Source organism: Ursus americanus, chromosome 20 (assembly GCF_024610735.1).
Source record: "Ursus americanus isolate L20-20 chromosome 20, mUrsAme1.1.p, whole genome shotgun sequence".
NCBI classification, from domain to species: Eukaryota; Metazoa; Chordata; class Mammalia; order Carnivora; family Ursidae; genus Ursus; species Ursus americanus.
The window spans coordinates 8605313-8727208 of record NC_142146.1 but is presented as its reverse complement, the minus strand read 5'-3'; the positions used below and the strand labels follow the sequence as shown (position 1 = coordinate 8727208).

The window sequence follows — 121896 nt, the reverse complement described above, 5'->3', positions numbered from 1 at the left end:
CCATAACAAGAAAAATGGACGAGATATAGGAGGCAACTATTTTTGGACATTACACAAGCTGTAATCCCTGAGAGAAGAGAAAAAAATGAAGGGAGCCTTATGATTGCCCCTGATTTCTGCCTGGAGACAAATTCCAATCCACAATGCAGGAAGCATATCCCAAGCAGACCCTGGCAACCTTGCAGAGTTGAGAACAGAGTGAGACTGAAGATGGAGAAGGCTACAGAAAATTTAAGAGCAAATTTTACTCCGGCAGAGTACCAGAAAGGAGGGAATTAATTATATAAAGAAAGCTGGATATCTGCTGAGGAGTCTCCTTGGGTCTTTTCCTGAATTCTGAGTTGTACATACATACAACAAAACACCATGGGGTGAGAGAAAGAAAGACAGAAGAGCTATAAGCTGAATAGCTCCCAGAACTCACACAGGAAAGGGAAGTTTTTATAGTTCTAACCATCCAGAGTGGAAAGTCCTCATTAAACACCCAGGACACTCAGAGTGAAAACACAAAGGGTCACTCCATAGTAGTGGAGGTAAACTACCCAAGAACAAAGGCTCCCCCTGTAAGCCCACAAGCCTTGAACTGATCCAGCTGACACATAAGTAACCTAAGTATTTCACAGACAAAAGTTTAACACTTTTAAAAGGAATTCAACAGGGGCGCCTGGGTGGCTCAAATAAATAAATAAAATCTTTTAAAAAAATTAAAAAAATAAAATAAAAGGAATTCAACAATTCTGACATTCTGTGATAAAACATTAACAATGCCCAACATCTAATAAAAATTTACTAGACATGAGAAAAAAACAGGAAAATGTGACCCATTAGCAGGAGAAAAATCAGTCAATAGAAAAAGACAGAAAAGACAGAGATGTTGGAATTATCAGTCAAGGATTTTTTTAAGCTATTATAAATATACTGAAAGATTAAAGGGAAATGTGAATATAACGAAGAGAGAATGAAAATATTTCAAAAATGGACTTCTTGAAATAAAAGAAATGTAATATATTTTTTAAAAAAGATTAACTGGATGAAATTGACAGCAGATTAGACATTACAGAAAAATAAGATCTATGAATTTGAAGACATAGCAATAACAATTAGCCAAATTAAGTAGGGGGAGAAAAAAATTAACAGAAACTCTATGCCCTGTGGAACAATATCAAATTGTCTAACATGTCTAACTGAAATCCCAGAGAATACAACAAAAATATTTGAAGAAATAATGGCTGAACTTTTTTCCAATTTCATGAACACTAGAATCCCACAGATCCAAAAAGCTTAACAAACCCCAAGGAGGATAAACACACATACACACCCACCACACCCTACAGCTAACATGCAGTTTATCATAAAAAAAAAAAGAAAATCATCTAAGATCAGGAATAAAGCAAGGATAATTGCTCTATTCAACATTATCCTGGATGTTCTAGCCATTGCAACAAGGCAAGAAAAAGAAGTAATTTTGGGAAGGAAGAAGTAAGACAGTCTTTTTTTCACAAGTGACATGACATATGTAGAAAATCCTACCTATTCTACTAGTGCAAAATACTATCAGAACTAATGAGTGAATTTAGTAAGGTACAAGATCAAACAAAAATCCATTTCTATATGCTAGCAATGATACCACAAAGCATTTCTATAAGCTAGCAATAAACAATTGGAAAATGAAAAATCCTTACATCAGAATCAGAAAACATTAAGTATATATGAATGGCCAATAAGCGCATAAAGGTGCTTGATATCACTAGTCATTGGGGAAACCCAAATCAAAACAATGAGATACCGCTTCACACCCGTTAAGATGGCTATTATCAAAAACAAAACACCAAAACAAAACAAAAACAGAAATAACAAGTGCTGACAAGGAAAAAATTGGAATCCTTGTGCACTGTTGATGTGAATGTAAAATAGTGTGGCAGTTCCTCAAAAATTAAACACGTGGGGTGCCTGGGTGGCTCAGTCAGTTAAGCCTCTGCCTTCAGCACAGGTCATGATTCCAGGGTCCTGGGATCGAATTCCGCATCAGGCTGCTTGCTCAGCGGGGAGCCTGCTTCTCCCTCTCCCACTCCCCCTCCTTGTGCGTGCTCTCAATCTCAAATAAATAAATAAAATCTTAAAAAATTAAACACAAAATTACCATATAATCCAACAATTCCACTTGCAAGTACATGCCCACAAGAATTGAAAGCAGGGACTTAAACAGAAATTTGTACATCAATATTCACAGCAGCATTATTTACAATATCCAAAAGACAGAAATAACTCAAACATAGAGCAACGAATAAATAGAGAAATGAAATGTGGAGTACACATAAAATTATTCAGCCTTGCTACATGGATGAACCTTGAAAAGACTTTGCTAAGTGAAACACACAAAACACAAACGGACACATGTTGTATGATTCCACTTATATGAGGTACCTAAAATAGGTAAATTCATAGAAGTGGAAAGTAGAATGGTGGCTATCAGGAGCTGGGGGAGGGGAATGGGAGTTGTAGCTTAATGCTAAAGAGTTTCAGTTTGGGACGATAAAAAATTTCTGGAGATGGACAGCGGTGATGGTGTCACAACACTGTGAACGAATGTATTTAATGGCCTTCAATTATATACATAAAAATAGTAAGTTTTATGTATATTTTTAGCACAATTTGAAAAGCACTTAAATAACGATGAATTTAACAAAATACATGTAAGACACGTACACTAAAAATTAGAAAACTTAGGGATGCCTGGGTGGCTTAGTCAGTTAAGCATCTGACACTTGATTTCAGCTCAGGTCATGATCTCAGGGTGGTGAGACTAAGCCCTGTGTTGAGCTCTGCATGGGCGTGGATCCTGCTTAAGATTCTCTCTCTCTCCCTGTCCCTCTGCCACCACCCATTCTTTCCCTCTCTCTCAAAAACAAACAAACAAACAAAAAAAAAACCTAGAAAACTTAGCTAAGGGGAATTAAAGAAGTAAATAGAAGGAAAGAAGTAAATAAAAATGCCCCACGTTTGTGGAATCAGTACATACAGATCTTCCTTATTCTTTTTTCTTGTGTACCATAATCCATTCAACTGGTCCTATGTTAATCAATATTTGGTTTTTTCCAAATATTTTGCCTTATTAATACTTTCACAATAAAAACCCTGTATAGATGTTTTGTATGTTGGAGTTCTGTCTGTACACAGATTCCTAGTGGAACTGTTAGAGCACAGTCATATTTAGTTTTGTTAGTTGCACTCATACTAGCTTCACAGCCTTGGTGACAGAGCATTTTATCAAACTTTTAGAAGTTGGTCAATTTTATAGATGAGAAATGATATTATGGAGGAGGTTGAACATTTTTTAAAATGCTTAAAGAGTATTTGTATTTTTTTAAAGATTTTATTTATTTGACAGAGAGAGGGAGAGCACAAGCAGGGGAAGCTGCAGGCGGAGGGAGAAGCAGGCCCCCTGCTCAGCAGAGAGTCTGATGCAGAACTCGATCCCAGGACCCTGGGGTCATGACCTGAGCCGAAGGCAGATGCTTAACCGACAGACAGGGGGCCCCTGTATTTTTTCTGTCCACATTTTGTTGTTGTTTGTTGCTGACCATTTTCTTTTTTTTTAAGATTTTATTTACTTAATTGTCAGAGAGAGAAACAGAGCACAAGCAGGGGAGTGGCAGGCAGAGGGAGAAGCAGGCTCCGCAATGAGCAGGGAGCCTGATGTGGGACTCGATCCCAGGACCCCAGGATCATGACCTGAGCCAAAGGCAGACGCTTAACTAACTGAGCCACCCGGGCACCCCAAGTTGCTGATCATTTTCTTTTGGGCTCCTAGCTTTTTCCTTTTCAATTTCTAAGAGCTTTTATATATTAGGAGGACTTGCCCTTTGTCTTTGATGTAAATTGCAAAATTTTTCTCTTAATTTTCTATTTGTCCTGTGATTTCTTTTTATTTTTTGCCATGAGAGAGAGAAAGAGGTTTGGGGAGGAGGAGGGAAGGGCAGAGGGAGAGGGACAGAGAGGGCCTTAAGCAGAATCCATGCCCAGTGCGGTGACCAACTGGGGCTCCACCTCACAACCCTGAGATCATGACCTGAACTGAAATCAAGAGTTGGACGCTTAACCAACTAAGCCACCCAGGGCCCCCCAAATTTTTAATTTTTATGTAGTCAAATATATGAATCTTTACATTTTTGGATTCTGGATTTTAAGATATAAGAGACTTTCCTCAGCCCACATTATAAATGAATTCATCCCTGTTTTCTTCTAGGACTTCTGTAGTTTTAGTTTTTTTATATTTAGATTTCTAATCTAAATTTCTGGCGTATGTATGGTATGAGGCATGATTCTTATTCTATATTTTTCTATATGGCTATCCAGTTTTCTTAACATTATTTATTAAGTCCCTATGTTTTGAACTGGCATTTTTCTCACATGCTACATGTCCTTATGTAATTATGTTTATTTTTGTTTTTACTATTCCGTTCTGTTGATCTGTCTATTCCTGAAATAATAGCACATTTTAAAAATAGAAGCTCTATAATGTTTCATTATCTAGGGCTAGTGTGCCTTCATTGAAATTCCTTTTCAGAGTTTTCGTACATATTTCTGATTGTGTGTTTTTCCCCAAATGCTTTAGAATCATCTACTCCCAAGAAGTTCCAAAAAGAGGTTACAAAAAGGAAGCTCTCCCCCAAGTTGCTTTTATTTGGATCACATTAAATCTTTGTGGTTCTAAGTAATGCTTTTGCTCACCTATTTATTTTTAAAGATTTTATTTATTTATATACCAGAGAGAGAGAGAGCACACAAGGACAGGGAGTGACAGGAAGAGGGAGAGGTGGGCTACCCACTGAGCAAGGAGCCCAATGCAGGACTCGATCCCAGGACCCTGGGATCATGACCTGTGTTGAAGACGATGCTTAACAGACTGAGCCACCCAGGTGTCCCTTGCTTATCTATTTTTATGCCCATTTTATACCATCTATTTTTATACCTCTATTTTAAGTATTTTAACTTTTTTTCTGCTATTATATTTGGGCTCTTGTCCTTCACGACATATAATTTTTATTGATTATGTATGTAAACACTGCTTTTTTATATTAAAACTTTGTTTTAATATACTTTACTGAATTTTCTTATTTGCATTATTTTTAGCATTGATTCTCTAAAGTTTTATCTCTTCCTTTCCTATTCTATGCCTTGGTTTTCTCTGGTCTAATTGCACTGGCTGCTACCTTCAATACACTATTAATTGTAGTGATGGTGGTGATTTCCTTGACTTATTCCTGATTCTAGCAGGAATGACTCTAGTTTCCTCATTAAGTGGACGCTGGCTTTTACCAAGGTTTTTGTTTTTTTTCTAATCAGAAATGAGTATTAAATTTTGTCAAAAGACTTTTCAACAGCCATAATCAAGTTGCTCGTCTTCTTTGATCTATTAACATGGAGAAGTGTGTTCATTGATTTCCTAATACTGGACCCTCAGGAATAAGCTGCACTTGATCATGACAGATCATCTAAAACACCCTGTTGGTTTCTGTTTACTGATCTTTTCATTTGGGATTTTCTAATTGATATTAATCCAATAACATTTGATTAATTTATCCTTTATAAATATGATTTATACTAAATCATAGACAACTTGACAAAATTGGTAATAATTTCATTGATATTTTTAAGAGATTGATATGTAGTTCCTTATTTTGCATAATCTTTATGAGGTTAGGTATTGCAGCAGTTCTCTATTGTTAAAATAAGGCTGTCTAACAAGCAACCAGAAAGCCTGAGGCTTACAGCAATAAAAGGTTTACTGCTCATGTGACTGAGGTATTCTGATACGGGCTGGGCTAGCTTACACATCTGCAGTTCAACCACTTGTTGGCTGGAACACCAGGAACAACCAGGCTCTTTCCATGTGTCTGTCATCTTTTCATGTTATCATAGTAATGCTGTTCTTGTGAGAAAGAGAAAACTCACGCATGCAAGTTGTTTCAAGCCTCAACTTGCATCTCATTTACTGAAAAGGCCAAAGCAAGTCACACAACCAATCCTGAGTCAGAATGGCAGGTGTGGCAAAGTTGTGCAACAAAGCATATGGATACAATGAGGAATGTGGAGCCATTTCTGCAACTATCTTAGTTTTCCCTCATGGCCATGGTTATACACACCATTTCCAAATGTAAAATATACACATTCCCATCCCAAAGCCCTGCAAAATCCCAATCAGGTTTAGGATTTCACGATCTAAGTAAAGTCTGGTTGTGCCTACTCTTTTTTTTTTTTTAAGAGGGGAAGAGAGAGCATGGGCATGTGCACAGTGGGGGCTGGTGGGAGAAGTAGAGGGAGAGAGAGAATCCTAAGCAGGCTTCACACCCAGTGCAGAGACAGATGCAGGGCTTGAACTCATGAGCCTGAGATCAAGACTTGAGCTGAGATCAAGAGTCGGACATTCACCTACTAAGCCACCCAGGGGCCCCTGGTTATGCCTACCCTTGATCCAAAGACATGAAACAAGAAAGTCAAATTATTTGCTTCTCAAATAGCCAACATAAGTGGGTGAAAACAAGGGTGAAATCATCGCAAAAGCACCATCATTTGGAAAGTGTAAGAATGAAAGCGTATATAGTCACTTGCCCATACCAATTCTAAAATCCCACTGGGAATGTATGAGCAGGTCCCCCTGCTCTAGAGATGGGGAATGGTTTGTGATTAAGGCCTAGTTGGGTCTATGAATTATCTATTGCTGCATAACACTAAGTAACTACTGTTATAACCACAAACTTAGTGGGTTAGAACAACACCCATGTATTATCTGAGTTTCTGTAGGTCAAGAATCTGGATATGGTTTACCTGGGTCCTCTAGTCCTCTGCTTCAGAACTTCTCACAAGGCTGTAATCAAGATGTTGGTCAGAGCTGGGTCTCATCTGAGGTTTGACTGGGGAAGGATTCACTTCGGGATCCTGTGGATCCAGCTCCTTGTGAATTGCTGGACTGAGGGCCTCAATTATTTGATGGCCATTAGACAGAGGCTGGTCACGTCCCTGCCATGTGGGTCTCAACACAGGGCAGCTTACTTCATCGAAGGCAGCAAGGAAGAGTCATTAGAGTCTGCCAGGAAGATAGCAGTTATAATCATATGTAACATACTTATAGAAGTGGCATACCATTACCTGGGCCATTTTTTATTAGAAGGGAGTTACAGGTCCTGCTCACATTCAGGAGGCAGGAGTTACACAAGGGTGTGAATACCAGGAGGCAGGGATCATTGCAGGCCATTTTAGAGTTTATCTGCCACACTGAAAGTGGCTTCCCAGTCCATTGTTCTCCATGGCTCTTGGCTTCACCCTCTACAGCTTCCACGTTGCATTGCCCTCCTTGAACACTTCTGAAGAGGGCATTGGAAAATATGCCTTCTGAACAACTCCCACAGTCTGCTTCCTGTCCACAGAAAGTTGGGGGCCCAGAGTCTTTTTACATTTAGCCCCTTTTAATCTAGGTTGGTGTCACTTTTATTAGCATAGCTCCCTAAAAAGTTCTGCGGATCTTCTGTGTCTGATTTGAATCCATTCTCTACACCAAAAGCTGTAGCCAATCATTTTGAATATAACTTGCTCTCTCGGCTTAATCACTGATACTTTGGGTATCAAGCTGCTGGGGGACAAGAATCTTATATTTCCTGGAAGTCATTTTAATCCACTGGAAAAGGCTATTAGACAATGCATTGATTCTTTCAGAGGTCTTACCAAAGTGTCTTTCAGCCCTTGATTTTGTTTTTACCTAAAGCTGTATCCGAAGTCTGAGATCATTATTGGCTTAAAAGGATGGAGATGAGAAAGTTGTTATTCTAGCTTTCCATTTCATCTGTATTCTCTTCAAATCTGGCTAGTTCTTTTCTGAGTAATAGTCAGCTGACATTTTCAACATTCTGCCTAGAAATGTCTTCTCTCAAGCCCAAATGTTCAGGAGGTATATTTTCTGTCTTCCAAGTTACCACAGGTACTCAGTTTCTTTGCATTTTTCAGCCTCCTAAAATAATGTTCTCAGCATTTTTCCAAGCCCCACCTACAGCCCAGCTCCAATGTCACATATATTAGTTTTTTGATTTGGCACTAATTTCTGTATCAGTTATCTATTACTGTAAATATCACTTTAAATCTCAACATCTTAAAATAATAAACGTGTATTTAGCTCATGAATCTGTAAGCTGGTGATTTAGGTTGGACTTGGCTGGGCAGTGCTTCTTGTCTCACTTGGACCGACTCATATGTCTGGGACAGTCAGTTACCTTGACTGACCCAGGATGGCTTTGGTCAGGCAGGTTAGACACAAAAATTTCATAATAGAGGCAGAGAGCAAAATGAGAGAAAGCTCAATTGCTTAAGGACTTTCCAAGCAAATGCTTGAATCTTGTTTGTGAAAATACCGTTGACCAAACTTGTATGGCTGAGTCCAGAGTCAGAGAGGGAGGCCACAATAAAACTTCCTGGCCAAGTACGTGGATATAGGGATAAGTGAAGAATTGGGGCTATTTTTGCAACCTAGTATTAGGGATCAATGTTATTTATATTTGCTTCATAAAAATCTGGAAATGTTTCTTCTTTTCCAACGTTCTGGAATACATTATGTAGCAAAGGTATTAACTGAACAGGGAAGGTTTGGTAGAATCCTCCTGTGAAACCATCTGACCTAGAGCCTTTTTCCTATTATAGCTCTTTGATAATCTTTTCTATTTCCTTTATGAAAATTAGTGCACTCAAACTTTCTCTACTGGAGTTATTTTAGTACATTAGGTCATTACCATTTCATCTGGGTTTCCAAATTATTTGCAGAGTTGTACAAAATAGTCCTTAAAATTAAAAATTATTTTGTTTTCATGTTAATTTTTCACTATTATTTTTATTTTTAATATTTCTACTTCCTCCCCCTTTTACTTAAGTTAGCTAGTGACTTATCTATTTTGTTTTTCTTTTTTCTTTTTTTAAGATTTTTTAAAAATTTATTTGAGAGAGAGTGCGACCAGGGGGAAGGGCATAGGAAGAGGGATAAGCAGACTCTGCGGTGAGCACAGAGCCTGATGTGGGGCTCTATCTCACAACCTGAGATCATGAGCTGAGCCAAAATCAAGAGTGGGACGCTTAACCGACTGGCCACCCAGGTGCCCCAATTGTTTTTCAAATAATCAAAATGTTCTTCATTAATTTTATTTTTCCTGTTTTCCTAATGTGTGATTTAATCATTTCTTCTTACAACCCCTTTCTTTTGTTTGTTTTGTCCTTCTTTTTTTGCTTTTGAGTTGTATTTTTAAGTTTTATTCTTTCATCAATGTTACAGTATTTTTAATTTTTTGAGTATAGTTGACAAGTGTTAATGCATTTTAAAGTTATATTTCACCTATCAATGCTTTAATTATTTCTCACAGATTTAATTATCAATCTTTTTTTAAAAGCTCTGAAATTTTGGTTTGTATTTCCCCTTTGCCCCAAGAGTAATTCATAGAAAGTCTTTCTCCAGGTGCAACTTAAAAATATATATTTTACTAATTTCTCATTTTATTGCATTCTGATTAAAGAAGATTGTATTATCTCTATTTTGTGGAAATTATAGATGTTTTCTTTATGATATAATAAATGGCCAATTTCTGTGAGTGAGAATAATAGGTATATCCTCTATTATGTATTATTATTCTTTATTATAAGATGGAAAGTTCCATATATATTCAGAATATATATAGATTCTGTTGGAATCTAAAGGCGAAATCAAAGAAAATCATTTATGTTGAGAAATGAAATAATTGAGGCTGTAACATTTGTAACTAATATACCTTCATTGTGAATTGTGGCTTTTAGCATTATAGTGTCTTTCTTTGATTTGTCTAATTTTCTCCTGAATTCTACCTTTGTCATATATCAGTATTGTAATCTTGTTTTTTATGATTTGTATTTGTCTGGTATATTTTTGCCCATCTAATTTTTAGCCTTTAAGGATCAATTGATGTGTCTCTTGTAAATAACAGATAATAAGATGCTGGTTTGTGAGCCAATCTGAACTTTTTAACATTTTTATTTAAATTCCAGTTAGTTAACATACATATATGTATGTTAACTTATACATAACCTAATATTAGTTTCAGGTATACAATATAGTGATTCAACACTTCTATACAATCACCCTGTGCTCATCACAAGTGTACTCCTTAATCCTCATCACCTTTTTTCACCCATCCTCCTACTCACCTCCCCTCTGGTTTTTTCTCTATAGTTAAAGAGTCTGTTTCTTGAGGCATCCGGGTGGCTCAGTCAGTTAAGCATTCGACATTTGATCTCAGCTCAGGTCTTGATCTCAGGGTCATGAATTCAAGCCCTGCATTGGACTCCATGCTGGGTGTGGAGCCCACTTAAAAAAAAAAAGAGAGAGAGAGAGAGAGTCTGTTTCTTTGTTTGCCTTTTTGCCCCTTTGCTCATTTTTGAACTTTCTTTTTTAATACATGAGTTGAGCCTTTTAGTTAATTTGACTCTATGCTTGTTTTTATTATATATTTATTGTATTTTTTATTATATATTTATTATATTGTATTGTATTTATTGTATTATGTATTTATTGTATTGTAAGATGCTACATTCACTGCATGTTTTCCACTATGTGATTTATTGGCTTTACTATTGTTTCTTTGAGCATTGAAGGAGATTTCTATCTTTATTCTAGTGATTATCTTTGTACCTTTATATAATTCTTTGTCTCTTTTTTCCTTACTTAAGCCCCAACTATTTAGTTTGTCAACTTTAAATGATACTCTTTGCCTCATACATACGGCCTTTGCAACAAAGACCTCTTTGTACTGTCCTCCTCCTCTCTCCCTTCTTTTTCATTGTTACTTCTACCTTCTCAAAGAGTATCATTTGATACTATTCTTCCACACCTATCTCCTCTTTCATTCTGGCTTTAGATCTGAAACTGAAGATACTCAATGTTCACCACCAGTCCTTTTGCTGAAGTTCCCCAATCATCTCCTAGTTGGTTGAAGCTTGTCTTTTAGTAAGATCCTAAGGTGTTATGAGAACAATATTTCCTGAGCTCTCATACGATTAAAACTTATATATATCCTTGATACTTAAAGGACAGCTTAGCTGATACAAAACACTTATTCTTAGTTCCTTTTTTTTCCTTTATACTTCTTGAAAATATTGCTGCACTGCCACTTGCTTTTTGAGAAGTCTGATGCCAACCTGACCTTTCCTTTGTAAGAGACTAGTTCTTTTGTCCTAGAGGACTTTTTCCCTCACCTTCAAATTTTAATAGTTTGCTAGGATATATCTCAGTTGATCATTTTGAGTCAATTTTTCTATGTAACAAAGGGGCCCTTTCAAGACAAAGATTTAGGTCTTCTTTTTGCTTTTTCAGAAATTTCTCCTGGGACAATTAAAAAAAAGATTTTATTTATTTATTTGTCAGAGAGAGAGAGAGCACAAGCAGGGGGGAGTGGCAGGCAGAGGGCAAAGCAGGCTCTCCGCTGAGCAGAGAGCCTGATGCAGGACTTGATCCCGGGACCTGAGCCAAAGGCAGACACTTAACCAGCTGAGCCACCCAGGTGTCCCTCTCCTGGGGCAGTTTTAAGTATTAAGCAATTCCACTGTCTTCTTTTTTGGTGGCTTCTGCCTGCCTTTTTTGGTGGCTTTTGCCTGTGTTACTTCTTCTTTACCTATTATTTTCGTTGTGGACCTTTTCAGCTCTTCCTCTGTATTTTTTGCTGTCTTAGCTTTTGTCATTCCCAAGTTCTATATGCTTTACTGTACTTGTAGTCATCTTTATTTTTATTTGAATATGTTGTAATTTTGTCTTCATATCTATGATGATTTTAATTTTTTGTTCAAATCGTTTCCCAAGCTTGGTCATTTCTCTCTTCACATATCCCTGTTGCTTTTTCATTTTTATTCTGAGTTTTAATTCTGAACTGTGGTATCTTTCATATCCACAACTGTTTCAAAATTTATTTAAGAATTCATGTTGGAGAGTTGTTACAGTTTACTCTCTTTTGTTCTCTTTATTTTGCAGTATTTGATCAGCTTGAAAAGTTATGATTCTCACTTTATTTTCTTCCTTTATTTGTATACACAGTGAATAATTCCTTGTGCTATTTATGTTGACATGCTTGCAATAACAGGCAACTTTATGGGGGCAGAAGTAAAATGGGAAATGGATTGATTGAATGGCTTTCTCCATTTCCTGGTCCAAGAGAATCTTCTTCTGTTGATCAATGTTGTAAAATTTCTTTAATAAGTAATGTCTAGGTAGTAGGGGTGGGGAAGTTGTCCATTTTCTTCTGAATCTTTGACTTGCTATTGATAGGTTGTTATCTTCAGCTTTCTGCTTTCTTTTCCCCTTTCATCCACCAAGCCTGCTAGGGACACCACTTCCTTTCAAGATGACTTCATCTCTCTCAGAAGTGATGCGCTGGTCCCACTCATTTTCTAAACCTCTTCCTTTGACATTTCCCTATCCACTGGCCTGATCGACCAGGTCTCAAACCTGGTTTGCAGCATTTTTCTATTCTGGGTGGAAACTACAAGTAATCTGTTTTGACTGAAGTTCCAATTTAGGCAAGGGCCTGCAGCAGAGGTAAAATTTGGGGGATTCTGCAGGAAGCAGATCTGGACTTTATCTCTAGGCTTTGTGATAATTTGAGCAAGGAATAAAGGGGTCCAAAGTAAAACAGGAGGGAAGGAGAGAAAGGAACTGCTTTAGGAGTTAACAAAGGAATAACCAAACTCACTTGGTGACTGATCTGACATGGGAAAGGGGGAGGACATCTGTATTTGGGGTTTGGGTTCTTCAGTGAAGGATGGATGAAGGGTAGTGCCAGTTCACTGAAACAGGAACATGAGAGGAGGAGGTTTGGGGAAAGGCAAGGGAAGAGAAGTGGAGTCTGAAGTACCCTTCTGAGAATTCTGATAGATCCAAGGAGAGTTCTGGATAGAAACATAGATCTGGGTGTTCCTGGCATATAAATAGTGGTTGAAACCCACGAAGAGACAAAATCAACCAACAAGAGAGGACAGAATGGGAGAGAAAGAGGGATGAGAATAAAAATTTGGGGCCCAGCAATAATTAAGGACTACACAGCACATTACTACCAGTAAAGAAGAAGGAATGAAAGATCAGGAAAGCAGGAGAAACGCTGGAGAGAATGACTATCAAAAAAGGCAAGGATTGAAATAATTACTGTAATGGATTAAAATACATAAAATATATTAAATGTATCACATTGACACTAAAAATAAAAACCTACCTGCTGTTAGAGGATGCTTGGGAATCAACCCATTATTTTGAAAACTGGTAAACAGAGGAAAGAATCTATTTATCTAGCCTCTCCCAGCTCTTTTGGGTAATTGGATAGGGAATGTCTCTCACATAGAAGAATCCTGGGTAATAAATGAAGAGGAATAACAAAATTGTATCCGTAGTGAACTAATGGCACTAGGCGTGAACATCCCCTAAATGAGAGAAAACCAGACATATGTGCCTCCATAAAAAGGGAAATAATTACATGTGCATCAGAACAAGCCTCTAAGTCAGTGGTTATGAACCAGGGGCAATTTTGCCTTCTCATCCCCACCAGGAGATAATGTGGCAATGCCTGGAGACATTTTGGATTGTCTTGACTTGGGGAGGGCGAGCTAATGGCATCTGGTGGGTTGAGGCCAGTGACCCTGCTGCCTCCCACAACCAAAACTTATCCAGCCCCAAATGTCAATAGTACTGAGGTTAAGAAGCTCTGTATTAGATCAAATCACCAATTTATAGGAAATACAGATAAGATAGAGGATATGTTAAATGACACTCCGGAAATAGAATCAACAAAATCCAGATTAGAGAAATTCTCCCTGAAGGAAGGGATGGAAGGAGGGAGGTGCTACCTTGTACTATCTGGGAGAAGGCCTCTGCAAGTGGTCTGGTGTGCCAGGAAGTCAGGCAGCCTGTGGGCAGAGCCGATGGGAGGGGACAGGAAGCTTGGTCATGAAGCCTGTCAAGCTTTTTGGGTGGGAGGTATGAGTTACAAAAGGTGGGCATGAGGTGGGAGGAGAGATCACGGAGGACAAGGGGGCAGATGCTGGAAGGTGAGAAGGGCAAAAACTTGAAGGAGGGGTGAGCAAGGGGAAGGCAAGAAAGGAAGATACTAGGAAGCCCTTCAAACACTGAAATGAGGAGGGAAAAAGCAGCTGAGGGAGTCAGGGTTAGGTGGGGGAGGATGGACTGCAGGCCCACAGTACGGGGGGGGGGGGCAGGTGGCTATGGGTTACAGTTTAAGGAGTAGTCAAAGAAGAGTTGGGGAAGAGATTGCTGGGGTGGGGGTCTGGGGGACAGCTTTGTCTCCCCTGTTCTGCTGATTTAGGTCCCTGTATTGGCTTTACTTCTGCATTTGAAAGGGGGAAAGTCACAGTTTTTACTGGACATATCCAAGGCTGACTGTTTTATCTTGCCTCCTGAGATAAAGGACAGGAAAAGACGGATGCTTTCCTGCCCCAGGCACAAGGACACGGAATCAGAAGCAGCACATTTATGTTGAGGAAGATGTGCTAAGGTGGGTTTCAGGTGGTCCCGGGCAGGGCTGGAGCACCACAAGGAGTCAGGTGGGCAGGCAGAGTCACTTAGGACAGGGAAGAGGATCCCTGCTATCCAGAAGCACGTCTCGAAGTGGGATCAGTGAGCCTGGGCAGGAAGGGTTAACAGGGGTGCCTGGGCCTGAGGCATTCACTCCGGAGGCCCCGGATCTGGGACAGGATTCTCTGCTCAAGCTTGGCATATTGAGGGAGAAGGGCCTCGTAGACCTGGAGGGGCAGAAAGAGCAGTTTAGAATGGGGAGGGAGGGGTGCTTCTCATCTCTTTGCAACTTGGAATTTTAAAATTTAGCATCCCATTTACTTGCAATGTAAGTGTTTGTGCTGGGCAAAAGAAAGGGAGCATCAATTCACAAAAGAGGAAAAGCTAGCAGTTCTCAAACCTACGGTTTAAGATTTTTTTAAAAATGCAAATTAGGGCCAAAAAATTCGTTAACAAATCTACAACATTTTAAAAAATTCTCTTGAAGGTACCTGGAAATGCCGTCTTGTCGCACAGCTGGTGAAGTTGGTGGTGCAACCCTTCTGGAAATCAACTTGACTGTATGTTGGTATTAAAGGGCTTGAAAATGCCCATAGCCCTTGACCCAGTTATTCTACTTCTGCAAAGCTCTCCTATGGAAACTGTCCTAAATGTAGGGTGCCAGGCCTACTAAGGGTCTTCTTAGACACCACTAACCATCCAGTCTCCTAAGACTACCATGGGCCACACCCTGGCCTTCAACAGGATACACTGGAGAAACATACCTGTTGGTACAGTGGCGGCAGGTGCTTCTCTTCAATGAAAGACCTCATAGCGGTCCTTATAGCAGTTTGCACAAGTGTCCAGGAAAGGGTCTCCCTGCCCCCCCCATGTTACAGCTCAGATGCAAGGAGATGAAATCCATGTCATACAGGTGCAAGAACCACCCTGGCTTTGAAACCTCATGCCCCACAGGAGTATCTCTTATGACAACTCCATAGGCAAGACACACGCCCATGAGACGTCACTGGACTCAGGGAAGCCCTAAATATGACTTCCCATCAGGCCTATATGGTTTTCCCACTCCAGATGCAGTGCCCTAATTAAAGGCCATTTTTACACAAGCAATGTTGCAGAGTAATACTGTTGACATTCCAAAGGAAGCAGAGCTAGAAATTTAACTAATGTTCAAATTCTCATGCAGAATAGGAAACGGTTTTGTTAACCTTTTACCCACATAATTTCAATTATAGTAATTAAAAAACTAGAAGCAACTGCTCTAAGACATATAAAATGCACAAAGAAATTATGGCTCATTAGCCAGACAGAATATTATGCAGTCATTAAAAATAATGCATATGCTCATTTTTAAGAACATAAATACCCATGTTGTACTGTAGTGTTTTTTAAAAAAGCGGACTACAAAATTATATGTATAGTGTGCTGGGTGATCAACCAAAAGCAAAAACCAATAAGGGAAAAGGTTTTTTTAAAGATTTTATTTTTGACTAATCTCTATACCCAATGTGGGGCTCAAACTCAGAACCCCGAGATCAAGAGCCCCATTCTCCATGGACTGATCCAGCCAGGGGCCCCTCGCAACCTCACATTCTTAACCTTCCTTCCTCCCTTTTTTTGTTTTAAAGCTGTTTTCACCTGTGACTCTGTATGTCTTGCCCAAGAAATGTGGGCACTTCAGGTAAGTACATGGTGTCTTATAGACAAGCAGCCCTTAAGACCAAGGGACTGAGATTTCCTCACGACTCACAAATGTCACTACTGGCTCATGCCAATCCCACGCCTTCATTTGGCTTAATTAGCTCCAAAGTCAAGTACTCTAGTAACTGATGATGCACCCAGGGCCCACTCTTGGTGCATCTGGGGCAGCTCCATGAAGGTGACAGAGAACTGAGAACTCACGGGGAGCTTGGGTCCTCTGTCAGGAGGAAACGGCAATATTCAGCTGAGCCGAGAGAAAACACTGGTCCAGTTTTGAGTTTCCACTTGAGTACAACCACTGTTATACATGCCATAGAGAGAACACAGAGGATGCTCCCCTGATCCTGAGGAGTTTACAAACCAGTCCTCCAATAGGTTATTACACCAACAGTCAAAGACGGACTGTTGCTGCTTGCAACCTGGTGGTATGAAGGATTCTGAGGTTACGCTTGGGTTGAAGGGTACAGAGTTCCAGGAGCCTTTAGTGACTTTGGTCATGGGCGAGCCAGGGAAGGTGGTGGTACACACACAGAGTGTTTGCTACCGATAAGGAGACAGGTGCAACTGTCTGCTGCCCTAAAGCTTTCCCCAACTACCTTCTCCCTTGTGGGTCTCCTTCTAGAGGACAAAAGAGCCAGAACCTACCCCAGACTTTCTTACAACCAAGGATGACCATATGACCAAGTGGCAGTCTGGTCGGAGAGTTGAGAGGAATAAGCCAAGATTCTCTCCCTGAGGAGCAAGAAGTGTATGAGGAGGGGCTGCCCAACGCCATGCTCTCCCTCCCGGCAGGATACAGGGGTGGGGGAGCGGGATGTTTGGAGCAGCTGCAAACATCCTGTGATCGCCGGGAGCACAGCTACAGCTATGCTACCCAACACAGTAGCCGTGAGTCGTACATGCCTGGGAGCACTTGAAATGGGACTGGTGCTACAAGTCTAAAATGCACATCGGATTTCAAAAGCTTCATACAAAAAAAGAGGAATGTAAAATAGCACATTAGCAATTTTTCTGATTGATTATCTGTTGAAATGGCAGTACTTCAGACATACTGGATTAGATAAAAAATATCTTTAAAGTGAGTCATTTATTTTTTTTACTTTTTATTATTTTTTTTGAATGAGACTACTAGAAAACTGTAAATGACATAGGTGGTTCTCATGTTCCCATTGTCCGCTGCTGATCTGCAGAACTGCAGGAACTATGACCCAGAGCCCTGACACTGTGGAACCACTGACCCGTCCCACAACTACCTTCAGACTTCTTGTTACATAATAAAAAGTCAAGGAGTCTTTTTAAGCCTCACAGTTAGTGGGTTAAAAGTAGGCAGGACCAGATGTTATCCCCACCTCAAAGATGAAGAAACAGGCTCAGAGATGAGAAATGCTGCTCAAGGTCACGTGAAGGTCACATGGTGAAGGAAAGGCAGGATAAGAATGAAAACCCCAAGGCCCTTTATAGCAGTTTGCGATCTTCCTCCTGCATTGAGCTCTTAAAGGCAAGGACACACAACATAAGGACAAAGTAACAGAAGCTTGGTGACACCTACGTGTGCGGGTTTTGTGGTCACCTGGAAACTGGGAGCTTCTGCTCCCAGATATGCTGGGAGACAATTCTCCATGCTGTTTATACATGCCTGGTGACAGCTTTTGTTGCAGACTATCTTTTCAATGTTTATACAGCAAACAGCATTGGAAGATAGAAATAGAGTTGCCCTCTGGAGCAGAGGGAAATTTATTTGCTGACCAGGCTAGTATAGATAATGTCTCCCTCGAGGGCAAAGGTTGGGCAGATCTGCCTGCAGCTCCTTTATAACTCGGGAGTTTCCTAAGCTTGGGGTCACTCAGCTGTGACGCACAGTGTGTGCACAGTATCCCCATGGGCCCACTCCGCATCGTCCCATGGCACTTCAGGGCCAAGGAAGTCTGATGCAAGCACGAAGCTCGTGCGGCCTGCTACATCGGTAATAATGCCCCCTGTCTGCGCAGCCCTGCTGCTGGGCTGCAAACAGGAACGCAGGTGTGGTGTATGCTGTGGCATACCACCCAGATTGCCTTTCAAGAATGAAGACCTTATTCTCCCAGCCCTCAGCTGACGGCCCCCTTTGGGGATTGCCTTGGCTGGAGAGCGCCGCCTCACCCCATTGCGGGGTGGCCTGCATACAGACACTGGCTGACATGAGGTATCGTGGCTTGGCCCCCTACCCCAGCTAGGTTAAAGTTCAGAGTCAGCCCAGCTTCAGAACTGCCTCTAGGACTGGCTGAGGGCTCCACAGAGATGGCCCTGTGGCTCACCTCTTTCCTCAGCCCCGTCCTGCCTCCTCGTTTCCCCCTCCACAGTTGCAGATCCCAAGAGCACCCCAATAAATCTCCTGCACCCTAATCAGCATTTCAGGGTCTGCTTTCCAGAGAACCCACGCTGTAACAAGCGGGGTCTGCCTTCAGACCCTGGAGGGATTTCCTGGCCTGGAGATTTCCTGGCCTGGAGAACTGTACACCTGTCTTGGATCCAGACTTTAGATCTGACGGCTGGAAACGCAGCACGTCTTACGCTTCAGTGACAGAGTCTTTCTGTGCCTTCTGTAACCTGTGAAATGTAAGGCCCGTCCTGAGGCATATGGAACACTGGAGATATACCCAGCAATCTAGCTGACGCCTGGGGCTATAAAATCAGCCATATCTGTGAACTTCAGTTGACAACCTGGCTCCTTTTGCTGTTTCCTTGACAATTAAAAACAAAAAAGTAGGATTTCCCCATTAGTCGAACACATCAACTTTAACATTAAGTGACAGAGCAAAACTTACCTTTTGGAAAAAGGAACCTACAGTTGACCTTGGACATCACGGGTTTGAACTGTGCAGGTCCACTTACAGGTGGATTTTTTTTGATAGAGTAGATGGTAAATGTATTTTGCTTATTATTTTCTTGACAGCTTCTTTTCTCTAGTTTATTTGATTATAATAATACAGTATATAATGCATACAATATATATAATATGTGTTAATTGACTATGTTATCAGTAAGGCTTCTGGTCAACAGTAGGAGTCAAAGTTATATGTACATTTTCGTGTCTGCAAGGGGATCGGCACCTGTCACCCCTGTGTTGTTCAAGAGTTAACTATAGCTGGTTTTCACAATGCAAAGGCTATGACCAAATCCTGATGGTCTCTCACCTGAGAAGCTCCTGCGGTTGGGGTAGCAGCTAATCTTGGATTTGGGGCTAACTTCACAAGCTCTGAAAAGGGCACGTCTGTTCCAGCTGCAAGGCCTAGAAGGGAAAGCTCATTTCACATCAGTGCATGTTGCAAATGAAGACATTAACTGAAAATAGCATCTTATCTCTGGGGTGATAAAATATTCTAAAATGGGATTATGGTGATGGTTGCACAGCTCAGTAAATTTACTAAAAAATCACTGAGTTGTACACTTAAAATTGGGTGACTTTGATGTCATATAAATTGTGCCTCGGTAAAACTGATAAAGAAAAAGAGAGAGAGAGAAGAGAGAAATTTGATGTGCAGACCCCGCCCCAGCAGGCCCTAGTTTGTCTTGCTCATTGAGACAGCACCTGTCTTAGCAGGGCGGCTAACCCGCGCCCCACCCCGCCCCCGCCGGCGCCTGACAGGAGGACTTGCCTGCCTCTCCTCCCTCACCTGGCTCCACTCCCCATGGCTCACTGCACTGAAGCCACCCCAGGCTGCTTATGATTCCTTCTACCTCAGAGCCTTTTCACTGTGTCGAGTGTCCCGGCCTCCTCTCTTCACGGACCTGCGCTCTTCTCAGAGAAGCTGCAGCTCACAGTGTCACTTGTTTGGAGGCTCCCTAACCCTCCATCCCTAAGTACCATCTGCTGTCCTCACAGACTTCATGCAATTTCTGGCCACAGATTGAAGGTCCCTCCCTTGCTGAGCCAGAAGCTCTGTGAAGCCAGGGACTGGGTCTCCAGAAGAGCCCTGGAGCCTCGCACACCTCCTGCATGCCCGAGGCACTCAATAAATACTCCCCAAGCAAATGAGCGCAGGGCTGGAAAGGAGGGAAGGCTGCCATCGGTGGGCAGGAAAAGCGAGGAATTTCTAGGCAGTTGGAGTAGTATCAGAGAGGCAGGGAAACACAGGACCACTGCAAGTGAGGCATGGCCCAGGGAAGACACGAGGCCCAGCTTCCAAGTAGATGCTGGGATATCTCACGTCAGAGCTGCATGGGAATGGGGTGGGCAGCAGAGAGACCAATCAAAAGACACTGGTCCCTTGTCCACTCATTCAGAGACCGCCTATGTGTGAGGTTCAGCCCGGACACAGCTGGGAAGAACAGATGTGAAGTGGCTAAGACACCTTGGGGTGAGGACCAGTGTGCTTGGACTTAGCTTGGGCTTTGGTTTTGGAGGGCAGAGTGGGGCAGTGCCCCAGGTAACCTCTGGCAACACAATAGGCACAGAAAAGGAAAAATAAAAAAGAAACGCAATGCCACATAGCAGTGGAGTCCCTAAAGGGCAGCGCCTTTCCAGCTTTAGCAGAAGGAGGAGTGAGAAGTGGGCCCTGGGCTTCTCGTGGGCAGCACTAAGGGCCAGACGATTATGGAACCGTATTTTCAAGGTGGCTGAGGGAAAGTATTTTGAAGTTAGAGTCCTTTGCCCAAACAAGGTAGCATTCTTTTTTTTTAAAAAAGATTATTTATTTATTTGAGAGAGAGAGAGGGAGGGAGGGAGAGCACAAGTGTGGGGAGGAGCAGGGGGAGAGGGAGAAGCAGGCTCCCCACTGAGCAGGAAGCCCAATGCGGGGCTTGGTCCCAGGACCCAAGCCAAAGTCAGATGCTTAAGTGACTGAGCCACCCAGGCACCCCACAAGGTAGCATTCATTTGGAGGGTGAAACAAAGCCCATGCTGGACATGTAAGGCCTCCAAATTATCACCTACTGAATTCCCTCTTAAACTTATCTAGGTTGTAGAGTCCAACAAAACTATCATGGGAAAGAAAAAGGAGAAAGAAACTATAGGGAATTAGAGAGAAATTCATAGGAAAGTGCAAATAAAAGCCAAGATGATGTAAAGTTTAATTAAAAACACAATCTGGAAATAAATTACCCAGTGATCTTGACACAGGAGGTGGCCTGAGGTGGGGTAAGGTAGACAAGATAGAGAGGGAGGGGAATAAAAGAGTAAGAGGTTAATTATTAAGAGAAGGATCTGGTCCCCAATTAATTCTCAATGTTGATAGAAACATGTAAGTTTAAATAGGTGTGTTAAAAAGTGAAGAGTAAATGCATGAATAGAACTGCCAAAGGGAAGAGAGCCCTTGAGATAAATGAGCAGCTGGAGAAGCAGTCTGAGCAGGCAGAGGACAGGGCAAATTGACTAAATGGGCCCCTTGTGGGCATGGGCAGCACTCACTGAGAACCTGCCTAAACGGGGGAGATCCGAGTTTCAGCGAGGCCTCCATCAGAGCGAAGGGCCCCCATGGAGCTGTCCAGGGTACTGGACTGTTTGGCTCTGAAGCCTTCAGCTTTGTCTCCACTTCCTGCATTTCCTGAAAAGATAGCCCTGGACTTCATCCACCTCTCCTGCCCACCAGCTGTCCAGACCCACACCCATGTGCCCTCAAGAATGTCCTGCGACCTTTCCCAATATCCTTGTGCTAAGCCTGACCGTGACCAAGCCTCATTCAGTTAGGAACCTACTTTTCTTTCCCCAACTTTAAGTACAGAATAAAAGAACAGAAGGTTTGGGGTTAGGAGAGAGAAAAATGAAACTAAACCCAAGACTCCAACATCCCTAAAGACTGGGAACATCCCAACCTCCCCCCTTCTGTCCTCCTCAGCCCAGCCAGTGCCCCAACTCTTCCAGAAGCCTCTGTTCCCCATCCCTCGACCTACCATGGAAAGCTCGGTATGCAGAGCCCACACAGGCCGAGTTGGCAGTGTCTGTGACATACACTGGGGCGCCAAACACATCTGCAAGCACCTGGAAAGGAGGGAAGTTCTTACTGTGGTAAGCTGTTCCTTGGAGGGAACACAGATATTTGGCACACGTTTTCTATGCTTTTTTTCCTCATGTGTCTTCTGATGCCTTCCATTCCATCTCTACTGCCTTCAAGTAAGTATACTCAGCCATGCCATCCTGATACTAATAGAGTCAGGATGACCTGGGGGAAGTTTCTAGTGGAGGGCCACAGCTCTCCAGGTTGTCCCTGCACTATTTAACCATTTTATCAAAGACAAGGAGGAAGATTAAGAAAGTATACTTAGCAAATGATTAAGGTGGAGATCGCTGGAGGTAGAGACTAATGTCAACAAATTCAAACAAATCCAAACTAAGAGGGCATGTCTTACAGGGATAAGGATAAATTTTTCCATTTAGCTCCCCAAAATAAATTGCATAATTTTAAAATGGAGGACCTCTACTGAGTGGAGCTCACATGGAAAAGACTTGGGAGTCTTAGTTGACTGGAAATATTACAGTGGATGCCACTGATGGCCCATTTGGATTCCAATACTGGACTGGTGTGCATCTCTCCCCCAGATGCTGTGAGTATTGGCTGCTAATGGCTCACAGCTGCCCCTCATCAAAGGAATTGCTCTTGGCTGAACAGAGGATGCCTCTCACAGGAAGTTATTCTCACCTCTCTCCAGGTTAGCCACTTGGCCCCCTTACCCAAGGTGGAACCAAGTCTGTGGTACAGTTCATGTTTCAGATCTTCCCTATGGGATGGAACTGAAGCTGAAACCACATTCTTGCTTATCATTTCTCCTGGCCCTACCTGCAACCCTCACTCTCTCCTGGGAGCACCGTCTCGACAACCCACTTACAGAAGAATTCTCATCTCAGGCTCTTCTTTTAGAGAATCTTACCTAAGACAGGTATATTATAAGTCAATAGTTGATACAGCCTCAGGCTACATCCTCAGGCTACATCCAAAAATGCTCAGTGTCCCAGTAAGACACTGAGAGCCCCATGATGTGATAGTCTGACTGTCAGACATCTGCAGGAGGGGGAACAGAGGCAGTCCTTATTGGACAGTGTCTGGCTTTTAGAAGTAACAGACATGGAAGAGGCCCTACTACTTGGCCTACTACCAACACATACCTGTAAGATATCTCTGTTGTGAGATGCCCCTCCAGTGGCCAAAATCTTTGTCTTGGGCACTGCAAGGAAGAAGAAAACACTGATGGCTGTAACAATCTCCCCAAGACAAAAAAGGCTTTTCCAGAGTTCTTCAGCCACAAAGGGCTTGTACTGGGCCAATGCCTCTTGCTTATCACACAGACTCAAGAGAGATCCAAAGCTGGTTCTGTCCATGCAGGCTTGTCACAAGTAATTTGCTTGTGAGGCTGCTGCCCCATCAACCTCTTACTGTCTTCACTTTTTTTTTTTTTAAATCATTAAAAAAAAAAATCTGTCAACAAACCAGGAATAGAAGGGAACTTAATTTAAATTAAAGGCCATCTATCCAAAATTCATAACAAATGTCATTCTTAACAGAAACACTTAGAAGTATTTTCTGGAAGACTGGTATGCCTCCCAGACCCCAAAAAATGGCCTCCAAATGACCCCCTGCCTCCCGATAGGTTTACGTTCACGTCGTTTCCTCTCACAGTCAATAAGACTGACTCCTGACCTGTGGGATATTGTGTAAATGGTGGAGTGTGAGTTCCAAGAGTAGCTCATAAAGGACATTGAGGCTTCTATCCTGTTCTGTTGTAGATCACTCTCTTGGATCCCTCACTTTGGGGACTCCTGCCAACAGCCCTGTGAGGTGGCCACCTGGGAAGCAGATCCTGCAGCCTGAGTCAAGCCTTCAGATGACTGCAGCCCCAGATGACATACTGACCTCAACCTTAGAAGAGATCTCAGCCAGAACTACTGAGTTATGCTAATCCCAAATTCTTGACACACAGAAAAGATGTAAGATAATAAATGTTCATTGTTGTTTTAAGCTGCTAAGTCTTGAAATAATTTGTTACACAGCAATAGATTATTAATAGTAGGAACAAAACAAAGACTCGTACTATTCAATACACTGTCACATAGTACTAGTTATACTAGCCACGCCTATAAGGCAAGAAAAATAAATAAAAGTATAAGGATTGACAGAAAATAAATAAAACTACCATTATTATTTACAGACAATAAATTATCTACTTAGAAAAATTAAAAATAGGGGCGCCTGGGTGGCACAGCGGTTAAGCGTCTGCCTCCAGCTCAGGGCGTGATCCCGGCATTCTGCTCCTCTGCTGGGAGCCTGCTTCTTCCTCTCCCACTCCCCCTGCTTGTGTTCCCTCTCTCGCTGGCTGTGGCTGTCTCTGTCTCTGTCGAATGAATAAATAAAATCTTAAAAAAAAAAAAGAAAAATTAAAAATAGGCAAACTAATTAAATTTTAAAAAGTTTCCAGACACAAAAATCAACTTAAAATGATCAATGGCATTTCTAGCAATAATCAATTACCAAATGTGATAGAAAATAAATTACCATTCACAATGGCAACCAGAAATATAATGTAGCTAGGAAATACCTTAGCAAAGAACTCAGAAGTCTCTATGAGGAAAAAAATGGAAACTGTTATTAAAGCACAAAAAGGAGTATCTAAGTAAATTAAAAGATATTCCACGGTCTTGGGGTGGATTTGAACTAACATTATAAAAGTGTCAATTTTTTCAAATTAATTTATAAATTCAATGCAACCTAATTAAATTCCAACTGGATTTTTTTTTAAAGAACCGAATCAATTTAGTATAAAATATTTATGGAAAAATAAAGACCCATAAATGGCTAAGACAACACTGAGAAAAAGAAAAGTGAGGGGGTGAATTGCTATATTAGATATTAAGACATGTTTTGGGCTGGACTGTGTCCCCTCAAAATTTGTATGTTGAAGTTCTAACTCCTAGTACCTCAGAATATGACTGTATTTGGAGATAAAGACAGATACATGTTTAAAAAGGTAGGTAATTGAAATGAGGCCATTAGGTGGGCTCTAATACTATATGGCTGCTGTCCTTATAAGAAGAGTCTATTAGGACACACAGCGGCAAATCCATGTGAAGACACAGGCATCTACAAGTCAAGGAGAGAGACCTCGGGAATAACGAACCCTGCTGACACCTTGATCCCAGACTTTTAGCCTCCAGGATTGTGAGAAAATAAATATCTGTTGTTTGATTTATCCAGTCTGTGGTACTTCGTTATGCAGACCTGGCCAACTAATGCAAACTACAAAGCCATAATAATAGTTTGTCCCAAGAGCAGACCAATTGGCCAATGGAGTGGAAAAGGGGAAGCAGAGAGAAACCCACGTATATAAAAAAAACTTGATAAATGATAAAGAGGGCACTACAAGTAATGGAGGAAAAGAGAACTGGGTCATCATGTGGGAAAAAATTGAACCGGATCCCGATTTACACCATTCACAAAGGTGAACTCCAGAAGGATCAGAGTCCTAAATGTGGAAGTTCCACGAACAGTACAAAATGTAAAAAAAAAAAAAAACATTTCTGTGGCACTGGAAGAGGGGAAAACCTCTTCAACAGTATCTCAAAAGCAAAAAATTTAAAACGAAATATTGGCAGGTTTAATTCAGTCAAAATTCTGTTCAGTTGCCAACACTATAAATAAGGTTAACAGACAAATGACAGAAGATGCTTGCGACACAGAAAGCTGACAAGTAACATTCAAAGTACATGATAAACTCCTGCAAATCGTTAAGAAAAAGATGGGAAATCCAATACGGGGAAATGGTAAAAGATACAAACAGCCAATTCACGGAGGAAAAAAACCAAAGTTACAAAGAGCTGTTCCAAATCATTATTAGTGAAAAAAAAAAACAAAAAACGCAAATGAAAGTAACACTGAGATAGTAGTTTATATCCCTCAGATTAGCAAAGGATTCAAAGGTGCTTAATGCTAAGCGTTGGTGGGGATGTGGGAACCCTCATGCACTGTCAGTTAGACCAATGATTTCAGAAACCTCTCTATCTCTCTGCCTCTCTGCCTCTCCCCATTTCCAGCAGCAGCAGCAGCATCTGACCTCACGCTAAAGAACTGCCCTCCAGCCAAAGTGAGTAGCGACCTGGGGAGGGTGCCTGGAGGGCTTGAGGAGAATCAGAACTTGAAGTAACACTGAGCTGCCTGGCAGACGGGGATAGGGACAGACATGCACCCAAGAGAAATAAGCTACATTCATCTTCCAACCAAAATAAAATCCTGCCGATTGTGGCATGAGGAGAGCCTCTGTCAGCTTTAAAGCTTATACAATGCTTGCAAGTTTCAACTTAAATCTGCCTGTTGTCACCCCATCTACTTCTCTAGCCTGGAGAGCGCAGGTGGGGCAGGGAGGTGGCACTGGGGTGGGGGGCACGGGGAGGAGGGACCTTGCACCTGAACAGCAACCTAGGCTTGCTGTCTACACTGAGAACCAGTTACTCATCTAGTACTACGAACCCACAGCCAAGACAGTTGAGAAAAAACAATGGCATAAAAGAGAAAGATCAATGTGAACAGACTACCTTAGAAGGAAAAGAACCCAGGCAACAAAAGGGCAAATTTGAAAAAATTCCAATATTTATCTTCTGGTGTATTCGAACGGGTACAGAATCCATAAAAAAGAATAAGCCATTATGAAGAAGAACTGGGACACAAGAAAGAGTTGAAAAAAATTAAAAAGTGATATATGATTATAAACACATTTAGGTGGAAAAACTAATTAGAATAAACACAGCCATATCTAATATAATAACCTGACAGATACAATCCAGGAAATTTCCTATGATTTAAAGTGATAAGGAAAGAGACAGAATAAAGTTAGAAGACACAGAATTCATTTATCCTTTTAGAGTTATTCAGTCTACAAATATTAAGGGAGAGCCCAGTTACCACCTGGTAGTAGTTTGAGAAGTAGGAATAGATGGTTTAACAAGACAGATGAGAGCCTTCCTCTCAAAGAGCTCATATTCTGGTGGAGGAAGGACAGACCGTAAACAGAGGCATTTAAAAATAGAGCATGATAGTGACAAGCTCATTTTTTAAAAATTTTATTTATTTATTTATGTCATCTCTACACCCAACATGGGGCTCGAACTCACAACCTCAAGATGAAGAGTCACATGCTCTTCCGAATGAGCCAGCCACGGCCCCCTGATAATGACAAGTTCTATGACGAAATAAAGCAAAACACAATTAGGGCCAGACAACCAACATCCGGTCTGTATAATACAGGGTTTCTCAAGCTTGGTACAGTTGACATGTGGGCTGGGTAATCACTGGCTGTGGGGGGCTGTTGCACACACCACAGAATGGGCAACAGCGTCCCTGGCCTCTGCCGGTGAGAGGCCAGGAGCACTCCCCATTTGTGACACCAAAAATGTCTCCAGATATCGTCAAATATCCTTTAGGGGGCAAAATCACATCTGTTGGAAACCACCAGTCTACTAAGGATTCTAGTAAAAAGAACAGAGAAAATGAAGGGAAAGAAGTCATTGGAGAAATGATGTGATAAGTTTTCCCAAGCTAGAAAAAGTTAGATATATTCAGGCAAAAGGGGCCAGCGGGTGCTTGGCACAATGAACGCATAAGGCCGATACCTAGACTTTAGTTGAGAAATTTCGAAATCCTAAGAAAGAAAAGATTCTAGAAGATTCTGCAGAGGAAAAAAATACCATTCAGATGAGCTTCTCTTGGTGACGCTAAAAGTCAGAAGACAACAGAATGTTATTTTCAAAGTTCTAAAATAATATGATCTTTGAGTTCAGACTTCACGTATTATAAAAGGAGTACTTAAGTGTGAAGGCAAAATTAAACTGTTTTCATTCAGTCAGAGACCATCCCCAGACTCCCACCTCTACATGGAAGAATTAGTCAAGGATGTCCTGAAGCAAAGATGAAAGCCAGATACAAAGCCACTTAGATGTGCGATATAATAAATAGTGGTAATCAAGGAAAGCTACCAAGTGTATAATTTAAATAATTATTGATGCGTAATGCACACCAAACAGTAACATTCTGGAACTGGGAAATGGGAGGTAAAGAAAAGAGAGAAGAGGGGGTGTCTGGGTGGCTCTGTCGGTTAAGCGTCTGCCTTTGGCTCAGGTCATGATCTTAGGGTCCTAGGATCGAGCCCCACATTGGGCTCCCTGCTCAGTGGGGAGTCTGCTTCTTCCTCTCCCCCTCCCCCTCTCCTTGTTCATGCTCTCCCCCCGCCCTCTGTCTCTCTCAAATAAATAAATAAAATCTTAAAGAAGCAGCAGCAGCAGCAGCAGCAGCAGCAGCAGCAGCAGGGCCATTAGGCTCGGATGCCAACAGTGGAAACGTCTGCGGGGCCAGGAGAAGGGAGTAACTGAGCGGACCGGGCTAGTGTATGGCAGCACTGTCCCGACGTGGCACCTGAGTGAGCAGGCCCAGCCTAAAGGTATTCGATTAACAAAGTAAACGTTGTGCTAGCCAAACACGACAAGTTCTAGAAACAAAATCCATACACTCAGGTTGTCAGTTTACTACCGATACCTGTTACACAGAAGAGAAGAAAAGAAAAATCAGCCAAGGGCAGGCACAAGATTGTTCATGGCGGCACGGTTCATAACACTGAGCTGGAAAGAGCAAACGTGCATCACAGAACAATGGATAAATCGATCATGGTAAATCACGTGATGGAATACCACACTGCTGTGAGAACTGACAACAGAAGCTACGCTAATTCACACGGATGAATTCATGAACATAACGTCGAGTTATGGAAGCAAGTCACCTAAGAACATGGGTCAGTCCACACAGCAGCCAGAATGATGCCTCACATTGGTGCAGCCCTTCTTGGGGTTGCAAGCACGCTCATTTATGTAATCTTATTTGAGAGGAACCCAGCAGAGCTGGCAAGACAGGTTTGACGCTGCCTTTAAGCTTGCTAAGAGGATAAGTAACTTTATGCGGGTTTGCACAAAAATGCTTTAAAGGCTGGGAATCATGGCACAATCCCATCACCCCTCCAGTGCCCAGGAGGACCTCTCTGCTCTCACTGCCTCTTCCTGCACACTGTTGGGGCCAGCACCCCATAAAGTGCCACCTTCTGCTGGCCGGAGAGCCCTTCATGCCAGGCACTGGGCGCCGACCTCAGCACCATCCCTGCCCTGCTCACTGATCTCTTTTCAGGGGATTCTGGAATCTTTGGAGACCTCTGGGGAATGTCTTTCTTTTCTTTTCTTTTCTTTTCTTTTCTTTTCTTTTCTTTTCTTTTCTTTTCTCTTTTCTTTTCTTTTCAATTTTATTTATTTATTTCAGAGAGAGAGAGAGAGCATGCACAGGGGGAGGGGTAGAGGGAGAGGGAGAAGCAGGCTCCCCACTGAGCAGAGAGCCCGATGCGGGACTCAATCCCAGGACCCTGGGATCATGACCTGAACCAAAGGCAGATGCTTAACCAACTGAGCCACCCACGTGCCCCTGGGGAATTTCTTTTTACACTTTGAGTGATGGAATGGAGCGTAATGGAAATATTCATCATGGTCATTTTATTTATTTTAAACTTTCTGTTGAACACACACACACACCCTGAAAAACGTACGTAACACCTCACAAGCTGACAGCTTGACAAATTTTCACAAACTCAAGACACCCATGTAACTCAGGGAAGAGAACACCACCAACACCCCAGAGGTCCTCTACCTCTGACAGGTAGCTGCTCGCTGCCCTGGCTTCCAGAGACAGTCTGGTTTTGAACTTGACGTACATGGAACCCTGCCACACGTACTTTTGTGTCTGATACTTTTGCTCCGAGCGACATCTGTGAGATTCACCCATTTCCTTGCCCGTGGTGGAGGCTGGTTTATTTTCATTTCTGTGTAGCCTCACCCTGCACGAATACTCCACAATGCGCTTATCCTACTACCCAAGTTGGGTTCCAGCACGGGGCTAGTAAGCACAGCGCCGTGATGAATGCTCTCCTGTACATCCTTAGAGACCATGTGTACACATTTCCGTTATGCATCCACAGACAGGCAAGGCTGCTGGGGAGGTGCGTGTGTGTGCAGCTTCTCGAAAAGGCTCACCTGATGCTGATTTCTAGAGTATGCTTGCACTTGGTTGGTTCGAAGTCAGAAAACATACTACACAGAGCTCAGATTGTCCATGAAAGTATCATGAGGAGCCGCTCAAGCAAAGAGACTTCTGGGGTTTTCTACCTTCTCTAGTGACAACAGCTGCTGCCCAGGGGGACAAATACATCTTAGACACCCGGACTCCACCCTCCCGGCAGAAGCCTCTGCCCCAGACCATTCCAGGGCCGGCAGTAAGGGGAATTCGCTGCCCTCCTAAAGCTGCCCATTCCATAGCTCAAGTTCTTAGAAATCCCCAACCCACCCTGCCCTGCCTTTCCATTCCTGGACCTCTCAGCTGGGACAGTGGTTCTGCATTCCCCATTCTTCCCCGTCCAAGCCGAAGCACTCAGACTGTGCCCACAGGCAGATGGCCCTGGCCTAGACCTCTCCCACCTGCGCTGCCCATGTCCTCAGGTCCAGAACTTGGGACACTGTGTCTGCATGTTGAAGGTCCGGATTACAGAAAGGTCTCTAAGTGCTACAGCTACTCGCCGAGGTCAGGCTACTGGGGACAGAGCAGAGAAGCAGGAACAAGCTGCCTCCTCGTCCCTGCCTGACCGCATGGGCCCACTGACTCACCTTCTCCCCAGCCACCAGGGGCCGGGCTCGTCTCCCTCCTGTCCCTGGAATGAAGCCTCAACAGAGAGTGCTGTGCGAGGCCTGGCCCGAAGGCAGGGAATGGTCTCAAGCACCTCAGGCTGTGAGGGTCCCACCCCAGAACACAGCCACCGCAGCTCACTTACTGACTCGGTAGCCCAAGGCCTCGGCATGGATCCTCTTGGCCATGAACTGCCCTTCAATCAGTGCCCGGATCTCCACAGCCCGAGGAAATGCTGAGACCTGTCCCCAGGAGAAAGCAGGCACAGTGAAGACCCCTTGTTGTCCCTGTATTGTGTGTGTGCGTGTGTGTGGGTGCGTGTGCATGTGTGTGCGTGTGTGTGCGCACGCATTGTGTGTGGGTGCATGTGCATGTGTGTGCGTGTGGGTGGGTGAGTGTGCATGTGTGTGCGTGTGTGTGCACGCATTGTGTGTGGGTGCGTGTGCATGTGTGTGCGTGTGGGTGGGTGAGTGTGCATGTGTGTGCATGCGTGTGCATGTGTGTGTGCGCGCGTGTATGTTGTCTTTTTAAATGACAGCCCGGTTCGGGAACTCATACTCAGGCCTCCAGGGCGGCTCACAGGCAGCTGGGCTCTTGACCCACTAAGCACCCGCCGCACATGCTCACACACACATCACTCGCACATACATGCCCCCAGCCTCAGGCGTGTTCACTTTGGGGACACAGAACATCAGAGCGCTCGGTCTCAGGCCACCAAGGGTTCAACTCTGATAAGTTAATGTAAATCTTGCTGGGATTTTCATTTTCTTTCTTAACAAAACCGAGGTCACAGTGGCACCTGTGTTTCAGGGTGGGCATAACGATCAAATGGGACAAGAGAGCCTGGTCTAGGTGTTTGACACTAAGTGAGAATCCGGAGCTAACGCTGAGAACCCACAGATGTGGCGTGTCCCTCAGGCTAATGCTGACAGGTGTCAACCCCAGCTTCGCCCATGCCTTAGCCCCTGACACCAGTTACGGACCCTACCTTCTCCCTGATAGACCTCGACAGGTGCATGCAAAAGGGAACAGGCCTATCTTCTCTGTATGAACAACAGAAGCTGAACAGACCCTTCATCAGAAGACCGAGATGAGCCCTTCCCCCTACAGTTTATATAAAGCTCTCCACTTACAACCCAATATATGATGGGCCACAAACCGGATGCCAACTCTAACTGTAACAGTCACTAGACAGAGCAACTTACTCAAACCCATGTAGGAAAGGCCTCATGGTGGAGCGGAAAGGAAACTGCTTCAGAGCGAGGGAGGACTGGGTCCGGAGGCCCCCTCCGTTCCACCCCCCGGCCCTGCTGACTTGGGCACATGATTTGACATCGCTGGACCTCAAGATGCCCTGAGCAGTCAACGAGGGTTGCAGGAGACCGCCAGTACGGTGCTTGGAGCGAAACGGCACTCGATAAATGTTAGTGCCTCCCGTCCCCGAAGCTTTCAATCACGAAGAAATTCCTGAGCTGGAGACAATGTGAGACCTTGAAGGTGCAGGACTAAGCTTGCCAAGGGAACAGGCTCTATGGCTCTCAGTGGCAGTCAGTGTGGACACGAGTTAGCTTCGGAGAAAGCCCGTAGGTGTGAGAGAGAATGGCGTCTGTCTTAGATCCTGCGGACTCCCCAGCACTACAATGCACTCTGGCTCATCAAAATGTTTGCTCCAGCAACAGCAGAGTGAATGAACGAAGTCCCTCAAGTCGCAGAATTGGGAGGCTACTGTTAAACTGAATACTCTCTCCAATACCAATGCCACACGTACCTGATGGTTTTCTGCGCTAAACCGATGGCGCCCGATAATTTCAGGGGTGATCTCCATTACATCAAAATAAAAACCTGAAACAAGACCAGGAAGAGATTCACTGTCGGTAATCAAAAACAAAAGATAAGCTTCTCAAAGACTTAGGACAGAACAGGGTGAAATGACCCCATATCTCTGTCCCTCACATGAGACGGGAATGCTCCCCGTTGCTGCTCTCCAGCAGGAAGGAGAGGAACTGGAAGGGCCCGGGCTAGATCCTCTTAGAGACAGTTCTGCCCACTCTTACCCGACAGCCCAGACCAGAGGCAGCTTCCCCACCAGCCCTGAAATACCAAAGCAGGTTTGATGGAGGGCGGCATGTCCCCTCCCTGCTCAAAAGGCCTGGCCCAATGCTGGACCCTCTCCCTAACACAACCCCGCATGTGGGGCAGAAAGTGACATGTGGGTACACACCAGGGTAGAGCAGGAGCTGTGGCTGCCATCCCTGATGCTGTCACCAGGGGCTCTGAGTGGGACAGAGACACGGCTATGGTCTATACGGAGAACAGCCCTACCTCACTCAGATCATAGGGTCTCACGCTAGTTCAGAAGGCCCACGGAGCAGAGGGACAGACAGCTAGGGCTCCCCTTGGCTTGCTCCATGGCCCTCCTCTCCCCCGTCCCCTGGGGCCCTCCTGCCGGCAGCTGCCACCCTTCCCAGGTCTGGGTGTCACCGAACAGCCTACCCAGATTCCCGCCGTTGCCCATCTCCGTGGACTGCAGCGCCTCAGAGAAATCACTCCAGGAACAGCACGCAGACTCATCACGGATCTTCTCTCTCATGAGCGAGCCGTTTTTAAAGCTGCAGAAGTGCACACAAGGGAGGGAGGGACCTGAGGGAGGGACCCAGTGCTTGCTGGCTGGACCCATGTGTTTTGGTGAGGAGTTCCAGGTCGAAGGGCTGCAGGTCAGGCTGGACCACAACCCCCAGGCAGTGAATGGCAGAGATCTGAGGTTCTCCCTCAGGCTTCAGGCCCAGCAAAGGTCCCTGGGAATCACTGGGAGAGACACTTGTCTTGGGCTCTGGTTACAGAGGTTGCCACAAAGTCACCCCAGGGAGAGACGGGAAGCTGTGGCTTCTACACGTTATACCACCTGGACGATGGAACAGAGCTGGCTAAACTATCTAGACCTACATATCCTCCAGTGGTTCCTGGGGCTTGGAGGCTCAGAAACTTCCCTGAGTAGCTTCCGGCATGTTTCAAAGGCTTGTGATCAGGGCGCAGAGCGCACCTCTTCCATGACAACTGTCGGGGGCAGGATGTCCTTCCTACTATTTCTTGAAGGTCTACCATGTGCTAGGCATGTCCTAACAACACTATGAAGTAAACCTTTTATTTTTCGCCTTTTAGGAGCAAAGTGTGGCTCAGATGTGCTATGGGGTCTGCCCCAGGCCACACAGGATATGGGTGTTGAGGATGGGACTGGAATCTGGATTTGGGGAGGACTCCAGGTCCGGGGTTCCTCCCCACCCAGCTCTGCTGTCAGAAAAACCCAATGAGTCCTGGGGTCTCATTTCACAAGAGCCTGCTGAGCAGACTAGCTCGAGGGCTCCAGACGGTGCCGGACCTGCCCACTGCCCACCAAGCCTACCACAGGAGCGCCATGTAGTGCCGGGCATCAACCGGGTTGCAGAAGATGTGCCCTTCCAGGGCGGGCATGGGCTCCCGGAGCCAGAGAAAGAGGGTGTCGCTGGTGCCCAGGCTGACCTGGGAAGAAATGGGCAGAGATGAGGCACCTCTTTGCCCAGCTCTGCCGGCCCTGACCCCCATCATTTCACTCCTCATGCTTCAGACCTCAGATTAAATGCCACTTCCTCAGAGAAACCTCTTCTGACCCTCCCACACCAGATTTAGGCTCTCATGGAAACTGTGGGCCGATTTTCTAGAACTTACTACCACTGCATCTAACTAATGGTTTGGGCGACACATGGTTCCCAAATGAGTTTCCCACAAGACCCAGAAGGGTACAGGTTATGTTTTCTTTATTCATCCGGGGAGCTCACAGTCTTCCAGCCCAGTGTGTGACCCTTCTGCCACTGTACCTACTAGTACTGGCCGTTGTCAAGGGGACCTGCCTACCCAGCAAAGGCCATGACCTTCTAGGAGAGGCGATATGAATAGGTCCTGGGGCCTGGGTCTTCTTATCCCTCCCTCAGCTGCCTTTTGGGACCGGCAAACCCTCTAACAGGCAGCGAAGATGCTGCTGGGGCCCTCGTCCCCCAGGGCAGAAAGAGCTGGCTTTGCCTGTGGGTGTGAGAAGTCACCTTACCGCAATGTCACCTTCCTCCAGCCTCATGCCTGCCAGTGACGCTGAGAATGGGAGGGGAGCCTCTGGTTAGCTGAAGGTCACACAGAACCACAAAGCAAACCACAGTCACCCCCAGGTGGGACCCAGCCCCAAACCTCCCGCCCCAAGCTACATGCTAGGGTAGAGGCAGGAACAGGGTGAGCTGAGGGCTCAGAGTGGCCCAAGGGAAGGTCCCAGGGGTCAAAGGGTAGAGCCCCTGTGGTCAGGGCCTCTGATGTGAGTGGGGAAGCCTCTTCTAAAAGGGTCCAAACTCCCCACCATCAGGTGCTCCCCAGAGTGCAGAGAACCAAGGAGGCCAAGTCAAGACACCAGAATACACATGGCAGAGAAAGACAAAGGTGAGGCAGGAGTGTAAAGGGGGCAGAATGTAAAGGGCAGGGTCCATCCCCCTGAGACACGAGGCCCAGAACAGCAACCTGCATCTGCCTGGCTCACGATATGCTCTGGAACTGACAGAAGGTCTGGCATGGACCGGGGGCTCACTAAATGTTGGGTGACGGACTGAACAAGTGAAAGGAAAAGGAGAAACGTAGGAGGGACAGGTGTCCTCCATCACTGCTGCCATGTGTGTCAGAGCCTTGGACCAAGGAACCCTACCTCGGAGAACTTAGCCTGTAGGGACTAGGGACAGGACGGGGTGTGCGCGTCAACACGGCCTGCATTGCCCAAGCACTGAAAGCCCCGCCACCTCCACCGTAAGGGACTAGGGAATAAATGGGGGACAACTGGGCCCGGGGCAACTGTTAAAATGATGCTGCACAAAAACATTGCCGGGTTAGTTAAAACAAAATACGTTTACTCGTGGGCACAGAAAGAAAAGTGGAAGGACAGCCATCAAAATTTTAACTGCGGGTATCTCTGGGTTAAGAGGTTATGGGTGATTTTTACATCCTTCTTTGGTTTGTCAGTATTTAACAATTTTTTTTCCTGCAGTGAAGAGGTATCCCTTGTGAGTAAGAAAAAGAGCGTAAGCCTTGGTTAGTCTGCTTGCTTGTTATTGCTGTTGTTTTAGGGAACGAGCAACTAATGCATTATTTAAAACAGCAACACACTCAAGGTCAGACTTCGGGAGGGACCGACTGAGAGCTACCTGCCTGGTATCTCCAACATTCAGCCTGAAACGGAGGTCCAAGAGGAAGGATTGGAAAACTGCTTCTTTGTCATTCCTGCTCATACATGCCCAGAAGCTCACTTCAGTGGTTAAAAAGGCCCATTCTTCCCCCTGACATTCTTCTAGCTGACAGAGGAGGTACAAGGATATACATTGGCTAATGAGACTCGATGAAGTTATTTCATTCCGAAAGGAAATAGACATGGCCTGCAAAAGTGTAGAACTTTCCTAAGTTGGTGCTCCTACACCAACCGTTCTTCTTTGAGGGAGGCTGGACCTCCCAGCTTTGAGGGCGGATGGGAACTGGGGCCTGAGAGTCCCCTGGGAGCCTAGGGCACCAGAATCCACACACTGCAGGCTGCAGCTGCCTCTCAACCCAGGGGACAGAGCATGGGACTCCATGCCTTGCCACTGTGGAAATCCGGACACTGTCCACTGGCCTCCACCTCCCCTCCACCTTCGGACCAGGAGCACTGGGATCCCTTCTCCAAAACCTGCTCTGATTGGTTCTGTGCTTTGCCAACAGGGAAATCGCTCAGGGATAGGAAAGGCCCTTGTCTGGCTCCTGGGGTTCCCTCCAGATGCCAGAGCCAAGGCTGTCCCAGGAGGGAGGGGTCACAGCCAGGACACTGATGCGGCCACAAGTGTGGCGGGGACATGCTTGCTGTGCCCTTGGCCCCAGAGCAGACAGGCGGAAGCAGACCGAGGAACTCCATGGGTGTTATTCTTAGTGATGGCTGTAATAATAGTAGCGACTTCAGGGCTTTTTCCTGATCACAAAAATATATAGAGACACTGCAGAAAATACGAAATCTAATAATAATACTAATAATGTAACTATCGCTATTAAGAATGAATTTCAACAAGGACCATCCGCTCTATTCTAAGGCATACAACTCTGCCCCTAGACATGTGTGTCTCTCTCTATTTACTTATTTTGGATGCCCATGTCCTGTCGTCTGCACAGCCAACAGGAGGAAAGTACATGGAGGCTGGTGGGTATTGAAACAGGGAGGAGGGCTGAAGGCAGAAAACAACTGAAAAGAAATATATTTAAAAGGAGAGCAAAACAGAAGAAATAGAGAGTCATGTTCCCTGACCATGGAGAGAAACAGGAGAGGCTCGAAGCAAGTCAGCCTCCTTAGGACAGCAGACCCCCGCCCCACCCGTGCAGCAGCCGGGTCTTCTGCCACGGACTTGACACTCACCTCCTTAGAGCAGGAGCTGAGAATGCTGATTTGGGGTAGAGGTGCCAGAAAAAACAGAGGACACTCCGTTAAATTTGAATTTCAGAGAGACATACTTTGGGCCATACTTACACTAAAAAATCATTATGTGAAATTCAAATATTGCGTGGGATATAATTATCATACTAATTATTCATCGTTCCTCTGAAATTCAAGGCACACTGGGTGTCCTGTACCTGTGTGTGCATTTGCCTGGCACCCTAGTTTGGTGGCTCCTTACTTAGGAAAAGGGCTGCAGAGTGGGGCTGAGGGGGCTGCAGTCTGGTGGCACAGTGTGGCCACCAGGCCTTTCTTCGGAGACCGGATGACCCCTCCGGGAGTGGCTGGGGAAGGGACAAGGTGTTTGGATGAGGAATAATTCATACCCACAGATCAAATGACAGGAAGGAGACCCAAAACCATGTTCTAGAGGAAGCGCTGGAGGAACTGAGCTGTTTAGCTTGGAACAGAACAGGCAGTTAGGGAGGGGTGGGCATGACCGCCTTCCTTAACCGCTGATCATTCTCACCTGCAGGGGCAGCCCTCAGCTGCTCCAGAGGGCAGAGTCAGAGCCAAGGTGGGGCAGGTACAAGGAGTCAGATTTCAGGCCAGCAGTGTGGCCGGTGGCCAGGGAGGAAGGGGCCTGCCACAGAAGGGTTTCCAGAGGCCGGACTGGCATTCTCAAATGTCCAGCATGGACCAAGTCAGACTACTTGGAGAGTGAAATCCTCCAAGGTACTCACCAGGGTTGTCCCCAGTGAAGGCCACCACTTTGCATCCTGGAGAAAATCCATAACGCTGGACGTAGTAGGAAGAAATGGCTCCCTGAAGAGGAAAAGCAAGCACACCCTACTGAGGCAAATCTGACCTACTCCTCATAGCCCTCCGAGCCTCAGGTCACAAGAACACTACAAGCTCCAGGTCACTGGGCCTGCACTCCCATCAGTCCCTGTCATAAAGCAGGGATTTCCCTCCCGTTCACAAAAAGCTGGAGGAGCCCAGCACAGGCTTGCAACCACAAATATTAGGGCATCCCACTGCCTTGACCACCACTGGATTTTGAGAGGCAGCTGGAACAAACCAATCCCCAACTTGTACTTGTTTTGCAAGCTCCAAAGTCTGAGACAGCATTAGTGGGAAATAAATAACAAGGCGCCTGGGTGGCTCAGTTGGTTAATCGTGTGCTTTTGGCTCAGGTCATGACGTCAGGGTCCTGGGATCGAGCCCGATGTCGGGCTCCCTGCTCAGCAGGGAGTCTGCTTCTCCCTCTCCCTCTGCTCTTCCCTGCCGTTCATGCTCTCTCTCTCTCATGCTCTCTCTAATACATAAATAAAATTAATTAAAAATAAATAACAAGAGGACACACAGTAAGCAAATTCCTGGAAGAACATAATGCCTCACACCCTTGCTCTATCAGCCCAGCGATCCGATTAAGAAAAACCAAACATGCAAGTGCACAGGTCAACTTTCTAAAGAAAATAAACCAAAAATGGCGGGAGGGGGGGACAGGGAACACCCTTGGGAAGCATGGCCCCCAGGGCTCCTCCCAGGGCATCTGTGGGACCAGACAGCAGGGACACCTCTGGACAGACCCATAGTCTTTAGAGAGCATAGCTGTAAAAGAAAAACACTTTTTCCCCCCTTCCCCTGACTTTATCTCAGTTCCAAATGTTTAAAAAATGATGGGCTATCCTGGTATATGGAAAGAAAATTTTGCTCCTTCCAGGAAAATTTCAGATCTACATCAGAATAAGCCATCTCCTGGGAGAGAAGTGTCTTGGCCCGGTTTGCCTCAGGAAACAGAGCCTGAGTCAGGGTTCGTATGCAGGTGGCTTATTTGGTGAAGCAATCCCAGGAAACGAGAGGAGAACTGGGGAGGAGGGAGAGCCCACCCAAAGGTACACTGTCAAGCTGGTACTCGCTGTGGGCAATGTCTGAGGAGCTGTGTGTGAAGGATCTGGGGGCTGTCCACCTGGGGATGGGACGGGGAGCAGCTCTCCACAGGCCCCTACTGGTGAAGGGTGTCCTGTGGGGTATGAACTCCCCGGACCTCCAGGTCTGCAGAGCACAAACATGGAGTCACATAAGCCCCGGGCAGAAAGTGAGAGAAATGAGATACAGCGGGGCAGGGTGCGGCCAGGTAACACCCGCGTGAAGCCACAGCTGCTGGCAAAATAGATGGGTTAGGAGGCTGCGAGCCAGGGCTGGAGAAGCGTCCAATACCCTATATCCCAAATACCTTCCTGCGGAAAATGAGAAAGCTATCTGGGCACTACCTGCGGAAGAAGGGATCATGGGAAACATGGATCTGGCTTGTTTTCCCCCATCTCATGGGCACATAGGTTACAAATGAAAATACACTTTTCAGAATCGGTTCTTTTCCATTCCTCGAGCTGCTAGTCTGTGCATGGGCTCCCTCTTGGAGGCATGTGTTCCTGGCCTAAGGCAAACAAAGCCAGTTGCCGTGGACCCTACACTGCTCTCCATCTCACACAAACCCAGAAGCTGTGCATGGAATACCGATCCCAGAGGCTTGGCCGTTTCCTGTTTGCCCTTCCTTATTCTTTCCGCCGGGCTTCAGCGGGCCTGGGTCCTGAACTGTCCCCTTCCAAGGCAGGGGACACCCCTCCCTAAGCTCTGTGCATCGGAGTCCATCTCAGAAAAGTGGCTGGGACTCGGAACAGGCAACACGAGTGGGCCTCAGGGACCTTCTCCTTCCTTCCCACCAACACGCAGAACCACCTAGAATTCTCGCTCTACTGAGTGTGTGGCAAGTGCTCCCACCAAAGGGCCCCTGAGGGCAAGGCCCCAGTCTCCCTCTACTCCATTCTCCCCACAGAACAGCAAAGAACGCAGTTAACTGGGGGACACCCGTGTCTATTCTGAATGGGGGTGCCGCGCTAACGGGTAAATGTTCTTCACCGCAGTATTTTGCCTTTATGCTATGGAGTTGAGTTCTTTATATATTTTGGATACTAATTCCTCGTCACGTATATGATTTTTAAATATTTTCTCCCATTCCATGGGTTGCCTTTTTGTTTTATTGATGGTTTTCCTTGCTGTGCAGAAGCTTTTAAGCTTGATGAGGTTCAGCTTGTTGATTTCTGCTTTTCTTGCCTTTGCTTTTGGTGTCAAATCCAAAATATCATCACCAGCCCCTGTTTTCTTCTAGGCATTTTATGGTTTCAGGTCTTACATTCGAGGCTTTAAATCATTTTCGGTTAATTTTTGTGCATTGTGCAAGATAGGGGTCCAATTTCATTCTTTTTCATGTGGCTACCCTAAATGTTTTTAATATTACCCTTGGGACCAGGCACTATCTTAAATACTTTATTTTATTGTTTTTAAAAAAAGTTTTTTAAGATTTTATTTTTAAGTAATCTCTACACCCAGTGTGGGGCTCAAACTCACAACCCCGAGATCAAGAGAGGCATGCTCTAACTGAGCTAGGCCAGGTGCCCCTATCTTAAGCACTTTAAATGCATCAACTCATTTATTCTGCACAACGGCCTGAAGACTGAGAAAGTACCGTTGTTCCCACTGTTTCAGGAATGACGGAAATGATGGGGAAACCGAGGCACAGATTAAAGTCACAGAGCCAGTGAGTGGCCAACGCAGAGTTCCAGCCCAGGAAACCTGGGGCCAGAGCCTGCGTTCTCCCCAGCCCGTTCATATTTCTTTCTGTTTTCTCCAGATTGCCTGTTTCAAGCTTCAGAGGTGGTTCCTAGCCCTAGAAGGTCAACATTCTGTGTCTTTTTTCCTAACGTGTGCAATCACCCACCACTTATGCCTTCCACTTTTCTTCCTGTTCTAATAAATTTCTACTGGAATTTTCCAAAGTCCCCCTACCCCACACCTCACCGCCACGAGGCAATCATTTGTACGTGCATCTGAGTACCCACTAAATGCAAGGCACCGATCCAGATGTTTCTGGCTTTGATTTACGTCAAACACTTCTCTTATGCCAGCCTGAAAATCCTGTGTGTGTAAATAAATGAACGAGGGTGACTCTGTGTGTGTGTGTGTGTGTGTGTGTTCTGCACTGCTGCCCCAGTAGCTGCCAGCTCTGAAACGAGCCACGTCACCCGCCAGGGGACCTACCACCACGGAGCACGACGGTACGGGTGAGCCCAGCTTCTCCTCTAAATGAGGTGCACAGGCGCCAAGGCAAACCTGCGACCAGACTTTGTCCTGGATCTGCAACAAATTCATTCCAGAACCTAAGAAATGAAGGAAACAAGAAATAAACATCTTTGAAAAGGAGCTGTTCTGGACAGGCACCAATCTGGAGGAAAGCCGATCGATCTCTTGCAGCAAACTCGTACCTGGAGCTCTTTCCCAACGGAATGAATACAGTGTGCCTGGGTCATTATGCAACTAGAGAGGCCGGGAGCCAGAGGTCAGTGGGACCCTTGGAAACACATGGCCCCACCCCCCCTCCAAATATTCCTCACGTTAGCCTGGGAATCCGCCGTCCTAAGACCCGACACTACACCGATGAGGAACTGTTCTTCGTGCCCCCCGGGTTCCAGGTGTCTGCTCAGAAGCAGCCCCGTGCTGATGTGGGTCGGCCCTCAGGCTTCCCCAAGCACATGAACGGTTCAAGGAAATCACTGAGATCAGCTCACAAAGCCGGCCTGTAAACATTCTACGTCGCCCAAGGCTTTCCTGAGGACGGCAAAGGGGAGAGAAGCCAGAGCATAGGAGGAGGGCTCTGCTCTTCCTCCTCCACTGGGCCCAAGTGGAGGTGGACAGCCGTGGGCTAGGACGCTGATGGCGTCATGCACCCAAGTGAGGAGGTGAGATCACTGGTAAACCAGGGCGTGACTTCTCAGGTGAGTGAGGAGAGCGGAGCGGAGGGCCTGGCCCAGGCTGTAGAACCCAAACTTCGGAACGCCTATGGGAGCAGGGCTGCAGCGTTCCCCAGCCGCACTGAACACCCCTGGCGTGGGTGTGGCGAATGCGGGTGGCCGCCGGCTACTCCAGGTTTAGGGTTCTGCAGGCCTGACTGGGGCAGCGCTACCTGTGGGAATCCTTTCTTCTCCAGATTGTAAGTGAAGCTTGGGGACCACCGCTTAGTCGCCTTACTTTCTCTCCCTAAACGCTAGAACGATATGTGGCCTACGACAGCCCTCGGACAACTCCAGACGGATTCCCTGGAGGCTCTGAGCATTCCGAGACTCTCCAGAAGCCACGCACATAGGTCTGAGCTCTCGCTCTGCACTCTGCTCCCTCTGCTGTTCGCAGACCGTGTAGCCTGGCCTCATGCAAAGTGTCTTCGGCAACCTCTCCCCAACTCTCCTTCCTCACCGGCATCACCTGCATTAATTTTTGGCAAGGCGTTGACTCCAGAAACTCACCGCTCCTTTGAGTTCCCCCAATGTGAACAAAACTTCAAGAAACAACTCCTTGTGGCAGCCAGGCTCCAAGATGGCACATGCTCATCCCTGAGCCCTGGTGTTCACACCTAGTGAGCTCCCTGCCTTCCTGTACCTGGGTAGGTCTGTGCAATGAGTAGGGTGGGCCAGAGGGATAGCATGTCACTTCCAAGGTTAAGGTGTAAAAGATTCTGCGGCTTCTGCTTGGCCGCCCTCTCCTCTCATCCCTCATTCAGGGACTCCAGTGTCATTGGTGTCCTATGGGAGGCCCACATGGTGAGGAAGCGAGGCCTCTGGCTAACAGGTCTGGGGCCCTGGAAGTGGATCCTCCAGCCCCAGTCAAGCCTTTCAATGGCTGGTCCTGGTTGCCAGCTTGAATGCCACCTCCTGAGAGCTCCTGAGCCAGCACCACCCAGCTCAGCTGCTCCCAGATTACACCTGCAGAAATTCGGTGAGATAATAAACACTTGTGGTCGGGGTGCCTGGATGGCTCAGTCAGTTAAGCATCTGCCTACAGCTCAGGTCATGATCTCAGGGTCCTGGGATCGAGCCCCACATCAGGCTACCTGCTCAGTGGGGAGTCTGCTTCTCCCTCTGCCCTTCCCCCTACTCGTGCTTGCTCTCTCTCAAGTAAATAAATAAAATATTTTTAAAAAAAGTTCCTAATCTGCTAAGCAGTGCATTAGACTTAAAAAAACAAACAAAAACACTTGTGGTCTTCAGCTGCTAAGCACTGGGGTCATTCATCACACAGCGAAAGATAACTAATGCACTCCCTTCATAGCAAAAGACAATAGGGCTAAAAGTCTAGCACCCACCCCGGTGGATGGGGCCCACACCGCCCGCAGGAGCACATGTCCACATGCCCACCGAATAGGCACACCCTCGGGGGACTCTGAAGGCTTACCATCACTGTAGTCGATAGGGGAGTAAGACCCAAGGAATAGGGAAGCAGCAAAACTACTGACCAAAGAAATTCTCTGTGAAAGAAAGAAACGCAGTGAGATAGGTTTCATTTCCAGAACCGACTGAATGCTCTTGAGTTTTAAACTGGGGAGGGAAGCAGGAACATTGAGCAAGATGCCCCAGGAATGGCGGGGACTGAGTATCGGACACTAGAGCGTTTGAGTATCTGGAATACCAAGAACTGAGGCTCCGAGAGAGCCCCTCACTCTGCAGTTTCTGATGGGCCAGAAAACTATCAAGTCCAGCAAAGAGAAAGAGCAACCAGGCCCACGAAAAAGCCGTGCTTAGGGAAGTGGCTTTTCCGCCCGGCATCCAGGGAGTGTGGTGCCTGATTTCCTTCCTTCGTTTCTGCGGTCTTTATATCTAGTCACGAGGGAAGTGGGATGTGTGGCCACAGGATTCAGAACCAACAAAGACACTCTCGGGGGTTCAGAATAGGTGTGAGTGAAAGTTGGCCCCTCAGAAGCCACAGACCCCAGGCATGAGCTGGAGGAATTGATAATGGATTTCAAATGTCCCCTGAGCATCCGTGCTTCCACACGGGCAACATGGGCCCTTGGACCACTGCAGAGAATGCCAACACTTCTTGTCCCCCTTCAGGCCGCCTTTGTTCCACACACAGAATGTGGAGAGGATTTTTCATCGCTGCCCTGCCCCCCCCCCCCAATCTACACGGCTAATGCTGCAGAATAATCTGGCACCTTGAGTTGTCACATAATAAATGGGATGTTGTTAACTCCCAAGATAAAAAAGGCACTTTGGTTTAACGTGCGTTGATCATTTGCTAATTATCCAGAGATGAAGATCAGCAGCCAAGGTGTGGAGCTGCTTCCCAGGTGGCATTAAGTGCTGGCTTGCAGCAGCTGTGGATCGAGGAATGAATCTGAGCTCCTGGGACACAGGCTCTGGTTGGAAGGGCCACAGATGGGGACACATGTGTCCAGCTTTCCCCATTTCCAAAGAAAACATGGAGCCCACACCAATCAAGCCCCTGGTAGCCATCCTGCACTAACCATGCAGGAAACTGAGGGGACAGACACTAAAGGGCACCCAGATCTCCTACTCAGGTGGCCCCAGGAAGACACCAGTCCCCATGGCACCCACCCTGCCCTTGACCTCTGCCTCTGACCTCCGCCCAGCCTGGTCAGGAGAGGCCCTGACTTCTCTTTCCCATGATTCCATTCTCTCCCTCCTCTCTGGAAATGGCCTGACAGTGAGAAATAAGCAAACTGAATATGTACCATTTCTAATGTCTGCTAATCAGTGTTTTTGGCCAATGCATACGGGATGTATTTATGCTTAAGCTAAGTATTATAAAAGACATTCAACTGTGACTTAAATAAAATAGGAGCATTTAACCAACCTCTGTGTGTGAGTAGGCCTCAGGATTCTGCTGGTAGATCTTTGCAATTTGGTTTCCTGTAAAACGCTGGAGAAAGAGTGCAAATTCTTAAAAACCCAAATCCTATGTGCAATGATCACCTCCAGAAAGTGAGGTCACCATAGCATGCTCTGGATATGAGTTAGTGTCATGAAAGCTTTACAAAGGCCTCAAATTTAGAAATGTTTGCTGAACACCCTTTGCGACTAAGCCTTTCTCCTCACCCCACACAGTGACTGTGCCAACCAAGGGCACCTGCGCAGGAGACACAGGCATGTTCCCCACCCCTCCCCATTCTTTTTATGTCAGGTAGCCCAAGTAGGGTCACATGACCCAAGCCGGGCCAATCACAGCCAGTCCTGGAACAGTGGCTGAAGCCTGCAGGAAAGACGCATTTTTTTTTTTTTAAACTTTTCCAGGAGCTGCTCCAAGTACATCGACTCTCTTCAGCTTCAAGACTGCTGGAAGCGTAAGTGCTATTTTTATCCCCAGGTTAGATGCTGAAGTGGAGGTGCCATCATCACCCCGCACAGCCGTGTTCACACCGTGGCTCCCTGCTGGGCAACAGGAGGCCTGCCCTTGCTTGTGGGCAGCAGAGGGAGGAAGGACAGCCTTGAGCAGAACCAGGGGCCATAGGGCCCAATCCTGGCTCTGCGGGGGCGACACCCACAGCGCCTCATGTGATCCCCACTGGGGCAGCTCACCTGCTGCATCCTCCCAGACACCCAGAGACAAGGGACCAGAGCCAGCAACAGGACCTTCCTCCCGGGGCCAACCCTAGCCCCCAACCCCTGGCGGGTGCTGCACACCTCATAAGCACGGGAGCCGGTGAGGCCGCTGAGAGCCTGCGCCCCGCCCACAGCGGCCTCCAGCTGGCGGCACTGGGCTGTGGTGCTGGAGTCCATCCACACGGGGCTGTCCCTGATGGAGAAACAGGCCTGAAAAGGAGGAACAAAGGCACAGGCTTGAACTCTGCCTGCTGACTCTGGGAGGTACCCTGGCACAGGCGGTTCCATGGCCAGTCACAGCAGGGGTGGGTACCTCCTTCCTGGATGTGACCTTGGAAGACCCGCGGGCAAGCCCTTCCCGCCCAAACCTCAGCCTGGCTCAGCAGTGTCTCTCCCCAGAAAGCCCAGGGTAGAAGGTTCTGGACACCTGAGCACCACAGGCAACACTAGAGATGAGCAGGGGAGGGCTAGAGCTGCAGCAAAGTGCAGTTTCCCAGGGGCATTTGGAGCGGGGAAACATGGAGAAGACAGGGCCTGCTTCCCAGCACCACCAGGAGGTATCGTGGCCCAAAGGGAGATCTCTGAGGGGGAAACTAGCCAGAGCCATGCCTGGCAGGAAGGGACCCGTGACGAGGGCTGTTAGCACCCGACCCTCTGTCCAGACACAGCTATGTCCAGCGGGAAGCAGGGTAGACCATGGTCACTACACTACTGCCTGAGCCAAGTTCCTATACCCTTGACAAATGCACAAAAGCCCCAGACTTCAGGGCCTGCAGGGGCTTGGTCCCTTCTCCACACGGTTACCTGCAGCTGCTTATGCAACAGGAGGTCTGGTGACAGGCTTGTCAGCACCCCGCTGGCCCCAGTCTTCCAGTATACACTTCCATGTTGCTGTCAAGGGAAAACCCAAGCACATGTTCACATGGCCACACACTGGGCTCACCTCCCGGAGACACAGGAAGACTCCAGACCACACCCCAAAGAACTGGCTCCAGGCCTGCCCCTGCCACTTCTTACTCACGGAACTCATTCCCTTTCTGAGACTTGGTTTTCATCTCTAGAAAATGAGAACTCTGTCCTGTCTACCTCAAAACTTTAGGAAGGGTCCGAGAAAGAATTAGTGGTTTGGACTTTGGTATCCTTGTAAAACTGTACTTAAATATATTGCTCATAATATTACCTGAAATTCATTCCTGTATTCAGTTAGCCGTTCATTCATTCGACAACCATTTATTGAGCACCTAGACCACGGCGGGCAATGGAACAGATGAATAGAATAGTACTGTCCCTATTCTCTACAATACTGTAGTTGAGTCAGGGAGAAGACACAAACACAGAATTACAAAACCCTATGCATGTGCAGTGGCAGGGGAGTGGGGACACAGCGGAGGGGCACTGAACGAGCTGGTAGAAGGGGACATGATTAGCAGGAAAGGAGCCAGAGCTGAGTGCGTGGGTGCTCCACAAGGAGAGCAAGCACAGCTGAGAGAGGCTGGCAGGTGCGGGGAGCGGTGGCATTCTACAGAGTGGGCTGAGTCTCGGGCAGGACGGAGGTGGTGGGGCCTAGAGGGGGAGGTGGCAGCCTGGACACCAGGAGCTGGACATCCATGCTCAGGACGTGGGGGGCTTATCTTGGAGGTATGGGAACTCTGGATTAGCGGGGGAGTAACATGGCTAGGGCTGAATGTATGAAAGCGTTTGGGGGAGTCATGGAGAAGGTATATGGGAGGCAGGGAGGCCCAAGTAGAGGCCCAGAGAAAAATCACAGATATTCAGGCTGGGGCAAAAGAGGCAGGATTGGAGAAGAGGCAGTAGATTCAAGAGTCATGTAACAAATCAACAGGAGACGGGGACCCCTTGGACGTGGGGTCAAGACGAGTTGTAAGAGACAGCACTCAGTCTAGCACATGGTAAGTTGGAGGTGTTCTCGGGACACCTAGCATGGGATCAGGGGATGCCCAGGAGGGAGAGAGTATCCCAGCCTGGGGCTCAGATGAGCGAGGTGGAAGAGATCCCCCAGGGAATCTGTTTAACAAGGACAGGAGCATTAAATTCCTGTTAGGTTGGGGGGTTGGGGAGAAGAGGTGGCTTCAGAAAAATTAGTAAGTGTTGTGTAAGGAGGATGTGAAAGCAGGCTAATCCACCATGGAGCAAAGTGATTCGGAGGATAAGACTCAGCTTGGGTCCTGACTCCTCCTCCAGGCAGCTGTGTGACCTTGGGTAAGTGACATCAGTGCCTCAGTGTCCCCATGTAAATGGCAATGGTACTAAAGGCAGTAGCTAAAACTTAAACGAAGTGGTTATGCACTGTGTATTTACATGGCAGGCCAGGGCACAGAGCCAGGCAGCAGACACAGAATTCCCGTACTAAACGCGCCCTGACATAATATATAAAATCATCATAACGATTAGGTCAAACAGTATACATAAGGGGCGCCTAGGTGGCTCAGTGGGTTAAGCAGCAGACTCTTGGTTTCAGCTCAGGTCATGATCTCAGGGTTGTGAGCCCCACGTCAGGCTCTGCACAGGGCGCGCAGTCTGCCTGAGATTCTCTCTCTCTCTGCCCCTCCCCCTGTTCGTGCGTGCTCTCTCTCTCTCTCTCTCTTTCTAAAAAGAAAAAAAAACAGTATAGGTGAAACGCCTGGCACTGCACCTGGCCTGCCCCAAGTGCTCAGTCAGTGTGTTTTGTTATTATTTTTACTAATATTGCTACTACTAAACTGCTATCATTAGGAGTATAATTTCTGACTGCTTCTACTTCCAGGAAACAGAAAAGCAATGTTAGTGCTCCCAGGCCGCATCATAAGTGCACGTCAAATGCTTCCTCCACCCCGTTAGAGGACCTCTCTCTGGTTCCTCCTTACCCAGTGCTCTGTATAATGCTTCACGCTACCAGCCGCCTCAGATCCTTCAGCAAGGAGGCAAGCTCTACGTTCTCCAAGGCAGAAGAGCGGCAGGGGTCCTTACCAACCGCGGAATGTGTGCGGCGGCTCTCAGAAAGCAGCATTCCCTCCAGGGGACCCCCGCACCCCTGCCCGACGGCCGCCCCACACACCACAGGGAGGCTGCCGCAGACCAACCTGGCCCGCCCCAGATAGGGCGAGAACTTGAGAGAAGTCGAAGCCCGAAGCCTTCATCCTCTCCAAGATGATATCCAGAGCCTGAGAAGACAAAGAGCCCACCATGATGGTCCCGAACCACTAAGTCATGCAAACCCATGGGCCTCAGCACTGAAATGCTTACCATGACCCCGGAGATGTGAAAGAGCCGATGGCTTGGGATATATAAGCACTGGAATAATTCATTAAAGTAGGCACCAATCACAGAAAAAGATGAACCATGGTAAAAAACATTTAAATAAATGGAATCAGAAACCACTCGTCCCTCAAATTCTGCTTCTCCAATTTGGGACTTCCAAGCACTCAGGAAGAGCAAAAACAAGGAGGATCAAATCGTGGTTTCTTTCATTTGCACTTTCTACCCACTGGACTGCTGGTGTGACTCCACTGCAGCAGAGAAGTGAAGAGCACAGGAGACGGCCCCCCTCGGAGAGGGGACCAGGCCTAGACTCCGTGTGTCCAGGAGCACCAGGCTGAAGGAGTAGGTGGAGATGGTGGCCATCTGTCCCCATCCCCATTCCACCCTCCACCATCTGGGTGCAATTTTCTTTCTTGGAAGACCCCAAGTGTGGGATAGACGGAGCAGCCCAGCAGAGCCTGACGCCCTCCTAAGATTTCAGGGCAGGAATTAGAGATTCACGCCAGGCTGCGTTTCCCTTGAGGGCAGAGCAGCCACTGGAGCTCTGACCTGACTCCACCTTCCCCGCTCTGTGCTGGGAGGGCTCCTCTCGCAGCCCTGGCTGTGGCTGCCGGCTCAGCCCTCCGCGCCAAACCTCGAGCAGGGAGTGGGGCACAGCTGGAAGGGGGACTGGCAAAGCTAGAACAGGTCCAATCCTGGGGGACTGCTCACGATTAGAAATCATGTGACTCCACTCCCACGCATGGCTCTCTATGCACTGCTCATCACCCCAAGGCTCCAACCTATCCGAAGCCCCTGACATTATCGCTGGGACCTCTAGATACCGACTCTTGCCTGTCACCCCCACTGTCCCTTGGTCTGCCTCAGCCCTAGGAAGTACATTCCAGTTGGCCTGTCTGGTGGAAAGCTGTCCTTTACCTCAGTCCTCCAGTATGAGTCAGGGTCAAGTTGATTTAAAAAAAAATTTTTTTTTTTAATTACACTTGTTATCTTTACAGAAAGAATTTAGGAGAGGGAATTGCTTAACCAGGTATTGGAGGACTGACCCGCTTTGGCAGACACACTAAGCACTGCCTTTGGCTGGCTTCCAGTTTCAGGGTCTCCGGACCCCCGAGGCCGACACAGCCCTGTCCTGCTGGTCTGTAGTGGTCATACCCCTGGTCCCGTGGCTCCATGGGTCACTCATATTTGGCAACAGGCATCTTCCTTTCTTGTCGGTCCTAAGCAGGCAGGCCTGGCTTGGGGTCCATCTGAGCCTGAACACTGAGAAGCCAGTGCTGTGTCTGGGTCTCAGGGTACAAGGGTGGCCACGAAGCCTCCGCAGACTGTTTGGCAAAGGTTTGGGAAAGGCGGTATTCTCAAGACAGTTACAGGGCCTACAAGTGCTCTGGCACCAGACCTGCGAGCCCTTTCCACGTCCTCTCTGCTTGGCTGAGGCTGCATCTAGCTCGAGGAGCCAGGCCGACCTCCATTTCCCAATGAGGACCTGGTCTCAACAGAGTGTCAGGGATCCTTGTGCTTACCTGGACCCACATCAGGACAGGAGAGGTCACTGTCAGCCCGTCCTCGTGAACGTGAACTCCACCCTGAGTCCTACAAGGAGAACAAGACAGAGTGCTGGACAGGGCCTTGGGCGGGGGCCTGGTGGGGAAAGACCCCGGATCCCTCCAGTGGAAGGAGAAATGCCCCTTCCCCAACCTCGGTGGGAACTCTAAATTGAACAAGACTGAACAGTGCTGGCAAGAATGGAAAGAAAAGTCCTGGAAATTGCTCAGGGGTGACAACTCTCAGAAAACACCAGCAAAAACAAGCCTTCTAAATATGAGGGGCTCACCCTGGAAGGCAGGCATGGTGTCACTTGGTGCTGTGGCCGTGAGGGAACTAGGGGGTGCAGGGTTGGATTAAAACCTTCCCAAGCCCACTGGGTGTGGAGAGGTAGAAGGAATGTGCTGCACAGAGGTTCTGTGTCTGCAGGAAAAGTTCTTCGCTATCAGACCAGGCAGTCCTCGGACTGAAAGCCTGGAAAGTTGCCTGGACCCTCTCCCTACCCTCGCCCCCCTATACGGCCCTTGTGCAAATAACTGATTTGACAAAACCCAACCCTTTCAATGATAAGTTTATCTTTATTTTTAAAGATTTTATTTATTTACTTGAGAGAGAAAAAGAGCACAGAGGGAGAGGGAGAAGCTGAGCAGGGAGCCCGACACAGGGCCTGACCCGAGGACCCTGAGATCATGACCTGAGCTGAAGGCAGTCGCTGAACTGCCTGAGCCTCCCAGGAGCTCCTCAATGACGAGTTTAAACAACAACAACAGGGCGCCTGGGTGGCTCAGTCGGTTAAGCACCTGCCTTCGGCTCAGGTCATGATCCCAGGGTCCTGGGATGGAGCCCGGGGAGTCCCTGCTCTTCTCCCTTTGCCTCTCCCCCCACTCATTCTCTCAATCTCTCTCTCAAATAAATAAATAAATAAAATCTTTAAAAAACAAACAAACAAACAACCAGGCTCAGAATCCATAGCAAGATACTGTGAGATAATCATGTGCTCCAGACATTCTATTCCTAATTATCCAGCCAAGGGAAATGAAAGTTTAAGTTCATAGACAGGTTTGTACACGAGTTTCCACAGCAGCCTTCTTTGTAACAATAGAAAATGGGAGTCAACTCAGGTGTCCCTAAGCCAGTGAATGGATAAATTGTGGGGTGTGTGTGTGTGTGTGTGTGTGTGTGTGTGGTGGAGTACTACACAACAACAACAACAATAATAATAAAGTGAACTGTAGATACAACCACCAACAGAGATGAATCTCCAATAATCATGCTGAGTGAAGGAAGCCAGGCAGAAAAGAGTCCGTAGGACATGATGCTGTGTATATAACGGGCTAGAAAGCGCAAATCCACCTGTTGTGAAAAAGCAGGTCAGTGGTTTCCTAAGTCCAGCGGGGAATGCAAAGGGACACAAAGAGTCTTCTGGGAGCCACGTAGACAGTCTGAATCTCAATTTTGGTGGTACTTTCCCGGCTATAGGTCTGCCTCTATCAAAATGCACTGAATTGTACATTTTAATGGATGTCCTTTTTATTTTTTTTTAAAGATTTTATTTATTTATTTGACAGATAGAGACAGCCAGCGAGAGAGGGAACTCAAGCAGGGGGAGTGGGAGAGGAAGAAGCAGGCTCCTAGCGGAGGAGCCTGATGTGGGGCTCGATCCCACAACGCCGGGATCACGCCCTGAGCCGAAGGCAGACGCCTAACCACTGTGCCACCCAGGTGCCCCTGGATGTCCTTTTTAAAAACACAAATTATAACAAATAACAGTGACATTTTAAAAAAGATACTATTAAGAAAAAAAGTGAAAAAGAGCAACAAACTTTCCTATAGACCATAAAAACCACCGGAAAAAAATGTTGCCTTTACAAAACACATGATAATGGCAACCAAACAGTCTACCTGTATTTAACTACTTAAAATTGGCAATTTCTGCTAGGAGGCGAGACTGGAGCTCCCCACACCTGCCAAAGCCCCAGGCCCAAATGGTTTCACAGAAAAATGCTCCCAAACCTTTAAAAAAAAAACAAGTATTTCTAATATTATTTAAATTGTCCAGGGTACCTTGGAATTTTCCAATTCTTTTTATGAAATAAATATAAAATCAATACCAAAACCTAACACATACTGTACCAAAGTACAGGCAACAAAAGAAAAAAATAGATTAAATAGACGATCAAAATTTAAAACTTTCGTTTCAAAGGACCATCAAGAAACTGAAAAGATAACCCACAGAAATGGGAAAAAAGTTTTGAAATCGTAGGTCTGATAAGAGGCTTGTATCCAGACTATCTAAAGAAACTTTTACAACTCAGTAATAAAACGACAAATAACGCAGTTGGGAAAAACGGGCCAAGGACCCAAGTGGACATTTCTCCAAAGAAGATACACAAGTGGCCAAACATCCTCAACATCACTGGTCGTTAGAAGGAGGCAAATCGAAACCACAACGATTCCACGCCCATTAACACGGCTCTAACCTATAATCAGAAGAACAGCAAGAAACAAATGTTGGCAACATGGAGAAACTGGAGAAACTGCAACCCTCCTACACCACCCGTGGGAACATAAAATGGTACCGTTGCTTTGGAAAAGCCTGTCAGTTCCTCCAAATGTTGAACATAGAGTTACCATAGGACCCATTCATTCCACTCCTAGGTATATACCCAGTGGAAGCAAAAACACTTGTCCACACAAACACTTGCACACTAGATTGGTCAGCTCGGGCTGCCGTAACGAATACCACAGACGGAGTTTAAACAACGGGCATCATGTCGTCACAGTTCTGGAGGCTAGAAGCCCATGATCAAGGTGCTGGCAAATTTGGTTTCTGGTGAAAGCATTCTTCCTATGTGCAGATGGCCACCTTCTCGCCATGTCCTCCCATGGCCTTTCCTCTGTGCATACTCAGGGAGAGAGAGAAAGAGAGAGACAGAGAGAGAGAGGTATCTTCCTCTTATAAGGACACCAGTCCTATTAGATTAGAGCCCCACCCTTATGACCTCATTTCCCTTAATTACTTCCCTAAAGGTCCTATGTCCAAATACAGCGCCATTGGAGGCTAGGGATTCAACATGGTTTTTCAGGGGCCGGGAGGGGGACACGATTTAGTCTATAACATCCATGAATGTTCATAGCAGGATTATTCATGATAGCCGAAGACTGGGCTATCTGCCAACTGACATAGGGGTAAACAAAATGTGCTACCACCCATACAATGGACATTACTGAGTATGCACAGAAAGGAACGAAGTACTGATCTCATACAACATAAACTTTGGAAACATTATGCTAAGTGAAAGAAACTTCTGAAAATTACCACATATTGCATAAATCCATTGATAAGAAATGTTCAGAATAGGCGAATCCACAGAGACTGTGGTTGCCATGGCTGGAGGAGGGGGCATAGGGAGGGGCTGCTAGTGGATATGGGGTTTCTTTTTGAGGAGATAAAAATGTTCTAAAATTGAATAGTGGAGATTGTGACACAGCTCGATGAGTATATTAAAAACCACTGAACTGTACATTTTAAAAGAGCGAATTTTTTGGTATATGAATTCTATCTCGATAGAGCTTTTTTTTAAAAAAAGAAAAAAAAGAAGATATGATGGGGGGGATGACCCTGTATTAGTTAATTTCCACGGCTTGACACAGTGGCAGGTTAGCTCTCACGTAAAGCATCATCAGTGGTGTGCTGGGGACCAGGAATGCGGAGTACGGGGGGGCTCTGTTCCCCACAGTGATTCAGGGACCCAGGAGGACAGGGGCTCTTCTCAGCTTCCAAGTGGTTTCCGAGGCTGCCCTGGACACTCGCATCCAGCCACAGGACCCCGGAAGGCACAGGGCAGAGGATCACAGTGGGGGTCGTATGATCTCATAGAGAGGCCTGTTCAGTTTCTCCCATGTTCTGCTGGTTAGGACTCAAGTCACACGGCAAAAAAAATTGCAAGGAAGGCAGGAGGAGAAGGAAAGAAGTCTGGTAGATCGTTGGTCAATCACTACAAAAGTCCCCATTTACATTAGTAAAAAGGACAGTCAGAAAGAAGTTTAAAATGAATTATAGGTACCAGGTGGTTTTGCCTTGTTACAAACCACTTCACAGCTAAGTGACTTACTACTAAGCTCATTTAGCTCTCAGTTCTGGGGCACTGGGCTGGGCTCAGCTGGGCTCTCTCTGTGTGTCGGCTAACGGTAGCTAGAGGGCTAGAGGGCTCTGCTTCTGGGGGCCAGCTGCTGCTTCTCTTAGCTGGGAATACAGGGGTAACGGCCACTCATTCTCCAGCAGGCTGTCCTGAGCACATGTGGTGGCTGGGCAGGGTTCCAAGAATGAGGGCAGACGTCAGCAAGGCCTTCTTGAGCTTAGGTCTAGAAGTGGCACAATGTTACTTCCCTCATGTTCTACTGGTTAAAATCCACAGGTCAGGAAATGACGCCCATCTCTTGACTGAAGGAGTTACAAAGTCACATTGCAAAGGGCCTGGGTGTAGGGAGGGGTGGGGAAGAATGGTCCTTTCTGCAACATATCCCAATGTGCACAATCCATACGTCAACCATATCAAAACCCATGTGAAGTATTCAAAAGAAGCCTGGAACGAATGGAACAGACAAAACATGTGCTTTGATGCTTTGATAGGAAAACTCAATCTCATAAAGTTGCCCATTCTCTGCAACTATTAATTTATAAATGTAATATGATATCAATAAAAATATTAACAATTTTGCTTTCTGGGACTTTAAAAGCTGATTCTAAAGTATATATCGAAAAAGAACAATAGGGGCGCCTGGGTGGCTCAGTCAGTTAAATGTCTGCCTTTGGCTCAGATCATGATCCCAGGGTCCTGGTATCAAGCCCCACATCAGTCTCCTTGCTCAGTGGGGAGCCTGCTTCTCCCCCTGCCTGCCGCTCCCTGCTTGTGCTCTCTCTCTCTCACAAATAAATAAAATCTTAAAAAAAACAAAAACAAGAATGTCCATGGACACCGTAGAGCAGTCAGAGGGGACCAACAATTCTAGATATTAAATCATATTATAAAGCTGGAATCACTAAAACAACACATTGCTGGCTCATGAACAGACCCCCAACCAATGGAACAAAAGAAAATGCCCAGACATCGACCTAACTGTACACAGAAATTAGCATAGAAAGCTGACATCTCAAATCAGCGAGGTAAAGACGGGCTTCTAAAAATATGGTATTAAGACAACTGGAGAGTCATCGGGAAAAAACTGGAGCTGGATATAAACGTCATGCCATACACCTAGATAAACTCCAAATATTTGTATAGAAGAAAACTGAAACCCTTCAAGAACTAGAAGAAAACGTAGGTGAATTCCCTCACAATCTCAGAATGAGGAAGGCCTTTCCAACTGTGACTCGAAATCTGGAAGCAACAGGAAAAGACTGAGAATTGCAGTAGCACAGGAAACAAAACCCCGTGTTGTGTGCCACCGCCCACACGCAAGTCAAAAACAAACAAAAATCTGAGAAACATATTTGCAATTCATTTAACAACAAAGAGCTCATTCTTCTAATATATGAAGAGCACCTAGAAATAATCGATCCAACAGAAAAATGGGCAAAGGTCATGAAAAATCACTTCACAGAAAAAAAAAGTTCAAGTAGCCCTTCGACCTTTGAAAAGATGCTCACCTTCATTCATAATAAGAGAAATGCAAGGCAGATCCCCATAGAGACACCATTTTCACCTCTCTGGCTGGCAAAGAGCAAGACTCTTTCACAGCCACACTGCCTGGCAGTGCTGCGGGAAACAGACACTCACAGGCGTTGCTGGTGGGGCGTAAATCAACACAATTCCTATGGGAGGCAGTCTAGCCATATCTTCCCAAATTACAAATCTATCTGCTCTTCGATCCAGCAATCCGATTTCCAAACTTTTTAAAAAAAGATTTGTTCATTGGGACACCCGGGTTGCTCGGTCGGTTAAGCGTCTGCCTTCGGCTCAAGTCATGACCCCAGGGTCCTGGGATCCAGTCTCCCATCCAGATCCTTGCTCAGCGGGGAGCCTGCTTCGCCCTCTGCCTGCCATTCCCCCTGCTTGTGCTCTCTCTCTCTGCCTGACAAATAAATAAATAAAACCTTAACAAATTTTTTAAAAAGTAATACAAGATTTATTTATTTACCTGAGAGAGAGCGTGCATGCGTGTGCGAGTCAGGGGAGAGGCAGAGGGAGAGAATCTTCAAGCAGACTCCCTGCTGAGTGCAGAGCCTGTCCTGGGGCTCAACCCTGTGACCCATGAGATCACAACCTGAGCCAAGCCAAGAGTTAGATGCCAACCAACTGAACCACCAGGCACCTCCTATTTCCAAACTTCTATTTTACAGATAAACCGGCACATGTCTGTAATGCCATATGTAAGGTAACTCACATCATTTTTCACCGCAAACAACCCAGAGCCCTTCAATTTCATGTACACATCTTATAAAAAAACGCAGAGGGGTGCCTGGGTGGTTCAGTCAGTTAAGCAACCAACTCTCGGTTTCAGCTCCGGTCATGATCTCAGGGTCGTGAGATCCAGCCCTGGTCAGGCTCTATGCTCAGTGGAAACCTGCTTAAGATTCTCTCTCTCTCTTCCTGGCCCTCTGCTCCTCCCCCCACTCAAGATCACAACCTCTCTCTCTCTGAAAAAAAAGAAAACACAGAAGCTCTATGTACTGATGTGGAAATACAGCCTAATTATTGTGAAATGAGTAAAGCAAAGTACACAATGGTGTGTACAGTAAACTTTCTGATGTGTGAGTCGGGGAGAAAATAAAAATATTCACGTCTGCTTATATTTTGATAAAAAACACTGGAAGGACACACAAAAAACTAATGAAAGTTTTCTGTTGGGGGGGAAGAAATGAGATTATGGAGAGATTAAGACTTTTCACTGCATGCCTTTTGTTTCTCTCAAATTATGTACCAAGTATATGGGATGCCTATTAACAAAATACCTGTATTAAAACAACCACTTTGGAAAATAATATGAGAGTTTTTAAAAAAATCTACCATACAACTTAACCATTCCTGAGTCGTTCATTTCCAAGACAAATGAAAGCTTACGTTGACACTAAGACATCTAGTTTCATAGCCTCTTTATTTATAATAATAAAAAACTGGAAACAATCCAAATAGCCCTCATCAGATGAATGGATGAAACAATTGTGGTCCATTCATCCAATGGAATCCTACTGAGAAATGAGAAGAACAAATTATTGACACACGTAACGACACAGACGAATCTCAAAATGATTATACTGAGTTTAAAAGTCAGATTAAAAAGAATATATAATTATGATTCCCTTTATATAGAATTCTAGAAAGTGCAAACTAATCCATAGTAATAGAAAACGGACCTCGGGGTATGGAAGAGGAATAAACTCAAAGGGGCACAAGAAAACTTCTGGGGGATGAGAATGTTCATTATCGTGATTCTGGTGATAGTCTCAAGGAGGAACATCAATGTCAAAACTTACAAAGTTGGGGCGCCTGGGTGGCTCAGTCGGTTAAGTGTTTGCTTTCGGCTCAGGTCATGATCCCAGGGTCCTGGAGTAGAGCTCCTCATGGGGCTCCCTGCTCAGTGGGGAGACTGCTTCGCCCTCTCCCTCTGCCCCTTCCCCAGCTCACGCTCTCTCTCAGGTACCCTCTCTCTCTCAAAAAATAAATAAATAAAATCTTAAAAAAAAAAAAACTTACAAAGCTGTACATATTTTATATGTTCAGTTTACTGTACATCAATTATATCTCAACAAAATTGTAAAAAAAACACAGTGGGGGAGGAATGAACTGCATCTGTACATATTTGGTTTGAAAGATCTTAAAAACGTAACTGGGTAAAAAAGCAATACTAAGCAATTCTGTATTTTGGGTATGGGTATCTTTTTTTTTCCTAATGGAGAGGACTGATAGACTCATTGAGTCGAAAGAGAGAGTGAGGTAGACTTTAAAAATTTAAAAGAACAGAAATCATATGAAGTGTGTTTTCATACTATAATTAGAGATTAAAGTACAAATCCAGAACAGAAAGATCACTTTAAGATCTGGAGATTAAGCTATATCCTTCTCAACAACACGAGTCAAAGACATCTCAAGAGAAACTAAAAAAATACTTTGAACCAAATAAAAATGAAAATATAACATCAAAGTCTGTGGGATACAGCAAAAGCAGTGCTTAGAGGGAAACCTATAGGATTAAAATGCATATATTAGAAAAGAAGAGTTAAAATAAAAAATCTAAGCTCCCACTCCAGGAAAGGAAAGAGGAGCGATGCAATCTTAAAGCAAGCAGAAGAAAAGAAACACTGAAAATGAGAACACAGATCAATGGGAAATGAAAAGAGGAAAACAGAGAAAATCAACAAAACCAAAAGCTGACTTTTCAAAAAGATCATTAAATGGGTAAACCTCTGGCCTGGCTAACCAAGACAATAAGAGAGAAGACACCAATGATCAATATCAGAAATGATAGAAGTGTCATCACTACTGACCCCACAGACACCAAAGGAAAATAAAGGAATATTATGAACAACTCCACAGCCATAAATGTAATAGCTTAGATAAAATGGGACAATTCCTTGAAAGATACAAACTACCAAAACTCAAACACACATGGCCTGCAGTATATCAACTACAAATGCAAGATGGCTTCCCGCCTCAGCTCAGAGGAGGCACACAGCGTCATCAGCAGTGGGCGGTGCACAAAGAGCCAGCAGGGAAGTGATATCTTTTTTTTTTTTAAGATTTTATTTTTAAGTAATCTCTACACCCAACAAGGGGCTCGAACTCACAACACTGAGATCAAGAGTTGCACACTCTACTGACTGAGCCAGCCAAGTGCCCCAGAAGTGATGTCTAAAACAGTTGTGGAGGGACACTTCCGCCAGGGCCTCTCAGAGCCACCTCAGAATCAACAAGCCCACAGCTGCATGGACTGAATTATATTTTCCCAAATTCATATATTGACGTCCTAATCCCTAGTACCTCAGAATGTGACTGTATTTGGAAAAAGAGCCTTGAAAAGGGGGCAATTACCTTATAAGGAAGTCATTAGGGTGGACCCTAATCCTGTATGACTGGTATCCTTATAAAAGTAGATTGGGACACAAATAACACAGTGGAGGCACCAGGGATGTAGGGGCAGAGGATGACCATGTGACAGGCAGCAAGAAGGAAGCCATCTGCAAACCAAGGAGAGAGGCCTCACAGGAAACTGACCCAGCCAGCACCTTGATCAAGGACTTCCAGGCTCCGGAACTATAGGAAAATTAATTTCTATTGTTTAAAACACCCAGTCTGTGGTATTTTTTTCTGACAGCCCTCCCAAACTAATTCAACAGCTAAACTCATGATCTTTCTCCCCAAAACCAACTCTCTTCCACTGTCTACCATCCATCCAAAAAGCCAGCCAGAAACCTCACCTTCACATCTCACATTCAATTCTACCCCAGGCCCTGTCAATTTTACCACCCAGCTCTCTCCTCCAAGACTCTATAATTTCCCATCCAGAAGATCTAGAAAAACCTCCATAGTCTCCCAACACTCATTCTGACCAATCCCCAACTGGTCTCCCACTGCACCCAGAGAGATCTTTTCAAAACACAAATAAAACCGTGTCACACCTTACCCCCATCCCTATGGTCCTTTAGTGGCTGTTCATAGGTATTGGGATATAGACAAACTGTGTACCAAGGCCTATGTAACCAAGCCCAGCCTCCACCTCTCTACTCCCCAGCCACACTGGCTTTCTTCAATTCTCTGAATAAGCAGTGCTCTTTCTTGCCACAGGGCCTTTGCACACACAGCTCCTTCTTCCTGGGATGCTCTCTCCCTTCCATCACCTGGCAAACCCCAATCACTCAGACCTTGGCTAAAGCACTACTTCCTTAGGGACCCTTCCTGACTGCCCCCCAAGTCTGGGTCACATTCCTTTATAATAAACATTTGGAGAAGTGAGTTCCTTTCCTATAATGGCCTTCTCTGAGTCTATAATCAAATATTCTTTTGTGAGATTCCTTGATTGATATCAGTCTCCCCTACTCAACAGAAAGCTCTGGGAGAGTAAGGACCACATCTCTGGTTCACCATCAAATCCCAGTACCCAGCGTGGTGCATGACACAAAGCAAGTCTCAACAGATACCTATTGCATGTATGGATGAATGAGTGTGTGGAATTGGGAAGGAATGGAGAACACATTCAGGGCACAGGACAAAGGGCTGCCGAGAGGTCTACCAAGACCACCACGCCTGCGGTTTGATGAAGCCACATCTACAGATATGAGCTCTTAGGTTATTGGATGCAATTCCAATGTGGTGGGGGGCGGGAGAAGGGAAGGTGGTTCCCTACACACAACACCAAGCAATTCTCAGACACCAGCAGAGGGTCTGACATTATCTACCGGAGACAACATCAAATTCCACAGGTTAAGAGGTCGGTCCTACAAGACTGCCCTCCCCACCCACTTCAGATGCCTGGCGCAAGCCCTAGGCTGTTGCCTGTGCTTCTGACCAATCAGCCGCAAACTGTTGGTTCCAGTGGCCTTAGGTTCTTTTAATTTGCTTGAGCAGCTCACAGAACTCAAGGATACTTGCACTTAGGTTTACCAATTTATTAAAGGACATGATAAAGGACAGGAATCCACAGCCAGACAAAGAGATACACAGGGCGAGGTATGGGGAAAGAGCACGGAGCTTCCATATCCTTTCTAGGCAAGCCACTCTGCCCAATCTCCACACGTTCACCAACCCAGAAGCTCTCTGAACCCAGTTCTTTTGAGTCCTTATGAAGGCTTCATTACATAGTCAGGATTGACTAAGTCATTGGCCATTGGCCTTTCAAACTCCAGCTGAAAATTCCAACCCTCTAATCACATGGTTGGTCTTCTTGGCAACCAGCCCCTGCACCTGGGTGGGGTCCAAAAGTCATCTCCATTAACATAAAAAAAGACACCTTTATGACTGTCAACACTGGGACCTTCCAAGGGTTTTGGGAGCCGTGAGCCAGGAACTGTGGATAAAGACCAAATGCATGTGAGAAATATATTCTGGCCATCTGAATGACCAAATATGTATTTCTCACAAATCACAATGTAACACCAGAGTGGTGTAGTTTATGAATGTAAAAGGTTGAGGGAGGACCCCAAAACCACCCCCCCACACACACACACATACACATACACGTATAGGTACATACCCATATTCTAGAAGGTCTCTGTCAAAATTCACACTGTCCTCATAGAACACATTCAGCTCTGCATCAACAGCAACAACTTTCACCTGGAAGGCATTTTTTAAAGTGGTGTATAGAAGTTTCCTCAGCTTCTACACTGGTCCAGGGGTAGGAATGTCACCAGGTGAAGCCCAGCACCCTAGTGAGTGGCTCAGCCTGGAGACCTTCCAGAAGGCTGGGGTGCATCGCTGTAACCATGGCAACAGAGGCCTCCTCTGGGAACATACCCAAAGAGCAGGCAAAATGAAGAGGCTGAGGCAAAGTAGAAATACCCATACAGCTCAAGGAATCTCTGCCCCCTAAACGACCAAATCCAAGACCTCTAGAACCAAATGTTCATAGATGAGCTGATTTCCGAACTTGGCAAGGAGGTCTCAGTAAGCCCTCCAGGGGAAGGAATGAGAGGCAGCATTTGGAGATGCCCTGGGGACCCTGTCTGCAGGGACCTGAGAGACTAGACAAGGTCCCTGGGCTGTTCCCATAGGCCATGATCATGGTCTGGGGCTGCACGGGTCTGGATGGAGCAGACCTTCAAACTCTGGGGCACAGCTCCTCTCTCGGACAGATGGGCACTGAGACCCAGCAAGGCAACCTGACTGCAGAGTCCCACAGGACTTTCTGGTCAGGGATTGGTCTAAGCCTGCCTAGCTGACCCATGGTGGAGACCTTGGGGTTTGACTGCACCTGTGCTGATTTCTTCCCAAGTTAAGGAAAAGGAGCCCCTTGGCACCCCACACCCAGTGTGAAGGCATTCTGACTCTGCCCTCCTGTCTGCAGAGCCCTGGGAGCAGTACAGCCCCTCCTGGGGCCAGCAGTGCCGGGTACGTTGACCTGGGCATGCTGGTGCCAACGCAGGGTGGAACAAAGTTCATGCGTATATCGTGCCCATTCTAACTAAAAAAGTTTCAAGCAGTGATCTGGTTCCAGGTCACTGGTTATGTCTTTGTGCACGGCTACCCGTCTGTTTGTTCCGGAGTCTTACACGGCCGAGTTCCTTCGGGTCCCTGTCACTCAGCGCTCACGACGTGCGAGCGCTTCGGGGACCCCGGCAGCTCCGGGCACTTCCCGCTACGTGCCCGAGGGATTCGCCGGGGCTGGGGGAGGGGGCGCCCACCCTTTCCGGGAGGGCCCTAGTCCAGGCCCGGTCGCGGCCGCATCTGGCGGGCGGGCGGCACGGGCAAGACAGGACGGGGCAGGGGACCCCGGCGCCCCCCAGTAAGCCCGGGAGGGAGGCGCGCCGCCGCTCGGCCCAGGGTTCCCCGCGCCCGGGTCCAGCCAGCCCGCCCGGCTTCGCGGAGGAGACGGCCTGCCCCGCCCGTACCCGGGGCCCGCGACGGTACCTGCTGCGTGCTGAAGTCCCAGCCCAGGCAGCAGGGACGAGCGGGGTGCTCTGCCATGGCCGCGGAGGGTCCGGGGGCGCGTCCGTCCGTCCTTCCCACGGCGGCAGTGTCGCCGCGCTCCAGCGCCCAGAGACGCCGGGCCCGCCCCTCGCCCCGCCCGGCTGGACTCCCGGACCCGTGTCACCCGCGGGCTTGCGCTCTGGCGCCGCCTGCCGGGAGACGGGGCGGGAACGAGCGTCCGGCCGGGCCTTTGCCCTCCCTACCTGTGCAACAAGACAAGGACTCCCCTACACAGCTCTCTGTCCCCACCCCTCTCCTGCCCAACTACCCAGCCACATGTGCTCTCTGCACAGGTCTTGCCCTAACGCGGCCTGGCTTCCCGCGGAGGACGTCTGGGCCAGAGATTGCACCTTTAACCTGGCTTAGCCCTACCTGTCTCTCTGGTGGCCCTGAGCTTGGAGACTTCATGGTTGCCTCTTGGGTACCAAGGCACTCATGCTGGTGACACGGAGGTCACAGACAAATGTACCCTGGGGCTGCAGAAACGGCTCCAACGGTCCCTGTCATGTCCCAGCAAATCTGAATGATTACTCAGCTCTGACATGTGCCACATCCCACCTCTGTATTCAAAATCAGAGCTCCCCATGTTCTGGACAGAGAGCTCATTCATTCCTGGGGTCAGCTGGTATTGGTAGTCTGATGTGTGCCAGACACGGCGAAGGGGACATGAGAAACAAAATCAGACCCACTCCCTTTCCCCCCTGGAACCCAGGACACCTTCTCCTCCCCACATTCCACCTGGATCTGTCCTTCTTGTCCCTAGGACTGACTTCTTCCCAGAAGCTCTTCCAGGTGAGAGGCTCCTCCCAGGGCCTTCCCAGCCTATCAGAGCTCAGAGCCCCCCTCATACTTTTGCAAAGGTCTGGTCACCTGGCTGTCTCTCTCGCTGAACTTGAGCTGCCTGGAGCCCAGATGCTCCTCTTAGCCCGAGGTCCGGAGATCAGTGGCAGAGCTGGGCCCAAACACCAGCAAGTTTGACTCCAGAATCTGCATGTTGAAGCACTAAAATAGACAATTTTCTGAGCAGTCTTGTGAGAAGGCCCGTGGCAAAATACAAATGTCTCTGAAGGCCAAGGCCGCTGGCTCTTTCTCAAGTTGTCTCCCAGGGAGGCCTTGTCTTGTTCAGGGGGTCCTTTCTCTGTGGGTTGTGGCACCTACCCCATTCTGGTGACTCATCCTTTCTTTTGATGTAACAGCCCTTTCACTGTGGCAGGAGAAGGCTGGAGGTCTGAGAGCCCCTTCGCCTACAAACGGAAGCTGCCCACCCACGACTTAACCCATTAGCAAGGACTGAAGATAAAGTGTAATTCCAAGTTGTCTATGTCTCTCAGGTTGTTGTCTTTGTTGATGCCCTGAAAAAGCACACCCCCAAGTAGAGGTGCTTACGGGGGACCCTGAGGAAGTGCTGCCAAGGCCTGAGTGAGGCTAGACTTTTGCTTATTTTGCTCCAAGTTTGAACCTGGCTCCCTGCACGCTACCAATTAGAAAGCCCCCGCACCGACTTGGGAACAAAGCAGAAACTGCCCCGGAGATGTCTCTTCGCAGGAACCAGGATACCCACAGTCCCCAGCAAAGCTCCTTCTCTCATCGGGGCCCTAACTGATACCCTAGCCTGAGGGCAAAGCCACCCCCCGGAAAGTCACGTGATCAGATTTGCATAATAGGAAGATGCTCTGTGGAGAATAGGGGCAAAAGGCAGGAAGGGAAAATGGAGCAAAATGGGGTTGCAGGTGGCCCGAGGTAAGGCAGAGGTGCCGAGGATGGAGACAGTAAGTGGAGTGGCAAGATATTCAGGAAGATCTGGGAACCACATGGACTGGGAGGGGGAGGAGTCAAAGGCAATGTCCGGTTTCTAGTTTAGGCCACCTGGTTGGTTAACTGTTGATGCATAACAAAGCACCCTGAAACTTGGTGCCTTAGAACAATAATCTCGTAGTGTCCCTCACTTGTCAGCAGGTCAACAGGAGGCCGAGGGGGCTGTCCGCTGATCTACACTAGGCTCAGGTGGAGTGACTCTGCTTCACATGTCTCTCATCCTTCTCTTCCTGGGACCAGCAGAGTACCCCAGGCACGCTCTTCTCATGGAAGCAGGGGAGCAGAAGAGGGCAAGGGCAAACATGTGAGGCCTCCGAAGGCCTAGGTTTGGAGCTGGCATGCTACATGTCCTCCTCTGTGCCACCAGCCAAAGTCTCATGGACAGCCAAAGCCAAGTGGTGGGGATGCAGGGAAGGTGCAGAACTGGGGCCACTGATGCAATCTGCCACAGGCCACCACTGGACAGAGAGTGGTTCCATTCTCTGAGTTAGGAAACATGGGAGAAGAAGCAGCTGGGGGAGTGCGGAAGATGGGGGTATTAGCCAGGACGCTGTAGGTCTTAGGTGCCTGGGGGATGTCTGGGTGGAGACACTGAACAGGCAGTTGGATATGTGGCCCGCAGCTCAGGAAAGAGCTCTGGGCCAAAGGCAATGAGTTGTGAGGTATGAGGTATGAGGTCCCAATAGGAGTGGGCTAGCTTGTGCAGAAAGGGCTCAGAGTGGGACAGATGGAGACCACCAAAGGGAACTGCAAAGGGCGAGTCAAAGATAAGGAAGAGATCATGAGAGAGGGCTGTGGTGGAAGCCAATGGAAGAACATTTCTGGAAGGGGTGGGGCTCCACAGGGCTAAATGCTGCATGGGAACCTGTCCCCTGGTTTAGCAGTAAGGCCATTGAAACCTCAGCAAGAACAGACTCAGTGGAGCCCCTTAGGCCTTGGTTTTCTGGCACTTTTTAAAATTTGGCACTGTTTTGATGGTTTCTTCATATTGTTCTAGGTATACCTAATTCCGTGGTTCCCGAACGGTGCCACGTGAACTGCTAATCTGAGGCAGTCTGCAGCTCCAACACTAGATTGTGCTACATTGCTTTCTATGGTATCACGTCCTGTATCTTTGCAGAGCTATGTCTTCAGCACTTGTGGTGAGAAGCAAGTGCTGCAGGGAAATCAGGGTGAAACAGAAAATAAGGACAGCAAATATAATAAAAAATCATTAAAAAAAAAAAGAAAGAAAATAAGGACAGCAGGGTCCAATCCGAGGCCAACGTTTGAGAAGTTGGGCAGTGCCCAACAGGCACACACATCCTCTTAGTAAGTTACTCCGGTTATTTAAGAATGAAATGAAATATTATCTTCTCCTCCAATTTATGTGCATTGTTTTCTTCAGATACTACTAGGTTGTTAGAACATCAGTATATATTCAGCTATTTGGATCTAACTACTTAATACACAGAATTCTTAGCCATTGCTTTTGGCCTAGGAGTTCCATGAAAAAATTGATGAGATTCTAAGAGTGCTGTGAAGTGAGAACATTTGGGGACCCTTGATCTAGTTGTTTGCTTCTAACTGCTTCATCATACTCAAGACTCTGCCAGCCCCACATTTGACTATGCAGGCTTGCCATGAGTGACACCTGGGTGGACCGCAGCTCCCCATTAATGCAAACAACACAGAACGTCCTCATCCATGGCCCTATGGACCCACGTGAGAATTTTTCAGGGTTATATATCCAAGAGTAGGATTTACACTATGTGTGCAAACTAGTTTGATCGGAACGCTGATTGGAACATTACTCCTAATGTTGGCTATGCCAGTTTACACTCCCAGCTGCAATGCACAAAGGTATCTCCACTCCCACAGCTTATATAAAGTCCTTGGCATTTCCACTGTGAAAATTGGTAAAAAGAAGCTTCATTTCGAATAAAGAGCAGAGGCCAGCAGGGGGAGCTCTCACACCCTACCACTTGTCAATTGCAGACTCCATAGGAAGACAAGGACCTTACCCTTGGCTACTACTTTAGCTGCTACTTTACAATCCCAGCAGGAGGAACGCAGGCCTCTTCATCCCCGCCCCCCATCAAGAGCCCAGCCAATGAGGGACAGTCACAATTCAGCCAATCAAAAGCCACCATACTTCAAACTCTGTTTCCTCCAATGGGCTTTTTGTTTTTAACCTCGGCCCCAACTCCCCCATTTCCTCTGTAGTAAAGAGTGGTCCTCTCCTGTGTCTTGCAAACTTGCCTACAGTTATGTGGTAGTGTGGTCTTATCCGATTACAGTTTTCTGCTATTCCCAAATAAACCCATTTTTGCTGATGAAATAATTGGAACTGTTATTTTTTTAAGGTTAATACCATCCTTCTAATATTTACCAGTCTAAGAAGTGAGGAGTGAATTCTCATTATTGTTTTACTTTGCATTTCCCTCATTACTGGTGAAGTTGAGCATCTCTTCATATATATCTCTTCATTAGACATTTGGGATTTCCCATGCAGTGACTTCGTGCTTAATGTCCTCTGCCCATTTTTCCTTTGGGCAAAGGACATAGAGGCATTTTTGTCTTGTGGATTTGCAGGAGTGTCTGACATTTCAAGTTATAAATCCCCTGTCTGTTTCAGATGTTGCAAATCTTTTCTCCCAATATGTCGTTTATCTTCTGACTTTGTCCGTCTTGCCCTTTGTTGACTGGAAATCTTTAACTTAAATACAATAAAATCCATCAATTTTTCTCCTTAGTGTCAGAGCTCTTTGATCTTGTTTAAGCAGTATTACTCTCCGACTACAGAGCTTATCAGACATTTTCTACAAAGATATCGGCCTATGTTTTCTTCTATTAGGAAGGCCTTTGATTTTTGAATCATTGAGTTTTCTTTGAATCTAGGTGTGTGTCAGCTGAATAAATTACATCATAATATAGAAATCAGTGAAAACTAATCAGCCTGAGGTAAACGCTAGATACAAGTGTTTCAGAGAAAGAAAAATGTTTTCATTTAGTACATATAATAGTGAAATTCATTGTAACATAGGAAAATGGAGACAAGCCTAAATTCAAATCTGGTCTCCAGTGAAACACCACCAGAATATCTGTTCATTCTTTGAAGTTGGCAGCCACGACATGGATTTTTCTCAAAGTCAACATGGACTTTTCTCAAAATAAGCATTTTTTCTTTGCAAGAGTCCTGAAGAAAATATGCTTTCTTTCTAAAGATTCAGTGTGTATAAATTCCAATACGTTTTATTATGCTCATGTAAAAATAGCAAACTAGTTGTTTTTTATCCCACCCAGCCTAAATCTGTGTTCACTAGCACTGAACTATTGAAATCATCCAGGCTTATATATTTTTTTCTAAATAAGTGGTTTTAAGAGTGGAAAGTTAGAATTGGTAGCTTTAATTCTTATCCCTTTCACTTCTAAGACAAAGATAAAAATCACCAAATCAAAAATAATCAGGGGGCGCCTGGGTGGCTCTGTCGGTTAAGCATCTGCCTTTGGCTTAGGTCATGATCCCAGAGTCCTGGGGTTGAGCCTGTGTCCTGGGATCCAGCCCAGCCCTGTTTTGGGCTCCCTGCTCAGTGGGGAGTCTGCTTCTCCCTCTCTCTTTGCCCCTGCTTGTGCACCCCCCCATCAAGAAATAAATAAAATCTTTAAAAATTAATCAGAAATCAAGGAATGAGTGGCGCCTGGGTGGCTCAGTCGTTAAGCGTCTGCCTTTGGCTCAGGGCGTGATCCCAGGGTGCTGGGATCGAGCCCCGCATCAGGCTCCCTGCTCCACTGGGAGCCTGCTTCTTCCTCTCCCACTCCCCCTGCTTGTGTTCCCTCTCTCGCTGGCTCGCTCTCTCTCAATCTGTCAAATAAATAAATAAATAACATCTTTTAAAAAAAGAAATTAAGGAATGAAATAGACAATCAATTATAATTTAGGTTCACTAATTTACTGTATCTGTCTGAGATTTTATAGATTTCATCTCGTGATATGTTACAAATTAAATAATTCTTCTGTCTATTCTATAACAAAGGTAGTACAAATTCCTTGTAAGATGAGTGGGAGGTTGTTATGAGGGAAAAGAATGCTTTGAACTATAGCCCCTAACAAGGCAGATGTCACGGAGGTTTGTTTGTCTAAGTTTGAGAGTAAGGAGTGGTCCTTCCTCCAGTTAAATAAGTAACTGATTTAGCTGAGGTTAAGATTTTTTAAAGCTGATTTTTGTGTTTATATCTGGAGAAAAGTTTGATGGACTTTGATGTTTAAGCAAACAGATTCTCAAGAGCCCTGAGGAGAAAAGTGCTTATTTTCACCAGAGTGTGGATACACCTGCTGTTTATGTGTTTTCACCTCAGAAGCAAATTTGATTTAGGAAAATCAAATGTTGGTGTGGATATCTTCCATTTTTGTGGTTTTATTGCATTTGTGCCTTGGTATTTGCCCTTCCTCCCTCCCTGAGCATTTGGGGCAGATAATTAAACATGTATACAGGAAAGACCCGGAAAGATTAACTCCAAATAATTAACAATTATCTGTGTGAATGAGATTTAGAAACTGGTGGTTGGCGGATGATGTTTGCATTTTAATTAACTCAGTATTGTTGGGTTTGGGGTTTTTTTGGTTGATAAATTATTGAACTTTCAAGTTTCGGACTAAAAGAATTTTTTTAAAGGTTTTATTTATTTATTTGACAGAGAAAGAAAGCATGAGCAGCGGGGAGGAGCAAGGGGAGAAGGAGAAGCAGACTCTCCGCTGAGCAGGGAGCCCAATGTGGGGCTCAATCCCAGGGCCCCAGGATCATGACCTGGGCCAAAGGCAGACGCTTAACTGACTGAACCACCCAGGCTCCCTAAAAGAATTTTTTAAAAAAGAAAACAAGCTAACGAGACAGCAATAATGGGATATCTCAAAGTGCGTAGGACTTTTAACTCATTCTCTTAAATAATTATGGGTCGAAGAAGAAATCAAAATCTAGCACACTCTCTAGGAAGAAAGAAAACAGAAGCGTCTTTAGCAGAATCTTTGGGATTGACTCACAGGTGAGCTATATTCTTAAATGCACATTCTTTAGTGTTTTCATGAAAGAGTGAAAAGAAATTAACTCTATGCAGTAAGTATGATTGTGTGCCCCTCCAAATACAGGTGAAGTTATAACTCATGGTGCCTGCAGGTGTGACTTTATTTGGAAATAAGGTCTTTGCAGCGGTAATCTAGTTAAGATGATGTCGTACTGGATTAGGGTGGGTCCGAATCTAATGACTGGTGTTTCCATAAGAGGAGGGCAATTTAGACATGGATATACTCAGGGGAGGAGGCCATGTGAAGACGGGTAGAGATTGGAGCGAGGCATCTGCAAGTCGGGAGGCTCCCAAAGATTGCCAGCACGCAGAAGCTAGAAGGAAAGATTGCTCCCTAGACCCTCTGGAAGGAGCGTGGCCCTGCCAAAATTTCAATTTCGGATTTCTAGCTTACAAACTGTGGAAGATAGTTTCCGTTTCAGCCACCTAGTTTACGGTATTTTCTTTTTTTAGCAGCCTTAGGAAACTATTATACCCCATAATTCAGGAGGTTAGGGGAAAAAGAAAAGAGAAAGAAAAGAAAAGAAAAGAAAAAAGAAAAGAAAAGAAAAGAAAAGAAAAGAAAAGAAAAGAAAAAAGAAAAGAAGATGTTCCTGCAGGAAAATAGAAAAAAGGCAAACAAGGCAAAAACAATAAGAAAATAGTACAAACACACACACACACACACACACACAAAATAATCCAAGAGCTAGTCTTTGACTCCAGAGAAAAAGACCAACCTCTTGAAAAAAAAACAAAATCAGAAATGTGGAAAAAAAACCCAAAACCTTCATAAAGAACTAAAAACCACAATGTCGAGCCAGGCCCTGCTGTCACAGCACTCAGGCCTGGTCACCAGCTCAGCCTTCAGAGGGAACAGGAAAGCTGTTGGCCTCTAGCCTAAAATAAGCCTGACCTCAGGCATCCAGGACCCAGCTCTCCCGGCCCTGACAAAGCTCGGGGCAGGGTCGCTCCCTGAGAATGCTCCCCACTGGACCTGGGTCCAATGCCCTGTGAGGATTTGTGCTCCCTCTCTTTATCCAAACGGATGAGGGAGGTGAACGGTGGAGCCGGCGGCCCTTCCTCAGTGGCAAGTCAGTGGCTGAGGACAAGAAGCCCCTGGAAGACAGGAGCAGGGGAATGACGTGGTCAGGGTATGCTTTTTAAACTGGGGGCTTGTTTTGAAAAATAAAATTGCAATTGTGAAAATATATTAACTTTATGACATTGACAATATAGAATCATTTGTATGTGTGAACCAAGTGTCAATTTGTGAGCATAACCTTTTCACAAACTGTAGACTAGAAAGCACTTTACATTGTAAGTATTTGCACACACTTCAAAAGAGGGTTTGGCAGGGTGCCTGGGTGGCTCAGTCAGTTAGGCAGCTGCCTTTGGCTCCAGTCATGATCCTGGGGTCCTGGGATCGAGCCCCATGTAGGGCTCCCTGCTCAGCAAGGAGTCTGCTTCTCCCTCTCCCTCTGCCTGCTGCTCCCCTTGCTTGTGCTCTCTCTCTCTCTGTCACATAAATAAATAAAATCTTTAAAAAATATATTCATGTTTTCCCAAGGAATGCTTAATCTTATTCAAACCAATTTCTCTTTTTTATGTCATTAAAATTTTAAAGGCTTTTTAATGGAGACCTTTGAAAATCCATGAAAGTAGATAGAATGGTATAATGAACTCCTCTGGACCCATCACACAGCCCCCAAATCATCCACCCTTGGCCCATCCTGCCCACCGACCCTGGCCCAGCCATACTCCCCCACCCATCATTTCCCCTACTTTATTATTATTTTGAAGTAATCCCAGATGCTATATCATTTCATCAGTAGGTATTTTTTTAAAACAACCTTTTTATTTTTTTAAAGATTTTTATTTATTTACTTATTTCGAAAGAGACAGAGAGACAGTGTGGAGGGAGGGGCAGAGGGAGAGGAACGAGCAGACTCCCCACTGAGCATGAAGCCCCACATGGGGCTTGATCCCACAACCCTGAGATCATGACCTGAGCCAAAACCAAGAGCTGGACACTCAACCAACTCAGCCACCCAGGCGCCTCCAAAAACCAACCTTTTTAAAAAACAGCCACGATTCCATTATAAAACCTGAAGGAAAATTTTAAAAGATTTCTTAGTATTGCCAATATTCTAATTTCTAATTGTCTCCTGAATGCCATAAATATTTGTTTGAATCTGGACCCCAAAATGCCCACACATTGTGATCGGCTGATTCACCTTTTAAGTTTCCCTCCATCTGCAGGTTCTCCTTCCATCTTTTTTTTTTTTTTCTTGCAGATGACTCATTGCAGAAGATGGGTTGTTTTTTCCATAGGGTTTCTTATGATGTGGATTTTGCTGAAGGCACTCTGGGGTGTCATTTACAATGTTCCCCTGCTCACTGTTTTCCTGTAAGTTGATAATTTTATTCTCAGAGGCTTGACCGCACAGAGGTGACAACAAGAATGGAAGAACGGGTCAGAACCCAGTGGTGTTTTGGGGGGATGAGTCCATTTGTCTTGGAGACCGAAGTGGAAACATGAGGACAAGGAAGATGCAAAAGTGAGCTTCACTCACCGCCCCCCCCCCCCCCCACTTAGTGTCAGGGGTAAGGCTGTCCTGTGGTTTGGAGATACTCCATCAAAGATCTTTCCTGTCTTTTCGAAAACTTCGTGTAATGTTGAGCTTTTAACACCTCTTAATGAAGTTCTGTAACCCTTCCTAAGGTCACTGTGTTGGTGAAATTTGAAGATTGAAGTCCTCTTCTCATACTCCATGATCTTCCAGAAGTTCCCTAATAAGGACACTCTGTGGTGCTGTCCTCTGGTAACCCGCCAGCTCCTCTGTCTGGGCACCCCGCTGGGCCTGGACTCAGAAAGGAGGCTTGTTCCTTGACTAACATGCTCCCAAGAACATCCCAGGTGGTGTGTGGATTTGGACTGCCTGAAGACCAGCTAGCTGTATCTTTCATTTCATTTATTCATAGAGTTTTATTTTGTTTTTATTATTTTTTAAAGATTTTATTTATTGGTCAGAGAGAGAGAGTGAGAGCATGTGCATAGCAGGGGAGCGGTAGGCAGAGGGAGAGGGAGAAGCAGGCTCCCCGCTGAGCAGGGAGCCCGATGCGGGTCTCCACCCCAGAACTCCGGGATCATGACCTGAGCTAAAGGCAGACGCTTAACTGACTGAGCCACCCAGGCACCCCTCATTTATTCACAGAGTTTTAAACTTTTCCAGCCGGGACCCTCATATCATCTGCAACTGTATGATGACATTTTAAGATGCGTGTCCCGTTACTTGTCTCGCCTCGCTGGGCTCGGACGTCGAGTAGCTGCAGAATAGAAGTAGTGGGAGCACAGTTGTCCCTGTACCTGACCTCAAAGAAAACACTTTCGACATTTTACCGCCAAGTACGATCTCTGCTGCACAATTTATATAGACACTGTGTCGTTCAGGGCTCTCCAGAGACACAGAACCAATAGGATGCAGAGAGAGCTGGACAAGAGATTTATTCTAGGACTCAGCTGCTATGGCTATGGAGGCCAGGAAGCCCCACCATCAGCCACCTGCAAGCCGCAGAACCAGGGAAGCTGGCGGTGTGACCCAGTCAAGTCTGAAGGCTGGAAGGTTGAGGAGCTGTAATGTAAATCCCTGTGCAGGTCTGAAGGCCAGAGAACCCAGAATGCCCAAGTCATAGGGCTCATTGGATTGGAGGGTGCCCGCCCACAGTGGGGAGGGCCCTCTGCTTTACCAGTTCACATGCTAATCTCATCTGGAAACACCTTCCCAGACGCACCCAGATGTAATGTTTTCAGCAGCTCTCTGGCCACCCCTTAGCGCAGTTGACACAGAACATTATCACAGATGCCCTTTATGAGGTTAAAGAAATTCTCCCACATTCTTGAGTTTATGCTAAGAGTTTTTTTTTTAATTAACGTATGTTAGATTTGTAAATGATAGTTTTTAATTCTATTAATGTGGTCAAATATATTAATCTATTTTTAAAAAATATTTATTTATATGAGAGAGAGAGCAGGGGGAGGGGCAGAGGGAGAGGGAGAAGCAGACTCCTTGTTGAGTGCGGAGTCCGATGTGGGGCTCAATGCCAGGACCCTGGGATCATGACCTGAGCCGAAATCGAGTCAGCCACTTACCCAACTGAACCACCCAGGCACCCCAAATGTATTAACCTTTTTTATAAGGTTAAGCCAATCTTGAATTTCAGGAATAAATTCAACCTGGTCAAAATGGATTTTTATTTTTTTGTATTTTGCTGGATTTGGTTTATAATCTATTGCTTAAAATTTTTACGTCTGTGTTCATGAATGAGATTGAGATGCGCTTTTCCTTTTCTAAATAGTCCTAAGCTGTGCCTGTGTTATTATTAAGACTTCTCAGGCATCATAAATTAGTTCACAACTATTTTCTCTTTCAATGTCTTCTGAAAAAATCTGTGTAAGGTTGGACTATACATTTTTTGATGAGTGGAACTTACCTTTTTGTCCTCTTTCCTTTAAAAAAAATTTTAAAAATGTTTCTCCTCCTTGGGAATAGCTTTAATGTCTTATAAGCATCATGCACATATATATTTTTAAAGTTTCCAATATGACAGGGGCACCTGGGTGGCTCAGTTGGTTAAGCATCTACTTTCAGCTCAGATCATGATCCCAGGGTCCTGGGATCGAGTCCCACATCGGGCTCCCTGCTCAGTGGGGAGTCTACTTCCCATCTCCCTCTGCCCCTCCCACCTGCTTGTTCTCTCTCTCTTTCAAATAAAATCTTTAAAAATTTTTCTAACATTACAGAAAGATACAAATTAAAAAATTTTTCAAATATTTCCTTAAAATCTTCTATCCAGTGGAAATCACTCAACATTTTGATGAACATTCCTCTATGTATAAACACATGTCTGAATTCTATATAATTGGATTATTACATGTGGTTCTGTAAACTGCTACTTCCCACAACATTATGCCTCTGACACCATTCATGTCAGGAAATATAGAGTTTTATCATAAATTGTATTGATTACTTAGTCTGAATTGTAATGTCTCCTAGTGATGACTTAAAGGTTGTGTTTAAAAAGGGTGTTTTTAACATAACAAAGCTGCAATGAACATCCTTGTGTCCACAAACGTTCGTATTGGGGTAATGATCTCCTTGGAGTAAATCCTAGAAGGGGGATTACAAGTCCAAGGGTATACGCATTTTAAATGTTTGCAAGTGTTGCCAAATTGCCCTCCAGAAATGTTGCACAATTTGCTCTCCTGCCCAGGAGAGCACCTTGCTCTCTGCTTCTTCACCACTCTGCCTTCTGCTAATCTTTTTAAAAAACTAACCTCCTTCTTTATATGTAAGTTATATACCACCCAATTAATCTATTTAGAGTATGCAGTTCCACGGTTTTCAGTGTCTTCACGGAGTTGTGCGTTTAGTTTAGTTTTTATTTAAATTCCAGTTACGTAACCTACAGCATAATAGTAGTTTCAGGTGTAGAATTTAGTGGTTCAACACTTCTATACAACACCCGGTGCTCATCACGCGCCCTCCTTCATCCCCATCGCCCCAGCCAATTTACAACATATTCATCACCTGCCAAAAGAAATCCCATTCTCCACCCTTACCCATTTCTGCCAGCCGCTACCCAAGGCGACCACTAATCTACTTTCCGTCTCTGAGGATTTGCCTCTTCTGGCCAAGTAAAATACATGGAATCATACAACATGTGGCCGTTTATGAATGATTTATTTCACTTAGCATACTGTTTTCAAAACACATCCATGTTGTAGCAGGGTGAGTCCTCCCTTTTTGTTTTTTTAGCCAAAAAATATTTTATCACATGTATATACCACGTTTTATTTATCCAATTAATGGACATTTGGGTTTTTTCCACTTTTAGGCTTTTATTCAAAATGCTGCCGTGGGGGCACCTGGGTGGTTCAGTCGGTGAAGCGGCTGCCTTTTGCCCAGGTCATGATCCCAGGGGTCCGAGATGGAACCTCGAGACCTTTCAGCTCCCTGCTCAGCAGGGAGCCTGCTTCTCCCTCTCCTGCTCCCCCTGCTTGTGTGCTCTCTCTCTCTCTCTCGGTCAAATAAATAAATAAAATCTTAAAAAACCAAAATCCAAAATGCCGCCATAGACACTGCCACACAGGTTTCTGTGTGGGTGGATACTTCATTGCTCCTGGGTATACACCCAGCTGTGGGATTGCTGGGCCACAGAGTATATTCAAACATTGGTCCGAGTCTGACCTTTGAGGAGCTTCTTTCCCTTTTAATTTTTTAAAAAAGATTTTATTTGAGACAGAGAGAGAGTGACCATGAGCAGAGGGGAGGGGCAGAGGGTGAGGGAGAAGCAGATTCCCCACTGAGCAGGGAGCCCCATGCGGGACTGGGTCCCAGGAACCCAAGAACATGACCTGAGCTGAAGGCAGATGCTTAACTAACTGAGCCACCCAGGTGCCCTTTCTTTCCCTTTTAATTCGTACTATTGTTTATTTGTCCCTTCTCTCTCTCTCTCTTTTTTTTCTCTTTTTAAAGAATTATTATTGGCAGAGGTTTTTCCATTTGCCTCCGGAATTAATCTTCTCAAATAACAAACTTTCAGCCTTCTTTGCTTTTATATTTCATTAATCTCTGCTCTTTATCATTTCATTCTTTATATATTTGATGGGCATGTTTATCCTATTTCCAACTTCGTACACTGAAATACCTAACTCGTTAATTCTCAGCCTTTCCTGTGTCTTGAAAAGCATTAAGACTCTAGCCACATCTGGCTAGTGGCTGCTGTACTGAACAGCACACATATAGAACATTGCCCAGAAGTTTCTACTAAACTGGTCTGTTTGAAAGGGTCTAGGAGGCACAGCCTTAAATCTTCCAAAGTCTTAATAAAGGGTCTTACAGTTGGTTGCATTTTTGACTTGCTCTTGACCTTGTGGCTCAGGAATCTGTATTTTAACAGGTGTATTAGGTACATTTTTTGAGCTAGGTCCACTGGCCTGTGTGGAAGCCGCACATCCAAGCCCCACCCTGTTGGATTAATTTACACCTCAACCCCCTAACTCTTGTGTCCCCTTGCCCACCTCCCCAGAGCAGCCAGAGTGACCTCCGAGGAAGGCAAAGCTGATTTGGACATGCCCCTGCTTACAAGCCATCAGAGGGTCTCGTCACTGTCCTCAGGATAAAGACACAGGCAGTACCTGGCCAATAGCCCTGACAGCAGCCCTGGTCATGCTAAGGGGTAAAGGGCGGTTTGCTTGTACTCTCCCCTCGAGGTTCTCAGCTCCAGAGGGCAGGCGGGTGCCGTGTCTGTGGACTGAATGCACCAGACAGGGCGCTGGGTGGAGGCAGGCGCGCTGTTGGGCGGCTCACCGGGCAGGGCTGGCTCAGTCTGGGCTGGCCCTGCAGGCTGGCTGTGGGCAGGGGCCAAGCTGGGGCCTTGCCGGGCAGTGGGGGCCGTGGAGGGAAGGAGGACGGAACTCCAGGTGGGGAAGCTGCAGCCTGCCTTCCGCAGCCTAAGGGGACAGCTTCGTTCACGTCTGCTCAGGTGAACATGTCCTTCTCGCTGTCCCTGGAGCTGCTCTCCTATCAGAAGCTCCCGGCTGACCAGATGCTGCCTGGAGTGGACATTCAGCAGCGCGCCAGTGGGGAGAAAGAGATGGTGTTTACTCAGAACCTGATCCTGGAGTTCCCCAACCAGACCACTCAGGTGAGTCCCAGGCCTGCCCCATGTCAGAGAGGGCGGAAACGGGCCAGGCTCTGTTCTCGTGGGTCAGAGGACAGACCCCGACACGGTCTTCAGAAATAAGAGGAGGAGCCCCAGCCCTCGCCCTGAGGGCCTGGTCTGCCCTGCAAGAGGCCTTTCCCTGAGGACACATGTGGAGAGATGAGGGTCATCCTTCCTTACCTGTCTCAGCTCAGGGTGCCGAGGTAAGGTGGAAATAGGGAAGGCTTCCTGGAGGAGGTATGTGGCATGTGAAGCCTCCCAGCTGGAAGGTACAGGTGAGGAACAGAAAGGAATAGCCTAAGGGGTGGCTTCTAGGGAGGCCAGAAGGAAGAATCCGTTTGTGACCGGGCAGGCCCTCCAGCTTGGTTGTTGGGTGGCTGTTGGGGGCCAGGGGTGGAGAAGGCTGAGGTGATGAGGGGTGTACGGCAGTGCCTGAGGGTGATGGGGGGGACCTCCAGGAGCCAGGGCAGGTCAACGCACAGGTGGGGCCTGAGGCCAAGGGAAGAGGTGAGATGGCCCAGAGCCCAGGAGGGGCAGAGGGCTGGGCCTTGGGCCCCCATCGGATGGAGGATGGGCCAGCGGGGGAGGGCGGCCTGACCAGGGAGAAGAAACCACAGAGCTTGATCAGGGCAGGGGGAGTGGGGGTGGACGGAGAGCAGATGGTGTCTTTGGGACCCTTTACTGGTGCAGACCCCCACCAGCCTTGGTTTTAGCTGCTGGCACCAGCCCCCTTCCACTCGCTGTGGTGCTGCCTGTGTGCTCCTCAGAAGCTTCAGAACCAGGGGTCAGCAGGGCCCCGTGTCCCTGAGACCCTGGCCCGGAGCCCAGCAGGAGGGGACGAGGACCCCACATTCCAGGCTCTGGCCCCCTAGGTGGTGCCCCTGAGGGCCACGGTGGCCGTTCCCGAACTGCAGCTCTCCACCAGCTGGGTAGACTTCGGGACCTGCTTTGTGGATGAGGAGCGGGTCCGGGAGGTCAACCTCATGAACCTGAGCGGCTGTCGGAGCTACTGGGCTGTGCTGATGGGTAGGTTGTACCTGCCCACCGCTTCCCCCACCGCGGGCGGGCACCACCTGGGCTTCCTGCATAGATGGCTGGTCCCCAAATCCCAAGTGATCCCGGGGTTGCCATGCCCCGTGGCACTGAGCGGGACCAGAGGCGCACACCTGAGCTGCGGGGGGCTCTCTGGGCGGCGCCTGGAGCTGCCCATGCTTTGTGTGCTCCCTTCCCTCGGTGCAGGCCATCAGGAGCCAGATAAGGACCTTATGGCCTTTGAAGTGTCCCCAAGTAGTGGACTGCTGGAGGTGGGACCTGTCAATGTGCCCCCAAATACCATCACCCCCTGGGCCCAGGCCCTCTTCCTAACCTCAGCCTCTCCACAGGAGCAGTGAGCTGTGGGAGTCCAGGCTAGTGATGGAAGGTATGCTTGGCGAGAAGGCCTATACCCTGCAGCTCTGGGGCCAGAGCTCCACCAGCTCCGAGGCTCTGCCCATACCCCAGTCCTCATCTCCCAGAGGTAGGTAGGTCTGCTGGGCAGGTGGCTGGACCAGCCCACAACCTGGGGAATGGATGAGACCCTCTCAGACCTCCACCTACTCTGAATAGCTCCGGGGATGGAGCGGTTCCAAAAGGGCAATATTTGATAAAATTTAAGATCCAGAGGGGGGAAAAACTCCAACTCCTAGAAAAAGAAAAAGAGTAAGGCACTTCCTTAATCCGATTAAGGCTATCTACAATAAATTGACAACAAACATCATACTTAATGTTAAAATGTTTTTTGAATGTCTTCTCTGAAATCAGGAGTAAGACAAGGATACCTGTTCAAACCACTTCTGTTCCATTTTATATTGGAGGAAACAGCTAGAGGCTAGTAAGGCAAGAAAAAGATATATAAAACATATAAAACATAAACGTTGGAAAAGATAATTTATTTAACAAGACTGTGGATATAAACTAACATACAAAAGTCAATGGCATTTCCATCTACCAGCAACTAATGGAAAACGAAATTTAAAAAAACCCAAATGTAGTATTTTCAATAGCTTAAAAAGATCAAGCGCCCAGGAAAAAATAAAAAGCATACAGGGCCCAATAAAGAAACAGGTGTTTTTCATTTTTGTTATGCAACTTAATGAGCAGACCCTAGGATCTATATAGAAGTGCAGAGGGCAGAGAAAAGCCTAGACCCTCTTAACGAAAAACAGCATGGGATGTCCTGAATATCGAGACTTTAATACACCACAGCACCCAAGAGAAGATGGTATTGACACAAGAATGACAAACAGGCCAAAGAAATAGAGAACCCAGACTCAAATTCACACATATGGTCACTTGATTTATGATGGCACTGAGGACAGTGGGGGGAATCTTTTTTCAACAAGAGATCCTGGACAAATTAGGCACCCTTATTTTTAAGAAAGGAACTGTCAAAATTTTTTGAGTGAAATGTCAAACCAAAGTGGGAGAAGATATTTGCAACACACATAACTGACAACAGACTCATCAAGAACAAGCAAAGTCCTCCTGCAGATCTATACAAAGAACAGACAGCCTAATACAAAGATGGGCAAAGACTTGACCAGGTGTTTCACAGAACAGGGAATCCAAGTGGCCAATAAATTTATCAAGAGCCACTCAACCTCCTTAGGAATGAGAGAAATGTACATTTAAATCAAGTAGATATCATTACACGGCCACAAGATTGGGTAAAATTTCAAGTCTGAAAATGTCAAGTATTATCAAAGAGGTGACACAGAGGATGTCTCTACCTTGCTTTTAAAAAGTGTAAACTGTGGCAACTACTTTGGATGATAAATGTCTTGACAAGTCACAGTTGAAGTGATGTATGTCCTACGACCCAGCAATCTCGCTCCCAGGTAGAGCCTAGAGAAATGTGTTTCTGTGCTCCAGGACACAGTTACAAGAAGGGTCATAGAAGCTGTCTTAGTCTGTTTGGACCACTATAACATGCCATAGACCAGGTGGCTTATGAAAAACAGAAATTTCTTTCTCACAGTTGCAGGGGCTGGGATGTCTGAGATCGCGGTACCAGCCGATTCGGTATCTGGGGAGGGGCCCCCTCCAAGTTTCAGAGGGCTGTCTTCTCACTGTGCCCCCACGTGATGGGCGGGACAAGCTAGCCCTCAGGGACCTCTTTTAGAAGGGCATGAATCTCCTTCATTTGTGCTCCACTCTCATGACCCAATCACTTCCCAAAGGCCCTACCTCCTAATACCATCACTTGGGCATTGGGTTTTCAACATATTATTCTGGGGGAACACAAACATTCAGACCATAGCAGAAGCATTATTCATCGCAGCACATTTCTACCTTTTGGAAACAACCAAAATGTTTGTCATGACTAGAGTGGATGAACACATTGTGGTCAATTTGTAATACTGGAATTCCCTACAGCGTAAAAACGAAGTTCTTACACTGCAGGAGATGAATCTCAGACACTTTGAACTGCAGCTCCTCCTACCGTTCAACACCCTGCAGAAGGAACCTGCGCTGTCGGAGGCGAGTAGTTTCCTTGGGCAAAGGGAAGGTGGTGAATGGGGGAGTCAGGAAGGAACCTTGAGGTGCTGTTAATCTTCTCCACGTGGGTGATGGATACCAGGCGCCTTGTGATAGGTCATAAAATGGAACATTAACAGATTTATGCACTTCTCTGCATGTTATTCAATGACGCTTTTAAGATTAGAGTAAACTTAATTTCAGGCAAATTAGAATTGATGGCGAAAAGTATCAGTAGAGATGAGGGATGCCGTTTAATGAGAAGGGAAACAACCCACGAAGAATATTCAACGATTCACTCTTTCTTCAGTTGTATCTATTCTAATTTCACTTCTCTATTGTGTTTTTCAACTTCAATTGCTACACTGTACATTTCAAGGGTTTATGGTGTCATTTTCCAAGTGAGTGTCTTAGGAGTCAGGTGGCTTCTTCTCTTTGAACAATTTAAACAAATGTCAAGCCTTCCCAGAGTGCCTTACCACTGCTGGATGGCAGAGCGACAGTAAACCCTCTGGTTTATTGCTTCTATCGCACGCCAGCTTGTTTCCTCCTGTGCTCAGTACTTTTTACTCACAAATTTATCTGGGGTGAGATACATCTTCCCTAGAAAGCTCTACGAATCTGGGCTGTTGTGGCAACACCTCTATGAACTGTTTTAGTGTCTGCTTCTTCCAGACCTCATAAGGTCCACATCTTCTCATGGTCATTTCTGGGCTTGGGGCTGGTATCCACGGGGCCAGGTCTCCCCTGAGGCCAGCACCTGAGCGCCCTTCTGAACTGCTTCAACCCTGCTGTTGGCTTGCAGGCACTCTGTACATTGCCAGCAGCACTCCGTGGGGTTCGGGTTAGCGACTGACAGCGTAAGAGGCCGGGTGCCACGTGCAGGTCGCTGCCTGGGCAGTGAGAGAAATGGCCGAGCGCCTGAGAGATGCAGGTGACAGAGTCCCACATAAGCCAGTGGTCATGACCCGGGCACCGAGGGCCCCAGGAGTCACAGGCAGCACAAGTTTGCGGGTCACACAAGGAGACCCTGGCGGATGCATTTGCTCCATATCGATGGTGTCATAAAGACACCAGATTCATAGGCTCATGCAACATGCAGCTACATGCAATTTTGGCATTTAATTTTCCATATTTCGTTAAGAAACCCATGTGACAAGAGTGATGTGGGAGGCCAGTCAAAAGAAGGTTCTAGTTTAGTGCTGACAGAAATATAAGATGGAGCCGCAAATGCAAGTCATGTGTAGTTTTACATTTTTTGCCTTTAAAAAGGTTTTTTTAAAAAGGCGCAATTAGTTTTAATATTTTATCCACTCCCTATAGCCAAAATCTTATCATTTTTATACACAAACTATACAAAAATACCGATGAGATATTCTATGTTTCATTTTGTACTAAATTTTCAAAATTGGTGGGTTTTTTACACTCACAGCATTATCTTAATTGTGACTATCCACATTTCACGCCCTCGACAGCCATATCTGGCTAGTGGCTATGCGTGGACACAGCGTGGGTCTCATCAGTTAAAATACATAATGCCAAACTCTGAGTCACATTAGCCCTTGATTAGATAAATAAACTAGATAGGTTTATCTGGAACTGACCGGCAAATCCTGGCCACCACGGGAGATCAAAGTCACTTAGGAGTGAGCTAGGTCTTGTCGACAGCCACACCTGAGGCCACCAGCCCCATCACACCAGCACTGCTGTCTGCTTTCTGTCCCCACCCAGCTCCTCCTCCTGTTTCTGAAGCACTGGCTGAATCCTTCCAGCAAAGTCATTTCTGCATCTCTCAGCTGCTTGGCCATTTCTCCCACTGCCCAGGCAGCGACCTGCACATGGGACCCAGCCTCTTATGCAGGGTTGAAGCAGCTCAGAAGGGCGCTCGGGGGCTGGCCTCAAGGGGAGACCTGGCCCCATGGATACCAGCCCCAAGTCTCAAATGCCCATCCCCCAGAAAGAGCAGGGGAGCCCTTTAAAACATCCTGTCATCCTGTAAGCGGATAACTTTTGAGACCTCTCTTTCTGGGAACTTCAAACCCCACTTGGGAGGCAATCCTGGGAAATTCAGTAAGAAAACAAGAGACCACAAAATGATAGGGGCAGGAGAAGGCGTGGGCACCAGCTTCTTGCTGTGCCAAAGCTTGGGAGCCCTCCCCCGGAGCAGTGGGCTCAGACCAGGTGCTAGGAGCCATCACTGGGCACTGCCCTCCAACTCTGCCCATGAGAGCTGCCCTCGCTGCCCTTGCTCCATGAGGATGGGCACTCCTTTCTGTCCTTCTCTCCAAAGCTCCAGGGAGTTAGCTCCTCCCTGCAAGCTGATGATCTTCTAAGAAACTGAGCAGAGAAAGAGGAGAAGGTCCAGAATCTGCCCTCAGGGCCCTGCACTCCCAGGGAGAGAGGATGTGGGGCCCAAGGCCTGACCCAGGATTTCTGGGTCTGGCTAATGGTTGAGGAGCCCTGGACCCTGTTTGCGGAAGCTCCCACCCGGGCTGGGAAGAGCACACTCACCGTCAGGGTTAGTGGGGACTGTGAGCTGGATGTGGGAACTTATCGTCAGGGTGGTAGAGGTCAGAGGTCAGCCAGGCTAGAGCCATCAGGGAAGGAACCCCAAGGATAAGGCTGAGATGGGTAACCCCCAAGGCCATGCTTATTTGTGAGTGTCAAAGGGAAAACTGATTGAGAAACTCTGTGCAATGGTACAAACGGGAAAATCATCATTACTCCTTTACCTTCCACCCTTGACAGGTACATATGGTGGGGCTGAAGTCTCTCAACTGGCACAAGAGCTGGAAGCCCACCCACACTACCAGATGCCTGGGCTAGAGGACATGGGTGGTGTGGGCACAGTCCTGCCCTTGCTCACTCCCAGCCCTCACAGACACAGCCATCCCCCTACCCCCATCCAGAGAGCCCCTTGCTGTCTAACCGCAAGGTTAGCTAAGGACAGGAAGGACTCTAGGGAGCCTGTATGACCCATCCTCCTCTGGGCCTGGGTCTCTGGACTCTCCACACGTAGCCAATTTTGACTGAGCCGTCTCAAGTCCAACATGGCACCTTTATTGGAATGAATCACACCCTAGCTCACCCAGAGTGGCCATTTTTGGATCTCGAGGGCTGGCCTTGGAGCAGGACTGACCTCCCGCCAAGCTGGATTGGGCCTGGAATTTGTGGCCTAGAGTCCACAGCCCCACACCCAGCCAAGCAGCTCCAACCGAGATCATCCGGGGGCCTGGCCCTCAGTCATTCTGTGGGTCTGTGTCCTTTCCTCCGCCCTGCAAAGATGTGTCCTGACAAGACGCGTTGGAGGGAATGTCCGAGTCCACTTTCAGTATCGTGGAATTGCAAATGGTGCTGTTCCTCACTTCCACAGTCCCATCCACGAGTACTGCGTCCTCGGCGAGCAGGTCCTCAGCTATGTTCCTGAGGAAGCCATTGGAGAACAAGTCATGAGCTGCCATCTTTAGGAGCTAAGAAAAGCAGTACCTTTGAGGCAGCTGCAGCCACACGTGGCTCTGCCTTCCTGAGAGGTGGGGCCTTCCCACGCCTGAGTGTCCCCAGCCAAGCTCTGTCACACACCCGTGAGGGACCCTCACTTCCACACACCTGGTGTGTGCCATCTCCCAACCTAGACCCTTCACGCTCCTGCATCTTTGGGGGTTCATCTCTTTCCTGAGTGCTTGCCACAGGCCAGACTCTGCGCCAAGCGCTTCATGTGGCCTTAATCCTGCCCAAAGCCCCAGGACAGAGAAAAGCTAGGCTACGTGTCTTTTTTTCTCTATGCCTTAGTTTCTTCATCTGTAAATGGGGTGGTCGTGGCGGGACCTATCTTGCATGTGGTTGTTGTTAGGACAACATATGAAAAGGCATGGACGTATGGAGCAGGACTTGACACGTGGTAAATGTTCAGTAAATGTTAGCTATTTTTATTACTTTGTTATCATTCCATTTTGCAAATGAAGCAACTCAGTGTCTGAGGCGTTAGGTAACTCCCCTGGGCACATGCTAGGAAGTGGCGGCGGAGACAGAAATGCAGACCCCCCCGGCTCCAGAGTCTGTGTTCTTAGTGATTCTGCTGCATTGCATGCCCCCCTCTATGATGGGGCAAATGCCTCTTCATCCTTTCAAGCCCTCCTCAAATGTCACTTCCTCTGTGAAGCCTGCCCCAACTCCCCAGATGAAAGTTCCTCCCTCTTGGGCCTCCTAGAGGTCCCGTGCATCCCTCCCTCAGAGCCCATTAAGGGAAGACTGTTGGCATGTCTTTCTCCCCATAAACGATCACTTAAGGCTGGAGACCTCTTACTTCTGCGTCCAGCCCTGGTACAATGCTTAGCACAGATGGTGTCAACAGAGTTTGAGGAGGGGGGGGGAAGAGGAGAAGGATGGTGGGGAGGAGGGCAGAGGATGGCCAGAGGCAGCCACCCTGTGGTATGAGCACAGGACACTGGAGGACATTAGGAAGCTCCTGCCCCTCACTGGTGCTCGGGTCCCCTCAGGTCCAGGGAGAGAGTGACACCATGTTGGCCTAAATCCCGGAAGGCATGGTTCTGCCAATCATGAGACCAGAGGAGCCCAGAGGCCAGAAGTGCCTGTATAGCGGTCAGGGCGGAGCCCAGTTCCCAAAAGGGGCTTTGGGCTGCTGGAGCCTTGAGGTCAGAGTCATGAATCAAGACTGGGTCCTCTTTGAGAAGCTGAGAGTTCAGATAGGAAAGGAGAGGTACTCAGAGAGCTGGTCCCAGCCAGGCCCTGTGCCCTGGGAGGGAGAGAGCCCAGGCTATCTCCAGGGGCAGCACCCAGTCCAGAAACGCAGCCAGAGGGGGAGGAAAGGAGAAGGCCGGGGTCCAGGCTGGTCAGGAGAGCCAAGAGGACGGAAGGTGGCAGAGGCCTGGCTGCATGGAGGAGGGAGGTGGTGACATCCAGGAGAGCTGGGGAGACTGCTGTAGACAGAGTGGCCTTGTGTCACAGGCCCCTCTGGCAAACAGGCAGGGGTGGACGGTGCCTGACATACTCTCAGTGGCAAGGGCCAGGGGCCTCACACACCTACCTTGTCTGTAGGAAGCAGTGCTCCAGGTTATCAGGGAGAGCCTGACCTTGCGTTTCTGGCAGCAGGGTGCAGAAGAACAAGGCCAGGGTGGCTGAGACCCAGCAGAGAAAGATGGGTAGGAGGGTGAGTTTCTGGTGGCTGATCACCAGGGATGAGATGGCTCCACTTGCCCAGGCCAGAGACACCAGCCCTAGACCTGTCGCCCTGGAAAGGGAGGTGAGAGCTCATCTAGGAGGCCTCCTGGGCCCAGAGGCTGGGTGGAGGTGGGGTGGAAGCAGCAGCTCCCCAAACCTCACATGCTCCAGTCTCCAGCCTGTCCCAGGTCACCAAGCACCCGCCAGCATCTGGCTCTTCCCTGGTTCAGGGCAGGCCATTATTTCTATGGGGCCTGCTTCCTGGCTCAAGAGCAGGGGAAGCGAGAGCCAGGGCATGGGTGGGTGTGCGGGACAAGGCAGGGCAGCGGAGCTGGGTGGCAAGGGGCAGCCGCCACCCTGACCAGGGGCACCCCACCCCAAACCCGGAGCTACAGCCGGAGGCTCAGAGCAGCACAGACACATTCAGACCCGCGGGGCAAGACCCAGACCGTGGTCAGACTGCCAGGTTCTGCCGTTTGTGGTCTGGCCTCCACCTGACTCTGTTGTCTGTTGTCTGAGATAGGGTTAACAATGAAGTGGGGGGGGGGGTTTGTGAAGGGGTAATGGGGTGATCCAGGGAAACCACTCAGCACGTGCCTGTCACTCTCACTGCGGCAAGCATCTGGGTTCCCCGCCCTCGCCACGCCCCCACAGCCCTGCCCGTCAGGCCGCCTACCTGAGGACAGTGGGCAGGAGCTCAGCGGTGTAGATGAAGAACACGGAGACCGAGGCCGCCAGGCTGAACTCTCCAAGCACAACCATCAAGACTATCATGGATTTCAGCTCTGTGGCCAGACAACGTGGCCACCTGAGTCTGGGGTGGGGGATGGGGGCCACCCATCTGCTCTTCTTCCATCCCTGCCAGAAGGCATCTGAGCAGTTCAACCTCCCCTGCCACCCCCCACCACCCCCGACCTGGCCAGCTGGTCAGCAGACTCAGGCCCAGCCAGGCCGGAAGTTAGTACCCCTGCAGTGGGAGAGCTGCTCCCCTCCATGGCCTCTCAGCCCTGACACCTCTGCCTCCACGCTCATTCTTATCTTCCACACCTTCACCTGAGGCAGCTTCCCCTACCCCTGGCCTGCTCCGGACCCTCCCACCATCCCTGTCATGCTATGCAAGGTGGACGAAGCAGGGAAGTGTGCACGGTGCCCCGAACTCTTCGGTCCCTAGAGCCAGGGTTCCCAACGCTGGGCCGCCAGACCCGCGCATTGAGGGAGAAGAGGAGGAAGACAAGATCCGGGAAAGCCCATTCCTCAGACTCGGAAAAGCCCGGAGCAGGAGCCCCTGCCCACTGACTGGGAGCTGGCGGCTCTTCCTCTGTGAGCCTCTGCCACCCCGCCCCTGCCCCACTCCCCAGGCTGGCCCCAGCTTTTCTTGGCTCTGGCTTGAAACTGGAGATCTGGTTTTATCTATTGGGGATTTTACTCCTAGCTTCTCTCACACATTTGAGAGTTTTAAACATTTCTGTTTGACTCAGTATAGGCCCACCTTTTACAAAAACTACCAAGCAACAGCAGTTTAAGAATGCATTTATGGCCCCATTTTCTTTTAGCCGGTCAACGCTGCCAGCATCTGGGAGAGGAAGGGTCCCCGGCAAGACACACATACTTCTAATGCCAGCCCGCAGAGAACAGGAGGGCTTCCTTGGCGGCAGACCCTGGCCCCAGCAGCCGTGGGGGCTCTCTGGTTAGCAGTTCTGAGTGAGCACTGACATCTTAATGTCTGTATCATCCTCAGCCTGCCACTCTCTAGCCCTGTGACCTGGGGCATATTCATTGTCCCAAGGCTCTTTGTGAAATTTTGAAAATATGGCTGCGCCTTCACCCTGCCAGACCCCCACCCCCAGTTTCCTTCTCTAGTTCTGAGCTGAAGAGCACTGTGCCCTCCTGGGAAGGAGAGGCCTCCCTGTAAGAATGTTCCTGAGAGCTTAGCCCCCTGTTACACTCAATTTTCCGTGGGCAGGTTATTTTTTCCTGGTGAAGGTCCAGATAACAAGCATTTCCCAATCAGAGACTAGAGACAAGAGGCAGGGCCGGGGTACCCGTTGAAGGACTCTCTGTGGGCCTGTGTTCACATTCAACCACGCAATCCGACGCAGGCTGGAAGAAGGCCGCCCACTCTCCCACACAAGGATGATTCCTTGGGACAGTACGCCCTCCCCTTCCAGGTTTCTGAGAGCTTCCGGAGCCCAGTCTTGGGACTCTGGCCTGAGGAGGGCAGTGTTCCCGTGAGCTGCAGCTCAGGAGGGCTGTGGGGGCAGCCGCTGACTCCCAGGGTGTCTTTTTGGCCAAACAGGGCAGGAGAAAGGGATCTAAGGAAGCAGGAAGGCTGGGGGGTGGGGTGGGCAAGGGCGCTGAGGGGAGGCGGAGCTATACCTGAGGGGAGGATAAGGACAAGAAAGCACATCAGGCAGCCATGGCAGAGAGTCGCAAACAGGCTCCACTTCCTCCCAATCTGCTCAAGGAGAAAGATGCAGCACAGCCGGGCCGGCACCTCCATGATGCCCGGAACCACTTGTGTGAAGTGGATGTTCACGCCCAAATCCTTCAGCTTGAGGCTCAGCGTGAAATAGCTGTAACCCACAGTAAACCTGAAACGAAGCCAGAAGGAGAGAGGGGTGGGGGGGAGGGAGGGAGGGAGGGAGGGAGGGAGGGATATAACAGCAGACAGGGCAGGAATAAAGGCAGAGGCAGAGACAAGCGGAGCGGTGTGGGAATGGGGGACAGAAACGAGCACGGAGCTCTGGATCTGTAGCGAAGCCAGTGTCCTCGGGCCTTGCCCCCCTGCAGCCCACCCACGCCCTCACCAGAGCTTCTGGTAGGTTCTGCTCGTGGTCCCTGCCCGCCAATCCCGGGTACTCACCACACACAACCCATCGCCAAGGTCACCTTGCGCAGGTGCTGATTGTTGTAGAAGTCCAGGACAGAGGCCTTGGTCACCTTCTTCCCGGGCAGCTGCAGCTACAGGACAAGCAGGACCAGCCGGCGGCCAGACCGAGACCCCAGCTTGCTCCCCACCCCACAGGACTTCAAGGTCCCCCCACCCCCCAGTGCCAGCTTTGACTTTGGCCTTCCACTGGCAGGGTCACCATTCTCCTCAAGCGGTGGACTGTCCCCAGCAGAGGTCCCAGGAGGAAGGAAGAGACTCCTTCACAGCCCCCATCTGGCCCCCACTCCAGGCCCGAGGCCTCTTACCTTATCCAGCAGACTTAAGGGAATGACCTTCCTGTTCATACTGGCCGCATAGCACAGCACCTGCTTGGCCTTCTCCAGCTTCCCTTTCATCAGCAGCCATCGCGGGGACTCCGGCACAATCCTGCACGGCCCACCTGCTCTTAGCCATCCTTCTAAGATGCCCCAGAGACCTCCAACGTGAGGTGACATGGATGTTGGAGGCCTTGAACGTGACCCTCCGCCTCAAAGTGTCTCCGCCCCTTGCTGGCAATCAGCCCTTCCCCGGGCCACACACAGCCCCCACTGCCGCTCAGGGTCACCCCAGACCCTGGCTGCCTCTGGCCTAAAGCTTCTTCCCCCTCTGCTACCTCCACAAGCTCTCTACCTGTCTGTCTCAGTGCTCGGCCCCACCTGCCCAGGCACCCTGAGGGCACGCATGCCCACACCCTCTGTTAGGTCCCCATTCTCATGGTTGGCATTTCTCCTGTTCCCTCTCTGTCTCCTAACAGCCTGGAGGATATGGGGAACCCAGGACCCAGCTCCTGCCTGGGTGAATAGAGGTCCCCTCTGTCCCACTTCGTCCCCTGCCACAATACCCACTGCCTTTGACCTTGGAATAACTCTGGTCCCTCGGTTCTTCCGATCCTCCCAGGCTGTCAGAATTCACACAGGTGAACATTCAAAGCCCTTATGATGTGCCCGGGCAATGTGCTTGGTGACCTTACATATAAATCATCCGGTTTAATCCCTGCCCAACACTGGACCTAGTATGATTATCCCCATTTTATTCCCAGCCTCATGGGCTAAGGGCTTGCCCAAGGTCGTAGAAGCAGAGCTGGTATGGACCTCAGTGCCCTGATTAGACACTCTTTACTAAACTATGCCATCAGCTGACTTCTTGCACGTGCGCACACACACACACACACACACACACACACAAACACACCACCCCATCTAGGCCCTGGCCTGAACTCCATGGCCAGCCCTGTAAACACATGCCCTTGACACTAGTGGCCACTTCATTCTCTCGGCCTGCCTCTGCTCCTGCCCTCCGCTAGAGGCCAGCAGACACGGAAAGGCTGGGGAACTCTCCTAAAGAAAGTCACCCAACTGGGACTTCTTCAAAAAGATGAGAGATTGAGCACATGCCACTCTAAACTAGTGGAAAGAAGGTGGATATCAACAAAGAGAGTGGAAGAGAGGAAGGGTGGAAGAAAGATTTAGCAACATAACACACAGCCCAGAAGTGGATGGAGGCAGGCTGGTGGCCACGTGGCAAGTCATGGCATGTAGCGAGGGGACCTTGAACACCCCAGTCCTCAGATACGGGCCTCCGGTTCCCTCTGTCATTTTCACCCAGAGCCTAGGGGCTGCTGAGGACAAACACAGGGGAACAGAGTGGAAGTCCCCATGATGATGACAAGAGTCCCTGCTCCTAGCCCCACTGGGAAACAAAACAACCTAAGCCAGGCAAGACTCTGACTTTGGGATCCCTCAAAGAAAAGGCACCTGCTATTTGGTCACCCAATGGTAATGGTTCTCAAAGTGTGGTCAGCGGACCAGCAGCACCAGCATCACCTGGGAACTTGTTAGAAATGCAGATTCTCAGGCCCAACCCCAGTCCTGTTGATTAAGAACCTCTGGGGACAGGGCCCAGTCATTGATGTTTTAACCATTCCCCCATGTGATTGATTCTGCTGCTCACAGAACTTTGAGATGCATTGCCCTACAGAATTACCAGGCAATCAGCTTCTGTTCACAGTTTCCCATTATCATCTTAGTAACTTGCTCTTAAAGATGAAGGGATGACCAAAAATCACCAAATGTTAAAAAAACAAAACCAACCTCTCTATGAAAAGGGGGCCAAAATAATCAAGCAGGAAAAAAAATTACCCCAGAGGACACGAATAATGTAGGAAGCAGGAGGGAAAAAAGAAAATTCTAACTTATGACCCCCCAAATATTTCAGAATTGTTTTGCAATTTTATTTTCATAATGCAAGTTTCAAATGTTATTGAGAAAATAATAAAATCAGAGAATGAGGAAGAGCAGTATAACCAAACATGACATGGAAACTTTTGCCTTGGAATTTCAGTTGATGTTCCAAGGTTATTAACAATGACTGACAACCTCACATTCTAAAAAGAGGTGTTACCACATTCAGGACAAGATGCAGTAAAAAAAAGTAATAATAAGGGGTGCCTGGGTGGCTCAGTAGGTTAAGCATCTGCCTTTGGCTCAGGTCATCATCCCAGGGTCCTGGGATCAAGCCCCATGTCAGGCTCCCTGCTCAGCAGGGAGTCTGCTTCTCCTTCTCCCTCTGCCTGCCACTCCCCCTGCTTGTGCTCTGTCTCTCTCTCTCTCTCTCAAATAAATAAATACATAAATAAATCTTTAAAATAATAATAATAAGAATACAAAACAGCCAACAGCCACCTCCCCCAGCGACGGAGAGAGGCTGGAAATTTCCAGTTCAAGGTAGTGAGACTCTCTTCCTCTCCCCAGGTTACTTTCATCTATTCAAACCTGGTGAAAGGGCCACCTTCAAGAAAGGGAGTCTGCCCTCCCACTCTTTGCCTGGAACTTACTGATGGCCTATGCAAACCCAGAGATGGGGGACACTCCCCTCCTCCGTCACCCAAATATGATGAGGTAGGAAGTTGGTGGGAGCCATCCACAATGGCAGGCTAGAGGCTGGGGATGGTGAGAGTCTTTTTGGCTAAGTAGACCCTGCTATCCTTTTTTTTTTTTTTTAAGATTTTATTTATTTATTTGACAGAGATAGAGACAGCCAGTGAGAGAGGGAACACAAGCAGGGGGAGTGGGAGAGGAAGAAGCAGGCTCATAGCAGAGGAGCCTGATGTGGGGCTCGATCACATAACGCCGGGATCACACCCTGAGCCGAAGGCAGATGCTTAACTGCTGTGCCACCCAGGTGCCCCTAGACCCTGCTATCTTGAAGCCACTCCACATGCTAGGGCGAGGAGACCTCTGCAGAGGGAGGCTATGGGTGAACTGCCAGAGACAGGGTGCAGAGAGGTCATAAAGACAGTGCCTGGAGCATTAGGAAACACCAAGTGGACCCCTGAAGACCCACACATGGGCCCCAAAGGCACCTGCCTCTGAACATCTGCCCTACAGAGGACACTGACCACTGATAACAGTCCCTGTTGCACACTTGTCTCTTTTCTCTGATGCCCTATCTCCTGCCTAGGACCTGGAAGATCAGAGCAGGTAGGCAAAGGTCAGAACACTAGCCTGAGCTAGTTAGCCACCAGGGAGAAGCTGTGAACTAGACGTAAGATCAAGTTTTAAATTGGACTAGACTGGATTTTTTAATGCCTCAAAGTGAGTCTGAATGACCAAAATGAGACTTCTTCTTACAATTAAGAATGACTGTAAAGAGGGGGCGCCTGAGTGGCTCAGTCAGTTAAGCGTCTGACTCTTGATTTCAGCTCAGGTCATGATCTTGGGATCCTGGGATCAAACCATATGCGTTGGGCTCAGCATGGACTCTGCTTCAGATTCTCTCTCTCCTTCTCCCTCTGCCCCTCCCCCCACTCGCTTGCTCTCTCTAAAATAAATAGAGCCCCATGTGGGACTTGATCATCCCAGGACGCTGGGATCATGACCTGAGCTGAAAGCAGGTGATTAACTGTCTGAGCCACCCAGGTGTCCCGATAAATAAAATCTTTGGAGGAAAACAAAGAAAAGAATTGACTGTAAAGAGATAGAAATTGCCCAAGATATTGTGTCAGGGAAGAAACAGCTGACAAGACATGTCTGAAAAAAAATGTGCCCCATTCAATGAGCCGTCTAGTCACAGAATGTAGAACTATGTAGGCATCTACCAGAAGAGAGAGCTAAGGTCCACAGTATGACGGCTTCTGGGGAAGGAACTGGGGGAGTGGAGGGGAGCTGAAATGGTTGGCTTATTTTTCACCACAAACCTTTTGGTATTACTTAGTCTTTAGCCACATGCGTCTATTGCTTTTTAAAAATGTTTTAAGGTCAAACCATGAAACACTATTTCCTAGCTCCCATGACAGATCAGCGGGGCCCCGGTACCCACTTGGGAATGCCAGTCACTGCCAAATATGGTCTCCAGCTTTGGCATTTGGAAGGTCTCCAAGCCACCTACATGCCCTCACTCTCAACAGGTAACTAACTCTACCTCTTACAATCCATGTTGTGTGTGGTTCTGTGGCTAAAATTCAGAGCCACGCAGGCTGAGTCAAATCCTGGGTCTGCCACTTTGTAGCTGCGTGGCCTTGGGCAAGTTACTTTGATCCTCTGAAGCATCAGTTCTCCTCTCACCCCCCATCCCCCTCATCCCCCAGGACAGGAGACTCACATCCTTCTCTCAGGGTTGTAAAGATTAAACATGATGATGTCAAGGTGAAACCCGATCCTTCCTCCACACAGAACTGCCTGACCTTCACCAGGTGATTTCTGTCTCTTCCTCTCACTCTCTATCTGCCTTCTCTTCCCTCCCTCTCTCATCATGTGCCCCTTCCTAGCTTGGGGGTCTCAGGTTCCTGTCTATGACTCCCCACAATTCAGAACACCACATACCCTTCCCTGACTGTGTTTGCTGCCCAACCACTCATCACTTTCCCCCTGCCCACCTCAGCCTAGCACTGTGAAAGAGTCGTCTCCTGGAAGGCTCCATTTTTCAGCCTCTCCTCTTTCCTCAACCCCCTGCCACCACTGAAGCCACTTCCAGGTCACCAAGGCCAGTAGACTCTTCCCCAGCATCACCTTTCTTGCCTTCAACCCTGCCTTTCAACACTTTGCCTTCTGATTTTTCTGACTACTTCTCTGACATCTCTTTGAGTGTCTCCTCTGATGGGGATTAATGTTAGGGTTCCAGAGGCTCTGCCCTGGGCTCTTTCTCATTTCTTCCAAATGCAATTTTTCCAGGGGAAAAATTCCACCCACTCCACCCCTTCAAGGACCCTCCAGACCCCTCAGCTTACAGCCCATCAGACCCATCACTGCGCACACCCTATTTGCTCACCAGATATAGGAGATGAGGGGGAACACAGGTGCCCCACCCACCAGAAACAGCAACCGCCAGTGGGGAAGGCTGTAGGCAAGCCCGGTCAGGTACATGACTCCCACAGAGAAAAAACAGTGTTCCAGGATGATGGCGTGAGCCCGGTGCTGGCCAATTAGCCACTCAGTGGCTGTGTGGAGGCCAAGAGGACAAAATTATGGTCAGCTCGGGATCCCTGGGGCTACCCCAGCACCCAGCCTTCTGAGATGCCCCAGCCCTGCTAGGGACAGTTCAACAGTTCAGTGAAGTTTCTTCTGCTCAAGGTCAATAGTACTTCAAAGCCAAGCAGAGTGCCTCTGTGCCCCCAGGACTTGCTCTAGGCCCCTTGCCTGACCTCCTAATCGCATATATAGCTCCCAGTCCCTTCTTGCCCTGACTGCTCCTTCTCAACACCTCCTGCCTGACCCTGTCTCTCTCTCACAGAGATGGCCCGTTTCTGCACATAACTCCTCACACGTGGCCCGACACGTGGTGAGGCAGGAGTCTGTGTCCTTATCTTTGTTCTTAGGGCCTCAGGCCTTTGGCCACCTAGGCCTAGGGCTCTGTGAACAAGCCAGTGACCTCGGACAAGCTCCAAGGAGAAGAGGTCTCCTGCCAGGGAACCCTGAGCTCACCAGGCCACAGCAGCTGTAAGCTGAATGAGTGAGTGTATGGGCACTTGGCGCTTTCACAGCCCACAGGCCTGGGATGAAATCCCAACTCCTCCGTGTAACTGTTGTGTGGCCCTGAGCAAGTTGGCTAAATTCCTGAGGCTCAAGGATCCTTCTGCTAAAGGGGTAATAGAAGAGTACCTCCTGAAGAGAGTGCTGTCATGATGAAATGAGACAGTACATATAAAGGGTTTAGCAGCTGGCCCGGGCCTTCTGCAGGGCTCAATAAATATAAGTCATGTCGGCGGGCGGGGGACGCAAGAGGTATGACCAGGGAATGTGCGGGCTACGAGGGGGCTAGGATGGAGGGTGAGGGTGGAAGGGCAGTCTGAGCACAGATTCTCCAGCATCTCCGGGACATTGGGAGTGGAAGCCCCTCCCTCCACTGCCAGCCTCTATTGGGCCGCAACTCTATTAATCCAGCGGGCTCCCGGTAGGTACGCGCCAGCCCCGCCCCCTCGCTCGCCCCGCCCCCCCCCCCCGTGCACCCGAGGCCCCGCCCCCGCCACCCGCGCTGGGCTGCGGGACCTCACCTAAACATACGCTGCTGATGGCGTAGCACATCAAGGCCTGGGACACGCCGAAGCGGAAGAACAGGTACTGGTGAAAGGTGTTGACGAAGGCTGCCCCAAAACCGAAGATGGTCAGCCCCAGCAGCGACATCAGGATGGTGGGGTAGCGGCCCAGCCTGCGAGCGTTCAAGGGAGGCTGCGCCAAGCGCGCGGACCTCCAAGACTGGCCCAGTCCGACATCCGGGACCAGTCCCGAGCCATCCATAGGCCTCCAAAGTGCCCCTACCCTCGCCTCCCCGCTTTGACACTCTTTTAGCTCTGAATGCCCACGAGGAGGAGGCAGGAGCTTCCAGGGACCAGAGGGAACTCCGGGACACTCACTTGTCACTTACGAACCCAAAGATGAGGGAACCTATTAGGAGGCCAGCCGTGAACATGGTCTGCACGCCTTCCGTGTCCCGGTCCTTGCCACACACCAAGTCAAACTAGGGGTTTGACGCAGGATTGGCTACGAGCCTCCACCCAGGGTCAGCCTTCTGGGTCCAGGGACTGAGCGTACACCCCTCCACCCCCTCCCCCACCCGGGGTGGGCCTTTAGGCAGAAGGGGCATGGGACAGGCTCGGACAGCTGTGCATGTGCCCATCCTGCATCTGGCAGACCCTGGGAGAGAGGCCTGGAGAATGGGGACCAGAGGCCTAGGCCAAAACGGGGAATAGGTGGAAATGTAACTGAGCAAAAGCTGCAATCACTGAAGACCCTTTCCCAAATACAGATGTCACGCCCCAGCCTAGAGATTCAAATTGGTCAGTTCTGTGCTGTGAAGGGCCCGGGTTGCAGCTCTGGCTGAGAAACCCTGTAAGAGGTACCTGATCAAAGCTGCTTCTTTCCCCAGTTCTCTATCTTGTGTGAGTTCAGAGGGCAGAGCCACAACCACGGAGCAATTCTCCAGACGGATGGCAAAGCCTGCCAACTGACATTTGCCTCGACACCCACGTCAGCTCTAGCTTCCTGGCTAAAACAGGTGAGGCCAGGCCTAGACAACTGGGATCCTATGTTTCTGCCCTGGCTCTGCCTCTGGAAGGTCACCTTGGACCAGTTGCTTCCCCTCCCTGAGCCTCAGTTTCCCCACCTGTTCAGTAAGGGTGAGGGCACATTTCTGGGCCTGTGGGGTAGCTATAGACACCTCGGGAGAAGGCACACCTCATTGACCAGCGATCTCTTCTTGGTCTCAGGATAGATCCACCCATCTTGGCATGACTCTGTGTGGTTGAGGCCAAACTGGATAATAGATTCCAGATCCCAGGCCACAGGCAAGTACATGAGGCATGTCTGGAAACTGCCATTGGGTTCTCGGGGCAGGGTCAAATTCAACTGCTGAGCCTCTGACAAGTTGGGGTCCACTGCCAGTATCCAGCTGGTGTTGCAGTAAGGCTTCTGGGCTGTGAACATGAAGATGTCAGCAAACATGAAGAAGGCCAACAGGATGTTGGGTATGAAGGTGAGGCCCACCAGCTTGCGCTGGAATGTGCCAAACTCCCCCACCACATCCAGGATGTTGGCAAACTTGTCATCCTGCTGGGCTTCTGTGGCCCTTGATCTGCGTAACAGCATCTCCTGAGATGGGGGATGGCTGTGTTCTGGTGCTTCAAGCTGGTTCGAATTCGTGGGAGGATGGAGGGATCTCTTCTTTACCTTGCAGTTGTTTTCTGTTACCATCTGTTCAAAGAAGGAATGCAGCTCAGTCTCTGCTGACACCACTTCCCAAACATCAGAGGCTGGCATGGGAGCCACTAACTGGAAGTTTGGATTCCAGCCTTTATGTTCTCTGTAGTTCCCTCCTGCACTTATGAAGTTTCTTAGTTAACGTAATTTGTTCCCCATGGGCCCCACCCATCCTTGATTTTCAGTGCACTTAGGATTTTGTAAATGTTGTAGAAAATGCTATGCTTTCATTGTCATGAATAAGTCCTGAGGAGCTTTCTCTCCCACAGCTTCCCCACAACTGATACTTTGGTTACAGAGACAGGCAGACACTGCCAGTCTTGCAAAAGGTAGGAGAGATCTCCAGGGAAAATTCTTCCAAAAAACAAATAACTCCCCCCTGCCCCGAAAATATCTGGATCAGGAGTAGCCAGGTAACCACAGATGTTGGGAGCCAGGCCTGGGGCATCAAAATGGTAGAGTGGTGTAGAGCAGCATAGAGCCTAACTGGAAAGGCAGGAAAGGGGGAGGCGGGAAGGGAGATAGCAATACTGACTGTAAGGATATTAAGCAGATCAAGCAAAGAGTTCAAAACGAAAGGTTCTGAAAGTCGTGAGAAGGTGATCCATTCTGAGTCAACAGAAACAGGAACCAACAGCTCCTGACTGCAGGTGTTGGAACGGTCAGAAGCAGAGTTCATAGAACCACTATCCTACAAACTTTCAAAGACACAAAAGTCATAATTACAAGATGAACTCACAACAAGAACTGGCAAAAGGACATTTTTGGAGGGAAGACACTGAACTTTTAAAAGAAATGGAAACACTAAAAGGGAAAAAGCCGAGTCAGATTTGACACGGAGAATTACACTGGAACTCACAGCCGAAATGTGAAAGAGAGGCAGAGAGACTCAGGAGATACAAGGTTTACCATGCATCCAGTTGGAGGCCCAGTAGGAGAAATGGAGAAGCAAGATTTAAAGAAATAAAAGCAATGCATTTTCTAAAAACTTGGGAAACATGAATCCATAGACCCAGGAAGCAGCATATCTCAAGCAGAATCCATAAAGAAGAAACCCGTGGCTACGCACATTGTAAAAAAGCTGCAGAACATCAATGACGAAGGTCTTCAAAAACATCTAGAGAGAAGACAGATCACTGACACATGAGCAGGGTTCACAGTCTTTGGTAAAGAAACAAGAGTTGATAAGCAACAAGGAAACCAGAAGAGAGTGAAAGTCTGTAGAAAAAAAGAAAATAATAGCCAATCTAGAATTGTTGACTCAGCAAAATTATCTGTCAAGAGCTAGGGTAAAATAAAGACAGTTACAGCTAGTCAGAAATTGAGGAAGCATTCATGTACGAGACCTGATTTAATGGAGTTTCTAAAGAATAAGAAAGAGGGAAACTATCTCAGAAGGACAGTCTCAGATGCCAATAATGAACGATCAGATGTGGCAAACATGTAAGCAAATCCAACTGTTGACTGTATTCAATAATAAAAATCCTGTCCTTTTGTGGGGGAAAAAGGTCGAATGGTGGGCAACAATAATATATGTCAGGAGGGAGACAATCTGAGCTAAAGTATCCTACAGCCTTTCTATTATTTGGGGTGTAGAACAGAGAAATCAAGAGTTCAGAGGTACATTTGCATGATAAAATTTCAAGGACAACCATTCCAGTAATATACCTAGAAAACAGTAGTGGGGAAAGGTAGACTGAAGGGGAAAACAAATACGAACCCTCAATCCAGAAGTAGTCAAGGGAAGAGAAAATGAAAGAAACGGGAAAAGTGGATGACAATGATTGCGATTGGAGAAATGAGACACGGTACATTGATTATCACTAGTTAAAAGAGATGGTTGCATTGAGCCTTTTAAATGAGTGATTGATTTATAGAGCAGGGGGAGGGGCAGAGTCAAGCAGACTCCCTGCTGAGTGTGGAGCCATGACCCTGAGATCATGACCTGAGCCAAAATCATGAGTTGGACACCTAACCAACTGAGCCACCCAGATGCCCCATGCATTAGGCCTTTTAAAAGTTGAATTCGTATGCTGTTTTTACAGAGGATGGCCAGTATTTTCCAGTTCTCCCAGAACACACCCAGTTTACATCCCCTGTGCTAGTGTAATGACTCATAGTGTCCCCTTACTCTCTCATAAGAGTTTTGATTTGTGTGACAATTTGGTCACCCTGTAAGAAGGCACATTTAAAGCAGAAACATGAAAGGCTGATGGTAGGAGCATGGAAAAAGTTCCATTAGGCAGGGTGCTTGGGTGGTTTAGTTGGTTAAGCCTCTCCCGTCGGCTCAGGTCATGATCTCAGGGTCCTGGGATCGAGCCCTGCATTGGGCTCCCCACTCAGCAGGAAGTCTGCTTGTCCCTCTCCCTCTGTTCCTCCCCGTGCTTGTGTTCTCTCTGTCTCTCTCTCAAAAAATATATAAAATCTTTTTAAAATAAGTTCTATTAGGCAAACAGTCATCAAAAGAAAGCTGATTTAGCTATATTACTAGCAGAAAAAATAAAAAAGATAAAGTATCATTTGGAATAGAGAGATTAATTATCTAAAGATAAAAGTTCACTACACCACAAATGTTAATTTTAAATATATATGAACCTAACAAAGATCTTCAAATATATACAACAATAATGGGTATAACTAACAGGAGAAAGTGACAGCTCCAATATCATAATGAGAAATTTCAGTGCATCTTTTCCAAGGGGTCAAATATACAGAAACTTAGCAAAGATAAAGATTATTTGAATAACACAATTAACAAGCTTTTTCTAACGGCCATTTGTAAAATTCTGCATCTAACCACTAGAGATTACACACTTTTCTCATGCCTACTTAGAGCATTCGTAGAACTTGATCATGTACCAGCCAAGAAAGCAAACCTCAACAAATTTGAGAGAATGGTCAGAAATGGTCTTTTGGGGGCACCTGGGTGGCATAGCGGTTAAGCGTCTGCCTTCGGCTCAGGGCGTGATCCCGGTGTTATGGGATCGAGCCCCACATCAGGCTCCTCCACTATGAGCCTGCTTCTTCCTCTCCCACTCCCCCTGCTTGTGTTCCCTCTCTCGCTGGCTGTCTCTATCTCTGTCAAATAAAATCTTAAAAAAAAAAAAAAAGAAATTGTCTTTTGACTCCCATGCCACTAAATTAGAAGTCACTAACAAACAGCTTAATAGCTTAATTTAGAATTCTTGTGTATGTCACATACATTTGTAATACAGTTGTGGTTAGTATGCCTTCCATCCTGGGATCCCTTGGTTTCCTAAATGATTTTTTAAAAATTTGTATATGTTAAGGTTCACTCTTTGCTCTCTAAAGTCCTATGGGTTTAGACAAATGCATAGGGTCATGTATCCACTAGGACACCATAGAGTGTCATACAAGAATTTCACTTCCCTAAAAAAATTTTCTGTGTTCCACCTATTAAACCTTTCTCCCTCCTCTCCCACCCCTGGTAACCACTGGCCTTTTTACTATATATCTTACCTTTTCCGGAATGTTGCATAGTTGGAATCATACAGTATATAGCTTTTCCGACTGGCTCCTTTCACTTAGCAATATGCACTTTAAGGGTCTTCCATAATTTTTCACGGCTTGATAGCTCTTTTTTAAATCACTGAATAATATTCTACTATATTCACTTAAACACAGTTTATCCATTCACCTATTGAAGACCATCTTGGTCATTTCCAGTGTTTGGCAATTGTGAATAAAGCTGCTAAACATTTGCATGCAGGTTTTGTGTGAGTGTAATTTTCAAATCAGTTGGGTAAATACCTAGGAACACAGGTGCTGGAGCACATGGTGAAACTATGTTTAGCTTTGTAAGAATTGCCAAACGATCTTCCAAAGTGGCTGTACCATTTTCCACTCCCACCAGCAATGAGTGAAAATGCTTGTTTGTCTACATCTTTATCAGCAATTGGTGGTGTCAGTTTATTGGGTTTTAGTTATTTTATTTTATTTTTTTTATTTTTAAAGATTTTATTTATTTATTTGACAGAGAGACAGAGTACAAGTAGACAGAGGGGGAGGGAGAAGCAGGCTCCCCGCTGAGCAGAGAGCCCGATGCAGGACTCAGTCCCAGGATCGTGGAATCATGACCTGAGCCAAAGGCAGATGCTTAACCCACTGAGCCACCCAGGCACCCCAGATTTTAATCATTTTAATAGATATGTAGTGTTATCTCATTTTTTCATTCTTTTAAACTGTGATTCCCTAATGACAAATAATGTTGAGCATCTTCTCATATGTTTATTTATCTTTGGTGAATTATCTCTTTGGATCTTTTGCTCATTTTTAATTTGGGATGTTTGTTTTCTTGTTGTCGAGTTTTAAGTTCTTTGTATATTTTAGATACAAGTCTTTTTATTAGATACATGTTTTGCAAATATTTTCTTCAGCCTGTGGTCTGCCTTTTTATTCTCTTAACAACATCTTTTGCAGAGCAGAAGTTTTTAATGTTAATAAAGTCTAACTTAACAATTTTTTTTCTTTCATATATTCTGTTTTCAGTTTTGTATCTAAAAATTCATTGACAAACCCAAGATCACCTAGATTTTTCTCCTGTGTTTTCTTCTAGAAGATGTGTAGTTTTGTGTTTTACATTTTGGCCTATGATCTACTTTGAATTCATTTTTGTAAAGGGTGTAAAATCTATGTTTAGATTAACTTTTTTGCCTATGGACATTCAATGGTTACAGTCCATTCAATCATTACAGAAGACTGTCCTTTCTCCATTGACTTGCCTTTGCATCTTTGATCAGTTGACTGTATGTAGGTCTACCTCTGGGCTCTCCTCTGCTCCATGGCTTTATGTGTTTATTCTATTGCCAATACCATGCCATTTTGATTATGGTAGCTTTATATAGTAAGTCTCTATATCAGGAATTGTGAGTCCTCCAACTTTGTTTTTCTTCACTACTGTGGTGATTCTCCTAGGTCTTTTGCCTTTCTATATGAACTTTAGAATCAGCTTGTTGATATCTGCAAAATAGCTGTCTGTATTTTTTTTAAGATTTTATTTTTAGTTATCTCTATACCCAACAACATGGGGCTGGAACATACAACCCCAAGATCAAGAGTCACGTGCTCCACTGACAGAGCCAGCCAGGTGCCCCTAGCTTGCTGGATTTTTTGTTTGTTTGTTTGTTTTTAATATTTATTTATTTATTTTAGAGGGGAGGGGGAGTGCAAGCAGGGGGAGGAGCAGAGGGAGAGGAAGAGAATCTCAAGCAGATTCCCCGCTGAGCACAGAGCCAGACACGGAGCTTGATCTCATGACCCTGAGATCATGACCTGAGCCCAAATCAAGAGTTGGACACTTAATTGAGCCACCAAGGCACCCTTCTAGCTTGCTGTATTTTTTGTTGAGATTTGTATTGAACCTATAAGTCAGGTTAGGAAGAATTGACATTTTAATAAAATATTGGGTCTTCTGACCCATGAACATGGAATATATCTATAACTATATTTATATTTTAAGTCTTATAAATATATACATATAAGATTTTTAAAATTTGTAAATAGCCCAGAAGTCAAAAAAAGATCATAATGGAAATTTTAATATATTTATAAATGAGTCATAATGAGTGATAACATATTAAAACTTGTGGGTGGTATAAAAGGTGGTACTCTGTGGGAAATTTATAACTTTAACTACTTTATAATAGAAAATCAGAAAATCTGAAAATAAATAAGATTCCCATGATAAAAAGTGGGGAAAAAAACAGTAGAATAAACCCAAATAAGTAAAGGAAGGTGATAATAAAGTTAAAACAGAAATAAATAGAAATCAAAAATATAGTAAGAGAATCAACAAAGTCCAAAATTGGTTCTTTAAGTAGATGAGTAATTGAGACACACCCCTGGTGAAATTAAATACAAAATTTTAAAAACAGAAAGTACAATTAATCTTTTATATATGCAAAAAGGAATATAAAGACACAGGAAGATTAAAAATATTAACTAAATGCTAACATTAACTTTATGCCAATGAATTTGAAACTTAGATGAATTAAATTCTGAAAACAAAATGAATCTAATGGACTCCAGAATAAATAGAAAGCCTTACAAGTTCTACAATGATGAAGGAAATGAAAGCAGGGGTGCCTGGGGGGCTCAGTCAGTTAAGTGTCTGACTCTTGATTTCGGTTCAGGTCATGATCTCAGGGTCTTGGGATGGAGCCCCACATCAGGCTCTGTGCTCAATGGGGAGTCTGCTTGAGATTCTCTCTCTCCTTCTCCCTCTGTGCAGCACACACCATCTCACTCTTTCTCTCTTTCTAAAAAAAAAAATAATAAAAATGAAATAAAAAATAAATTTAAAAAAATAAAGAAATGAAAGCAGAAATTCACAAAGAAAACACCAGACCCAAAATGTTCTACGGGAGGTCTACCAAACTTGTATGTAACAGATTATTCCAGTGTATACAATCGTTTTTCAGGGAATAAGAAGAGAGAGAAACTTTCCAATCATTCTAACTTCAGTAACAAAACTTCAGTTCTATAGTACAACAATGGAAATTATAGATCCATTTCATTCGTAAAAATAGATGTAAAAGCTCTAAGTACAATGTTAGTAAATCAAATTTGATAGTGTATAAAGAGGGAAAATATACCACAGTCAAGTCAGTTTTAAACTAGGAAAGCAAAGATGGTTTTACTATTAGAAAATACATAAATACTTATCTAGTAGATTAAAGGAGAAAAGCCATATGATCATGTTTAGAGATGCAGAAAATGCATTTGATAAATTCAACACTGATTCATGATTTTTTGTAAATCCTAGAAAAATTAGAATTTCTTTGATCTAATAAAGAGAATCTACCCCTCCAGATATCCTAAAATGGGGAAATATTAGAATTATTCCCTTAAAAATGAGAGAGAAGACAAAAGTGTCCACAATCCCCTGTTCAGCATCATACTGATAGCCCTAGCAAGTGCAATGAGATAAAGAGAAGTTAAAAGCATAAAGAATGGAAAGAAGAAAATAAAGCCCCAAAGAATCTACAAATAATTAGAAACAAAAGGAGAAATTAGCAAACTAGCTGAGTATAATGTGAATATATAAGTCAATTACATGTCTGTATACCTAAAGCCATTCAATTTATAAAATAAACCATTTTAATGGGAAAATGTTCAAGTTCACTTGAAATTAGAGAAATGCAACTTACAGCAATACAACAAAGAACATTTTTTACCTATCAGATTGGCAAAAATTAAAAACCATGACAACACATTTTGTTGGTGAGACTGTGAAGAGACAAATTCCCACTGTTAATGGGAATGCAAACTGGTGCAAACCTTCTGAAGGACAATTTGGCAATACCTAATATGCAGGAGAGTTAACCCAGCTGAGTTGCTTCAGTCTTGCCTGTTCTCCTAGGACCTGAATGTGTGACTGGTCCTCAACTGGCCTCTGGGAATTGAGCTCTGTGCTACAAACTGATAAGACTATTTTGCATGCTTGGAACTTTGAACCATGTTGTACCAGCCTGTCTATGTGGTTTGTGCCTTATGGGGAACATCTCCTTCCTTCCTAAGGTCTGAAATTGAGTCATGAAGTTTCAGTAACTGCAGTTAATCATGAAGGTACTTTGTGCCTGTGTGACCAACACCTCCCTGCCCCCCCAACCCCCATCCCAGCAGTAAAAACCCTCAACTCAGGCTCAAGGAAGGTTCTCTGGCAGAAAAGACTTGACCTATCTTGCTACTGTTCATTGCTGCGGGGGGTAAGGGTGTGCTGTGTAATTCTGCTGGAAGAGTACTGTTGGAAGTTGGTGCCTGTTTCCCCTAGACTCCACCCTATGCATCTTTCCCCTTTATTGACCTTGCTTTGTATCCTTCTGCTGTAATAAATTTTAGCTGTGAGTATAACAGTTTCTGAGGCCTGTGAGTGCATCTAGTGAATCCAGAACTGGGGGTGGTCTTGGAGACCTCTGACACACTTGACAGAATTATATATGCACTAGCTTTTTGACTCAGCAATCCTGCTTCTAGGAATTTACCCTGAAGGTACACTTTCATCAATAAGAAAATACATAGGCACAAGATTATTCCCTGCAGCATTGACGGTATTGCAAAATATAAGGAACAACCTTAATGTTCATACTTAGGAGAGTGGTTGAATAAAAGATGGTACATCTGCCGATGGGATATTATGCAGCTGCAAAAAAAAAAAAAAAAAAGAAAGAAAAAGAGGAGGAAAATTTCTATGAATTGATACGGAGTGATTTCCAAGCCACATGGTTAGTGAGAAAAGCACTATGCTCAAGGATATGTATAGTATGCTACCTTGCATATAATAAAGGGAGCTATAAGGTATATGCTCATTTGTGGGAAAAAAATACAGGACACGTAAGTCACAGGTTAATGAGATTGGTTATGTATGAGACGGAGCACGTGCAAACAGGTGATGGAGGTAAAGGGATGAAGGGAAGTGATGCTTCTCTAAAGATAGTTTTTGTATTCTGACCCTTAGAACCATAGCGTGTCTCACATACGACCCCCTCCTCAAATAAATTATTAAAATTAATCAGGACAAGGCAAACATCCAAATGGCAAACCTAAGTGTATTATAACTAAACATCATAACCCCATTGACGGGGACAGAGAAGAAAAGAACTAGCTTAAGTAACTTTGGAAAATAGTTTATCAATGATACAAAGCTGAAGATAAGAATTGTACCAAAATGTATTCTAGTTAGTGCTTCTGTTTATCACGGGGATATGAATTCACACTTCTGAAGCTGCTTTATGTACATGGAGTACATAATAACTATAGTTTAGTAAAGCAAATAACTATATGGTAGATAATAAGAGCTAGATTTCTGCTAGAGAAAAGAGTTACAACCAAGGACAGGGGAAGACTAGAAGGAAGACCATGGCCTTAGACTGGAATCACGGGTACCAGTAAGAACTCACAACTTCAGACACATATGGAGAGATAGAGAGAAGCTGGGTATATATTTTCTAGCCCTGCACACTGAGATGGCCCACAAGCAGTGACACCTCATAGCAATGATCATACCTAGTACTCAGATCTTGGTTTCTAAGTAAAAGAATGAGGGTTCTTTGGAGAAATTGTTGGTCCCAGGGCTGAAGCAGGAAAAGTGCAAAATGCAGGGCAGTGGGGGGGGGTGTTTGTGTTGCCAGAAGGTAAGGAATGGCCCCCAAAATGACAGGGGCATGTCAGAAGGACACAGAAGCCAACCAGAAGAAGTCCTCAATAACCAAACCTGGGACAATTTTAGCAACAAAATAAATAGTGATAGTAATAGATTATAACCCATAGACTAAATATACCTGAGTCCGTGCTTATATAATATTTGAATTAACAGGAGAAAAGGAAAGCTCTTCCTTACTGTAGAATTCTACATTAATAATATAGAAGGAATGATGGAAATAGAAAATCACCATTTGGCAAGCACCAGAGTTATAATCATCGCCTGCAAGAATCATTGATGGATATATAAAACCGGAGGATGAACATATGAGAAACAGATATTTGCAGTGTCAAAGTATCTCCCCACATGATACGATCAATTACAAAGGGGAAAACAATAACTTTATAATGAAGAAAGTTGTCAGACAGCACTTCAAACAAGTGATCAAAATTAAAATCACCACTAATGGGACATCAGGTACCCCTTGATATCATGCACTAAAAAGAGTATATCGGAGCACCTGGGTGGCTCAGTTGGTTAAGCATCTGCCTTCGGCTCAGGTCATGATCCCAGGGTCCTGGGATCAAGCCCCACATCAGGCTTTTTGGTCAGCACAGAACCTGCCTCTCCCTCTGCCTCCTGCTCTGCCTATGTGTGCTCCCGTCTCTCTGTCAAATAAATAAATAAATAGACTTTAAAAAAAAAAAAAAGAGTCTTGAGTTAAAAAAAAAAAAAGAAGGTTATATAATCACTTCTTGCCAAAAATGCATGATGTTGATATAATCATGAGAAAATACCAAACAAATTTAGGAACATTCTACAAAATAACTCGTTAGTACTTTCCAAAAGTGTCAAAGCATGAAAGATGAAGCCTGAATTTTTCCAGGTTGGAGGAGACTAGGAAGACAGCTGAACCCAGTCTGGGACCAGCCCTGACTCCAGGGAAGGAGCCAGGAGCAGCCCACTTGCTTGCTGCCTCCCAGTGAGTAGCTCCCCTGCCTGGAGTTTAGGGGGTGATGGGTGCCAATGGCTCTATTGATTATGGCCTTAAAAAGGCTTAGAATGAAGCCACCAACTTTTGCTGGGTTGGGATCCTTTTTTTTTTTAAGATTTTATTTATTTATTCGACAGAGATAGAGAAAGCCAGCGAGAGAGGGAACACAAGCAGGGGGAGTGGGAGAGGAAGAAGCAGGCTCATAGCAGAGGAGCCTGATGTGGGGCTCGATCCCATAACACCGGGATCACGCCCTGAGCCGAAGGCAGACGCTTAACCGCTGTGCCACCCAGGCGCGCCTGGGTTGGGATCCTTGACAGCTTTGGGCTCCTCGTGTGTATCAAAAGGAATAAAAAGAAAATTATGAGGGTATTCAGTGTGCCACCTACAGCAGAAACTTCATCAGAGCCCAACTTTCATGACACAATGAGCAAAATTCATTTAAGATAGCAACTGGAAATGATTTCCATTTCCAGGAAGTCTGACTACCAGCAGCCATAAAACCAAGCTAATGATATGCAGCTCTTATTGGAATGAAATCTCAGAAAATGAGCAATATAAGCAATTGTTGTTAAACAACATGGTAGCAAACTCCTAATTCTACTAAATCATGAATAGCACTTTTGAAAAACTCTGTCTTCTTGTTGGAGAGGATGTGGAGAAAGGGGATCCCTCCTACATTGTTGGTGGGAATGCAAGTTGGTACAGCCACTCTGGAAAACAGTGTGGAGGTCCCTTAAAAAGTTAAAAATTGAGCTACCCTATGATCCAGCCATTGCACTACTGGGTGTTTACCCCAAAGATACAGACGTAGTGAAGAGAAGGGCCATATGCACACCAATGTTTGTAGCAGCAATGTCCACAATAGCTAAATCGTGGAAGGAGCCGAGATGCCCTTCAACAGATGACTGGATTAAGAAGTTGTGGTCCATATATACAAAGGAATATTACTCAGCAATCAGAAAGAACGAGTTCTCAACATTTGCTACAACATGGACGGCACTGGAGGAGATAATGCTAAGTGAAATAAGTCAAGCAGAGAAAGACAACTATCATATAATTTCTCTCATCTATGGAACATAAGAACTACGATGATCAGTAGGGGAAGAAAGGGATAAAGAAAGGGGGGGTAATCAGAAGGGGGAATGAAACATGAGAGACTATGGACTATGAGAAACAAACTGAGGGCTACAGAGGGGAGGGGGTTGGGGGAAGGGGATAGGCCAGTGACGGGTAGTAAGGAGGGCACATATTGCATGGTGCACTGGGTGTTATACACAACTAATGAATCATCGAGCCTTACATCGAAAACCGGGGATGTACTGTATGGTGACTAACATAATAAAAAATCATTATAAAAAAAAAAAAAAAGAAAAACTCTGTCTTCATAGAATCATTTATTTGTGACTTTTACCCAACTTTGTGTGTGTGTGTGTGTGTGTGTGTGTGTGTGTGTGTGTTTCATTTTGCTTTTTAAAATTGCACGTCAGGGGCACCTGGCTGGCTCAGTCAGTAGAGCACGCAACTCTTGATCTTGGGGTCGTGAGCTCAAATGCCACATTGCACGAACTTACTTTAACAAAAAAAATAAAAACAAATAAAATTGCATCTCCAACTAATTTGTTATACAAGTTTAAAAAATGGCTCGAGAAGCCTGAACACATGGGGGCGCCTGGGTGGCTCCGTCTGTTAAGCATCCAACCCTTGATTTCGGCTCAGGTCATGATCTCAGGCTTGTGAGATCGAGCCCTGCATCGAGCTCTACCCTGGGCGTGGAGCCTGCTTAAGATTTTCTTTCTCCCTCTCCCTCTACCCTTTCCTCCCCCACTAAAACAAAAACAAAAACAAAAACTTTACGAAAATATGTTGAGGAGGCAAAATATGTGGAGAGGTGTCTAATGGTCATGAATAAAAGTTGTCAACTCTTCCCCATATTGATCTCTAGATTCATTAGAATTGCAGTCAAAATCCAAAAGGTACTTTTTGTGAAATTTCTCAAGATGATTGTACAATATGGAAGAATATAGGGCATGAATACCTAAGACAATTCTGAAGAATAAATGGGAGGAATGATTTGTCCTGCCAGATATTGAAATTTATTATAAAGTTACATTCATTAAATGCTGTTAACAGTGTTAACAGTTCACAAATAGCTAAATAGAAAGCCCAGAAATGGATCTATGCAAACAAAAGTTTGGAAGGAGAGAGAGAGTAGCATGATGGATCATAAATGGAAGAAATTAACACTGGAATCCTGCCTCACACCATAGACAAAAACTCCAGCCCTCTTAAGGACTTAAATTTCAAGAACAAAACTTTTAGTAGAAAATATAAGGAATAATTTTTTACTTTTGGGTGAGGATTTTTTTTAAGATTGTATTTGTTTACTTGTCAGAGAGAGAGAGAGAGAACACAATCAGGGGGAGTGACAGGCAGAGGGAGAAGCAGGCTCCCCCCTGAGCAGGGAGCCTGATGTGGGGCTCAATCCCAGGACCCTGGGATCATGACCTGAGCTGAAGGCAGACACTTAACCAACTGAGCCACCCAGGCGTCCCTTGGGTGAGGATTCCTTAACCAAGACACAAAAGCTATACTATTTTATGCTAATTATAAAGTTGTTAAATGATAAATCTGACCACTTGAAGATGAAAATTCTAAAATTAAAAAAAAACAAGCCACAACTGGGAGAATATGTTTGCAAACACATATTACTGGGAAAAAAATGAGAATCAAGAATAGATAAGGAAACTTACAAATCAATAATAAAAAGACAATAGAAAACTGGGTAAAAGACATGAATGAGCATTTCAAGAACAGAAAATTTCTGTGGCACACTAAGGTGTGAACAAATGTTCGGCCTCTTTAATAATGAGGGAACCGCAAATCAGGGCCATAATGAGACATTTACACTCATTTGCTTGACAAGAGTTAGGAAGTCTGACAATACCACATCATCATTTCTGGCAGGATTATTCGTAGTTCCGCTTTGAAAACCAATCTGGCATCATCTTATGCAGTCGAATATTTGCATACCTTATGACCCAGCAATTCTACTTCTAGGTATAAACTCTGGGGAAACATTTTTACATGCGATCCAGGAATGGACACCAAAATATTCATGATAACACACACCAAATATTAAAAAAAAGAGCACAAATGCCCATCAACAGAACAATGGATAAAGTGTAGTGTATTTATATAATGGAATACAATACAGCAATGAAAATGAATACACTTTCGCTACATCCATTAGGACTTGACCATCGCTGGCTTTAAAGATGGAGGGCATCAGGAGCCAAGCAATGTGGGCGGCCTGCAGAAGCTGAGAAAGGTAAGAAAATGAATTCTCCTCTAGAGCCTCCAGAAAGGAATGCGGCCCTCCTGACAGCTTGATTTTAGCCCCGTAAGACCCATTTTGGACTTCTGACCTCCAGAGCTAGAAGGTAAAAGATCTGCAGTAAGTCACTATGTCTGTAGTAACTTGTCACAGCAGTCCTCAGAAACCAATACAGTGTGTACACGTGTCAGGTTGGAGGGGGTGGCGGTGGATAGAGACCTCCCCGAACTAGCCTTCTCCTGCAGGGTCCCCTGCAGGGTGGCCCTCATGGGGCCCTGCCAGTCTGCAAGGATCTGGAGCACTTGCTTCCACGGCTGACCCCCTCGGTTTCCTTCCAGGCGACAGGCCCCAGGCAGTTGGTGCTCAGTGTCCAAAAGAGGCCCAGGAAAGGGAGGTAAAGCTGGGAGCAGCACTTTATCTGAGGGCACAAAATGGCCAAATGCCGTACCTGAGAACTCACACTTCCTGTGAAGGCAGGCTGCTCCTTCCACAGACTTCTCATAGCTGAACAGGCCCCAGCAGTCTCCTGTCCACATCTGTGCTGAGAACGCAGCCCCACAATTGCCAGGTGTCATCATAATTGCCACCTTCCACCCCCCCCCAGTCCCTCCTCCCTGGAGACAGGACCACAAGCCAAAGCCAGGGCGCACCTGACCACAATCCAGGCCCAGCCAGACCCTTGGAAGCAGAACTCTTGGGTTTTATTGGTGGCCGGGGAATAGTGTCACAATGGGGCAGGGAGGTCCTCAGGGTGGGGAGGGATGGTGAGGAGCAGAATTCTACTCCATTCTACTCTAGCCGCAGATCCTAGAGACAGAATGGGGCAGGGTGGGCTGGGAAAATCTCCACTTGAGCCAGCCCCATGCCTCTGGCCAGATGGTTCTGGGACCTGGAGCTCCTGCCATCCCCATGAGCCCCACTGAGGGAAATTCTCCCACTCTTCCAGACACAACTTGCCCATCCCCGGTCCCCATGCCCAGGGTGGGGGATGGGGAGGAGAGCCAGAAGAGCTCAATTGCCCTCAGACCTGAGAACAGAGCTGGAAGCAGCTGAGGCCTGAGGCAGCGTAGCTTTGAGATTTGGTGGTGGGAAGTTTGGGGAGCCACCATAGGATGGTTTCTCCTTTCCTTGAAGGGAGGGAAGCTCTGTGTTAGAATGGAAGTAGGAGGAAGGAAGCAATGCAGATGGAAGGTAGAAATGGCTACTGGTGAAGGCTAGAAAATAAGCTGACTGGAAAAGGCTGGCAGGAAGGCTGGGCGCTCTTAAGCCCAGTGGAGGCTGGCGACTGGGAATTCACAGGATAGGCCCACCGGCCGTGTGACTCTGGTGGTGACCAGCCATCTGCAGTGCAGGGAGAGAGAAGGCAGACCATGGGGCTCATTCGCTGCTGTGGTTTTGCTAGCTGGGCACAACCAGGGTGGATGGGGTAGGCTTCTGGCAACAGGGAGAAATGGTGTCTGCCTCCTGGTAGACTTGAAGGCCTTGGCGGACACCCTCTAATCTGAGCGGAGAGGACCGAGGTGGGGAGAAAGTACCAAAGTCAGCAGCCCAGGGGGCCCGGTGAGGCTAAGGATGGTGTTACGGACTGAACGTTTGTGTCCCCCAAATGTATGGGTCGAAGACCTGGCCCCCAATGTGATGGTATTTGGGGATGGGTCTTTGGGAGGCAATTCCGTTTAGATCAGGTCATGAGAGGGGGGCCCTTGGGGGAGATCAGTGGTGAGAAGGTGGCCGTGTCTGCAAGCCAGGAAGAGCCCTCACCAGAACCTGACTCTGCCGGCACCCAGCCTCCAGAAATGCGAGAGAACACATTTGTGGTTTTCAGCTGCCAGTCTGTGGCACTCTGTCATCGCAGCGTGGGCAGACGCGGGCACAGACGAACAACGAAACGGGGCGAGCCGGGAGGATGGGGCTGCAGGCAGGGGACAGTCTGTCTGAATCACAGAGTCCTCCACTTCTTGACTTACATGCCAGCGATTGTTGAGACTTCGGAGGTGGACGTGTGTATTTTCCCAAGAGGACAGCAGAAGCTGGGGTGGGAGGGACAGCGATGAGCCAGGGCGTTTCAGGGGAATGAGCTGGAAGTCAGGACTAGGAGGTTTCTGCCAGAGGGAAGGGCCGCAGGGGCAAAGCCGCAGCAGCAAGGAGCAGAAAGTGCTTGGCCCAGCCCCCAGCCCCCGAGCCCCCCAACCCCCGAGCCCCCAACTCCCCAGCCCCCCAGCCGTGAGAGCCCAGGTGCCCAGAGGAAGAGGCAGGAGACCAGTACCCTTCTAAGGAGGGCTGAGGACTGGATTTGTGGCTGTAGTTCCAGAGACACAGGGCTGAGAGCGCAGGTATGAAGCCGGGTGACGGGGACACAGCATCGAAGCAGAGGAGTTGGCTGGAGAAGACAAGGGCTCCCTAGGCTTTGGACATCACGTGGGGACACAAGCTATGCAGGACAGTGGTCTCCTTGTCAGAGGTGTCTCTGAGGAGGGCAGGCACTGAGAAGCTGAGCTGTGTGCCTGGGCCGCAGGCCAGTGGAGACACCAATCACGTGTTCCCGTCCTGGTCCCTCCAGACCACGGCCACCATCCCGTTTAATCATCAGATAAGATAAGGTGATAAATGAGTGCAACTGAGTTCACTGGAATGATGCCCTGCCTTGTTTCTCTGCTCCCGCTTTTGCCCTCTTCGGACACATTCTTCAGAGATAGGGTGAGTTTTATGACACAGATCTGATTGGGCCACTCCCTTGCTTAAAGAAAAAAAAAAAAAACAATCAGTGCCTTTTATGGCTCTCAGAACGAAGTTTGAAATTAAACGTGTGTGGCCTTCTAAGGCCCACCTGAGTGTGCCTTCTCAAGCTCCCAGAGCTCCTTCCAGTTCCACACGTGCCTATTCGTGGTCTCCTCCCCATGCCCTTCTGCACCCACTGCCTGTCTGCTCTTCATCTGGCCTGCACTTCCTTCTCCTCCTACATGCCCATCCTTGGGGGGCCTTCCGGGCCCTGCACGCTGGGTCAGCTGCCTTGTGCAAACCCACCCACCGCGTCCTCTCCTCATTCACAGCATTCTCCCGAGGCACCACGGGGGTCGGTTCCACGGTTGCAGACGAATTGTACATTTCTGGGTCCAGCATGCCCCCCTAGCCGAGCCCTGGGTGAGTAGGTTGGCCAGGGAGGCAAGCCCGGGGTGTGTACGTCAGGGCCACTTTCCAGCACTCATCCCCAAGACCCAGGGGTGCAGGGGTGTGGTTGGGGGCTGGCACTCATTTCCTATCTCCTTGGACCTCGGGGGCAGACTAACTGAGCCCTCTGCCTTTCACACTCAAGATTAGAACCCTTGAGAATTTGTGTAAAGGGACCTATGAAATCATCCATTCTCAAATGGGAAGCCTGAGTAGCAGGCTCCTGTCGCCAAGGCCGGATACGTGAGCCCTGCCCTCACCTTCACACAGCTAACCATAATGGCCCCATTGCTAGTGTGTCTTCCCAGTCTGGGCTTTTGTCTGATCAACACAGTCTGTGGAGAACTGCCAGGGTCCAGCCTGTACTGGAACCTTCCTGGTCCCATCAGGCCCCCTTTCTGTCATGCTCCGTAGAATAGAGTTAAGATCTGTATATCTTCTCACCTGAGGTCCCAGGGTCTCAGCTGCTCACCTCCTGTCAGCAACTGGTAAAAGATAGACATTTCCCATTTAAACAGAACAAGCCACAGGATGCTTTTTAATAGATAAAAAGAAAAATCTTTCTGGGGTACCTGGACGGCTCAGTTGGTTAAGCGTCTGCCTTTAGCTCAGGTCATGATCTTGGGGTCCTGGGATCAAGTCCTGCATCGGGCTTCCTGCTCAGCGGGGAGCCTGCTTCTCCCTCTGCCTGCTGCTCCCCCCTCTTGTACGCCCCCCACCCAGTCAAATAAATAAATAAAATCTTAAAGAAAGAAAAAAAAATATTTCCCCCAACAGCCCACAATCCCTAAAAAAAACAAACAAACAAAAAAAAAACAGTCCTCAAAGACCTGCCCAAGGGCAATAGGTGAATCTTTGCATGTATGCTTGCTTGTGTCCTAAACGGTCTGTTTGGCCTCTTTCCAGGAATGGAGATCATTCTGCTTCAAAAGAATGCGAGTGTCCACATTTTAGAGAAAACTGCCTCTGGCTTTGAAGTGGCCGCTTTCCAAATCCCATGCAGGATTTCCCAGCCAGGCAGGTTAAGCCTGGGTGCCACGCTGTGCCACGAAAGACGTTCACGTGTGCCCAGTGGGTGACTTCAGCTTGGGATTCCGCAATCGGGTACACAGCAGGAAGCTAAAGGAAACTTTTTCCCGTCACTTCAAAGCCGAGTCTGTGAGTAGTAAATACCTGTGTATTCAAACGAGGTGCTGGACACTTCCACGCAGGATTCACAAAGATGGGGAAATTAGCCCAGCACCTACCGCCCCTCCAGCCCCTGGAGGAGAAGGTGAGGGGGAGGGAGGGTCTGAAGGAACCCTTCTTTCTTCAGGCCTGGGGCTGCCTGTGAGGAGGAGACGCTGAACCTCACTGTCTACTGGGGGGCTAGCTGGGGATGCCTGCGGGGCAGGGCAAAGTGGGCGCCGAGGCCGGGAAAGCGCTTTTCCACCGTCTGCTGGTGGGAAGATGTATGGTGCTCCTGCGGGCCAGGTAGTTGCCAGGGAAGGCAGCCTGGCCTGAGGTCACGTGATGCACCCCAGGAGGGCTGTCTCCTAAGGAAAGGTCAGCTGGCGTAATTCTATGCACTGTGCGGGGAGCAGTGCTGCGGGGCAAGAGCTGAAAAGGGGCCCGGGAGGTCGGCTGAGAGTCCACTGCCCAGATGCAGGCACAGGCGGGGGCCCTGGGAGCACCGCTGGGAAATCCACCAAAATGTCCCCATGGAAGAGCAAACTCTTCGCAGACTGCCAGGGAGCTCTCCCTGACGATTAGCCAGTTCAAGCCTCGAAAGAACTACAGCCCGCAGCAGCCAAGTAGAAAGACCGCTGCCCTTTCCCCTCACCCTGTAAGAGCCCTCCCTGCAGGAGCCAGAGGCAGCAGAGGGTGAAAGGGAGGAGGGAGGTGAGGAGAGGGGCAGCCAGCCTCCTCTCTTCCCCCACCCCTGGTTCCTGGGCCACACGGTTAGGTGTGAGCCGAACATGGGGCAGGGGGCTGAGGATCTCTGAGGAGAATGCAGGGCTGAAGCTTAGCTTTGGAGCAGACAGAGTCCCCTCAGCAGGATCAAATGTCCTATAGGGCCCCTGGTGTCATTTGGAGTTTGGGTCCAAGAGCGAATGGCCAAGAAAGAATTCTTGAGAGATTTTTGGTGCAAAAAAAGGTGATTTTATTAAAGCACAGGGACAGGCCCCGTGGGCAGAAAAGGCTGCATTCTAAGTGTGAGAAGTGACTGATTATATAAGGTCTTTTATCCTATGCAGCAGGGAAATGACATTAGGGCTCCAGGAAATTGAGTCTATAGGTTATTGGGGGTCTGACTATTCTCAAGATTGTGCTTTTCTTTCTTTCTTTTTTTTAATTTTAAATTTATTTATTTATTTATTTGAGGGGGGTGGAGAGTCTCAAGCAGACTCTGCACTGAGCACAGAGCCTGATGCGGGTGCATCTCTTCACCCTGAGATCATGCCCTGAGCCTAAACCTAGAGTTGGACACCTAACCAACTGTGCCATCCTGATGCCCCAAGATTGTGCTTTTCTTGGAAATCATTAAGGCAGTTACAAACTGATGGAGTTTGATGTCCTTCACGACTGTGGTCTTTATCAGGTGACCGTTTGCTTTTTCCTTCCTTCGTCCTTGGGCAGTCATGAGTGCCCAAGAAGGGTCACATCTATCCCACTCTCATCTTGGAGGGGAGAGCGGTATGTGGAGTGTCTGTCTTTCACCCTCAGCTTGCCTCTTGTTATTTCATCATCCCCCTATGCACCCCACCCCCGGCACCGAACAATTTCGACACTTTAATCTTTAATGTTGTTGAAGCCGCAAGGTCTCATCTTCCCTACCTTCTTCCTGCTGAATAGGGGCATAGAGATGTCCCTACCTGTGGGTCAACACTGATCAGTTAGGGAACGTATAGGGGATTTACAAAAGACGGAGGCAGCTGAGTCCAATGTGGACAGTAAAGAAGTCTCTGTGGTTGGTAAGGACCATCCCTCGACATGAAGCTATTGTAGTGGTGGAGTCTGGGCACCAAGCAGAGAAACACTGAAAAAGGCAACATATTAGAATTAAAATGGCTATAAGCCTGAGAAGTCCAACAAAGAGAGCCTTCGTAGTTGACTATAGCCCTCTCCTGAACCAGGAGTTTAACCAATGGTCAAAAGAGAGGGAAGGATTTCGTAGAGCCTTAATTTGAGTATTCATATTTTTGGTAGTCCTGTGACATATTTATGATAACCTGGGATGTATACACAGCATTGTCTCTCTCAACAATGGCACATGCACCTCCACGTGCTGCCGTTAGGACATTCACAAGAGTAAGAAGCACATTAGTTTGTTCATTGGTTTCCTGTGAAGGAGGTACAGGTTTATTCTAGATATATGAGTCCGGGAAGAGTGCCTCTCTAACTTTACTGCAGTGGGAATACGTAATATAATCTGATATGGACCTTTCCATCTTGGATTTAGGTCCCCTGCTGTATCGGACTTCCAATCTTTTCATTAAGCCATGTCTCCCGGACTTACCTGGGGTGAACTTTTAGTTATAGTTAAATCAGGTTTTGGGAACATGTGATCAGAATATTCATTAAGTAACTTATGGATTAAACCAGCCTCGAGTGAATAATAAAGTATTATAATCTTCCTCTAATAACAGGTCCACCGTAAGAAATGCTTTTCCATGTAACTCAAAAGGGTTGAGTCCTAGAGGCTGTGTTGAGGCAGTCCTCATCCTGAGAAGTCCTGTTGGTAAGAGTGTAATCCAATTTTCCTGGGTCTCTAGACTAAATTGAGAAAGCTGTTGTTTGAAGATTTTGTTTGTTTGACACAGAGAGAGAGCACAAGCAGGCAGAACAGCAGGCAGGAGCAGACGGAGAAGCAGACCCCCACGGAGCAGGGATCCCGACAGGGGACTCGATTCCAGGACCCTGAGATCATGACCTGAGCCAAAGGCAGACGCTGAACTGACTGAGCCACGCAGACGCCCCAAAAGCTGTTGTTTTAAAGTATGATTAAGTTTCTCTACCTTTCCAAAGGATTGTGGATGCCAGGCCGAATGCAGAAAATATTTAATTCTTAAAGCTTGTGATATTTGTTGAGTTATTGGCACAGTAAAACAAGGACCATTGTTACTTTGAAGGGATCGTGGAAAGCCAAATCTAGGAATAATTTCTTGCACAAACCTTTGGTTACTTCCATGGTTCTTTCAGTTTTACAAGGAAAGGCCTGGATCCATCCAGTGAAAGTATCAACAAACACTAATAGGAATTTATAGCCTTTGCAAGGAGGCATTCGTGTGAAATCAAGCTGTCGGCCTGGAGACATTCCATGCCTTTGGACGGGTTTCAAAAGGGGAGGAGGGGGTGGACTTCGCATTTTGGATTTACTTGTACACAAACAATACAGGATGGGCAGACCTGTTTTATTGTAGTTGTTCAATTTACTTCATCAAATATATTTTTAATCAAATGTTCCAAAGCACTTTTGCCCAAATGAGTAGGCCAGTGTAAACCCTGCACTACCTTCCATTGGTTATTTTTGGGCATAAAGATTTTCCCTCAAAGGGGCGCCTGGGTAGCACAGTGGTTAAGCGTCTGCCTTCGGCTCAGGGCGTGATCCCGGCGGTCTGGGTTCGAGCCCCACATCAGGCTCCTCCGCTGAGAGCCTGCTTCTTCCTCTCCCACTCCCCCTGCTTGTGTTCCCTCTCTCGCTGGCTGTCTCTCTCTGTCAAATAAATAAATAAATAAATCTTTAAAAAAAAAAAAAGATTTTCCCTCATGAATAAGCCAGTCCTGTGTCTGTTTTTTGAGCGTCCTGACTCCCGGGCTGTGTGAATTTCTTGGTCTGAGTAGACTGCAGTTATATATTTTATTGGAGTTAAGACTGTACAAGACTGAACTTTTTTTCTGCTGCCAGCTTGGCTACAGTCTGTCAAATTGTTTCCTTTAGTTCTAAGGTCATACTCTTTTGGTCGTGTCCCCTGAGGTGAGTCACAGCTACCTTCTCAGGTCAAGGAGAGGAAGGATTTCAGGCCCATATTTGGGGAGTTATGGCTTGATAATAATCCCCTTTCCTTCCAAATTGCTGCATGGGCACATAGCTCCAGGAAAACATATTGGAGTCAGTATAAATAATAATTTTGAGGCCTTTTGTCAATTGAAGGGCATGGGTAGGTACTATTAATTCAGCCTTTCAAGCAGAAGTATTTATTGGAGAAGCTTTTGCCTCAGTGGTCTTAGTTGAACCATAGCATACCTGGCTTTTCTCTCTCCCTTATCCAGGAAGCTACTGCCATCAGTAAACCAATTGTCGTCTGTATTTTCAACAGGGAAATCTTTTAAATCTGGTCTGCTCGGATGAACAAAATCGATCACCCCTGAGCAGTCATGTCCTAGCATAGAAGTACAATGGTCAGGTCCAGGCATTAGGATAGCCGGGTTTAAAGTTTGACAGGTTTTAAGTAGTATTTCAGGTCTGCCTCAGAGCACAGCCTGGTACTTAGTAAGTCGGCCTCCTGTCATCCATTGGTGGCCTTTGGTCTCTAGGACACTTTGGACCTGGTGTGGAGTCATCACTGTCAAGGACTGTCCCAGAGCAAGTTCTGAAGCTGCTTCTACCATCAGGGCCGCTCGAAGACAAGCCGGCCACCCCTGCACTACATTATCAAGTGCCTTTGCCAAACAGCCCACCGGTCTTGGTCCATTCCCGAATCCCAAAGCGTGCCCTTGTTTCTCTGCGACTTATAAAGTGAAAGGTTGTTCTAAATTTGGTAACGCCAAGCTGCAGCTGACAAAAGCTTCGCTTTTAATGTTTGAAAGCCTGTTCACTGGGCTTTAGTCGAAGAGTCAAGGTTCTTCATCAGGGCCTCTAATTGAGTCATACGATGGTCTGCCTAAGAGCCCAAACCCAGGAATCCACAGGTGGCAGAAACCTGCCATACCTAGGAAAGGACAGAGTTGTTTTTCTGTACCTGGGGGTCCAAGATGTAATATAGCCTTTTCCTGTCAGTAGACAGGGTACGGTGACCTGGTGTTAGCTCATATCCCAAATATTGTACTTTCTGTTTAGATATTTGTACCTTTATGGGGATACACGATACCCTCTGTCTGCCAGGAAATTAAGTTACAGAACTGCCATCAGACATTTCTTTTGTGGGGCTAAGATTAGAATATCAACTACATATTAAACTGTAGTCCCTTGAGGCAGGGAAATACCATGGAGGTCTTTGCTTGCTACGCACAGCCCCAAACAAGTGAGGCCTGCCTTTAACTCCCTGCAGCAAGACGGTTCAAGTTCATTGAGCAGCCTGTCGGCTTGATGGTGAGGCCCATTCAGAGGCAAATAGTGGCTGCCTTTCCTCACTTGGAGGGATGCAAAACAAAGCATCTTCTAAGTCAAGTACTGTACGCCAGCTGGCGTCCCCAGGGACCTGGGTGAAAATTGTACATGGATTTGACGCTGTGGGATGAACAGGTGCAACAACTGCACTTATAGCTCTTAAATCTTGTACCATTCGCTGTATTCCCCATTTGGCTTTTTTACGGGTAGAACTGGAGCACTGTGAGGAGATTGACAAGGCTTTAAAATACCACGTTTAAGAAACTTATCAATAAGCAGTTGTAACCCAGCCTTTACCTCAGGTTTTAGAGGGTAGAGTTTTTTATGAGGTATAGTGGTTGGGCCCTTTCGGGTCACTTCAACTGGTTGGGCTTTCAGAGCCCATCCTGGGACATCATAATCCCAGACCTGTGGATTTACTTCTTCCCAGATAGTAGAGGGATATCAGGGTAGGGTTTTACTTCTCCAGGTGTTAAAGAGAACAAGCCATCCCCTTCCTTAGTAAGAGCAAACCTGCTTCCTAGTTTATACATTAAGTCTCATCCAAGTAATGGAGTGGGACAAGACAGAAGGACTAGAAAAACATGAGTGATCAACTGACTTCTATATTTACAGGTTAAAATCATTGCCTGGTAGCACGTTTTCATTTTCCCTTCTCTGCCAACAATTTTGTGGCTAGAAAGACAAGTAGGGCCCGAGGGCTGAAGAAGAGCAGAGTGAGTGGCTCTTGTATCAGTAAGGAAACTGATCAACTTACCTTCCACATCCAGGGTAGGCTGGGGCTCAGTCAGCATGATGTCAAAGGGAGCCGGGCCAGCCTCAGGGTCCCATCGTGCCAGACCCTCCAGTGCCGGCTCTTGGGTGGGGAAGTGAGCTCCTGTCTTCCTCTCTCTCTGGAGAGGAGGACAGTCTCTCTTCCAATGTCCTTTTTTCTTACGGAAAGGACATGGCCCCGGTGGAGAGACTTTGTTTGGACATTCTTTGCTCCAATGTCCAATTTGGCCACACCTGTAGCGTGGGGTCTTATCTTCTCCTGTGTCTGATACTGACTTTTTCTTCGGTGCATGGTGGGTCTGGTGCCATGGGGAATACGCAATAGTGCCAGACAATATTTGAGCCTCTATTTTACCCTGCAATTTAGCTCTCCCGTCCTTTTCCTGCTGTAAAGCCGTATGTCTATTATTAAAGACTCCAGTAGATACCTTTATTACTCAATGCGTGGGGGTTTGAGGACCTAAAGCCATTTTAGTCACTTTT

At 46.8% G+C, this 121896-nt stretch overlaps 3 protein-coding genes and 1 pseudogene across 13 annotated transcripts; 2 read left to right on the top strand and 2 right to left on the bottom strand.

The window, feature by feature from the left end:
• Positions 1-10021: 10021 nt before the first annotated feature.
• Positions 10022-63370, bottom strand: XYLB (xylulokinase). 3 transcript variants are annotated; one of them, XR_006779797.2, is made up of 20 exons: positions 63216-63370; positions 61840-61922; positions 50628-50697; positions 48927-49007; positions 46651-46737; positions 45928-46056; positions 45101-45166; positions 43679-43751; positions 41495-41613; positions 38137-38218; positions 35018-35058; positions 34340-34455; positions 33433-33548; positions 32708-32781; positions 31085-31181; positions 23352-23410; positions 22142-22229; positions 19447-19541; positions 17623-17764; positions 10022-14802 (listed from the first exon to the last, which is right to left on the bottom strand). XR_006779797.2 is itself a non-coding variant. In XM_045798225.2 (19 exons), the coding sequence occupies exons 1-19, from the start codon at positions 63270-63272 to the stop codon at positions 14698-14700; spliced, it is 1638 nt and encodes a 545-aa protein (XP_045654181.2). In that variant the 5' UTR covers positions 63273-63369; the 3' UTR covers positions 10022-14697. The 3 variants fall into 3 exon arrangements, 2 of the variants coding, with proteins under 2 accessions (XP_045654181.2, XP_087726227.1); XM_045798225.2 differs by lacking the exon at positions 17623-17764 and having other exon boundaries at positions 63216-63369; XM_087870101.1 differs by lacking the exons at positions 10022-14802; positions 17623-17764 and having other exon boundaries at positions 17771-19541.
• A 6030-nt stretch (positions 63371-69400) lies between these two features.
• LOC123792832 (deleted in lung and esophageal cancer protein 1-like) lies at positions 69401-85732 on the top strand. 9 transcript variants are annotated; one of them, XM_087870098.1, is made up of 6 exons: positions 69401-70112; positions 72428-77372; positions 77679-77840; positions 78731-79162; positions 79241-81377; positions 84123-84438. In XM_087870098.1, the coding sequence occupies exons 3-5, from the start codon at positions 77685-77687 to the stop codon at positions 79247-79249; spliced, it is 597 nt and encodes a 198-aa protein (XP_087726224.1). In that variant the 5' UTR covers positions 69401-70112; positions 72428-77372; positions 77679-77684; the 3' UTR covers positions 79250-81377; positions 84123-84438. The 9 variants fall into 9 exon arrangements, with proteins under 9 accessions (XP_087726224.1, XP_087726221.1, XP_087726219.1 ...); XM_087870095.1 differs by having other exon boundaries at positions 69403-70112; positions 72428-72540; positions 77223-77372; positions 78731-81377; positions 84123-85732; XM_087870093.1 differs by having other exon boundaries at positions 69403-70112; positions 72428-72540; positions 72856-77372; positions 78731-81377; positions 84123-85732.
• SLC22A14 (solute carrier family 22 member 14) lies at positions 84614-97730 on the bottom strand. Its single transcript, XM_087870014.1, has 10 exons — positions 97149-97730; positions 96329-96432; positions 95969-96123; positions 94747-94915; positions 89748-89868; positions 89416-89507; positions 88929-89143; positions 87229-87337; positions 86419-86622; positions 84614-84797 (listed from the first exon to the last, which is right to left on the bottom strand). Exons 1-10 carry the CDS (start codon positions 97728-97730, stop codon positions 84614-84616), a joined length of 1935 nt encoding a protein of 644 aa, XP_087726140.1.
• An 8319-nt stretch (positions 97731-106049) lies between these two features.
• On the top strand, positions 106050-108361 carry LOC123792774 (small integral membrane protein 19 pseudogene; annotated as a pseudogene).
• Positions 108362-121896: the final 13535 nt, after the last annotated feature.

Bases quoted from the DNA above. Each gene is read 5' to 3' on its own strand.
- XYLB (XM_045798225.2), bottom strand. From the start codon at position 63,272: ATGGCAGAGCACCCCGCTCGTCCCTGCTGCCTGGGCTGGGACTTCAGC. The intron at 43,752-45,100 runs GTTGGTTAAATG...TTTCTTTCACAG, and splicing joins AGGCCTACTCACACACAGAG to AGAATTTCTTTGGTCAGTAG. The intron at 34,456-35,017 runs GTAAGGTGACTT...ATTTCTTCCCAG, and splicing joins TGGAGGAAGGTGACATTGCG to GTCAGCCTGGGCACCAGCGA.
- SLC22A14 (XM_087870014.1), bottom strand. From the start codon at position 97,730: ATGCCAGCCTCTGATGTTTGGGAAGTGGTGTCAGCAGAGACTGAGCTG. The intron at 96,124-96,328 runs GTGAGTGTCCCG...GAACGCTCGCAG, and splicing joins TTTGGGTTCGTAAGTGACAA to GCTGGGCCGCTACCCCACCA. The intron at 86,623-87,228 runs GTAGGCGGCCTG...CTCCCTTTCCAG, and splicing joins CTCCTGCCCACTGTCCTCAG to GGCGACAGGTCTAGGGCTGG.
- LOC123792832 (XM_087870096.1), top strand. From the start codon at position 77,685: ATGTCCTTCTCGCTGTCCCTGGAGCTGCTCTCCTATCAGAAGCTCCCG. The intron at 77,841-78,730 runs GTGAGTCCCAGG...CTGGCCCCCTAG, and splicing joins TCCCCAACCAGACCACTCAG to GTGGTGCCCCTGAGGGCCAC.